This window comes from Coregonus lavaretus, assembly GCF_964263955.1.
Source record: "Coregonus lavaretus genome assembly, chromosome: 9".
Classification (NCBI taxonomy): Eukaryota; Metazoa; Chordata; class Actinopteri; order Salmoniformes; family Salmonidae; genus Coregonus; species Coregonus lavaretus.
In genome coordinates this window covers 47,203,974-47,348,152 of record NC_139996.1, presented here as the reverse complement: position 1 = coordinate 47,348,152, position 144,179 = coordinate 47,203,974, and the positions used below count along the sequence as shown (strand labels likewise).

Sequence of the window (144,179 nt, the reverse complement as noted above, 5' to 3'; positions counted from 1 at the left end):
ATTTTTTCCCTCATCAATCTACAGACAATGCCCCATAATGACAAAGCGAAAAATGGTTTTTAGTAATAAAAAACAGAAATACATTATTTACATAAGTATTCAGACCATTTGCTATGAGACTCGAAATTGAGCTCAGGTGCATCCTGTTTCCATTGATCATCCTTCAGATGTTTCTACAACTTCATTGGAGTCCATCTGTGGTAAATTAAATTGATTGGACATGATTTGGAAAGGCTCACACCTGTCTATATAAGGTCCCACAGTTGACAGTGCATGTCAGAGCAAAAACCAAGCGTTGAGGTCGAAGGAGTTGTCCGTAGAGCTCCGAGACAGAATTTTGTCAAGGCACATCTGGGGAAGGGTACCAAAACATTTCTGCAGCAATGAAGGTCCCCAAGAACACAGTGGCCTCCATCATTCTTAAATTGAAGAAGTTTGGAACCACCAAGACTCTTCCTAGAGCTGGCCGTCCGGCCAAACTGAGCAATTGGGGGAGAAGGGCCTTGGTCAGGGAGGTGACTAAGAACCCGATGGTCACTTTAACAGAGCTCCAGAGTTCCTCTGTGGAGATGAGAGAACCTTCCAGAAGGACAACCATCTCTGCAGCACTCCACCAATCAGGCCTTTATGGTAGAGTGGCCAGACGGAAGCAACTCCTCAGTAAAAGGCACATGACAGCCCGCTTGGAGTTTGCCAAAAGTCACCTAAAGGACTCTCAGACCATGAGAAACAAGATTCTCTGGTCTGATGAAACCAAGATTGAACTCTTTGGCCTGAATGCCAAGCGTCACGTCTGGCGGAAACCTTGCACCAACCCTACAGTGAAGCATGGTGGTGGCAGCATTATGCTGTGGGGATGTTTTTCAGCACCAGGGACTGGGATACTAGTCAGGATCGAGGCAAAGATGAACGGAGCAAAGTACAGAGAGATCCTTGATGAAAAATATTTATAATACAGTGCCTTGCAAAAGTATTCATCCCCCTTGCCGTTTTTCCTATTTTGTTGCATTACAACCTGTAATTTAAATTGATTTTTATTTGGATTTCATGTAATGGACATACACAAAATAGTCCAAATTGGTGACGTGAAATGAAATAAATAACTTGTTTCAAAAAAGTATAAAAAATAAGTAACTGAAAAGTGGTGCGTGTATATGTATTCACCCCATTTGCTATGAAGCCCCTAAATAAGATCTGGTGCAACAAATTACCTTCAGAAGTCACATAATTAGTTAAATAAAGTCCACCTGTGTGCAATCTAAGTCATATGATCTGCCACATGATCTCAGTATATATACACCTGTTCTGAAAAGCCCCAGAGTCTGCAACACCACTCTGGTCAGATGAGACTAAAATTGAGCTTTTTGCCTGGCGCAAACCCAACACCTCTCATCACCCCGAGAACACTATCCCAACAGTGAAGCATGGTGGTGGCAGCATCATGCTGTGGAGATATTTTTCATTGGCAGGGACTGGGAAACTGGTCAGAATTGAAGGAATGATGGGAAATTCTTGAGGGAAACCTGTTTCAGTCTTCCAGAGATTTGAGACTAGGACGGAGGTTCACCTTCCAGCAGGACAATGACCCTAAGCATACTGCTAAAGCAACACTCGAGTGGTTTAAGGGGAATAATTTAAATGTCTTGGAATGGCCTAGTCAAAGCCCAGACCTTAATCCAATTGAGAATCTGTGGTATGACTTAAAGATTGCTGTACACCAGCGGAACCCATCCAACTTGAAGGAGCTGGAGCAGTTTCGTCTTGAAGAATGGGCAAAAATCCCAGTGGCTTATAGAGACATACCCCAAGAGACTTGCAGCTGTAATTGCTGCAAAAGGTGGCACTACAAAGTATTGACTTTGGGGTGGGTGAATTGTTATGCACGCTCAAGTCTTCTGTTTTTTTGTCTTATTTCACACAAAAAAATATTTTGCATCTCCAAAGTGGTAGGCATGTTGTGTAAATCAAATGATACAACCCCCAAAAAATCCATTTTAATTCCAGGTTGTAAGGCAACAAAATAGGAAAAATGCCAAGTGGGGTGAATAATTTTGCAAGCCACTGTATGTTCAACCCCCAATTTGCACCACTTCTGTAAAATCACCCATATACAGTGAGGGAAAAAAGTATTTGATCCCCTGCTGTTTTGTATGTTTGCCCACTGACAAAGACATGATCAGTCTATAATTAAAATTATAGACTGATCATGTCTTTGTCAGAGAGAGACAGAATAACAACAAGAAATATCCAGAAAAACGCATGTCAAAAATGTTATAAATTGATTTGCATTTTAATGAGGGAAATAAGTATTTGACCCCTCTGCAAAAACATGACTTAGTACTTGGTGGCAAAACCCTTGTTGGCAATTACAGAGGTCAGACGTTTCTTGTAGTTGGCCACCAGGTTTGCACACATCTCAGGAGGGATTTTGTTCCACTCCTCTTTGCTGATCTTCTATAAGTCATAAAGGTTTCGAGGCTGACGTTTGTCAACTCGAACCTTCAGCTCCCTCCACAGATTTTCTATGGGATTAAGGTCTGGAGACTGGCTAGGCCACTCCAGGACCTTAATGTGCTTCTTCTTGAGCCACTCCTTTGTTGCCTTGGCCGTGTGTTTTGGGTCATTGTCATGCTGGAATATCCATCCACGACCCATTTTCAATGCCCTGGCTGAGGGAAGGAGGTTCTCACCCAAGATTTGACGGTACATGGCCGCGTCCATCGTCCCTTTGATGGGGTGAAGTTGTCCTGTCCCCTTAGCAGAAAAACACCCCCAAAGCATAATGTTTCCACCTCTGTGTTTGACGGTGGGCATGGTGTTCTTGGGGTCATAGGCAGCATTCCTCCTCCTCCAAACACGGCGAGTTGAGTTGATGCAAAAGAGCTCGAATTTGGTCTCATCTGACCACAACACTTTCACCCAGTTCTCCTCTGAATCATTCAGATGTTCATTGGCAAACTTCAGACGGGCCTGTATATGTGCTTTCTTGAGCAGGGGGACCTTGTGGGCGCTGCAGGATTTCAGTCCTTCACGGCGAAGTGTGTTACCAATTGTTTTCTTGGTGACTATGGTCCCAGCTGCCTTGAGATCATTGACAAGATCCTCCCGTGTAGTTCTGGGCTGATTCCTCACCGTTCTCATGATCATTGCAACTCCACGAGGTGAGATCTTGCATGGAGCCCCAGGCCGAGGTAGATTGACAGTTATTTTGTGTTTCTTCCATTTTTTAATAATCACACCTACTGTTGTCACCTTCTCACCAAGCTGCTTGGCGATGGTCTTGTAGCCCATTCCAGCCTTGTGTAGGTCTACAATCTTGTCCCTGACATCCTTGGAGAGCTCTTTGGTATTGGCCATGGTGGAGAGTTTGGAATCTGATTGATTGATTGCTTCTGTGGACAGGTGTCTTTTATACAGGTAACAAGCTGAGATAAGGAGCACTCCCTTTAAGAGTGTGCACCTAATTTCAGCTCGTTACCTGTATAAAAGACACCTGGGAGCCAGAAATCTTTCTGATTGAGAGGGGGTCAAATACTTATTTCCCTCATTAAAATGCAAATCAATTTATAACTTTTTTTACATGCGTTTTTCTTTTTTTTGTTTGTTATAATTCTGTCTCTCACTGTTCAAATAAACCTACCATTAAAATTATAGACTGATCATTTCTATGTCAATGGGCAAATGTACAAAATCAGCAGGGGATCAAATACTTTTTTCCCTCACTGTACTACCATTTTATGCCCTGTCCTGACATTAATTATCTTCCTCCTCATATCCTCTCCTGCCCCTCTTTATTTTCCCTCTTATGTGTCCTCCCTTTCTCTTCTGCTCTGTTTATTTCCTCCCTACTTCTATCTCTTCTCTCCCATATTGTCCCCTCCTCTCTCTTTCGCTCTTTCCCACATCCCTCTATCCATAAGTCTCCCTCGGAGATAGAGAGCACGCTGAGAGTTGGCCTCTACCTGGCTCTGGATGACCCCCCCTCCCCTCCCCTCCCCTGCTATGGAGATGGAACTCTCAGAGTAGGGGGGCCTAATTAGCCCTGACACTCATGTATAGTGACTCACTTTGCACGGGAAGCATCCTTCCTCCCTCCCTTCCCCTCCGCTCCTCCCTCGCCTGTCCCCTTAGCTCCACAGCTCTTTCAACCTACAAAACAGAAAGCAGCGACTTTCGATAACAGCAACTTCACATAAACCTGGACCCCCCCACCCCAACCACCTCCCCCAATGCATTCTCCCGCCCACTCCTTCCCAGCATCGCCACGCGCGTCTCAGCCTCTTACATCTACGACGCCCCTGAACTCTATCTGTCAGCATCCCCAGGCAGGCTGAGGCATCTCTCGGGAAGACGTCAAACTTTCTACACCTTTTCGTGTCATTAGCTGCACAGTAAGACCGCCTGTGGAAATGGTTAGTGCTATAGAGGTCCTAAACTACAATAGCTATCATATCAAGTTATTATTTGATAGCGAATAGGGAATTTTAAAAAGTGCATTTGCAAGACCATATAATAGGCACTTGGTAAAAATACAGTGCACATGAGATTATGAGGCTCTAACCCTAACCCAGCGTTTCCCAAAATCGGTCATGGGGGCTCCAAGGGGTGCACACTTTGGTTTTTGCCAAGCACTACACAGCTGATTCAAATGATCAACTCATCATCAAGCATTAATTATTTGAATCAGCTGTGTAGTGCTAGGGTAAAAACCTAAATGTGCACTGTTTGGCGTCCCCAGGAACGCTGCGCTAACCCTTTGCATGAATTAGGTGTGCTTGCTGAAGGCAAATTATTTTTATTATCAATCTTTCCCTCTACCTACTTTTTCAACTATAACCAGTCACCACCATTACTACTGCAGACACTACCACTACTATAACTTATTTCAAAACTATAAATATTTTAAAACAAGCTAGCAAGCACACCACATCTTTTTTTTCAGGAAATGTACTTCTCTAGTTCTAAATACTTTTCAAGTAGCCCATATTTGAATATTGTCAAATATTTCATAAACCTTTAGTTGTCAGGTAAAGTTTTCAATTGAATGGAGTGTATCTCCTCGTGCACCGGAAAAGCTCTGATTACGTGAAGCTAGGCTGACTGTGGGAGCTGTCAGTGCTTTCCGTGGTAGGTCCCTTACTCTGTTTGAATGCTCTGTCTGAAATGATTGAGTGGCACTTTGAAGGCTATATTATTTTGACAGGCCAACTTAAAGGCCTCATGTGGGCGATGGGAGAATTAATAAAAGATGGCAGTTTTGCTATTTCAACAAAAGCCAAGTTTAGACACACTGTAATATAAATAGGGAGACATGTTGAATACACACAATGTATTGTTCACTTCCTGGAATTCACTTGCACACCGTTTTAATAGAAAACTGAGAAATGAAGTGTTGGAGAACTTTTCAAAATACAACTTTATTTACTTTACTGTTCTTTAGCAGGTTTATTTGACAGGGACAATGTTCATTAATCAACATTTACGTAAATGTGCCAAAGTTGGCCATCTGTCTAATTTTAACGGTAGTCTCTGGGCAGGAAGATAAAAGTACTTCCTGTTGTTTGGAAAGAGTGATGTTTAAATATTTGTGGTTTGATTGGTGTGTTTGAGAACCAACCCTTAAAGTTAAGTTTATATGAGTAGAATAGCGCAAAGCAACAACACAAAAATCCCTGTTGCCCTTTAAGCTACCTCTTCGACCTACAGTACATTCGGAAAGTATTCAGACCCCTTGACTTTTTCCACATTTTGTTAACGTTACAGCCTTATTATAAAGTTGATTAAATATATGTTTTTCCTCATCAATCTACACACAATACCCCATAATTACAAAGCAAAAACAGGTTTTTAGAAACCTTTGCTAATTTATTGAAAATTAAAAACGGAAATATTACATACAGTTGCAAATAAAAATCATTGAGTTATTAAAGCCGCATACAAACATTGTCTCTTTTTTGCTTTCTTGAGTAAGGCAACTCCAAAATGGAGGTGTTTCAGCCTATCTCAGTGCTTTCTGTGGTGGTGGGGCAGCCAGCGGAAAATATGGATCGTAGGGGTTGGTAATGTTCTCTAGTTGCGCCGTGATTGGCTCAGTGTTCTGTCACTCATGGGGACAGTACTTCACCGCAAAATGTACGGGTAGAGCTCGAAAATTCAAGCCCCTTGGGTGCTGCCATGGACTTACAGTTGAAGTCGGAAGTTTACATACACCTTAGCCAAATACATTTAAACTCAGTTTTTCACAATTCCTGACATTTAATCCTAGTAAAAATTCCCTGTCTTAGGTCAGTTAGGATCACCACTTTATTTTAAGAATGTGAAATGTCAGAATAATAGTAGGGAGAATTATTTATTTCAGCTTTTATTTCTTTCATCACATTCCCAGTGGGTCAGAAGTTTAGTCAATTAGTATTTGGTAGTATTGCCTTTAAATAGTTTAACTTGGGTCAAATATTTTGGGTAGCCTTCCATAAGCTTCCCACAATAAGTTGGGTGAATTTTGGCCCATTCCTCCAGACAGAGCTGGTGTAACTGAGTCAGGTTTGTAGGCCTCCTTGCTCGCACATGCTTTTTCAGTTCTGCCCACAAACTTTCTATTGGATTGAGGTCAGGGCTTTGTGATGGCCACTTCAATACCTTGACTTTGTTGTCCTTAAGCCATTTTGCCACAACTTTGGAAGTATGCTTGGGGTCATTGTCCATTTGGAAGACCCATTTGCGACCAAGCTTTAACTTCCTGACTGATGTCTTGAGATGTTGCTTCAATATAGCCACATAATTTTCCTTCCTCATGATGCCATCTATTTTGTGAAGTGCACTAGTCCCTCCTGCAGCAAAGCACCCCGACAGCATGATGCTGCCAGCCCCGTGCTTCACGGTTGGGATGGTGTTCTTTGGCTTGCAAGCAACCCCCTTTTTCCTCCAAACATAACGATGGTCATTATGGCCAAACAGTTCTATTTTTGTTTCATCAGACCAGAGGACATTTCTCCAAAAAGTACGATCTTTGTCCCCATGTGCAGTTGCAAACCGTAGTCTGGCTTTTTTTATGGCAGTTTTGGAGCAGTGGCTTCTTCCTTGCTGAGCTGCCTTTCATGTTATGTCGATATAGGACTCGTTTTACTGTGGATATAGATACTTTTGTACCTGTTTCCTCCAGCATCTTCACAAGGTCCTTTGCTGTTGTTCTGGGATTGATTGCGTATGAGCGGTATGACGGCTGCGTGGTCCCATTGTGTTTATACTTGCGTACTATTGTTTGTACAGATGAACGTGGTACCTTCAGGCATTTGGAAATTGCTCCCAAGAATGAACCAGAATGGTGGAGGTCTACAATTTTTTCTAAACAAAGTTTTCTGAGGTCTTGGCTGATTTCTTTAGATATTCCCATTATGTTTTTATTTATTTTATTTTATTTTATTTCACCTTTATTTAACCAGGTAAGCCAGTTGAGAACAAGTTCTCATTTACAACCTGGCCAAGATAAAGCAAAGCAGTGTGATAAAAACAACAACAACACAGAGTTACATATGGAATAAACAAAAACAAAACGTACAGTCAATAACACAATAGAACATCTTTATACAGTGTGTGCAAATGTATTAAGTTATGGAGGTAAGGCAATAAATAGGCCATAGTGCAAAATAATTACAATTTAGTATTAACACTGGAGTGATAGATGTGCAGAAGATGATGTGCAAATAGAGATACTGGGGTGAAAATGAGCAAAATAAATAACAATGTAAATAACAATATGGGGATGAGGTAGTTGGGTGGGCTAATTACAGATGGGCTGTGTACAGGTGCAGTGATCGGTAAGATGCTCTGACAACTGATGCTTAAAGTTAGTGAGGGAAATAAGTGTCTCCAGCTTCAGAGATTTTTGCAGTTCGTTCCAGTCATTTGCAGCAGAGAACTGGAAGGAATGGCGGCCAAAGGTGGTGTTGGCTTTGGGGATGACCAGTGAGATATACCTGCTGCAACGCATACTACGGGTGGGTGTTGCTATGGTGACCAATGATCTAAGATAAGGCGGGATTTGCTTAGAAGTGATTTATAGATGACCTGGAGCCAGTGGGTTTGGCGACGAATATGTAGTGAGGGCCAGCCAACGAGAGTGTACAGGTCACAATGGTGGGTAGTATATGGGGCTTTGGTGACAAAACGGATGGCACTGTGATAGACTACATCCAATTTGCTAAGTAGAGTGTTGGAAGCTATTTTGTAAATGACATCGCCGAAGTCAAGGATCGGTAGGATAGTCAGTTTTACAAGGGCATGTTTAGCAGCATGAGTGAAGGAGGCTTTGTTGCAAAATAGGAAGCCAATTCTAGATTTAACTTTGGATTGGAGATGCTTAATGTGAGTCTGGAAGGAGAGTTTACGGTCTAACCAGACACCTAGGTATTTGTAGTTGTCCACATATTCTATGTCAGACCCGCCGAGAGTAGTGATTCTAGTCGGGCGGGCAGGTGCAAGCAGCGTTCGATTGAAGAGCATGCATTTAGTTTTACTACCGTTTAAGAGCATTTGGAGGCCACGGAAGGAGTGTTGTATGGCATTGAAGCTCGTTTGGAGGTTTGTTATCACAGTGTCCAATGACGGGCCAGATGTATACAAAATGGTGTCGTCTGCGTAGAGGTGGATCTGAGAGTCACCAGCAGCAAGAGTGACATCATTGATATACACAGAGAATACAGTCGGCCCGAGAATTGAACCCTGTGGCACCCCCATAGAGACTGCCAGAGGTCCAGACAACAGGCCCTCCGATTTGACACATTGAACTCTATCTGAGAAGTAGTTGGTGAACCAGGCGAGGCAGTCATTTGAGAAACCAAGGCTATTTAGTCTGCCAATAAGAATGCGGTGATTGACAGAGTCAAAAGCCTTGGCCAGGTCGATGAAGACGGCTGCACAGTACTCTCTTTTATCGATCACGGTTATTATATCGTTTAGGACCTTGAGCCTGGCTGAGGTGCACCCATGACCAGCTCGGAAACCAGATTGCATAGCGGAGAAGGTACGGTGAGATTCGAAATGGTCGGTGATCTGATTGTTAACTAGGCTTTCAAATACTTTCGAAAGGCAGGGCAGGATGGATATAGGTCTGAAACAGTCAAGCAAAGAGGCACTGAGTTTGAAGGTAGGCCTTGAAATACATCCACAGGTACACCTCCAATTGACTCAAATGATGTCAATTAGCCTATCAGAAGGCACAGTCAACTTAGTGTATGTAAACTTCTGACCCACTGGAATTGTGATACAGTGAATTATAAGTGAAATAATCTGTCTGTAAACAATTGTTGGAAAAATTACTTGTGTCATGCACAAAGTAGATGTCCTAACCGACTTACCAAAACTATAGTTTGTTAACAAGAAATTTGTGGAGTGGTTGAAAAACGAGTTTTAATGACTCCAAACTAAGTGTATATAAACTTTCGACTTCAACTGTAGGTAGGGATAAAGTGACTAGGCAACAGGATAGATAATAAACAGTAGTAGCAGCGTATGTGATGAGTCAAAAGAGTTAGTGCAAAAACGGTCAATGCAGATATCTAAATAGTTAACAAATAGCCTCCGAACTAACTATTTAGCAATCTTATGGCTTGGGGGGGGGTGGGGGGGGGGTAAAAACTGTTCAGGGTCCTGTTGGTTACAGACTTGGTGCTTCGGTACCGCTTGCCGTGAAGTAGCAGAGAGAACAGTCTATGACTTGGGTGGCTGGAGTCTACTATAAAAAACAGGATGCGGCGCAGGTCCTAATCCAGGCACTCATCTCCCATCTAGACTACTGCAACTCTCTGTTGGCTGGGCTCCCTGCTTGTGCCGTCAAACCCCTGCAATTTATCCAGAAAGCCGCAGCCCGCCTGATGTTAAACCTTCATGAGTTCTCTCATGTCACTCCGCTCCTCTGCACATTCAACCATCCACACATTCAACCATCCTATGACAGGAAAACCTTTTAAAATGTTGCAAAGGTATCATAACATGCACTACAAAGAATGTAGTCTACCTATTTAAACGCCCTTGTGCCCTGGCCTATGTGGGCAAGACGCGTCGGGCACTCAAGACACTCATATCCAAACATAGGAGTAGCATCAGAAACCAAGACCCCAAAAGTCCAGTCACTATGCACTTTATGACTGCCAGACACAATGTTGCCTCATTAAAGGGGTATTGAGCATGTCAAAGTCCCAAGGGGGGGACATCAATAGACTTCTATTACAAAGAGAATCCTACTGGATATTCCGATTGGAAACCATGTCGCCAAAAGCACTAAATGAGGACTCTCCATTAGCCATTTTCTGTGAACGCCATCTGATTAATATATTATTATGACAACCACTGTTGGATATTGTAACATGTTTTTTTTACCTGATACGCATGGTTATACAGTCATAATATTCAAGAAGGGTATACGGTGCCTTCAGAAAGAATTCAGACCCCTTGACTTTTTCCACATTTTGTTACGTTACAGCCTTATTCTAAAATTGACAAAGCAAAAATAGGTTTTTAGAGGTTTTTGCAAATGTATTACTAATAAAAACTGAAATATCACATTTACATAAGTATTCAGACCCTTTACTCAGTATTTTGTTGAAGCACCTTTGGCAGCGATTACAGCATCGAGTCTTCTTGGGTAGGACGCTACAAGCTTGGCAAACCTGTATTTGGGGAGTTTCTCCCATTCTTCTCTGCATATCCTCTCAAGCTCTGTCAGGTTGGATGGGAAGCGTTGCTGTACAGCTATTTTCAGGTCTTTCCAGAGCTGTTCGATCAGGTTCAAGTCTGGGCTCTGGCTGGGCCACTCGAGGACATTGAGAGACTTGTCCCAAAGCCACTCCTGCATTGTCTTGGCTGTGTGCTTAGGTCGTTGTCCTGTTGGAAGGTGAACCTTCTGCCCAGTCTGAGGTCCTGAGTGCTCTAGAGCAGGTTTTCATCAAGGATCTCTCTGTACTTTGCTCCATTCATCTTTGCCTCGATCCTGACTAGTTTCCCAGTCCCTGCCGCTGAAAAACATCCCCACAGCATGATGCTGCCACCACCATGCTTCACCGTAGGGATGGTGCAAGGTTTCCTCCAGACGTGACGCTTGGCATTCAGGCCAAAGAGTTCAAACTTGGTTTCATCAGACGAGATAATCTTGTTTCTCATGGTCTGAGAGTCTTTAGGTGCCTTTTGGTAAACTCCAAATGGGCTGTCATGTGCCTTTTACTGAGGAGTGGCTTCCGTCTGGCCACTCTACCATAAAGGCCTGATTGGTGGAGTGCTGCAGAGATGGTTGTCCTTCTGGAAGGTTCTCCCATCTCCATAGGGGAACTCTGGAGCTCTGTTAAAGTGAACATTGGGTTCTTGGTCACCTCCCTGACCAAGGCCCTTCTCCCCCGATTGCTCAGTTTGGCTGGGCGGCCAGGTCTAGGAAGAGCCTTGGTGGTTCCAAACTTCTTCCATTTAAGAATGATGGAGGCCACTGTGTTCTTGGGGACCTTCAATGCTGCAGAAATATTTTGGTGCCCTTCCCCAGATCTGTGCCTCGACACGATCCTGTCTCGGAGCTCTACGGACAATTCCTTCGACCTCATGGCTTGGTTTTTGCTCTGACATGCATTGTCAACAGTGGGACCTAATATAGACAGGTGTGTGCCTTTCCAAATCATGCCCAATCAATTGAATTTACCACAGGTGGACTCCAATCAAGTTGTAGAAACATCTCAAGGATGATCAATGGAAACAGGATGCAACGGGTGGATCTAATCCTAAATGCTGATTGGTTAAAACTGCATTCCAGCCGGTGTCTATTCCACAAGTTACCTCCGGCTAAATCTATGATGTTAAAATGCCTATTTACTCTGTTCCATCTGACTGCGCAATCCACTGTCTCATCAGCCCAGCCAAGCAATTTATAAACTTGATCTCCACCATATAAAGCACCTAGACATTATCTAATTTATTTTAGACTAACATTTACAGTTTAATACAGTTTAAAGTATTACATGATATTACATTTCATAACACTTTACCCAAAACTACTCCACTATCACATATTTACAATACAACATCCATGTGTATGTGTGTGTAGAGTGCGTGTCTTATCATGTGTATGTGTGTCTGTGCCTGTGTGTGTGTCTCTTCACAGTCCCCGCTGTTCCATAAGGTGTATTTTTATCTGGTTTTTAAATCCAATTCTACTGCTTGCATCAGTTACAGTGCCTTGCAAAAGTATTCATCCCCCTTGGCGTTTTTCCTAATTTGTTGCATTACAACCTGTAATTCAAATTGATTTTTATTTGGATTTCATGTAATGGACATACACAAAATAGTCAAATTTGGTGAAGTGAAATGAAAATAATAACTTGTTTCAAAAAATTCTAAAAAATAAATAACGTAAAGGTTGTGCGTGTATATGTATTCACCCCCTTTGCTATGAAGCCCCTAAATAAGATCTGGTGCAACCAATTACAATCAGAAGTCACATAATTAGTTAAATAAAGTCCACCTGTGTGCAATCTAAGTGTCACATGATCTGTCACATGATCTCAGTATATATACACACCTGTTCTGAAAGGCCTCAGAGTCTGCAACACCACTAAGCAAGGGGCACCACAAAGCAAGCACCACCATGAAGACCAAGGAGCTCTCCAAACAGGTCAGGGACAAAGTTGTGGAGAAGTACAGATCAGGGTTGCGTTATAAAAATATATCAGAAACTTTGAATATCCCACGGAGCACCTTAAATCCATTGTTTAAAAATGGAAAGAATATGGCACCACAACAAACCTGCCAAGAGAGGGCCGCCCACCAAAACTCACGGACCAGGCAAGGAGGGCATTAATCAGAGAGGCAACAAAGAGACCAAATATAACCCTGAAGAAGCTGCAAAGCTCCACAGCGGAGATTGGAGTATCTGTCCATAGGACCACTTTAAGCCATACACTCCACAGAGCTGGGCTTTACGGAAGAGTGGCCAGAAAAAAGCCATTGCTTAAAGAAAGAAATAAGCAAACACGTTTGGTGTTCGCCAAAAGGCATGTGGGAGACTCCCCAAACATATGGAAGAAGGTACTCTGGTCAGATGAGACTAAAATGTTGCTTTTTGGCCATCAAGGAAAACGTTATGTCTGGCGCAAACCCAACACCTCTCATCACCCCGAGAACACCATCCCCACAGTGAAGCATGGTGGTGGCAGCATCATGCTGTGGGGATGTTTTTCATCGGCAGGGACTGAGATAATGGTTAGAATTGAAGGAATGATGGATGGCGCTAAATACAGGGAAATTGTTGAGGGAAACCTGTTTCAGTCTTCCAGTGATTTGAGACTGGGACGGAGGTTCACCTTCCAGCAGGACAATGACCCTAAGCATACAGCTAAAGTAACACTCGAGTGGTTTAAGTGGAAACATTTAAATGTCTTGGAATAGCCTAGTCAAAGCCCAGACCTCAAACCAATTGAGAATATGTGGTATGACTTAAAGATTGCTGTACACGAGCGGAACCCATCCAACTTGAAGGAGCTGGAGCAGTTTTGCCTTGAAGAATGGGCAAGCTTAAAGTGTCACGGATTCAGCCGAGCCTGCTCCTCCTCCTTGCTCGGGCAGGCTTCGGCGTTCGCCGTCCTCGGAGTACTAGCTGCTACCGATCTATGTTTCGGTGTTTGTCTTGTTTGGTCTTTATTGTTTACACCTGTTTCCAATTATGTTGCATTGTATTCCCTTTACAACCCCCTGTCTCTCATGGTGTATTGTGTGTGATTGTTTTTCGTTAGGTCGGCAGTTGCATTTGTGTGCGAGTTATTGTTCCTCCCTGTTAGGAGGTTTGTTTTGTACTTTGATTACTGTGTGCAGTAAAGTACGTCTGCCAGTAGCTCGGTGTCCTGCGCTTGACTTCGTTTACCGCATACACGTCACCCTGACAGAATCACACACCATACATGGAGTCAGCAGGAGCAGCGGTGCCAGCTGGATCAATGGAGGAACGCGTCGAACAACAAGCGGCCATGATCCAGGCTCTCGGCACCGCCATGGAACGGGTGGTGAGCACAATGGAGCGATGGGAAAGAGGAGGTCTGCCTACACCTCCTCCGACGATACCACCACCATCGGCGATGCCCATCGCTTCACCTCCGGGGTCCAGTGGGATTCGGCTCTCGCTCCCGAGGGCTTATGATGGCACAGCTGCCGGGTGTCAGGGATTCCTGCTCCAGGTTGAACTCTACCTGGCAACCATCCACCTGGTGCCCTCGGGACACGAGAGCATGTCCGCCCTCATCTCCTGTCTGTCCGGCAAGGCGCTGGAGTGGGCCAACGCCGAGTGTGGGGGAATAGACGCCGCTACGGTCAACTATGCAGAGTTCACCCACCGCTTCAGGGCAGTATACGATCATCCAGCAGAGGGTAAAGCGGCGGGTGAGCGTCTATTCCACCTCAGATAGGGGAGGAGGAGCGCGCAGGAGTTCGCACTGGACTTCCGGACGCTGGCTGAGAACGCGGGATGGAATGAGAGGGCCCTCATCGACCACTACAGATGTAGCCTGAGGGAGGACGTGCGTCGGGAATTGGCCTGCAGGGACACCAACCTAAGCTTCGACCAACTGGTGGACATGTCAATTCGCCTGGATACCCTGTTGGCTACCCGTGGACGTCCGGATTCAGGGCCGTCCATTCCATTCCCCAGCACTTCCGAGCCGACCCCTATGGCGCTCTGAGGTGCTGGTACTAGGGAGACCAGGAGAGAGACCAGGAGAGAGGCCGTCCCCTTCACCAACTCTGGCCGCAGAGGACACACTGCTGGTCGGTGCTGGGGAGGGTCTCCTAGGAATCGAGGCAGTCGGCAGCGCACTGATGAGTCATTCCAGGTGAGTAGGAACCCAACTCACCCAGAGCTCCCTGTTGTGCATATGTGTATTAAAGTTGTGTTTCCCGAGGTTTCTCCTCATTCCCAGCATAAGGCGCTAGTAGATTCAGGCGCAGCTGGGAATTTTATCGATCGCCAGTTCACCTATAAGTTAGGGATTCCCATTGTACCAGTTGATGTGCCCTTCCCTATCCATGTCCTAGATAGCCGCCCTTTGGGGTCAGGATTGATTAGGGAGGTCACAGCGCCTCTCAGGATGAAAATGCAGGAGGGCCATGAGGAGATAATTTGATTGATTCTCCTGCGTTTCCCGTGGTGTTGGGGCTTCCCTGGTTAACATCTCATGACCACAACATTTCATGGCAACAGTGGGCTCTCAAGGGATGGTTTTATCAGTGTTTCGGGCGGTGTGTAGGTGTTTCCGTAGGGGCAACGACGGTGGAAAGTCCGAACCAAGTTCCCACCATGCACATTCCACCTGAATATGCCGATTTGGCACTCGCCTTCTGTAAAAAGAAGGCAACTCAATTACCACCCCATCGACAGGGGGATTGTGCGATAGACCTCCAAGTAGGCGCTGCGCTTCCTCGTAGTCATGTGTATCCTCTGTCTCAGGAGGAGACGGCGGCTATGGAGACATATGTCACCGAATCTCTGAGACAGGGATAAATACGGCCGTCCACTTCCCCTTTGTCATCGAGTTTCTTTTTTGTGAAGAAGAAGGATGGGGGTTTACCCCCCTGTATTGACTACCGTGGTCTCAATCAGATCACAATCAAATACAGCTATCCTCTCCCTCTGATTGCTAGTATGACGGAGTCATTACACGGGGCGTGATTCTTCACAAAATTGGATCTCAGGAGTGCGTACAACCTGGTGCTGTCACGCCCTGGCTCTGGGGACAATGTTATGTTGAGCCAGGGTGTGTATTCTATGTTTGATTTTCTATGTTGGGCAGAGTGACTCCCAATCAGAGGCAACGAGTGACAGCTGGTTGTCTCTGATTGGGAGCCATATTTAACTATCGGTCTTTTCACTTTGTGTTGTGGTTTCTTGTTCCGTGTTAGTTTGTTTTTGTAATCAAGGACGTCACGTTTCGTTGTTTTGATCGTGTGATCAGTATAATAATAAATATGTTCACCTTCAACGCTGCGCCTTGGTCTCTCCCTGACGATCGTGACAGAAGAAACCACCATAACAGGACCAAGCAGCGTGAAGAAGAGAGAGGATGGACTTGGGAGCAGTTGAGTAGGAGTCTCGACTGGGCCAAGCCAAGAGAAGAGGAGAGAGGTTGGACTTTGGAGCAGTGGGGTGAGAGTCTGGCGAGAACGATGGAGGCCTGGCCCACGGGGAGGAGAGACCCCCAGAACATTTTTAGGGGGGGGGCTCACGACGTCGGACCAGCAGGAGGCCGCGATAGACCGGCCCAGCGGGTTGCCAGAGGAGGCCGCCAGGGTACGGGGGCCACTGGTCGAAGAGGGGATGGAGGATGTAGAGGCACGGCGAGAGGTACTGGGGTGTGTTACCAGTCCGGTCCGGCCCGTTCCAGATCCCGAGGTAGAGCCAGTGGTGTGTGTCCCCAGTACGGTCCGGCCTGTTCCAGCCCCTCGCACCAAGTGTACGGTGCGCGTCGCTAGCCCAGCCCGGCCTGTCCCTGCTCCACGCACCAAGCCTACGGGGTGTGTCGCCAGCCCAGTCCGGCCCATCCAAGCTCCCCGCACCAAGCCAGTGGTGTGCGTCATCAGTCCGGCACGGCCCGTGCCTGCTCTCCGCACCAAGTCTGTGGTGCGTTTCGTCAGCCCTGTCCGGCCCGTTCCTGCTCTCCGCACCAAGCCTACGGTGTGCGTCGCCAGCTCAGCCCGGCCAGTCCCTGCTCCACGCACCAAGCCTACGGGGTGCGTCGCCAGCCCAGTCCGGCCCATCCAAGCTCCCCGCACCAAGCCAGTGGTGTGCGTCATCAGTCCGGCACGGCCCGTGCCTGCTCTCCGCACCAAGTCTGTGGTGCGTTTCGTCAGCCCTGTCCGGCCCGTTCCTGCTCTCCGCACCAAGTCTGTGGTGCGCGTCGCCAGCCCAGTCCGGTCCATTCCTGCTCCACGCACCAAGCCAGGGGTGCGTATCGTCAGTCCGGCTCCGGCCAGCGGGGCCAGACCGGACCAGGGGTACTTTGGGGGGTTGGAGAGGGAGTGGGGATCAGGCCCGGAGCCGGATCCGCCGCCAAGGCGGAGTGCCCACCCGGTCCCTCCCCTGTGGGATTTAGTTGGCGTGGTCGGAGTCCGCGCCTTTAGGGGGGGGTACTGTCACGCCCTGGCTCTGGGGACAATGTTATGTTGAGCCAGGGTGTGTATTCTATGTTTGATTTTCTATGTTGGGCTGAGTGACTCCCAATCAGAGGCAACGAGTGACAGCTGGTTGTCTCTGATTGGGAGCCATATTTAACTATCGGTCTTTTCACTTTGTGTTGTGGTTTCTTGTTCCGTGTTGGTTTGTTTTTGTAACCAAGGACGTCACGTTTCGTTGTTTTGATCGTGTGATCAGTATAATAATAAATATGTTCACCTTCAACGCTGCGCCTTGGTCTCTCCCTGACGATCGTGACAGGTGCGCATTAGGGAGGGAGATGAGTGGAAGACAGCATTCAGTACCACCTCGGGTCACTATGAGTACCTCGTCATGCCATACGGTTTAATTAATGCTCCTTCAGTCTTCCAATCGTTTGTGGACGAGATTTTCCGGGACTTGCATGGACAGGGTGTAGTGGTGTATATTGATGACATTCTAATATACTCCGCTACACGAGCCGAGCATGTGTCCCTGGTTCGTCGGGTGCTTGGTAGACTGTTGAAGCATGACCTGTATGTGAAGGCGGAGAAATGTCTGTTCTTCCAGGAGTCCATCTCCTTCCTGGGACACCAGTTGTCCGCGTCAGGGGTGGAGATGGAAATTGACCGCGTTTCAGCCGTGCGCCATTGGCAGACTCCCACCACGGTGAAGGAAGTGCAGCTGTTCTTGGGTTTTGCCAATTACTACCGGAGGTTTATCCGGGGCTTTGGACAGGTAGCAGCTCCCATTACCTCCCTGCTAAAGGGGGTCCGGTGCGTCTGCAGTGGTCGGCTGAGGCGGACAGGGCTTTTAGACATCTGAAGGACCTGTTTACCTCGGCTCCAGTGCTGGCACATCCGGATCCCTCTTTGGCGTTCCAAGTTGAAGTGGATGCGTCCGAGGCTGGGATCGGTGCTGTACTGTCTCAGCGCTCGGGCACGCCACCAAAACTGCGCCATTGTGCTTTCTTTTCTAAGAAGCTCAGTCCGGCGGAGCGCAATTATGACGTGGGGGACAGGGAGCTGTTAGCTGTGGTTCAAGCCCTGAAATTGTGGAGGCATTGGCTTGAGGGGGCTAAACAACCTTTTCTCATTTTGACTGACCATCGTAACCTGGAGTACATCCGGGCGGCGAGGAGGCTGAACCCTCGCCAGGCAAGGTTGGCTTAGTTTTTTACCAGATTTTTATTTACGCTCACCTATAGACCAGGGTCACAGAACGCTAAGGCAGACGCCCTGTCCCAACTATATGACACAGAGGAGAGGTCCATTGAGCCCACTCCCATACTTCCGGAGTCTTGTCTGGTGGCACCGGTGGTGTGGGAGGTTGATGCGGACATCGAGCAGGCGTTACGTACCGATCCTACTCCCCCACAGTGTCCAGAGGGTCGGAAGTACGTGCCGCTCGAGGTTCGTGATCGATTGATATATTGGGCTCACATGTCACCCTCCTCTGGTAATCCTGGTATTGGTCGGACAGTGCACTGCATTAGTGGGAAGTACTGGTGGCCCACTTTAGCTAAGGACGTGAGGGTTTATGTTTCCTCCTGCTCGGTGTGCGCCCAGTTTAAGGCGCCTAGACACCTGCCCAGAGGGAAGTTAAAACCCCTACCCGTTCCACAACGGCCGTGGTCTCACCTATCGGTGGATTTTGTCACGGACCTTCCCCCCTACCAGGGGAACACGACGATCTTGGTCGTTGTGGATCGGTTTTCAAAGGCCTGCCGTCTCATTCCTATGCCAGGTCTCCCTACAGCCCTACAAACTGCTGACGCCCTGTTTACACATGTCTTCAGGCACTACGGGGTACCTGAGGATATAGTGTCTGATCGGGGTCCCCAGTTCACCTCTAGAGTCTGGAGGGCGTTTATGGAACGTCTGGGGTCTCGATTAGCCTTACCTCAGGTTTTCACCCCGAGAGTAATGGGCAGGTGGAGAAAGTGAACCAGGATGTGGGTAGGTTTCTGAGGTCCTATTGCCAGGACCGGCAGGGGGAGTGGTCGGGATATATCCCCTGGGCAGAGATAGCCCAAAACTCACACCGCCACTCCTCAACTAACCTTACGCCTTTTCAGTGTGTGCTAGGTTATCAGCCGGTCCTGGCACCTTGGCATCAGAGCCAGATCGAAGCCCCTGCGGTGGACGAGTGGTTTCGGTGCTCGGAAGAATCCTGGAACGCTGCGCATGTCCATCTGCAGTGGGCTATCAGGCGGCAAAAGGCGAGCGCCGATCGCCACCGTAGTGAGGCTCTGGTGTATGCACCGGGAGATCGGGTCTGGCTCTCGACCCGAAACCTGCCCCTTCGCCTGCCCTGCCGGAAGCTGGGTCGGCGGTTTGTGGGGCCATTTATAAAGTCCTGAGGAGATTGAAAGAGGTATGTTATAGGTTACAACTGCCCATTAATTACCGCATTAACCCCTCGTTCCATGTGTCTCTCCTCAGGCCGGTAGTAGCTGGTCCACTCCAGGAGAGTGAGGTACGAGAGGCTCCTCCGCCCCCACTGGACATCGAGGGGGCTCCGGCGTACTCAGTCCGTTCCATCTTGGATTCGAGGCGTCGGATGGGGGGCCTGCAGTATCTCATGGAGTGGGAGTGGTACGGTCCGGAGGAACGGTGCTGGGTCCCTAGGAGGGACGTCCAAGTCCCTCCATGTATGTTGAGGGATTTCCACCGGAGTCATCCGACTCGCCCTGCTCCGCGTCCTCCTGGCCGTCCCCGAGGCCGGGGTCGGCGCACGGCTGGTGCCGCGCGTCAAGGTGGGGGGTACTGTCACAGATTCAGCCGAGGCTGCTCCCCCTCCTTGCTCGGGCAGGCTTCGGCGTTCGTCGTCCCCGGAGTACTAGCTGCTACCGATCTATGTTTCGGTGTTTGTCTTGTTTGGTCTTTATTGTTTACACCTGTTTCCAATTATGTTGCATTGTATTCCCTTTATAACCCCCTGTCTCTCATGGTGTATTGTGTGTGATTGTTTTTCGTTAGGTCGGCAGTTGCATTTGTGTGTGAGTTATTGTTCCTCCCTGTTAGGAGGTTTGTTTTGTACTTTGATTACTGTGTGCAGTAAAGTACGTCTGCCAGTAGCTCGGTGTCCTGCGCTTGACTTCATTTACCGCATACACGTCACCCTGACATATAGAGACATACCCCAAGAGACTTGCAGCTGTAATTGCTGCAAAAGATGGCTCTACAAAGTATTGAAAAGTTATGCACGCTCAAGTTCTGTTTTTTTTGGTCTTATTTCTTGTTTGTTTCACTCAAAAAAAATATTTTGCATCTTCAAAGTGGTAGGCATGTTGTATAAATCAAATTATACAAACCCCCAAAAAATATATTTTAATTCCAGGTTTTAAGGCAACAAAATAGAAAAAAGCCAAGGGGGGTGAATACTTTCGCAAGCCACTGTACCTGATGTGGAATAGAGTTCCATGTAGGCATGGCTCTAAGTAGTACTGTGCGCCTCCCACAGTCTGTTCTTGACTTGGGGATTGTGAAGAGACCTTTGGTGTCTGAGCTGTGTACTAGTAGTTTAAACAGACACCTCAGTGCATTCAGCATGTCTACACTTCTTACAATAACAAGTAATGATGAAGTCAATCTCTCCTCCACTTTGAGCCATTAGAGATTTACATGCATATTATTAATGTTAGCTCTCCGTGTACATTTAAGGGCCAGCCGTGCTGCCCTGTTCTGAGCCAATTGTAATTTTCCAAGGTCCCACTTTGTGGCACCTGACCACACAAGTGAACAGTAGTCCATGTGCGACAAAAATAAAGCCTGTAGGACCTGTCTTGTTGATAGTGTTGTTAAAAAACACTATCAACTATATAGCAGCGCTTAATTATTGACAGAGTTCTCCCCATCTTAGCTACTGTTGTGTCAACATGTTTTGACCATGACAGTTAACAATACAGGGTTACTCCAAGCAGTTTAGTCACCTCAACTTGCTCAATTTCCACATTATTTATTACAAGATTTAGTTGAGGTTTAGGGTTTGGTGAATGATTTGTCCCAAATACAATGCTTTTAGTTTTTGAAATATTTAGGACTAACTTATTCCTTGCCACCCATTCTGAAACTAACTGCAGCTCTTTGTTAAGTGTTGCGGTGATTTCACTCGCTGTAGTAGCTGACGTGTATAGTGTTGAGTCATCCGCATACATAGCCACACTGGCTCTACTCAAGGCCAGTGGCATGTCATTAGTAAAGATTGAAAAAAGTAAGGGGCCTAGCCAGCTGCCCTGAGGAATTCCTGATTCTACCTGGATTATGTTGGAGAGGCTTCCATTAAATAACACCCTTTGTGTTCTGTTAGACAGGTAACTCTTCATCCACAATATAGCAGGAGTTGTAAAGCCATAACACATACGTTTTCCATCAGCAGACTATGATCGATAATGTCAAAAGCCACACTGAAGTCTAACAAAATAGCTCCCATAATCTTTTTATCATCAATTTCTCTCAGCCAATCATCAGTCATTTGTGTAAGTGCTGTGCTTGTTGAATGGCCTTCCCTATAAGCATGCTGAAAGTCTGTTGTCAATTTGTTTACAGTAAAATAGCATTGTATCTGGTCAAACACCATTTTTTCCAAAAGTTTACTAAAGGTTGGTAACAGGCTGATTGGTCGGCTATTTGAGCCTGTAAAGGAGGCTTTACTATTCTTGGGTAGCGAAATTACTTTTGCTTCCCTCCAGGCCTGAGGGCACATACTTTCTAGTAGGCTTAGATTGGCAAATAGGAGTGGCAATATCATTAGCTATTATCCTCAGTAATTTTCCATCCAAGTTTTCAGACCCCGGTGGCTTGTCATTGTTGATAGACAAAACAAAAAGCACTTCACTCTTTACGGAATTCAAAATTACAATGCTTGTCTTTCAGAATTTGATCAGTTATACTTGGATGTGTAGTGTCAGCGTTTGTTGCTGGCATGTCATGCCTAAGTTTGCTAATCTTGCCAATGAAAAAATCATTAAAGTATTTGGCAATATCAGTTTTTTTATTTTAATGAATGAGCCATCTGATTCAATGAATAATGGAGCTGAGTTTGCCTTTTTGCCCATAATTTCATTTATTGTCATTTATCTTTGTTTCATAGTGTAGTTTTGATTCAGTTTAGTCACATGATTTGTCAATTTGCCTCATCCCTCTCAACCATACATTTTTCAATTTCTCATCAATCCACGGGCTTTAACAGTTTTTACAGTATTTTTCTTAATGGGTGCATGCTTATTAGGAAATGGAATATGCAATTTCATAAATGTGTCAAGTGCAGCATCTGGTTGCTCCTCATTACACACCACAGACCAACAAATATTCTTTAACAGTTTTTACAGTATTTTTCTTAATGGGTGCATGCTTATTAGGAAATGGAATATGCAATTTCATAAATGTGTCAAGTGCAGCATCTGGTTGCTCCTCATTACACACCACAGACCAACAAATATTCTTTACATCAACAACATAGGAATCACTACAAAACGTATTGTATGACCTCTTACACTATATTAGGCCCAGCCTTTGGAAATGGCTACTATATTGTAATCACTACAGCCGATGGATTTTGATACTGCTTTAAAGCAAATATCTGCAGCATTAGTGATCAATAGATGTTGATTATTTCATTCCTGTGCTGTTTGTAACTACCCTGGTAGGTTGACTGATAACCTGAACCAGATTGCAGGCACTAGTTATAGTTTGAAGCTTTCTTTTGGTTGGGCACCCTGATGAAAGCCAGTCAATATTTAAATCACCTCTGTTGATATCACATACATTATCAAGCATTTCACACGTTATCCAGATACTGACTGTTAGCACTTGGTGGTCTATGGCAGCTTCCCACCAGAATGGGCTTTAGGTGTGGCAGATGAACCTGTAGCCATATTCCTTCAACAGGTTTTAACATGAGATCCTCTCTAAGCTTTACAGGAATGTGGTTCTGAATATAAATGACAACGCCTCCATCTTTGGCATTTCTGTCTTTTCTGTAGATGTTATAACCACGTATTGCTACCACTGTATCAGAGGGGTTGGGTTAAATGCAGAAGTTGAATGCATCGAGTTGTACAACTGACAAGGTATCCCCCTTTCCCTTTCCCTATATCATCAAAGGTATTATCAAAGTGAGTTTCAGGGATTGTCAAAATATGAATGTCATCTGTTACTAGCAAATTATTGATTTCATGAACCTTGTTTCTTAAGCTACATATGTTAACGTGGGCAATTTATAGCACTTTCCTGGGATGCTTGATTGTTTTCATTGCTTTACTGGGAAGCTTAGCAGAGGTAGATATGCTCATGTTATTTATGTTAGTGCAGAGTGAGTTGCACAAAGTGGACTTCCTACTAGGGCGCACCACCTCAGTGCTAACAGTGTAACTCTGGTTCACAGGCACATGATTACTGCATACAATAGCTGTAGGATCAGTAGAGGCTTTCAGGGCAGTTAGAGGGACATAAATTAGGTTACTTACATTGTGTCTTCCAATGCCCCTGGGATAATGTACATTTGCTGAAGCATTATGACAACTCAGCGACACAATGATAGGGATTAACTGAGCTGGGCTTGGGTCATTGATAAGTCATTTTCTCAACGCAGCCTTATAATGCTGTGAAAAGATCCAGGAACCCAAATGATTTGGGTGGATCCCATCCTCCTTATAAAACAAGCTTTGTTTCCGGAAGGTATCAAAATTGTCTTAAAGTCTGCTGAAATGTTCAGTGCCACGATTTAGGGAGGGCACAGTGCCAGATATTATGGGGTGTTTGTTGGTGTCAAGCAGAGACCCAATCAGTTCTTTAAAATCAATCTTCAGCTGTTCTGAGCTGCCCTTTATAATGTCATTGAATCCTACATGAACTATGATAGACTCAATTTCCTGATGCTGGTTTAAAATGTTTGGGAGCAGCTTATTGATGTCCTGTACTCGTGCTCCTGGATAGTACAAGGTTTTTGCTCCAGGGACTGAGATATTTCTCACCATCGAACTGCCCAATACAATGGTCGGAGAAGGGGATAGAGAAATCTGCCCATTCCTACCCCTCACACAATTCGCTGAACCTTTCACGGGCCCACGAGAAGAAGGATAGTGTACAACCGCTGCTCCCGGCGATAGGTCCATACCTCCCACAGCAAGCCTTGCCCCGTCAGATCCAGAAAGAGGGGAAGTAGCCGAACTCGACGACGAAGCCGCTGCTGGAGTCAGTGTAGTTGGAGTCAGCACAGCCGTCGCACACACAGGCAATCCCAGCGATAAAGGCAGAGGTAGATCAGGCACCAGTGCAGCGAAGCTATTCCTTATGTCAATCTGCTCCAAACCTCTCGCAGTCACTTCCGTCTGCTTAGCAGCATGCCGCTGCCTTCGGTTTCCATGACTTGTGACATGGGACCAGCGCTGATTGGAACAATCAGGTAGCTTAGTGGTTAAGAGCGTTGTGCCAGTAACCGAAAGGTTGCTGGTTCTAATCCCCGAGCCAACTAGATGAAAAATCTGTCGATGTGCCCTTGAGCAAGGCACTTAACCCTAATTGCTCCTGTAAGTCGCTCTGGATAAGAGCGTCTGCTAAATGACTAAAATGTAAATGTAAATGTTGCTGTTCTCCGTCTACTCCTCTACAAGATGGAGGAGGAGAAGCAGATGGAGACGACTTCCTTGGCTGGCAAGTTCCAGGTAGCACAGGCCATTCGGATAGGAACATATGACAAGGCGGGGAAACATCCATCAGGTCCGAGCGGCGTCCAGCCACAGAAGTTAGAACGAGAAAGTTCCAATTTGTGTTTTCCCCATAAGTTCGCGCAGAATTGAGACTTGCTTGCTAAGCATGGCCACCTCATTCCGGTAATCCTCCGCTAGCAAACAATTGCCGCATTGGAACTCCAGATTGTCAATATTGTCCCAGACAATAGCGTAATAAACACAGCTTCTACAGCACTGAAAACATTTATTAGCTATTCCAGGCGAAGCGGCCTCCATTGCAACCTACATGGCTGCATCTGATGTCTCATATTCGTCTCACTCTGGTACAGTCTCTCTTTACCGGCATAATCCTGTCTCTCCATTTATTTATTTTTTATATATATATTTTAAGGAATTTTCAGATTGTATTGAACAGATAGAGAGGGTAACAGATAGAGAGAAGTTGTGTCAAACGGCAGTAGGCTGGATTTGAACCTAAGCCGACAGTGTAGACATGTGCCGGAGGCTGCAGCATTACTGCTGGACCAGCCAGGCCACTTTCCTTCACTGCCCTGAATAGCTTTCTCTTTTGCAATAAAGGGAAATCAGGATTTTCTAGCCTTTCGATTGTGACAGTTTTGTACCTCGCACACACACACACATAAAAAACACAATCTTTGCACACTGCACAAAAGTTCTAGTTCCACTTCTGGCTACACATACAAGATCTGTAAAAACACACTGTAATGCGGCTTTGGAGAGAGACCCGCAGTTTTGGTTCTCTCTTGTATACCACAATAATCCCTAATTGCCCTCTGGAGCCTGGTTAGTCACCAGTTTGGGAGAGGACGACTCAACGCTCCAGTCAGAGATTGATTTGACTAAATAAGAGTACTTCCTTGTATGGCCAAGTCAGGCCGACAGTGGTCTACCAAAAACCATGTGAAGTATTTGGGCCTGGGAGAATAATTTCCGAAGGCATCGTATCAGAGGACCAGTGGTCTGCTGCCTATAGTTATCTGCGCTCTCCCTAAGATCTCATAGCAACCTGCTCTCCTTATGTAACTCGGAGAATGAGATCAGCCTGGGTCAGGTTACATAGACACACGCTTGTGCACACACGTGCACATATAAACACAAGTGCGCTCTGAGGTCAGCTGCTCTGTTAAACGTCATGCTAACAAGCGTAGACAGATATGCTACAAATGATGGAACCTCTGCTTCAAAGCAAGTGTAATCTCAAAGTGTTTCCTAACCATCTCATCTGCCTAGACACCAACAATTCACTCTTTTTCCAAATCAAACTCGGGACCGTAAATATCCCAATAGCTTTACCACAAGCCTGCTAAAACAAACACACGGTCATTTTAATACTTAACGGTCAATAATAAAAAATAGAAGCAACTATTTTTTTCATTGACTTAAAAATAGTGGATGATAGAATTGCCATACCTCCTGAAAGATGACCGGCAAGCCAAGATAAATATCCAAATGCATTCTAAGATCACCGTCCATCAAAAATAGTGGGCTAAATACATATAACGAGAGAGAGAAGCCTCGGTTGAGCCACAGCTAACACACAGCTAATAGAGGCCCTGAATGGTTCTAAGCAGCAGGGACACTAGTCTAAGTCTGCTTCCCAAATGGCACCCTATTCCCTATATAGTGCACTACTTTTGACCAGGGTCCATTGGCCTCTGGACAAAAGTAGTGCATTATGTAGGCAATAGTGTGCCATTTGAGACTGCAACTGGATCCTGAGCCTTGGTCCAATGGAGGAGATTGTTGCTATACCTGACACCGAGCAACGGAGGGTAGCAAAACACCAGGAGCTTCTTATTAATAATGAATGGGGCAAAGAAAGAGAGCGAGACCAAACAACACATGGCTATAGGTAACAGAGTCTTGTAATACTATCATTATTGGAGAAGAGTTAACACATGGTCAGGTAGTGTGTTACTACACTCTTAGAAAAATGGGTTCCAAACAGTGGAGGCTGCTGAAGGGAGGACGGCTCATAATAATGGCCGGAATGGAGTGAATGGAATGGTATCAAACATGGTTTTGTTTTCATGTGTTTGATACCATTCCAGTCACTCCATTCCAGCCATTACACTCCATTTCAGCCATTATTATGAGCCGTCCTTCCCTCAGCAGCCTCCGCTGGTTCCAAAAGGGTTCTTCGGTTGTCCCCATAGGAGAACCCTTTTTGGGTTTCATGTAAAACCGTCTGTGGAAAGGGTTCTACATGGAACCCCAAAACGTTCTACCTGGAACCAAAAAGGGTTCTCCAAAAGGTTATCCTATAGGGACAGCCAAGGAACCCTTTTAGGTTCTAGATAGCACCTTTTTTTCTAAGAATGTATAGTCAACTTGACACATGCTGGTATTTGGTCATGAAGACATCACCTGATGAAAAAGATAAGATGGCTTTGTACTGACAATGTGGTCAGGTAACAGTACTGACACATTTGTACTGAAAATGTAGCCAGGTAACAGTACTGACACCTTTGTACCAAATATGTGGCCAGGTAACAGTACTGACACCATTTGAGGCCGACTGAATTCACAGGCATTGATGAAACAATGGCCACATCACGACTAGTTAACTCATTTATTTAAAAACTCTTGCACTAATACACCACTGTCACGTTCGTTGAATACAGGATTGGACCAAGGTGCAGCGTGGTATGCGTACATGTTCATTTATTAAATAAACATTGAACAAAACAACAACAGCAACGTAACGTGAAGTGAAGTTCTAAAGGCTAACATCAAACAAGCCAAACACACAGAAACAAGATCCCACAACTAAAGGTAGGCAAAATGGCTGCCTAAGTATGATCCCCAATCAGAGACAACGATCGACAGCTGCCTCTGATTGGGAACCACACCCGGCCAACATAGATCTACAATATCTAGATCTTACACATAGAAATTCACACCCTGACCAAACCAACTAAAGAAACCGGGCTCTCAAGGCCAGGGCGTGACCTCCCCCCAAAGGTGCGTACTCCGGCCGCACCAACCTGACTCATTAGGGGAGGGTCCGGATGGGCATTCAGCCTCGGTGGTGGCTCCGGCTCCGGGCGTGACGTCCTCTCCCTTTCTGCCTCCCCGTTGCACCCCTGGTCCGGTCTGGACCTCGGCGCGATGCTTCCCCTCTCAGTCCTCCCACGATGCACCAAGCCCTGTCTGGACCCTGGTGTGGGCCGCGCCGGACTGGAGACACACACCACTGGTTTGGTGCGAGGAGCAGGCACGGGCCGTGCCGGACTGGAGACACGCACCACTGGTTTGGTGCGAGGAGCAGGCACGGGCTGTGCCGGACTGGAGACACGCACCACTGGTTTGGTGCGGGGAGCAGGCACGGGCCGTACCGGACTGGAGACACGCACCACTGGTTTGGTGCGAGGAGCAGGTAGGGGCGTACCGGGCTGGATACACGCACCACTGGTTTGGTGCGGGGAGCAGGTACAGGGCGTACCGGGCTGGCGACACGCACCACTGGTTTGGTGCGAGGAGTAGGCACGGGCCGTGCCAGACTGGAGACACGCACCACTGGTTTGGTGCGGGGAACAGGTACGGGCCGTACAGGACTGGATACCCACACCACTGGTTTGGTGCGGGGAGCAGGAACGGGCCGTACAGGACTGGATACACGCACCACTGGTTTGGTGCGAGGAGCATGCACAGGCTTTACCGGTCTATGAAGGCGCACTGTCGGCACAGTGCGTAAAGCCGGCGCATAGCCTGGTGCCTGCACGGTCACACGCTCCTCAAAGCGAGTGCGGGGAGTTGGCTCTGCTAACCTCTGCTCTAAAGACTGAGCTCTCTGCTGCTGGAGGGTTAATTCCTCTCTCAGCTTCTCTTGTTGCCTGGCCAGCTCCTCTCTCCGTGCAACCATTGACTCCTTCTCCCTAAGGGCCTCCTGCAGCGCCTCCTTTTGAAGGGAGCTCTCCTGCTCTATCTTAGCGATCAGCCCCCGTAAGGTGGTTGTCTCTTCTGTTAAAGTGCTAATCAGCAGGTCTCCCCGAGCCTCCTGCTGCTTAGCCAACCACTCCGTGTGCCCCCCCAAAACATTTTCTTTGGGTTGCCTCTCGGGCTTCCTAATGCGGTCGGCACCGTTGCCGTTGATCCTCTCCTACCTGGGCTTCTACCTTCGCCCAGGGTCCTTTACCAGCAAATATCTCCTCCCAAGACCACGTCTTCCCCACCTGTGTCCAGGGTGTTTTCTCCTCCTGGGCACGCTGCTTGGTCCGTTGGTGGTGGGATCTTCTGTCACGTTCGTTGAATACAGGATTGGACCAAGGTGCAGCGTGGTATGCGTACATGTTTGTTTATTAAATAAACACTGAACAAAACAACAACAGCAACGTAACGTGAAGTTCTAAAGGCTAACATCAAACAAGCCAAACACACAGAAACAAGATCCCACAACTAAAGGTAGGCAAAATGGCTGCCTAAGTATGATCCCCAATCAGAGACAACGATCGACAGCTGCCTCTGATTGGGAACCACACCCAGCCAACATAGATCTACAATATCTAGATCTTACACATAGAAATTCACACCCTGACCAAACCAACTAAAGAAAACCGGGCTCTCAAGGCCAAGGCGTGACAACCACAGCGTAACATTTCTGGAAAGGTTTTATGAGATTGGTGTGTTCCGCTCCCATGGCAACAAAGAGATCAAACCAAAAGGTCCTTTGAAGTAAATTCTCAGCCATCGCAGACGACACCATTTTGGTTAAATCTTCTACTGTCAATCTCTTCCCAATGACGTCATCGGAGTTGCCGTGACACTGCTCCCCAGTTAGGAGTGCCTTTGCAATAGCTTTGCCACAGATTGCTGCCTGTGAGGACGACGGACCTACAAAACACAGGAGTCAAGTGCAATCTCCACACACTGATACCTGCCATGTAAATAATGGCCCTCATATCCCATGCCCAAACCATAAATATGCACTGTGTGGATACTGCGTTGCGTTCCTCATTGGGTGTGGAATCATTCCTACATTAAAGAGCCACACAGAAAGCTTGAGGGCATGAAAGTGAAAGAAGGGGAGGAGGAGAGGGAGGGGAAAGGGCAGGGCAGTACGATCCTTTGCAACTTAAATCTACAGCTGGTTGACTTTAGAGGAGGGGGCGAATTGTGTATGTGTGTGTAGGTGGAGAGGGGGCAGATGCTATGCCGAGACCTGGGTCCCTACGCATGCCAAGAAACACAGGCATCACTTCAAGGTGGAATTCATTTTTTCTGGGAGGGAGGGGGTTATTCCACCACACAATCAAAAGCCCACGGTAAATGGGGCACTCATGGGGTCAATGAGATAAGTCAATTTCGTCTGAGGCATTAGCTGGCGATGTACGAATACCTTGGCACATAACCGCTAAGCACACACTTGCTATTTTTTCCACGTCTGGTGAGAAGTCTACTCTCAAGACTCCCTGAGGAACCCTCCACTGCATCAACACTCGCTGTAAGGAGGAGATAGATAGACATGACCCTTATATGTACTGCACACACACAATGGATTTCTATGTTCACCCACTCAAACGACTCAAATGTTCCCCTACTCCATGTCCTTCTCCCAATAGTCCAATACAAAAGACTTTCCAGCCCATTGACCTCTTCCACCTTTCCAGTCAGAGCTTAGAGAGAGAGGGGGGTTTAGAGAGAGGCAGTAGAGGTAGAAAGGGAGAGAGGGGGGTTTAGAGAGAGGCAGTGGAGGTAGAAAGGGAGAGAGGGGGGTTTAGAGAGAGGCAGTGGAGGTAGAAAGGGAGAGATGGGGGTTTAGAGAGAGGCAGTGGAGGTAGAAAGGGAGAGGGGGGGTTTAGAGAGAGGCAGTGGAGGTAGAAAGGGAGAGAGGGGGGGTTAGAGAGAGGCAGTGGAGGTAGAAAGGGAGAGAGGGGGGTTTAGAGAGAGGCAGTTGAGGTAGAAAGGGAGAGAGGGGGGTTTAGAGAGAGGCAGTTGAGGTAGAAAGGGAGAGAGGGGGGTTTAGAGAGAGGCAGTTGAGGTAGAAAGGGAGAGAGGGGGGGTTAGAGAGAGGCAGTGGAGGTAGAAAGGGGGAGAGGGGGGTTTAGAGAGAGGCAGTGGAGGTAGAAAGGGAGAGAGGGGGGTTTAGAGAGAGGCAGTGAAGGTAGAAAGGGAGAGAGGGGGAATTAGAGAGAGGCAGTTGAGGTAGAAAGGGAGAGAGGGGGGTTTAGAGAGAGGCAGTGGAGGTAGAAATGGAGAGAGGGGGGTTTAGAGAGAGGCAGTGGAGGTAGAAAGGGAGAGAGGGGGGTTTAGAGAGAGGCAGTGGAGGTAGAAAGGGAGAGAGGGGTTTTAGAGAGAGGCAGTGAAGGTAGAAAGGAGAGAGGGGGGTTTAGAGAGAGGCAGTGGAGGTAGAAAGGGAGAGAGGGGGTTTAGAGAGAGGCAGTGGAGGTAGAAAGGGAGAGAGGGGGGTTTAGAGATAGGCAGTGGAGGTAGAAAGGTCACCAATTACTGCTGTTTTTTTCACATTTCAACCAGCTTAACATGACGAATAGGTTGTTACATCAATCTCATTTCAAAATAATCATCAGAACTACGTATACGTTGAAAATGCATTGGCAATTCCACGTACACACGTAAAAAACATTTTCATATTTTTCATCCTAATCTTTTTCATACTATTTTCATTGGATCAGTGGTTGAAATGATGTTGAATTTCATATTTGATTAGACATATTTTATTTGACCTTGTTTCAATCTTGATAGTAAAATGGTATGTTTGAATCTACGTCATTGTTTCAACGTCATACTATCAACCTAAATAAAGAGGTATATTGAAATAAAATGGTAAGGCACAGTCCAACAGTTCCTGCCTGAACATTGACTCCTACTGGTATATGAAGGGTAACGCACTTCAGTGAAAACAAGTCTACCATTCAAATACCAACCTCTATGTTCCCTGCTTAGTTGGAAACAAAATGTGTCCGATTCAGCTGAGCTATCATGTCAACACAATTATCAACATCCATACTCATTTGCGTAGACTACCTAAATAACATTGAATAGTTGAAAGTAACTACCTTTTCTTACACAAGCTGTATGTCATAGACTGTTCTCTCTGCTACCGCACGGCAAGCGGTACCGGAGTGCCAAGTCTAGGTCCAAAAGACTTCTCAACAGCTTCTACCCCCAAGCCATAAGACTCCTGAACAGCTAATCATGGCTACCCGGACTATTTGCACTGCCCCCCCACCCCATCCCCACCCCATCCTTTTTACGCTGCTGCTACTCTGTTAAGTATTTATGCATAGTCACTTTAACTCTACCCACATGTACATATTACCTCAACTACCTCAACTAGCCGGTGCCCCCGCACATTGACTCTGCAACGGTACCCCCCTGTATATATAGCCTCCCTACTGTCACTTTATTTTACTGTATATATAGCCTCCCTACTGTCACTTTATTTTACTTCTGCTCTTTTTTTCTCAACACTTTTTTTGTTGTTGTTTTATTCTTACTTTTTTTGTTTAAAATAAATGCACTGTTGGTTAAGGGCTGTAAGTAAGCATTTCACTGTAATGTCTGCACCTGTTGTATTCGGCGCATGTGACCAATAAAATTTGATTTGATTTGATTTGATTTGATGTGAAAGTAAATTCGGAGTGAGGTTTATGTAGGCTAAATTGAGATCTGATTAGCCTAAAGGACACCTTAATTTCAACGTTAAGCTAAGTATGCTATCATTCGTTCATGGTTGATTGGATCTTTGGAAGTAGTTAACATTAGCCCTATAAATCGGGATGTCAAATTCATGATATTAATAATAAACTTTTACATTTGGAAATTGTCTTTTATATATGTTATTCATAATATACAGTATATATACAGTGCCTTAAGAAAGTATTATACCTATTATACCATACCTAATTTACATACGTTTTCACACCCCTGAGTCAATACTTTGTAGAAGCACCTTACAGCTTTCAGTCGTCTTGGGTATGCCTGTATCAGCTTTGCACATCTGGATTTGGGGATTTTCTACCATTCCTTGTTTTATTTAACCCTTATTTTACCATGTAAGTTGACTGAGAATACATTCTCATTTACAGCAACGACCTGGGGAATAGTTACAGGGGAGAGGAGGGGGGGATGAATGAGCCAATTCGAAGCTTCCTTGCAGATTTTCTCAAGCTCTGTTAGATGGGGATTTTCAATGGGACTCCAGTGTGGGATTTGGCTGGGCCACTCAAGGACTGTATGCTTGGGGTCATTGTCCTGTTGGAACGTAAATCTTCACCCCAGTCTAAGGTCGTTTGCACTCTGAAGCAGGTTCTCATCAAGGATTTGCCTGTATTTGGCTCCATTCATTGTTCCCTTGATCTTTACCAGTCTCCCAGTCCCTGCTGCTGAAAAGCATCCCCATAGCATGATGCTGCCACCACCATGCTTCACGGTAGGGATGGTGTTAGACCAGACATAGTGCTTCGCATTCAGGCGAAACAGTTAAATTTTTGTCTCATCAGACCACAGAATATTTTGCCTTATTCTCAGAGTCTTTCTGCAAACTCCAGCCCTAGGCAGGGTCTGGGTAGTTCCATATTTTTTCCATTTCCCAATGATGGAGACCACTGTGCTCTTGGAAAATTTAAACACTCTAGAAATTGTTTTATATCCTTCCCCAGATATATGCCTCATCACAATTCTATCTCAGAGATCTACAGACAGCTCCTTGGACTTTGTGGTATAGTTTCTGCTCTGACATGCGCTATCAACTGTGAGACCTTATATAGACAGGTGTGTTTCTTTCTAAATCATTAATTGACCACAGGTGGACTCTTAAGGATGATCAAAGGAAATTAGATGCACCTGAGCTCAATTTGGAGTGTCATAGCAAAGGTGTATGAATACTTAAGTAAATTAGATATTTCTGTATTTCATTTTCAATAAATTTGCTAACATTTCTAAAAACATGTTTTCACTTTGTCATTATGGGGTATTGTGTGTAGATGGGTGAGAAAATACCAATATTTAATCCATTATGAATTCAGGCTGTAACACAACAAAATATGGAATAAGTCAAGGGGTATGAATACTTTCTGAAGGCACTGTACTATCCAAGCAGAAGATACATCTCCTTCAAATGTTTATATACAGTTTGTCTATAAATTAATTATTGATATGTTGGATTCAAGTCTCCATCTCAACCAAAAATCTATCAAACTTTAAATGCACTTCAAATAATATTTGATTTGATTTAGTCCTATTTTTCAACTTAGATTTTTGAGATGGAGACATGAAACCAACATATTAATAACGTGTAGATTACATTTAAAATCAACCAACCATCCTTCATATACAAGACCATATGCAAAGGTCAAAGTGTATTATTAATATCATGAATTTGGCATCCTATTTACAGGGCTAATGGTAACTACTTCTACATTTCCAAACATCCAATCAACCATGGATGAATGATAGTATACCTAGCTACACGTTGAAATGATGGTGTCCTTTGTTGGGCAAGTCAGATGTCAATGTAGCCTACATAAACCCAACCTCACTCCGAATGTACTTTCATATACAGCTTGTGTAAGAAAAGTTAGGAGTTACTTTCAACTATATATTCAATGTTATTCAAGTAGTCTACTAAAATGAGTGTGGAAGATGATCATTGTCTAAATGTGTTGACATCAGTGGAGGCTGCTGAGGGGAGGACGGCTCATAATAATGGCTGGAATGGTGTCGATGGAATGGTATCAACCACACGGAAACCACGTGTTTGATATCGTTCCATTGAGTCCATTCCAGCCATTGTTATGAGCCGTCCTCCCCTCAGTAGCCTCCACTGGTTGACCTGATAGCTCAGCTGAATCAAACACAGCATGTTTCCAAAGCTAAGCAGGATACATAGAGATAGGCATCTGGATGGTAGACTTGTTCTCACTGAAGTGCATTACCCTTCATACCAGTAGGAGTCCCTGTTCAGGCAGAAAGTGTTTTACTGTGGCTTCACAATATACTGTATTTCAATATACCTCTTTATTTAAGTTGATAGCATGACGTTGAAACAATGGCGTTGATTCAAACATACCATTTTACTGTCAACATTGAAACAAGGTCAAATAAAATATGTCAAATAAAATATAACATTCTACATAACCACCCAATGAATTTCAATGTTTACAACGCTGGTTGAAATTAGATTAAAACAATACTGGTTGATGACTTTTTCAAATCCAATGTATTTTCCACGTTGATTCCACGTCACAGAACGTTGACAAATTACGTTGAAACAACGTTGATTCAACCAGTGTGTGCCCAACTACGCAAAAATGTATACGTGCACTCTCTCCCTTTCTCTCGCCGATGCATCAACAGCCCCACTCTCCACAATAAAGAACCCAGAGATGTCCAACGGTTAATGCATGTCATCCATATTTGTGCTGCAAATAAAAAGGACAGCAGGAGCTCCTGCTTAACCTTGGCAGGCCCATTAGGTTAGTGACGGTACGCTATAGATGCTAATGTTTGTCTGCAATTGATTAGGTGTCTTGTCTTTAGCTTGTTAGCAGTTAGCATGTAAGCGGAGGCTAGCTTGTGTAATGCTAGCCTACTCTTTTATTATTAGTGACAGAGAAGGGCATCTGGCTCCATGTGGAGGGCGATGCATTGAACTCCTTCCCGGGGTTAAAAGTCAACAGCTGGGAGTCAACTGGCTTGAGCTACTGATGGCGCTTGTTGTCATGGCAATGCCTGCCTGGAATGTTTCTAAAATTGGGAATGGTTCTGGAATGGGCCTGGCTATCGTCTCTGCTTTCAATTGGTCCATGGAGAAGCTTGATGAAACTGATCAGAAGACAACGTTTGTTTTTGCGCATGGAGTTTCATGTAGGGACGTCCTGCTAACCTGGCAAAGTATTGTCATGACTAATAGCAGCATGACTGTGTCTTTAAACACAGCTAACCACTTCAGTTGTTGCCAACTTTGAAACGTTTGCAATTAATCAGGGATTGCACTAACTTACTCTTTTGGCAGTGGACGTTTCCATAAAAACATTTCAAGAGAAGAGAAAAGAGGGCTGACAAAGTTTTAGAGCGTATTCTGCCTTTGAGCTCGGGGTTGAGGGAGTAATCTGTGAGACCTCAGAGTAGGAGTGCTGATCTAGGATCAGGTCCCTTCCTGTCCATGTAATCTTATTTATTATGATTTAAAAGGCAAAACTGATCATAGATCCTGCACTCTGAGACTGAGATGCTTTATGAAAACGGGCCCTGAGAAAAACACAGTATTAGCTTGGGTTGGAAATGTGAAGACGAGAGCAGGCCAACACCATGTGAACGATGTATTAAGCCACGGGACTCCAGACAGTAGGGAGCGAAACCCGAACTGACCTCGCCTTGACTCACGCGTTGGCCACACAGATGCAGACAGAAGAGGCGAGACAGAGAATAACAACCGAGAAGGATGGAAAGTAGCCACTTATAGAAAAATATACTTGCCACGTCCAGACACAGCTAAAACGAGTCATGGACATGGCAAAATGCTAACTGGAGGCCAATCTCTTATCATTGAAGGTCAGAATTCATGGTGATAGGTCAAGAAAACAACAGCTCGCCAATCGAAGAAGATAACCATAAAACTCTATGGGCCAGTTTCCCAGTCACAGATTAAGCCTTTTCCTGGTCAACAAAAAAACAAATCTCCATTGAGAAAGCTTTTTGGTCCTGGACTAGGTTTAATCTGTGTCTGGAAAACTGCCCTTTAATGGTATAGTTACTATACTTTTATTTACAAGGATATTTTAACATTTTTATTATTTTAAATGTCTCTGTAGAGCTTCATTCTCAATTTCTTACCTGGAGGAACCTACTCTGGTAGCTTAGCTACAAAAAGCACAAAGCTTCCAGCTAAGCTAGACATTACAATAAAACAGTGGAGTAAAGTACTTCAGTAAACATACTTTAAAGTACTACTTAAGTAGTGTTTTGGGGTATCTGAACTTTACTTTACTATTTATGTTTTTGACTACTTTCACTTCACTACATTCCTAAAGAAAATAATGTACTTTTTGCTTCACGCAAAAGTACTCGTTACATTTTGCATGGCTAGCAGGACAGGAAAATGGTCAAATTCACGCACAATTCACGTTCAAGAGAACATCCCTGGTCGTCCCTATTGCCTCTGATCTGGCAGACTCACTAAACACAAATGCTTCGTTTGTAAATTATGTCTGAGTGTTGGAGTGTGCCCCTGGTGACTTTCACATTTACTTGAGTAATTTTCTATTAAGGTATCTTTACTTTTACTCAAGTATGACAATTGGGTACTTTTTCCACCACTGCAATAAAACACATTTGAGTAAGCTGAAAAATAATGGGTTCCAACTATTGTAGTGGTCACTGGACTCAGCCACACCAACAACAACCATGCTATACCCATGATTTGTCAATGGCGACGACAACACATTATCCCATCATAGCTCTCTTATGATGGGTGGTGACTATGGGTGGAAGGTTGTGATGGAGGGGAGAGGAGGTTTTTATAGTTGAAGCCACCAATTACCCCGCCCATAGAGAGAAGCTAATTAAACAGTATGGTAGTAGAGTCAGGAGACAGAGCTGGGGGCCACACCTACATGGTTGGTTCACGTTAGTTAGTCAGGCAGGCCACTCCTCTTCCCAGCTGTTCAACAGGCCTGAGAAGAATGAGAGAGACACTCTTCTAATGTGGCAGTGTCACGCCCTGACTCAGGGGACGCTTAAATGTTGAGTCAGGGTGTGTATATTCTTTGGTGTGTGTTTTCTATGTTTAGATCTAGTATGTGTAGATCTATGTTGGCCGGTGTGGTTCCCAATCAGAGGCAGCTGTAGCTCGTTGTCTCTGATTGGGGATCATACTTAGGCAGCCTATTGGCACTAGTGGGTTGTGGGGTCTTGTTCCGGTTAAGGTATGTTGTGTGTGCTACCTTGGATTTCACGTTTCGTTTCCACGTTTGTCGTGTGTTTCACAGTTAAAATAAACATGTACGCATATCACGCTGCGCCTTGGTCTGACCCGTCATTAAATGAACGTGACAGGCAGGCAGTCCACAGACAAGCAGCCAGTATATACAAATAACACACAACCATGAACGTATGCATGCACGTGGCATACACACACACACACACACACACAGACCTATCATTGTTGCCTACTCATCATTATCATTAGCATCACTATAATCATTGTCATCTTCCACAGCAAACAAAGCTGGCGTCCACATACACCCACCCCACAGATTTACAGACTCTCTCAGTGGTTTACAGCCCAAGCATGACTCTGGAAAAACACACACAAAGCATATTTTCTGTGGAGGGACACTTTCCACTGAGTGGTTTGGCCTGGCACATATTGGTCTATGAGAGACAGGGTAGGCCATGATGTTGTCTTGATGGCAGCAATTGGCAAGTTGGGGGGTGTATGGGGGAGGTGGGGGCGCAGTGAGTTGGCAGTTTCTCTGTTAGGGCACATGATCCCTGTACTATTAAGAGTGGTGTGTCTCTTTGTCTCTCAGATTTACTGTGCAGAGAATAGCACTTACTGTACACAAACACTTCTAAAACAAATTTGAATGACAACACCATTATAGATATTGTAGAGATGGGATGTGTTGCCTGGTAATAATGGCAGAACAACATTTAAGTGATAGTCCCACTTTCAACAATAATCTGTTCCGCTTTGCAATGCATAGACCTTTTACCATTGTATTAACATTGATTAGGTTGCAAGAAGAGAGTAATAGCAATGTCGGTACACTATGTTACAGTGTTGTTATGTAGTATTTACAACTGTGATACCTGTCTGTTGATCCATAGACTCTGTAAGCCAGACGGGCACTAACTTCTTCTCCAGTTAAAGATAGCATTGCCATGGGAGATGCTATTGTAATCTGGTTTACAGAGTCTATGGATCAACCAACACAGTAACAACAGTAACAGTGAGAGTGAGTAACAGTGAGAAACGGTCTCAAAGATGCCCTGAGCTCTCTATGAGCTTAGTGGTGAGTGAGCAAGAGGCAAATGATGCTACCTTAGACTTAGTCAGACACCAGGCAGTAATAGACAACTCTCAAGTTTATCCCATTGTGACGTTACTTATCTCTTGAAGAAGTACAAACAACCTCCCAGGAAGTAAACACGAGGGGAGTGTTTGCCAGACTTACCCCAGCCTCAGGTCAGCGTCGTAAAGGTTGTGTCCCCTGGAGTTTTCATTGTTGAGGCGCAAGCCTCTACCCCTGCCCTGCAAGCTCCTCTCTCCTTGCAGCTTAACTGGGGAACTGGTAGCTCAACTGGAAGAAAGGTTTTTCTTGGGGAGAAAAAGCCCACATCCCTCTGTCAGTCAAGCGGTGGAGCATAGTTTCAGCTGGGCGGCCGTCCAAACAGACATGAAAACTATTCTATTTCTGTCTGCCATATGAGCCGCAGCACTGTGTTTTGGAGAGAATTTGTGGTCAAGCATGTAATTGCTGAGTTGACCAGTTATGGCGAAATGTAATTGTAGACCTCATCAGATTTGTGGAGAAACTGCCAAGTGAACAAGGTAAAGGACTTTTAAAGACCCACAAAAACAAGGGAGACCACATAACTGAATGAGGAACTGGGATCCAGATGTGGGAATAGAGGGAGGGGGAGAAGAAGAAGAAGAAGAAAGAGGGAGAAAAAAAGAGCCAGACGGCAGAACTTGCCATCGCAGCAGAATGAAATCACATTTCTGACACGGCGAAAGGGTGTTTACCTTCCTCTGAGAAGTCACAGGAGAAAAAGGGGTTTTGGGAAGGTAAGAGTGAGTGTGTTGTTTCTGGACTTTTACCATGAGCCTTTCAGGGTGTCTGGTTGCACGTCAAGCTTGGAAATGACTACCTCCTGGAAAAATTGGTAGCTTTAAATAAGAGTCGCATGGTTTGTGTTACGAGGAAACACATGGAGGCGTTGGCGGGTCGGCATTGCTTCTTGCTAGGGCCCAGAGTTTTTCCCGGTCTGGTCACAAGGTCCGTAAAAACTCCTACCCATAGTTATTATATGTTTGAGTGAATGATTGGTCGGTTATACTTGAAAAGTTCAGTTATGCGCACTAACACATTCATACACATTTGTATGTATGCAAGAGCACACACACACACACACACACACACACACACACACACACACACACACACACACACACACACACATACAAGGGTATCTGTTTTATGGCATACCTGAGTGTAGGATTAATAAATGTCAGATAATCTGACGGCAAACGTGCTAATTTCCTCACAAATTTACCTAATTTCCTGACATAAGCAACAGGTAAGTGTTTGAAGTCACTGTATTTGGCAGAGAGAGTCACATTGTAAGGTGTGAAGATAATCCTCACTTATCCTGACTGTTCAACTGGCTGAAGCAGCCTCGAAGTCCTAGGTTTTGAAACAAGAGTTGGGTTGTGGTATATATTTCTAGGAACTGGAGCAATGGTAAATCCTTCTCTCTGGAAATTGCTGTTTGCTGCTAGCTCTTACGAACCATCTAATTTCCAACTGAAATGACCGAATGAAATGCAGATGTTCACTATTACAGTAGGTCTGTTTATCTCATTGGCGAAAGGGAATGGTTTGCAGAGAAAAACGCACAACTCTCCCCAATCCAGCCCTCCACCTCCAGTCCCCCTCAATTATCAAAATATGGAGTTTCTTTCCCCCATCATCCAAGAAAACTTTCCATGTGGATTCCAGCACGGCCTCAATTACTCCAGAGCTGATTCCAGCCCAGACGGAGAGACAGAGAAAGCACGAGAGACAGCGGTAAGGCTGTAAAAATAACCAAATGACAGATGAGGCCTCTATACTGCCGGAGGGGAATGGAGTACAGATCCACAGTTCTGTCTAGTCTCTGTGTAGACAAATCGCATAGAGGAACCTACAAACACCAGGGGCCATTATCATAATAATGCGTTTCAGTGTTGGAGTTTGGCCTTTTAGATTATAATGAATGGACTGGGGGGGAATTGATCCTAGATCAGCGCTCCTACTCTGAGACTCTATGAATAAGGGCCCAGGGGCACATATTGTATGTAGCATCATTTCAGTGCCATTAGACTTCTAAAACATATGGATGAGTTCAATGTACTCTTCACTGTCAAAGCCTCTCCCTGGAATGTATAATCAGTGGATTTGTGTGATAGTGGTCCGCTCCAAACTGTTCCAACTGGGAGATTTTGTATATATACTTGTGATTTGTGATGCATTGTTTCCATTTATCTCAAATCAGGTTCACAAAGAGACCTAAGATCCTGATGCAGCATCTTAACTGGAGCTGTCTTGAACTCACTGATCCTGATGCAGCATCTTAACCGGAGCTGTCTAGAACTCACTGATCCTGATGCAGCATCTTAACTGGAGCTGTCTGGAACTCACATATGCTGATGCAGTACCTTAACTGGAGCTGTCTAGAACTCACTGATCCTGATGCAGCACCTTAACTGGAGCTGTCTAGAACTCACTGATCCTGATGCAGCATCTTAACTGGAGCTGTCTGGAACTCACTGATCCAGTACCTGTATGTAGGCTGCATCCTGATTCTCCACCCTTCTCCCGAAGTCTACACTTGCACACATTCTAAGATGGATTCGACAATAGTGGAAACTCCCTCTAGCCAATGCTTACACCAATCCATTTTTTTTTTTAATCCATGATGGGGAGTGTGCAAGTGCACACTTCTGGAAAAGGGTGGAGAATTGGGACGCAAGCTTATACTCTGACCTATAGGTATTCTGGTAGTAACTCACAATAGAGGCCACACACTTACTTAATTTGTGCACCATACTGATGATACCATGTAATATAATAATAATGTTGTGTGATAGTTCCCACGGGGGACCAGTACAGAGAAAAAAAGGTATGAAATGTTTGCACACCCTACTGTAAGTCGCTCTGGATAAGAGTGTCTGCTAAATTACTCAAATGTAAATGCAAATAGTCCTTAATTCATATTGGTAGATCTTGTGGAATTACAGTGATGTGTAGTCCATTTACGCAAAGGCAGTTTTATCGCCACCTGTTGGAACATTGTTGTAAAAAGAAGAGAACCCTTCGTCCATAGGTGACAGGCTTCAGTAGTTTAGCATCGCCCTATACCATAACGCCTGTAGTGATGTAGGTTTGATGCATGTCCCGGAAAATAAATACAATGCAATTCGATGCTAAATTAGGAAACCTGACAAATATAGGATGATCACTTTAAATCAGGGATGGGCAACTTTGATGGGGTGAGGAACACAACAAATCTGAACTAATCATGGGGCCGGAGTGGCTCGCTGGACTACTTACCCACATCCATACCCACACACGCAGTGAGAGCCGGCCCTAACCTTTTGGGGGCCTATAAAATAAAAAATCAGTTTTAGAGTTGAATTTCCTGCAATTCTACACATTTGTTGCTGTTTTAAAGCAAGTTTGATGCAATTCTACACATTTTGCCATGGGGCGAAGACAACATTTTGCAACTGTATAACAAATTTCATGCAAAATGAGCAGTTGTACAGCTATTTTCCTGCAATTCTACACATTTTCCATAGGGTGCAGAGAAATGTTTGCCGTTTTTAAGCAAATTTCTTTCAATTCTACACATTTTGCACTGACTTATGAGATCTGAGTGAGTGTGACTTACGAAATCAATGGGGGCCCCCCGGTCCTTAATTCGACCATGATTACTACACGTTTAGATAGCTGGCTAGACTAACTTACCAATTTAAAAAATGGTAGCTGACATGGGCTAATTGAGTGACTGACATAACAAGGGAAGAACTGTTGATGCAACATTTCGAAATGAACTCTCAACAGTAAGTTGAGTCCCAGACAAAGTTCCTAAAAAAGGAAATTGATCTGTGGGTCTACAAAAGGGGGCATGCGGCCCATGGGCCAACAGTTGCCCATCCCTGCTTTAAATGAATAGTTGTACTTGACAATTCCACAGTAAATGAATAATTGAGTTATCAGCAATAATGAGATGGCCCCACTAGGCACAAACTGGTTGAATCAACGTTGTTTCAACGTAATGCTACGTGTTATCTACATGGAAAATACATTGGATTTAGTTTAACTGGTTGAATCAACCACAGGATTATGTCATCATGGTAACCAAATTTCAACATAGACAAACCTTGTACAGTGCTTTGCAAAAGTATTCATTTTCCTATTTTGTTGCATTACAACCTGTAATTTAAATGGATTTTTATTTGGATTTCATGTAATGGACATACACAAAATAGTCCAAATTGGTGAAGTGAAAATAAAAAAATAGCTTGTTTCAAAAAATTCTACAAAATAAATAATGGAAAAGTGGTGCATGCATATGTATTCACCCCCTTTGCTATGAAGCCCTTAAATAAGATATGGTGCAACCAAATACCTTCGGAAGTCACATAATTAGTTAAATAAAGTCCACCTGTGTGCAATCTAAGTGTCACATGATCTGCCACATGATCTCAGTAAATATACACCTGTTCTGAAAGGCCCCAGAGTCTACAACATCACTAAGCAAGGGGCACCACCAAGCAAGCGCCACCATGAAGACCAAGGAGCTCTCCAAACAGGTCAGGGACAAAGTTGTGGAGTACAGATCAGGGTTGGGTTATAAAAAAATATCTGAAACTTTGAACATCCCACAGAGCACCTTTAAATCCATTATTAAAAAATGGAAAGAAAATGGCACCACAACAAACCTGCCAAGAGAGGGCCGCTCACCAAAACTCACGGACCAGGCAAGGAGGGCATTAATCAGAGAGGCAACAAAGAGACGAAAGATAACCCTGAAGGAGCTGCAAAGCTCCACAGTGGAGATTGGGGTATCTGTCCATAGTACCACTTTAAGCCGTACACTCCACAGAGCTGGGCTTTACGGAAGAGTGGCCAGAAAAAAGCCATTGATTAAAGAAAGAAATAAGCAAACACGTTTGGTGTTCGCCAAAAGGCATGTGGGAGACTCCCCAAACATATGGAAGAAGGTACTCTGGTCAGATGAGACTAAAATTGAGCTTTTTGGCCATCAAGGAAAACGTTATGTCTGGTGCAACCCAACACCTCTCATCACCCCGAGAACACCATCCCCACAGTGAAGCATGGTGGTGGCAGCATCATGCTGTGGGGATGTTTTTCATTGGCAGGGACTGGGATACTGGTTAGAATTGAAGAAATACAGGGAAATTCTTGAGGGAAACCTGTTTCAGTCTTCCAGAGATTTGAGACTGGGATGGAGGTTCACCTTCCAGCAAGACAATGACCCTAAGCATACTGCTAAAGCAACACTCGAGTGGTTTAAAGGGAAACATTTAAATGTATTGGAATGGCCTAGTCAAAGCCCAGACCTCAATCCAATTGAGAATCTGTGGTATGACTTAAAGATTGCTGTACACCAGCGGAACCCATCCAACTTGAAGGAGCTGGAGCAGTTTTGCCTTGAAGAATGGGTAAAAATCCCAGTGGCTAGATGTGCCACGCTAATAGAGACTTACCCCAAGAGACTTGCAGCTGTAATTGCTGCAAAAGGTGGCTCTACAAAGTATTGACTTTGGGGGGGTGAATAGCTATGCACGCTCTTGTTTGTTTCACAATAAAACATATTTTGCATCTTCAAAGTGGTATGCATGTTGTGTAAATCAAATGATACAAACCCCCCAAAAATCCATTTTAATTCCAGGTTGTAAGGCAACAAAATAGGAAAAATGCCAAGGGGGGTGAATACTTTCGCAAGCCACTGTATAAAATATGTTGAATTTGTACCTTTAAAACAACGCCAGATCTTCAAATATATGCTGGTTAGCACCTCCTACTGGAGAATTGATCTACAGCTACCCTTTGGTCTCCCATTCAGGGTTTTAACCAAGCACAGCCCAAGACATTTGGGTGACAACTAAATAAAAAAATCAGACATTGTTTTCCCATTGGAATTTGGTTGTGCTTTTAGATTGTTGAAAACATATGGATAACACATTGGAAATTCAACTAACTTTTGATCAACGTCTCAACCAAATATTACCCAATTATCCATGTTTAAATGAAGTGGTGTGCCCAGTACGTAAAAATAGATATCACGGAAATAGGGAAATGTAATAGAATCCTTATAAGCCTTCATTAACTCAGAAAAACAGATGGTTGGAGGAAGCTTGTGCCTCTTAGCGAAAACAATTTATCATAATATTTACACTTGAATTGTCTGACGGAGACAATGCAACACAAAGCTTTCAAAGACTACGCAAGACCAAGTGAACACTGGCTTAAGGTTTTGCTGATTTTATTGACCAATTCATTTCTATTGTCTCTTTATTTCATTGTTTTATTTTCTTACTCAAACTCATATGAATGTGTTTATCTTTTCTTCAACCTAGTATTAATATAAACTACCGGTCAAAAGTTTTAGAACACCTATTCATTTAAGTGTTTTTCTTTATTTGTACTACTTTCTACATTGTAGAATAATAGTGAAGACATCAAAACTATGAAATAACACATATGGAATCATGTAGTAACCAAAAAAGTGTTAAACAAATCAAAATATATTTTATATTTCAGATTCTTCAAATAGCCACCCTTTGCCTTGATGACAGCTTTTCACACTCTTGGCATTCTCTTAACCAGCTTCATGAGGTAGTCACCTGGAATGCATTTCAATTAACAGGTGTGCCTTCTTAAAAGTTAATTTGTGGAATTTCTTTCCTTCTTAATGCGTTTGAGCCAATCAGTTGTGTTGTGACAAGGGGGGGGGGGGAGGGGGGGGGGGGTATACAGAAGATAGCCCTATTTGGTAAAAGACCAAGTCCATATTATGGCAAGAACAGCTCAAATAAGCAAAGAGAAACGACAGTCCATCATTACTTTAAGACATGAAGGTCAGTCACTCCGGAGAATTTCAAGTTTCTTCAGGTGCAGTCGCAAAAACCATCAAGCGCTATCATGAAACTGGCTCTCATGAGGACTGCCACAGGAATGGAATACCCAGAGTTACCTCTCCTGCAGAGGATAAGTTCATTAGAGTTACCAGCCTCAGAAATTGCAGCCCAAATAAATGCTTCACAGAGTTCAAGTAACAGACACATCTCAACATCAACTGTTCAGAGGAGACTGTGTGAATCAGGCCTTCATGGTCGATTTGCTGCAAAGAAACCACTACTAAAGGACACCAATAAGAAGAAGAGACTTGCTTGGTTCCAACCCCTGTGTCTTTGTGAGATGCGGTGTGGGTGAACGGATGATCTCCGCATGTGTATTTCCCACCGTAAAGCATGGAGGAGGAGGTGTTATGGTGTGGGGGTGCTTTGCTGGTGACACTGTCTATGATTTATTTAGAATTCAAGGCACACTTAACCAGCATGGCTACCACAGCATTCTGCAGTGATACGCCATCCCATCTGGTTTGGGCTTAGTGGGACTATCATTTGTTTTTCAACAGGACAATGACCCAACACACCTCCAGGCTGTGTAAGGGCTATTTTGCCAAGAAGGAGAGTGATGGAGTGCTGCATCAGATGACCTGGCCTCCACAATCCCCCGACCTCAACCCAATTGAGATGGTTTGGGATGAGTCACAGGAAAGCCAAAAAGATCATCAAGGACATCAACCACCCAAGCCACTGCCTGTTCACCCCGCTATCATCCAGAAGGCGAGGTCAGTACAGGTGCATCAAAGCTGGGACCGACAGAATGAAAAACAGCTTCTATCTCAAGGCCATCAGACTGTTAAATAGCCATCACTAGCACATTAGAGGCTGCTGCTGCCTATTGAAATCACTGGCCACTTTAAGAAATGGAACACTAGTCACTTGTAATAATGTTTACATATCTTGCACTACTCATCTCATATGTATATACTGCATTCTATTCTATTCTACTGTATCTTAGTCCATGCCGCTCTGTCATTGCTTGTCCATATATGTATATATTCTTAAATTCCATTCCTTACTATTTTTGTGTGTATTGGGTATATGTTGTGAAATTGTTAGATATTACTTGTTAGATATTACTGCATTGTCGGAGCTAGAAGCACAAGCATTTCGCTACACCCGCTATAACATCTGCTAAACATGTGTATGTGACAAATACAATTTGATTTGATTTGATTTGAGTCAGACTGCAGATTGAAGGAAAAGAAGTCAACAAGTGCTCAGCATATGTGGGAACTCCTTCAAGACTGTTGGAAAAGCATTCCAGGTGAAGCTGGTTGAGAGAATGCCAAAAGTGTGCAAAGCTATCATCAAGGCAAAGGGTGGCTGATTGAAGAATCTCAAATATAAAATATATTTTGATTTGTTTAATATTTTTGGGGGTTACTACATGATTCCATATGTGTTATTTCATAGTTTTGATGTCTTCACTATTATTCTACAATGTAGAAAATAGTAAAAAATTAAGAAAAACCCTTGAATGAGTAGGTGTTCTAAAACTTTTGACCGGTAGTGTAGGTCAGTGACTGGGACAAGGTATGCCTGAATTCTCTCCTCCTTTAGCCTATTCCAATTGAGGTGGAATAGTCTAGTTTGACAATAGGAAAACATTTGTTTGACAATATCGTTTTCCATTTTTGGGATTTACTATGAAAGGTTCGTCTTTTGTATGGAAATGGATGTGTCACATGACCTTTCTGTGTCACATGACCATTTGCATAAGTTGTGTACAGTATGTTTAGAACAGTGTGAACGGTTTGGACTGAACTATTTTGGACAGATTTCTGTGCTGTAGAATTCCCAACGTGTGTCACAGTGTGAGACCAATGCATTCATGAGTTCAGGAGAGTTCAGGAGAAATCTGCATTGTCTGAAAGCTACTCATTGCATGTACAGTAAAGGTGATATAACATCAACAACACAACGGTTCTCTCTTCACCTAAATACTTAATTAAACCTTGAAGAACAACACAAGTACCCCAAACCCGAATGTATCTAAAATACATTTTAATCTTGCTGAAATTCACAATTGTTACAATATTAATATCTTAAATATTTTTCGGTGTCATTCTCTTCTTTGTGGTCTTCATATAATCTTGAAACACACTGTACAATCATGTCATGTAAAGTGTTTTACATCAAGGCACAAGACACAGCCGTTGTGAGGGAGCCTAGGGAAGGCTGATCTTTAATGTCGATCCCTGCAGGGCACAGCACAGCAAACAGGTGCCGGTGGGGACAGGGAGGGATGAGGGACGGGGAGAATGGGTCACATGGTACAAACGTGCTCTAAGGACAGAATAAATAATAATAAATAAGCACTGCTGCTTTTTCCATTAATTGAATTTCATGTATAAAAAAAGGAATCTGGAATTTTTCTTTGGGATTTGGGGATTCAGCTGTCAATGTACATAATGGAAGTTGCTGTCATTTTCCCCCTTTTATTTCTCTGGTTTGCCAAAAGCTAAATTAAAGGTTCATAACATGACGGTATTGAGAGGAGGAGTCCTAATATCTGAAGGGGTTTATTTCTGTAGACTGTTGGGGAGTGGATGAAGGGGCCAGTGTGTTTTTTTCTCTTTGTTTGTTTTTGTTGTTTTCCCCCAGATATGTTCTGATGTCATCGCGATAAGAAGGATCAACCTCTGAAAGGGAAGAGAGAGAGGAAGAGAGAACGGACAAGTCAACAACTTAGAGCCCAGCGCCTTCTGTCAGTCACAAAACGTACGACTCTTAACAAAAAATAAGACCAATCAATTATTTTTCATTGACACAGGAAATCAATTATCTATGTAAAATCTTAATTTTAAAAAATGGTATCTTAATTTTGTGAAGTAAACTATTTGCCTATGGTCATGTCAGGCATTTCACTAATTGAAAAGCTACAGAATAGAAATAAGAGATGGCTGAAAGAACAGAGACAGAAAGGACAAAGAGGAGGAGGAGGAGGAGTATTCACCGTATCCCTGAAGGTTGTTGGAATGTTCACATCTGGGTGTTTCTCCTCCTCCGGCCGAAAGCCTTGGAGCCCACATTGGTGGGGACAAAGTTACTGTTTCCCATGCCCCCCGACCGGCTCAGGAAGTCTGCCAGGCGGTGAGTCACGCAGGTGGCCGTGTTGCAGGCTCGCTTCTGTGCTGTAACGCTGCTTCAGGAATGGAGACGGGGTTAACAGTGAGCCTGCTGCGTACCTCATACACATACAGTACACAGACGCACAAAAGCATGTGTTCGCACTCATGCCAGACACTTACAAATGTACACATACACAAGCACACGCACAGACCGTCAGCACAAACACACACACTATCAAACACATACACTTTTTCCTTATCTAATCAAGCAATAATTTTCAATGTAATTAATACATCTGCTTTACGACACCTCCATAAAATGAAAGTGTCATTGTCATTAACAGGAGTAGAACAATTAAAACTAAACACATAAAAGTAGACAGTGGATTAATATAGTCTCTGAAAATGTTAGATCCTTAGAATGGTTCGGTTAATTAAAATACTTACCTTGAGACTTGGTGAAGGTTTTAGAGATAGTTCAAGGGTATTGGAAATGCTAAAATAACTATGATTTACTCTATACTCCAATGAAAAAATATTGAATGCAGTTGTTGGAAGAGCTAAAGCTAAGTACTAATATTATATTTCTTAAGAAAAAAAAGTAAAAGGCTTCCTGGTAGAAAAATAGGTTTATTGAACAAGAAACATGGTGAGGCATGAAGAAACCATTTATTATGGTTGAATATTACTTAGGTTATCTCTTATGTTATGAATTTGGGTTTTCAGGAATTTAAAATACAATCAAATTATATGAATATACACACTGAAAAAAATCTATACATTTTGATTCACTCTTTTGAATAATTGTAATTTAGAAGAGTTTTACTTTTGATTGTCTGATCAGATACAACATGTCATTCTCTGCCGAAAACGGAAAGGAATTGTCAAAAAAAAAAGAAGAAGGGGGGGGGGGGGGGGGGGGGTTGCAATGGGAGATTCGCTCAATCAAGCAGGAAAAATCCACATGCACTGAGACTTGTCAAACAAAAACCAGTAGGACGTTATAATGAAAAGAGAGGGAATAGGAGGAGGGCGGAGAGTTAGATGCTGTCAAATGTCTCCCCGTAGCTTGCATAGCGTTCGCTCTCGGGCGCGCTGCGTTTCTTGCCAGGCGTGCCCGCGCCCACGTCCGTGCGGGGGAACGTTTGTAATTTGTGCAGGTCCTGGGACAGTTTGCCCAGCACGCAGGTGCTGAGGTTAGAGCAGCGCTTGGTAAGGGGTCTTTCCATGCTGTCAGAAGGGAGAGATAAACATGCAGAAAACAGGCTCATAGTAGCGGGACACATGCAGGTTTCTCTCTCTCCCGCACACACGCACTCACACTCCCTCTCGCTCTCTCACACATGTTAGTACTGTATATCCTCTTTCCTTCATGCATTTTCCCTACAAAATGCATTGTCAGACATGCTGTCATAGGCAAGAAATGAACATTTCCAAAACATCATGCTTCCCTTCCAATCACTTGAAGAACATTAACATATCAACCCCCATGCTCCAACTCCATTTTACCTTCACACCCACCCTCATATCACCCCAAAGAGAACAGAACGGGTATAGCTTCCCGCTGTCATGCGACTCTTTTCGCCTCCTCTAACTGACAGCATGCACTTATCCATCCCAAAAGCATTCCCCGCTAATATAATATATCCAGCAGGCAAACAGGCTGTTAACATTCATCCATTCAAATAAATGAATAAATCAAACTCATCCATGCGGGATTGTTACAACTGATAAATTGTTGGGAGGGATTAGCATATACCTCCTTAAAATGGAGAGAAAACATTTCTCTGAGCACATACCTCTCTATATGGTTTAAATTAAACTCCAGCAGGACACACTGCTAAGGTGGCTAAAAGACGTCTCTCCAGACAGGTAACAAAATTGTGATTTAATTTCAGTTTAAAACGTTTGGTCAATGTACCGTTGATGCACTTCCACTCCATATGAAAGTAGCTCTGACCATCAATACTGACCTTCACGTTTAATTCATCATCAATCCCTTAATTGGTAGCCCTGAGCTAGGACGCAAACTCAGGTAATGTTAAAGATGCAGGAAGGAAGAAGAAGCAGTTGTCTGTACCTATTGCCTTCGTTGCCTTCATTCACTTGCTGCTCCAGCTCTTCGGCTGTCATCTGCACAAACTCCTTGACTATGGCGTTGAGTAATCTTCTTGCCTCGTAGTCCGTAAGGGTGACTCGGTCTGTCATGGACTCTATGCCCGTTCTAGAGGAGGAAGAAAGAGGGTGGGTGAAACACAGGGATCCGCATAAGAAACCAAACTAAAGTTATCACCCGCAGTAAAAAATTTAATAAATAACATGAGCGGAGTGTCACTAAGGCTAAAAGGTATGACGTGGGACTGGAAGGGACCCTAGCCAACATTGAAAACAGTAATCTGCTAAAAGTACTCCATCTAAAAGGGCCGACGTGTGACCAAATTCAGATTTATGAGTGGCTTGGATGTTTTTATATATCTCATTTATCTCTTCTAAATTAAATTACTTATTTTTTGTGTGTGTTTTTTTATTATTACAGCCCTTTTACACTTAACTGGAGTGCACTTCTGTGATATTGGATTAAGGAACATATTAATTTATGTATTTGTAACAGTAGTCTAAATTACAAAATGTTCAGTAGTCTAAATTCACAGAAAAAAATGATGTATTATATTCCTTTTATCACAGGAATTATGAATTTCTCCAAAAATGTCCCTCAAAATTGTCATTATTAAATAATACAATTATATTTGGTGGTACTTCCAATCCATATTCTCATGTCAGATTAAACAAATATGTGTGTGTGTGTGTGTGTGTGTGTGTGTGCGCGCGCGTGTGTGTACGCTTGTATGATGTATATGTGCGCTGAGTGTAATTTAGTAATTTCTGTATGTCTGTCTGCAAGTCTGTCTGTCTCACCTGGAGGGGGCTGCTTGTGAGCTGTACATCTGGCAAATGACCAGGGCATAAGCAACAAGGAAAGCAGAAATCTTCAACATAACCATGGTCCCCTATAGCAAAGAGACAGTCCCATGAGCTCCACAGACTTGATACAATTACATTAAACATCTACATTTACATTTAACAAGAAAGAAGCAGGTCGCCATCACAATAATGATCAGCATACATTTACCAGAATGAGATTAAGCATTGTACGGCTAATGTAACACAAATCGTTTTTTAAAGGATTCCTTCGTTAAATTTGAAATGAGCTACTACATAGATGGCTCTTTCTCACTCTTTATTGAGACGGCAGACTCAGCTTTACCGTTGATCTCTCAAGCTACATATCCATCCTTCTATCTCTCCATGACACCCTCCATCCAAACAGCCAAACGGAAATGGATCCACATGATAGTCCAACACTCTTCTCCATGGAGCGAACTATCCCTCCATCTCGCCATCCCCAGTATAGGACAGGACAGAACATTCTCTGAGTTGAGCCTTGGCATGTCCAAGCATGAAGGGGGTCCAAGCCTGTTGCTTGGTGCTAACTGAGGGGCCATATCATTAGCTAGCCGCTGTGAGGAGCGGAGAGTGGCTCCATCCAGCATGCCAGCTCCCAGGGGGGGACCAGTGCATTAGTGTAATGAGCTGTTACCACTCTCTCACACACAGGCATTCCATCTCTCCTCTCAGAGCCTCCAGCCTCCATTCATCCATCCCTCTCTCTCTCTCTCTCTCTATTTCTAGCTTACTCACGGTTTCTTTCTCACTCACTATTTGGTCTTTCACTCACTCTTACTCACATTTTCTCTATATTTTTCTAGCTCTCTCCATCTTTTCTATTCTGCCTCCACCACAGAGCAGACCGGACCCTCGCTGAAGGAGAGTTGTGACACCTACGGCCACACTTCAATCCCATTAACGTCACCATCACATCACACTGCACCAAAACTCAGGTCCACACTCTCCATATCTGACGAGTTACAACGGAGCACTAAGACACAACCCATTAAGTTAACCTTCCATCCAAATTCAGTCTGTCCACCATGTGAATTTGGTTAAAAGTTTACACTTACCTTTTGTGTTAATCAACAGGCAAAAAAATATAGAGCTTTATATGAAACGCCTAAATTGACTTCTCTCAACTTGAAGACCAACTCTTGGTTCTGTTGCATGCAGTGCCAATGCACAAGCCTATATAGCCACCACTTGAATTTGTGCATTGACTGTGTAAGTGTTTAATTATCTCCCGTTGGCCAATCCCGTCGATGAGATGCACCCGCGAGCCAATGGGATGATGCATCTTACTTCTGGCACACAATAAGGGATATGGCTTTGCAATGACGTCATTATTTTGTCACTAAGTGCTCCATTCACAAATCCACCGTCATTTGGACCATTTGATATCCACATTTGCATTGAGGTCATTCATTAAACCGGAGCAAATCTAACAAATGGCCACAGAAACCATCCCCAGCAATAAATATTTTAAAGGCTTCCAAAGAAGTTACATGCATCCTATTTTTCAAATGCCAAATCGATAAGCCCCCAGCAAAGTACTTGTAGGCAGGGCCATCTACTGGGAATGACGGTATACTGCAATCCAATCCACTCCTGGGTTGGTGCTACTCACCAGTCAATTCCACTGTCTCAGGCTGAAACTCAAATTGTTCTACTCAAAAAAGTGTACAATGATATGAGCAGTTGAATAAAAAAGAGGATTCATTTTTTATTTTTTTTTATTTTGGGGGGAGGGTAGATCAGCTTAATATTGCAGATAGATTATAACATCTGTCACGCCCTGACTCAAGGGACTCGTATTTGTTGAGTCAGGGTGTGTATTTTTGTGTTGTGTTTTGCTATGTTGATTTTCTATGTTTAGATCTAGTATGTGTAGATCTATGTTGGCCGGTGTGGTTCCCAATCAGAGGCAGCTGTAGCTCGTTGTCTCTGATTGGGGACCATACTTAGGCAGCCTATTGGCATTAGTGGGTTGTGGGATCTTGTTCCAGTTATGGTATGTTTGTGTGTTACCTTGGACTTCACGTTTCGTTTGTTGTTTTGTCGTGTGTTTATTAGTTTAAATAAACATGTATGCTTATCACGCTGCGCCTTGGTCCGTCCCGTCTATAAACGAGCGTGACAGAAGATCCCACCAAACGAGGACCAAGCAGCGTGCCCAGGAAGAGCATATAGCGATGTCACAGGTGGGCAAATGGTGGTTATGGGAGGAGATATTCGCGGGGAAAGGGCCATGGGCGAAGGTAAATGCCCAGGCAGGAGAAGAGAAACGGCGCCAACCGTGCCGACGACGGACACCCGAGAGGCAACCCCTAGAAACATTTTTTGGGGGGCACACGGTGTGGATGACGAGGCAGCAGGAGGCAGCGACAGGGCGGATCTGCAGGTTAGGAGAGGAGGCCACCAGGTTACGGGGGCTATTGGTTCAGAGGGAGCAGGAGTTATACGGTCAGAGGGAGGAGCTACAGGAGGCTAAAAGGGAGAAGGAAGGTGTAGAGGCACGGCGAGAGGAGCTGGTTAGGAAGCAGAAGGAGCGGGGGGTTTATAAAGAAACCCAGTCCCACTCCTCGCACCAAGAAAGTGGTGCGTGTCACCAGTCCGGTCCGGCCCGTTCCTGCTCCCCGCACTAAGCCAGTGGTGCGTATTCCCAGTACGGCCCGACCCGTTCTGGCTCCCCGCACTAAGCCAGTGGTGTGTGTTCCCAGTACGGTCCGGCCCGTTCCTGCTCCTCGCACCTAGCCAGTGGTGCGCGTCGCCAGCCCGGTCCGGCCTGTTCCTGCTCCTCGCATCAAGCCAGTGGTGCGCGTCGCCAGCCCGAACCGGCCTGTTCCTGTCCCTCGCACCAAGCCAGTAGTGCGCGTCGCCAGACGGTCTGGCCTGTTCCTGTCCCTCGCACCAAACCAGTGGTGCGCGTCGCCGGCCCGGCCTGTTCCTGCCCCTCGCACCAAGACAGTGGTGCGCGTCGCCAGCCCGGTTCGGCCTGTTCCTGTCCCTCGCACCAAACCAGTGGTGCGCGTCGCCGGCCCGGCCTGTTCCTGCCCCTCGCACCAAACCAGTGGTGCGCGTCGCCAGCCCGGTCCGGCCTGTTCCTGTCCCTCGCACCAAACCAGTGGTGCGCGTCGCCAGCCCGGCCCGGCCTGTTCCTGCCCCTCGCACCAAGCCAGTGGTGCGCGTCGCCAGCCCGGCCCGCCTGTTCCCTCACCTCGCACCAAGCCAGTGGTGCGCGTCGCCAGCCCGGCCCGGCCTGTTCCTGCCCCTCGCACCAAGCCAGTGGTGCGCGTCACCAGCCCGGTCCGGCCTGTTCCTGCCCCTCGCACCAAGCCAGTGGTGCGCGTCGCCAGCCCGGTCCGGCCTGTTCCTTCCCCTCGCACCAAGCCAGTGGTGCGCGTCCCCAGCCCGGTCCGGCCTGTTCCTGCTCCTCGCATCAAGCCAGTGGTGCGCGTCACCAGCCTGGTCCGGTCTGTTCCTGTCCCTCGCACCAAGCCAGTGGTGCACGTCGCCAGCCCGTTCCGGCCTGTTCCTGTCCCTCGCACCAGGCCAGTGGTGCGCATCGCCAGTCTGGTACGGCCCGTTCCTGCTCCCCGCACCAAGCCAGTGGTGCGTGTGTCCAGTCCGGCACGGCCCGTGCCTTTTCCAGTGGTGCGTGTGTCCAGTCCGGCACGGCCCGTGCCTTTTCCACCAGGCACCGGTCAGCGGATCCACTCCGGAGCCAGAGTAATCCGCTCCACCGGGGTCCAGTCCAGTACCGGTCAGCTGCTCCACTCCGGGGCCAGAGCAATCCGCTCCACCGGGGTCCAGTCCAGCTCCGGTCAGCGGCTCCACTCCGGAGCCAGAGTAATCCGCTCCACCGGGGTCCAGTCCAGTACCGGTCAGCTGCTCCACTCCGGGGCCAGAGCAATCCGCTCCACCGGGGTCCAGTCCAGCTCCGGTCAGCGGCTCCACTCCGGAGCCAGAGTAATCCGCTCCACCGGGGTCCGGTCCAACTCCGGTCAGCCGCTCCACTCCGGAGCCAGAGTAGTCCGCTCCACCGGTGCCTGATCCAGCTCCGGTCAGTGGCTCCACTCCGGAGCCAGGGCAGTTCGATCCACCGTCGTCGGGTCCAGCTCCAGTCAGCGGTTCCAGTCCAGACCCAGACGTCAGCCCCTCTCCAGGTTTCGGGTCTCTAGTATGTGTAGATCTATGTTGGCCGGTGTGGTTCCCAATCAGAGGCAGCTGTAGCTCGTTGTCTCTGATTGGGATCATACTTAGGCAGCCTATTGGCACTAGTGGGTTGTGGGATCTTGTTCCAGTTATGGTATGTTTGTGTGTTACCTTGGACTTCACGTTTCGTTTGTTGTTTTGTCGTGTGTTTATTCATTTAAATAAACATGTATGCTTATCACGCTGCGCCTTGGTCCGTCCCGTCTATAAACGAGCGTGACAACATCCATCAATGTAATTGTCTTCATCACTTCCAATCCCCCATGTTTATATATATATATACATATATATACATACATATATATATATATATATATATATATATATATATATATATATATATATATATATACACACATATACATATATATATATATACATATACATATACATATACAGTGGGGAGAACAAGTATTTGATACATTGTATTTGATACATAGGCCACTCCAGGACCTTGAGATGCCTCTTACAGAGCCACTCCTTAGTTGCCCTGGCTGTGTGTTTTGGGTCATTGTCATGCTGGAATACCCAGCCACGACCCATCTTCAATGCTCTTACTGAGGGATGGAGGTTGTTGACCAAGATCTCGCAATACATGGCCCCATCCATCCTCCCCTCAATACGGTGCAGTCGTCCTTTCCCCTCTGCAGAAAAGCATCCCCAAAGAATGATGTTTCCACCTCCATGCTTCACGGTTGGGATGGTGTTCTTGGGGTTGTACTCATCCTTCTTCTTCCTCCAAACACGGCGAGTGTAGTTTAGACCAAAAAGCTCTATTTTTGTCTCATCAGACCACATGACCTTCTCCCATTCCTCCTCTGGATCATCCAGATGGTCAGTGGCAAACTTCAGACGGGCCTGGACTTCAGACACGCTGGCTTGAGCAGGGGGACCTTGCGTGCGCTGCAGGATTTTAATCCATGACGGCATAGCGTGTTACTAATGGTTTTCTTTGAGACTGTGGTCCCAGCTCTTTTCAGGTCATTGACCAGGTCTTGCCGTGTAGTTCTGGGCTGATCCCTCGCCTTCCTCATGATCATTGATGCCCCACGAGGTGAGATCTTGCATAGAGCCCCAGACCGAGGGTTATTGACCGTCATCTTGAACTTCTTCCATTTTCTAATAATTGCGCCAACAGTTGTTGCCTTCTCACCAAGCTGCTTGCCTATTGTCCTGTAGCCCATCCCAGCCTTGTGCAGGTCTACAATTTTATCCCTGATGTCCTTACACAGCTCTCTGGTCTTGGCTATTGTGGAGAGGTTGGAGTCTGTTTGAATGAGTGTGGACAGGTGTCTTTTATACAGGTAACGCGTTCAAACAGGTGCAGTTAATACAGGTAATGAGTGGAGAACAGGAGGGCTTCTTAAAGAAAAACTAACAGGTCTGTCAGAGCCGGAATTCTTACTGGTTGGTAGGTGATCAAATACTTATGTCATGCAATAAAATGCAAATTCATTACTTAAAAATTATACAATGTGATGTTCTGGATTTTTGTTTTAGATTCCGTCTCTCACAGTTGAAGTGTACCTATGATAAAAATTACAGACCTCTACATGATTTGTAAGTAGGAAAACCTGCAAAATCGGCAGTGTATCAAATACTTGTTTTCCCCACTGTATATACACATATATATACATACACATACATATACATATACAGTGAGGGAAAAAAGTATTTGATCCCCTGCTGATTTTGTTCGTTTTCCCACTGACAAAGACATGATCAGTCTATAATTTTAATGGTAGGTTTATTTGAACAGTGAGAGACAGAATAACAACAAAAAAATCCAGAAAAACGCATGTCAAAATTTTTAGACATTGATTTTTTGCATTTTAATGAGGGAAATAAGTATTTTACCCCCTCTCAATCAGAAAGATTTCTGGCTCCCAGGTGTCTTTTATACAGGTAACGAGCTAAGATTAGGAGCACACTCTTAAAGGGAGAGCTCCTAATCTCATCTTGTTACCTGTATAAAAGACACCTGTCCACAGAAGCAATCAATCAATCAGATTCCAAACTCTCCACCATGGCCAAGACCAAAGAGCTCTCCAAGGATGTCAGGGACAAGATTGTAGACCTGCACAAGGCTGGAATGGGCTACAAGACCATCGCCAAGCAGCTTGGTGAGAAGGTGACAACAGTTGGTGCAATTATACGCAAATGGAAGAAACACAAAAGACTGTCAATCTCCCTCGGCCTGGGGCTCCATGCAAGATCTCACCTCATGGAGTTGCAATGATCATGAGAACGGTGAGGAATCAGCCCAGAACTACACGGGAGGATCTTGTCAATGATCTCAAGGCAGCTGGGACCATAGTCACCAAGAAAACAATTAGTAACACACTACGCCGTGAAGGACTGAAATTCTGCAGCGCCTGCAAGGTCCCCCTGCTCAAGAAAGCACATATACAGGGCCGTCTGAAGTTTGCCAATGAACATCTGAATGATTCAGAGGAGAACTGGGTGAAAGTGTTGTGGTCAAATGAGACCAAAATCGAGCTCTTTGGCATCAACTCAACTCGCCGTGTTTGGAGGAGGAGGAATGCTGCCTATGATCCCAAGAACACCATCCCCACCGTCAAACATGGACGTGGAAACATTATGCTTTGGGGGTGTTTTTCTGCTAAGGGGACAGGACAACTTCACCGCATCAAAGGGACGATGGATGGGGCCATGTACCGTCAAATCTTGGGTGAGAACCTCCTTCCCTCAGCCAGGGCATAGAAAATGGGCAGTGGGTGGGTATTCCAGCATGACAATGACCCAAAACACACGACCAATGCGACAAAGCCTCCCGAGTGGCGCAGTGGTCTAAGGCACTGCATCGCAGTGCTAGCTGTGCCACTAGAGATCCTGGTTCGAATCCAGGCTCTGTCGTAGCCGGCCGCGACCGGGAGGCCCATGGGGCAGTGCACAATTGGCCCAGCGTCGTGGAGGGGAGGGAATGGCTGGGTTCGATTCCCACGGGGGGAGTGTATGAAAAATAAAAATATAAAATCATGTATGCACTCACTAACTGTAAGTCATTCTGGATAAGAGCGTCTGCTAAAATGACTAAAATGTAAAAAAGGAGTGGCTCAAGAAGAAGCACATTAAGGTCCTGGAGTGGACTAGCCAGTCTCCAGACCTTAATCCCATAGAACATTTGTAGCGGGAGCTGAAGGTTCGAGTTGCCAAACGTCAGGCTAGAAACTTTAATGACTTGGAGAAGATCTGCAAAGAGGAGTGGGACAAAATCCCTCCTGAGATGTGTGCAAACCTGGTGGCCAACTACAAGAAACGTCTGACCTCTGTGATTGCCAACAAGGGTTCTGCCACCAAGTACTAAGTCATGTTTTGCAGAGGGGTCAAATACACATGCGTTTTTCTGGATTTTTTTTGTTGTTATTCTGTCTCGCACTGTTCAAATAAACATACCATTAAAATTATAGACTGATAATTTCTTTGTCAGTGGGCAAACATACAAAATCAGCAGGGGATCAAATACTTTTTTCCCTCACTGTATATATACACACATATATATATATATATATATATATATATCTATATATATATATTGTGACGTCACGAGAGGCTACACAGCTTTCAGCGGGATTGCTCAAGTAGTGCAAGGAGACAAGGTTCAAACAAAACAAGGATTTTATTATAGGTCTTGGGAAATTAACGAAAATATAACAAAATTCTGTTCTCTTGTGGCTCTTTAAGGGTTAACAGTTCAGGGATGTCTCTTCCACATCCAAAATCATAATTCTCACTCGCTCAGATAACTTTTCCCCAGCCTTACTGTAGTCCACGTTGCAGCTAGTGGCCAACCCAGCAAAAAGTCCTTCCAAATGTCTCTCACGTATTTCCACAGGTGCATATATCCAAAGGTGAGTATTTCCCAAAGGTAAGTATCTCCAAATCCTTATATTCCTCATGGAAGTGGACGTGCAGCACTCTTGTCCTCCAGAGAGCCCAGGTTGGAGACTGTGTTTCTTCACCCCCCACACACTCCCTCCAGGACACAGCCTCTCGTGACATCACACATCCCCCTCCTCGGGACCGACGTCCTCGTCGGGGTAAAGGCAGCGAAGAAGGCATCACGCCGGGAGAGGGCGTCCGCATTGCCGTGGTGCTTGCCAGCCCATACTGGCCTGTGAGAGGGGGAAGCTCTTGGGTGCCTGGGACGTCTTCTTCCCTGGAGAACGGAGCACTTTCCTGGGCTGCGTTCTCTTCTCCCGTATCCGGACCAGTCTCTGTGTCGGTCTGGACACCTGCCATCCCTATCAGAGCCTCTCCGTTTCCGAGGTACTCGGGTTATCCTCTCCTGAGACTCTCTCCAGAGTGGGTAAAAGGCTGGGCAGTCTCGTCCAATTAGGACAGGGACGGGGAGGGAATCAACCACCCCCGCCGTCGTGTGTATGGTTCCCCGTGTGCTGGTCATTGTAAGTTCAGTAATGGGGTATTCTCTGGTGTCTCCATGGACACAGGAAACTGGGAGGACTTTCCCCGGGGTCAGACACGTTGGGCCCACCAAATCCTTACGCACCAGGGTGGCCCGGCTACCAGAATCTAGTAAGGCCTCCACATCATGGTGATTCACAGTTACCGGGCAGGTGGGGGGTCGATCTGGGCCGCCATCTACGACTCCCAAGAGCGAGGCAAAACGGTGTGTGGGTGCTGAGCTGGAGGACTCCGCAGTGGGCATAGGTTCATCGGCTGGTTTCCCACACTGCCAGGAGATATGTCCCATCTCCCCACACCGGTAACACTGTCGAGTTTCCCCCTCCTGGTGTACTCTTCTTGGACCCGCCTGGTTTCTGGCTCCCCCTGGAGCCGGGATAAGTCCTGACGTGGCTGGGTTCGAGACCTTGGGGTCCTTTGGACGGGTTCTTCCCATTTGTGGTGGGGCCGCACTCCTGGGGTCTTTTCGGGAAGCATTCAGCATCTCCGCTGTGGCCTGGTACTTTTCCACAGCTTCCACGGTCAGATCAGCCGTGGTCAAGGCCTGTTGACTGATGAACCGTTTTGCCTCATAAGGCAGGGCGCGTAGGTAACGATCCACCACAACGGCCTCCACCACCGCCGCTGCTGTATTCCTCTGCGGATCCAGCCATTTCCTTGCGATTCGGACAAGTTCATGCATCTGCGCCCGAGGAGGTTGGTCTGGTTGGAAGGTCCAGCTGTGAACGCGCTGGGCCATACCAAACTTTGTGAGTCCATATCTGCTGAGGATCTCAGACTTCAGGGCATCATAGTCAGTAACCTGGTCAGGGCCCAGGTCCCGGACAGCATTCAGCGATTCCCCGGTTAGGAAGGGGGCTAACAGACCAACCCACTGTTGCTTGGGCCAGGCTTCCCTAGTGGCCGTGGCCTCAAATGCATGCAGGTATGCCTCAATGTCATCGGTAGCTCCCATCTTAGATATAAAGTCACTTGCCTTTATTGGGCGGGTATTTTGGACAACCCTCTGTCTCTGCAACTGCAATTCCTCTGCCTTTAGAAGGTTGGCTTTCTTTTGCTCCTCCAAGAGAGCCACGTTTGCTTGCATCTGGGCTTGCTGGCCAGCAACAAGGGCTTTCAATATGTCCTCCATTTCAGTCGGCGGGGAGCCTACGGCCACCTTGGAAAACTGGGTGATCAAACCTTCGGTATCCTCCTCTGACATGCACTATTAACGCTTGAGCTTGCCCGTATTCTCCACCATCTGTGACGTCACGAGAGGCTACACAGCTTTCAGCGGGATTGCTCAAGTAGTGCAAGGAGACAAGGTTCAAACAAAACAAGGATTTTATTATAGGTCTTGGGAAATTAACGAAAATATAACAAAATTCTGTTCTCTTGTGGCTCTTTAAGGGTTAACAGTTCAGGGATGTCTCTTCCACATCCAAAATCATAATTCTCACTCGCTCAGATAACTTTTCCCCAGCCTTACTGTAGTCCACGTTGCAGCTAGTGGCCAACCCAGCAAAAAGTCCTTCCAAATGTCTCTCACGTATTTCCACAGGTGCATATATCCAAAGGTGAGTATTTCCCAAAGGTAAGTATCTCCAAATCCTTATATTCCTCATGGAAGTGGACGTGCAGCACTCTTGTCCTCCAGAGAGCCCAGGTTGGAGACTGTGTTTCTTCACCCCCCACACACTCCCTCCAGGACACAGCCTCTCGTGACATCACAATATATATATATATATATACACACACACACATATACACACATACACACACACATACATACACACATACAGTTGGGGAAAAAAGTATTTAGTCAGCCACCAATTGTGCAAGTTCTCCCACTTAAAAAGATGAGAGAGGCCTGTAATTTTCATCATAGGTACACGTCAACTATGACAGACAAAATGAGATTTTTTTTCTCCAGAAAATCACATTGTAGGATTTTTAATGAATTTATTTGCAAATTATGGTGGAAAATAAGTATTTGGTCAATAACAAAAGTTTCTCAATAGTTTGTTATATACCCTTTGTTGGCAATGACACAGGTCAAACGTTTTCTGTAAGTCTGCACAAGGTTTTCACACACTGTTGCTGGTATTTTGGCCCATTCCTCCATGCAGATCTCCTCTAGAGCAGTGATGTTTTGGGGCTGTCGCTGGGCAACACGGACTTTCAACTCCCTCCAAAGATTTTCTATGGGGTTGAGATCTGGAGACTGGCTAGGCCACTCCAGGACCTTGAAATGCTTCTTACGAAGCCACTCCTTCGTTGCCCGGGCGGTGTGTTTGGGATCATTGTCATGCTGAAAGACCCAGCCACGTTTCATCTTCAATGCCCTTGCTGATGGAAGGAGGTTTTCACTCAAAATCTCACGATACATGGCCCCATTCATTCTTTCCTTTACACGGATCAGTCGTCCTGGTCCCTTTGCAGAAAAACAGCCCCAAAGCATGATGTTTCCACCCCCATGCTTCACAGTAGGTATGGTGTTCTTTGGATGCAACTCAGCATTCTTTGTCCTCCAAATACGATGAGTTGAGTTTTTACCAAAAAGTTATATTTTGGTTTCATCTGACCATGTAACATTCTCCCAATCCTCTTCTGGATCATCCAAATGCACTCTAGCAAACTTCAGACGGGCCTGGACATGTACTGGCTTAAGCAGGGGGACACGTCTGGCACTGCAGGATTTGAGTCCCTGGCGGCGTAGTGTGTTACTGATGGTAGGCTTTGTTACTTTGGTCCCAGCTCTCTGCAGGTCATTCACCGTGTGGTTCTTGGATTTTTGCTCACCGTTCTTGTGATCATTTTGACCCCACGGGGTGAGATCTTGCATGGAGCCCCAGATCTAGGGAGATTATCAGTGGTCTTGTATGTCTTCCATTTCCTAATAATTGCTCCCACAGTTGATTTCTTCAAACCAAGCTGCTTACCTATTGCAGATTCAGTCTTCCCAGCCTGGTGCAGGTCTACAATTTTGTTTCTGGTGTCCTTTGTCAGCTCTTTGGTCTTGACCATAGTGGAGTTTGGAGTGTGACTGTTTGAGGTTGTGGACAGGTGTCTTTTATATTGATAACAAGTTCAAACAAGTGCCATTAATACAGGTAACGAGTGGAGGACAGAGGAGCCTCTTAAAGAAGAAGTTACCGGTCTGTGAGAGCCAGAAGTCTTGCTTGTTTGTAGGTGACCAAATACTTATTTTCCACCATAATTTGCAAATAAATTCATTAAAAATCCTACAATGTGATTTTCTGGAAAAAAAAATCTCAATTTGTCTGTCATAGTTGACGTGTACCTATGATGAAAATTACAGGCCTCTCTCATCTTTTTAAGTGGGAGAACTTGCACAATTGGTGGCTGACTAAATACTTTTTTCCCCCACTGTATATGGGATGGCTGTCAATCCTTTAGTCCTTAAATGAAACTGATAGACTTTTTTATTTATCACAGTTTTCCTTAACCAATTATGTTCTTTAATGCAAGGCCGACAGACAAGTTCCTTACTTTCTCCCCCTTCCACTTTCCTCTTCCTTTTTTGCGGTAAGGCTGCAATTATTTGGTTGTAATTTTGGGTAGAGCAGACATTTCCATATGTTTTTGTTAGCTGCATGTGCGACATAACTCCACCAGTCCTACCGATGATATCATTTACGAAGATTATACATTTTTTAAACTCTCAAGAAGAAGGTCTGATCTCATTATTACTGAAACAGGATACAAGTGGAAAATATAAAGATCCAGTCCATTTAAAAAATTGGAGGCCCCTTACACTTCAGTGTTGTGATGCAAAAATTCTAGCAAAATGTATAGCGCATAGAATTAAAAAAGTATTGTCGGATATTATTCATTCTAATCAGACAGGTTTTTTACATGGAAGATACATTGGAGATAATATAAGGCAAGTATTGGAAACAATAGAACACTATGAAAAATCTGGGAAACCAGGTCTGCTATTCATAGCAGACTTCGAAAAGGCATTTGATAAAGTACGACTGGGGTTTATATATAAATGCGTGGAGCATTTCAATTTTGGAGAACCTCTTATAAAATCAGTCAAAATCATGTATAGTAACCCTAGGTGTAAAATAGTAAATAATGGCTATTTCTCAGAAAGTTTTAAACTGTCAAGAGGAGTGAAACAAGGTTGTCCACTATCGGCATATCTATTTATTGTGGCCATCGAGATGTTAGCTATTAAAATCAGATCCAACAATAATATCAGGGGCTTAGAAATCCAGGGCTTAAAAATTAAGGTGTCATTGTACGCTGATGATTCATGTTTTCTTTTAAATCCACAACTAGAATCCCTCCACAGCCTCATAGAGGATCTAGATACATTTACTAATCTCTCTGGATTACAACCAAATTATGACAAATGTACTATATTACGTATTGGATCACTAAAAAATACAATTTTTACATTACCATGTAGTTTACCAATAAAATGGTCTGATAGTGATGTGGATATACTCGGAATACATATCCCAAAGGAAATAAATGATCTCACTTCAATGAATTTTAATAGAAAGTTAAAATAGATAAGATCTTGCTACCATGGAAAGGTAAATACCTGTCAATTTGTGGAAAAATCACCCTGATTAACTCTTTAGCATTATCCCAGTTTACCTATTTGCTTATGGTCTTGCCTACGCCTAGCGAACAGTTTTTTAAATGATATGAGAAACAAATATTCCATTTTATTTGGAACGGCAAGCCAGAAAAAATTAAAAGGGCATATTTATATAATGAATATGAATTCGGAGGACAGAAATTATTAAATATTAAAGCATTAGACCTATCACTAAAAGCTTCAGTCATACACAAGTTATACTTAAATCCGAACTGGTTCTCTAGCAAATTAGTAAGATAGTCTCACCCAATGTTCAAGAATGCCCTTTTTCCCTTTATTCAGATTATAACCACTCACTTTCAGTTTTTTGAAAAGGAAATCATCTCCCAAATATCACTATTTCTAAAACAAGCCATAGAAAGTTGGTTGCAATTTCAATTTAATCCTCCAGAAACGACAGAACAAATAATGCAACAAATATTGTGGTTAAACTCAAATATACTAATTGACAAAAAACTTGTAATAGACATTAACATGGCTAATGCTTTATAATGATTATCCATACCCCAGTCCCAGTCCCTCTTGAATGGCCCCCACAGTGGATAAATGAAGTGGACAACAGGGAATCAATGCAGAATCCGTTTTTCAAAAGCAATTACAAAACTGTTTGTCAGTTGGCATCATCTAATTCCCCTTTTCATTAGTGGGAAAAGCATCATAAAGTGTGTGTGCGTACGTGCCTGCATGTGTGTGTGTGTGTACACACATATGTACACTGAGTATAGAAAACATTAAGAACACCTGCTCTTTCCATGACATAGACTGACCAGGTAAATCCAGGTGAAACCTATGAATCCTTCTTGATGTCACTTGTTAAATACACTTCAATCAGTGTAGATGAAAGGTAGGAGACAGGTTAACCAATAACAGTCTAAGCCCGGTCTAAACCACTCCATCTACGCTAAGTGTACAAAACATTAGGAACCATGACATAGACTGCCCAGGTGAATCCAGGTGAAACTTATGATGCCTTATTGATGTCACTTGTTAAATCCACTTCAATCAGTGTTGATGAAGGGGAGGAGACAGTTTAAAGAAGGATTTTAAGGCTTGAGACAATTGAGACATGGATTGTGTATGCGTGCCATTCAGAGGGTGAATGGGCAAGACAAATTATTAAAGTGCCTTTGAACAGGGTATGGTAGTAGGTGCCAGGCGCATCGGTTTGTGTCAAGAACTACAACGCTGCTGTGTTTTTCACGCTCAACAGTTTCCCGTGTGTATCAAGAATGGTCCACCACCGAAAGGACATCTAGCCAACTTCACACAACTGTGGGAAGCATTGGAGTCAACATGGGCCAGCATCCCTGTGGAATGCTTTTAACACCTTGTAGAGTCCATGCCCCGACGAATTGAGGCTGTTCTGAGGGCAACTCAATATTAGGAAGGCATTCCTAATGTTTGGTATACTCTGTGTGTGTGTGTGTGTGTGTGTGTGTGTGTGTGTGTGTGTGTGTGTGTGTGTGTGTGTGTGTGTGTGCGTGCGTGCGTGCGTGCGTGCGTGCGTGCGTGCGTGCGTGCGTGCGTGCGTGCGTGCGTGCGTGCGTGCGTGCGTGCGTGCGTGCGTGCGTGCGTGCGTGCGTGCGTGCGTGCGTGCGTGCGTGCGTGCGTGCGTGCGTGCGTGCGCGTGTGTGTCTAAGAGAAGGAGTGGGGGAGCCTTTCCCTGCATGCGTCACAAGAGCCCCATTAGACAGGATGAACCTTTTAGTGCTATTGAACAGTGAGCAGGGCCGATGTCATAGGCACTAAATCACTGCAAAATGGACCACCCAAGGGTCCCAGCCCCTACTGCTGATGGAAGGGAGAGGGTTTGTATGTGTGTGTGTGTGTGTGTGTGTGTGTGTGTGTGTGTGTGTGTGTGTGTGTGTGTGTGTGTGTGTGTGTGAATGCGTGCGTGCGTGCGTGAGAATGAGTGTTCGTTCATCTATGTCAGTGTCACCCTAGGGTGCAGCATGAGCAGCCATGGGAATCATGAGTCCACAATGTTCTTTCTTGAAAAACAACCTTTCGATACATTAACCTTTCATGACTGGCCTCTGCATCTTGGTTCAGCTCACCCACCCTAGTGGAACTTACTACAGAACAAATTTAAAGATTTCCCCATTTCGAGGAGAGGTAGCCTTTCAGATTTGTCTTGGATCGCTATGTGTATGTATTTCATGCGATTTTCATGACAACACTCAACGTCTTTTGGAGGTTTATGATACTGTAAGGAGTGATGATTTTGAAGTCAAAGTTGTAATGTAGCTCTTTCCTGCAGTCAAATGACCTAGTGGCCTCATGGGTGGAATGTTATTAATATATTCATAATTAATCAACTTTATAACAATTTTAATGCCGAAAATCTGCTGTTTCTATGTCAAACGGTTTTGTTATATTTCATTCTTCTGTGATGTATATAAAGTGTAATATTGGGATGAATACAATATTGAATGCATTTTAACTCTATATCTGACATGGTACTGGTGTCTTCCTTTTTTTAAGCCCATAACCATGTGTGTGAGGTGTATACTTTTGTTTCAAAGTAGACTTGTTTAAGACTACCAAGAAACACTGTGTGACCCTGATTTAGCCCACTGCAGTAAAAGGTTAAAAATCTTATACAGGAAAGTAACATTGGGCAAAATAAACTTTCTTCAACTACTTGAATCCTATTGATAAAATGGCATGGCTTATTCATTAAACAGGTCCTGTATAATGCTTTACAATGACTTTATACAGTAGTAACATGTAATTCATTTGTTTCCATCATTTTTCTTTATTTTTGTTCTTTCTTTCTTCAGTTTCATATTTATTTTTGTTCAGTTTTTCAGTTTCATTATTCTGTTTAGTTTTATTAAGCTTTTCATACAACCATCAAACTGAAGTAATCAGACTTATTGCTTTACTATTTTTAACTCCTTCAACTTCTGTTCAGCATAAACTCTATATTAGCCTCTAACAATTTAAAAGTATTCTACTACCATAATAAATGAGAGGCCGGGTCCAAAATCTGTCTTGCCTACTACAACTACACTGTAAAAGATTGGAAGTTGAGTCAACTTTAAAAAATCTAGGCAACCAGCTGCAATACCATTTCTAGTTCAATAAACTTTGGGGCAGAGAAGTTCTGCTAACATCCATTCCTGAGTCGTCTCAACACATTTGCCAAAGTTGGGTAAATTAGAAATCGTAATGCATCTGGTTGCCTTCATTTAAAAAAAAGTTGACTCAACTTTTAATTTCAAGACCTCTCAACATAACGATGTAAGGATATCATCAGCTGAACTATTTAAGATGCATGGACCAATGTAGCGACATCGGGGTGTAGCCCTGACGGGGACTCAACTCGGGTCCAGTGACTATCAACCCAACACCTTAGCCTTTACGCCAAGAGATCTGAAGTTGGATGAACTATAATATGGATGTCTGCTCAACTATGGAAATTATTTTCTTATTGACAGATGGCTGTTATATTTTTTATTTTGGTTGAGACAAGTATGTTTTTGATGTAATTAGAGTCCCCTTTGACACCTTTCCAGTTTCAGTCATAATCCAAATAATGGAGCAGACAGTTCTTTCAAATCTGTCCGGAATAACCACAGACCAGATAAACAGGTACAACAATCTCACTAAGGGTTAGAACAAGTCAACTTACTTTTTTTGCTATATCTGGTTTAATGTTTTGTTGATGTAAACTGGTCCCTGACAAGTAAATTGACTAAAATAAAGTGAAATACAACTTGCAGAAAGGCACACTGGGTAATATGTTAATGAGACAAATGGTATTGAAGCCAACACAGTATTCTACGTTGCGGGTCTCATCAGCAAACTTAGCTCTCTTGTGTGATCAACTCAGCTATTTGTGTTGCAAAGGCAAACTTCAATATTTCAGTAAACTCAACATTGTTTTTCAAATTCAACTCACATTGAGAAAAAATTAATTTGGTTAATTCCATGTGAGCTCAACAATTTACCAATTTGAAGTCCAGCCAATTTGGATATTTAAGTTGCATTTTTTTGTGTACAGTCATGGTCAAACGTTTTGAGAATGACACAAATACTAATTTTCACAAAGTCTGCTGCCTCAGTTTTGTTGATGGCAATTTGCATATACTCCAGAATGTCATGAAGAGTGATCAGATGAATTGCAATTAATTGGAAAGTCCCTCTTTGCCATGAAAATGAACTTAATCCCCAAAAAACATTTCCACTGCATTTCAGCCCTGCCACAAAAGGACCAGCTGCCATCATGTCAGTGATTCTCTCGTTAACACAGGTGAGAGTGTTGACGAGGACAAGGCTGGAGATCACTCTGTCATGCTGATTGAGTTAGAATAACAGACTGGAAGCTTTAAAAGGAGGGTGGTGCTTGAAATCATTGTTCTTCCTCTGTTAACCATGGTTACCTGCAAGGAAACATGTGCCGTCATCATTGCTTTGCACAAAAAGGGCTTCACAGGCAAGGATATTGCTGCTAGTAAGATTGCACCTAAATCAACCATTTATCGGATCATCAAGAACTTCAAGGAGAGAAGTTCAATTGTTGTGAAGAAGGCGTCAGAGCGCCCAAGAAAGTCCAGCAAGTGCCAGGATCGTCTCCTAGGAATGGCAGCAGGCAGGTGTGAGTGCATTTGCACGCAAAGTGAGGCGAAGACTTTTGGAGGATGGCCTGGTATCAAGAAGGGCAGCAAAGAAACCACTTCTCTCCAGGAAAAACATCAGGGACAGACTGATATTCTGCAAAAGGTACAGGGATTGGACTGCTGAGGACTGGGGTAAAGTCATTTTATCTGATGAATCCCCTTTCCAATTGTTTGGGTCATCCGGAAAACACCTTGTCCGGAGAAGACAAGGTGAGCGCTACCATCAGTCCTGTGTCATGCCAACAGTAAAGCATCCTGAGACCGTTCATGTGTGGGGTTGCTTCTCAGCCAAGGGAGTGGGCTCACTCACATTTTTGCCTAAGAACACAGCCATGAATAAAGAATGGTACCAACACATCCTCCGAGAGCAACTTCTCCCAACCATCCAAGAACAGTTTGGTGACGACCAATGCCTTTTCCAGCATGATGGAGCACCTTGCCATAAGGCAAAAGTGATAACTAAGTGGCTCAGGGAACAAAACATCGACATTTTGGGTCCATGGCCAGGAAACTCCCCAGACCTTAATCCCATTGAGAACTTGTGGTCGATCCTCAAGAGGCGGATGGACAACCAAAAACCCACAAATTCTGACAAACTCCAAGCATTGATTATGCAAGAATGGGCTGCCATCAGTCAGGAAGTGGCCCAGAAGTTAATTGACAGCATGCCAGGTCGGATTGCAGAGGTCTTGAAAAAGAAGGGTCAACACTGCAAATATTGACTCTTTGCATAAACTTAATGTAATTGTCAATGCTTGTAATTATAATTCAGTATACCATAGTAACATCTGACAAAAATATCTCATAACACTGAAGCAGCGAACTTTGTGAAGACCAATACTTGTGTCATTCTCAAAACTTTTGACCACCTTATCTGATTATCAGCTGATTATTAGCTGTTGTCAAACACACGTGGATCTGTAAACACTATTCTCTTCCTCAATAGCATGCAGTGATGCATTCGTACTAGATGAAAAGCCAAAATGTGTATGACATCCTGGCATTCAGGATGTCATACAACATTTTCTAAATTTCACATACTAGAATTTTTTTTATTTTTGCATACCCAAACAGCCTACTATTTAGGATGTAAATATGGGTCTCTGGACACAGCCATACTTTTAGACTGCTAAAGCAAGCACACACATTATTCTAGTTAATTAATTAGGTTAAAACGTTGTACTGTTGTTCTTTGCAAGGGATTAACAGAAGTACAGTAAATACTATATAATCCAGTTATCTAACATGCAACATGCCATTAAGATAGGACATTTCACTTATAACAATGACTCCAGCAAAACATTGAACCTTTTAATGACGGAAAAAGATTTATGAGGATAGACACCTTTGAACGTTACAAAGTACACCAATATGGATGACAAATATCACATCTGATGTACAGAGACCGTAAATCCCGATATCAGAGACACATGCTCATCGTGAAAGGGCCAAAGTGGGGTGATATGATCTATGGATCTATCGGTGTCTCCATTCACTGCTAGGTGCTCCGAGGTTCGGGGGCAGTACCCTGCCCAGATAAATCACTTCCTCAAGAGAAAGGAAAAAGCAACAGCACTTAAGTCATTAGCAGACTCCAACCTCCTGTAATGGCTCTCAATCTCCGAATCTAACCAGTGCTGTAAACCACCACCACAAAGGATGCTCTCCCTTGATTAAATGCAAGTTCAAGTGTATGACCAAGCTAAGGGAACATTTGAGGGAACATTTGAACACCTGGCGACTTCCATCGCACTGGGATTACCCACAAGCCCCCAAAGGGCTTGCAGGCAGGTACACACTTGCATACACACATCTACAACATAAATATATTAATCCATTATGCTAGCGGGATAGGGGGCTCAAACAAATGCCAAGCTCACATTTGGGGACAGGTCATTACTTAAAGGCCCATGGGAAGTGCCACTTGACTTATAAGAGCAGCCAAGCACTTGCTGGGTTTGCTGTTGTTCATCCTGGGAACATTACGCTGGGCGAAAAGGGTCAATATCAGGGGATATCTTTATCTGTACTGAACAAAAATATAAACGCAACATGCAAGAATTTCAACAATTTTACTGAGTTACAGATCATATAAGGAAATCAGTCAACTGAAATTAATTCATTCATTAGGCCCTAATCTATGGATTTCACATGACTGGGCAGGGGCGCAGCCATGGGTGGGCCTGGGAGGGCATAGACCCACCCACTTGGGAGCCAGGCCTAGCCAATCAGAATGAGTGTTTCCCCACAAAAGGGCTTTATTACAGACAGAAATACTCTTCAGTTTCATCAGCTGTCCGGGTGGCTGGTCTCAGACGATCCCGCAGGTGAATAAGCCTGATGTGGAGGTCCTAGGCTGGCGTGGTTACACGTGGCCTGCAGTTGTGAGGCCGGTTGGATGTATTGCCAAATTCTCTTAAATGACGTTGGAGGTGGCTTATGGTAGAGAAATTAACATTCAATTTTCTGGCAACAGCTCTGGTGGATATTCCTGCAGTCAGCATGCCAATTGCACGCTCCCTCAAAACTTGAGACATCTGTGGCATTGAGTTGTGTGACAAAACTGCACATTTTAGAGTGGCCTTTTACTATCCCCAGCACAAGGTGCACCAGTGTAATTATCATGCTGTTTAATCAGCTTCTTGATATACCACACCTGTCAGGTGGATGGATTATCTTGGCAAAGGAGAAATGCTAACTAACAGGGAAGAACATTTCTGGGATCTTTTATTTCAGCTCATGACACATGGGACCAACACTTTACATGTTGCATTTATATTTTTGTTCAATATAAAGTACCAGTCAAAAGGTTGGACACACCTACTCATTCAGGAGTTTTTCTTTATTTTTACTATTTTCTACATTGTAGAATAATAGTGAAGACATCAAAACTATGAAATAACACAAATGGAATTATGTAGTAACCAAAAAAGTGTTAAACAAATCAAAATATATTTTATATTTGAGATTCTTTAAATAGCCACCCTTTGCCTTGATGACAGCTTTGCACACTCATGGCATTCTCTCAACCAGCTTCATGAGGTAGTCACCTGGAATGCATTTCAATTAACAGGTGTGCCTTTTTAAAAGTTAATTTGTGGAATTTCTTTCCTTCTTAATGCGTTTGAGCCAATCAGTTGTGTTGTGACAAGGTGTGTGTGTGTGTGTGGGGGGGGGGGGGGGGGGGGGGGTGGGGGGGGGTATACAGAAGATAGCCCTATTTGGTAAAAGACCAAGTCCATATTATGGCAAGAACAGCTCAAATAAGCAAAGAGAAACGACAGTCCATCATTACTTTAAGACATGAAGGTCAGTCAATACGGAGTAGGTGTGTCGGAAATACACATTTACATAATTATTCAGACCCTTTATTCAGTACTTTGTTGAAGCACCTTCGGCAGCGATTACAGCCTAGAGTCTTCTTGGGTATGATGCTACATGCTTGGCACACCTGTATTTGGGGAGTTTCTTCCATTCTTCTCTGCAGTTCCTCTCAAGCTCTGTCAGGTTGGATGGGAAGCGTTGCTGCACAGCTATTTTCAGGTCTCTCCAGAGATGTTTGATCAGGTTTAAGTCTGGGCTCTGGCTGGGCCACTCAAGGACATTCAGAGACTTGTCCCGAAGCCACTCCTGCGTTGTCTTGGCTGTGTGCTTAGGGCCGTTGTCCTGTTCGAAGGTGAACCATCGCCCCAGTCTGAGGTCCTGAGAGCTCTGGAGCAGGTTTTCATCAAGGATCTCTCTGTACTTTGCTCTGTTCATCTTTGCCTCGATCCTGACTAGTCTCCCAGTCCCTGCCGCTGAAAAACAACCCCACAGCATGATTCAGCCACCACCATGCTTCACCATAGGGATGGTGCCAGGTTTCCTCCAGACTGAGGAGTGGCTTCCGTCTGGCCACTCTACCATGAAGATGCTTGTCCTTCTGGAAGGTTCTCTCATGTCCACAGAGTAACTCTGGAGCTCTGTCAGAGTGACCATCGGGTTCTTGGTCACCTCCCTGACCAAGGCCCTTCTCCCCCGATTGCTCAGTTTGGCCGGGCGGCCAGCTTTAGGAAGAGTCTTGGCGGTTCCAAACTTCTTCCATTTAAGAATGATGGACGCCACTGTGTTCTTGGGGACCTTCAGTGCTGCAGACATTTTTTGGTACCCTTCCCCAGATCTGTGCCTCGACACAATCTTGTCTCGGAGCTCTACAGACAATTCCTTCGACCTCATGGCTTGGCTTTTGCTCTGACATGCACTGTCAACTGTGGGACCTTATATAGACAGGTGTGTGCCTTTCCAAATCATGTCCAATCAATTGAATTTACCACAGGTGGACTCCAATCAAGTTGTAGAAACATCTCAATGGATACAGGATACACCTGAGCTGAATTTCGAGTCTCACTGGAAAGGATCTGAATACTTATGTAAACAGGGTATTTCTGTATTTAATTTATCATAAATTTGCAAGCATTTCTAAAAATCAGTTTTCGCTTTGTCATTATGGGGTATTGTGTGTAGATTGCAGAGGATTTATATTTATTTCATCAATTTTAGAATAAGGCTGTAACGTAACAACATTTTGAAAAGGTCAAGGGGTCTGAATACTTTCCGAAGGCACTGTGTATATATATCATATCTGTAGTCATTACTTGATCATTTATGGATCTGTATACAACATTTAAAAAAAATTGATATCCTTACATAATATGTAATACTCATCCTCATATATCTGATCGAAAATGGGCTAAATCCGACGCATGATCAATGTCCAGCGGCCAAATTATTTAATGTTCAGGCGCCGAAAATCATCGTGCTTCTTCACATGAAGGGACATACAGTGGGGAGAACAAGTATTTGATACACTGCCGATTTTACAGGTTTTCCTACTTACAAAGCATGTAGAGGTCTGTAATTTTTATCATAGGTACACTTCAACTGTGAGAGACGGAATCTAAAACAAAAATCCAGAAAATCACATTGTGTGATTTTTAAGTAATTAATTTGCATTTTATTGCATGACATAAGTATTTGATCACCTACCAACCAGTAAGAATTCCGGCTCTCACAGACCTGTTAGTTTTTCTTTAAGAAGCCCTCCTGTTCTCCACTCATTACCTGTTTTAACTGCACCTGTTTGAACTCGTTACCTGTATAAAAGACACCTGTCCACACACTCAATCAAACAGACTCCAACCTCTCCAAAATGGCCAAGACCAGAGAGCTGTGTAAGGACATCAGGGATACAATTGTAGACCTGCACAAGGCTGGGATGGGCTACAGGACAATAGGCAAGAAGCTTGGTGAGAAGGCAACAACTGTTGGCACAATTATTAGAAGTTCAAGATGACGGTGAATCACCCTCGGTCTGGGGCTCCATGCAAGATCTCACCTCGTGAGGCATCAATGATCATGAGGAAGGTGAGGGATCAGCCCAGAACTACACGGCAGGACCTGGTCAATGACCTGAAGAGAGCTGGGACCACAGTCTCAAAGAAAACCATTAGTAACACACTACGCCGTCTTGGATTAAAATCCTGCAGCGCACGCAAGGTCCCCCTGCTCAAGCCAGCGCATGTCCAGGCCCGTCTGAAGTTTGCCAATGACCATCTGGATGATCCAGAGGAGGAATGGGAGAAGGACATGTGGTCTGATGAGACAAAAATAGAGCTTTTTGGTCTAAACTCCACTCGCCGTGTTTGGAGGAAGAAGAAGGATGAGTACAACCCCAAGAACACCATCCCAACCGTGAAGCATGGAGGTGGAAACATCATTCTTTGGGGATGCTTTTCTGCAAAGGGGACAGGACGACTGCACCGTATTGAGGGGAGAATGGATGGGGCCATGTATCGCGAGATCTTGGCCAACAACCTCCTTCCCTCAGTAAGGGCATTGAAGATGGGTCATGGCTGGGTCTTCCAGCATGACAACGACCCGAAACACACAGCCAGGGCAACTAAGGAGTGGCTCCGTAAGAAGCATCTCAAGGTCCTGGAGTGGCCTAGCCAGTCTCCAGACCTGAACCCAATAGAAAATCTTTGGAGGGAGCTGAAAGTCCGTATTGCCCAGCGACAGCCCCGAATCCTGAAGGATCTGGAGAAGGTCTGTATGGAGGAGTGGGCCAAAATCCCTGCTGCAGTGTGTGCAAACCTGGTCAAGACATACAGGAAACGTATGATCTCTGTAATTGCAAACAAAGGTTTCTGTACCAAATATTAAGTTCTGCTTTTCTAATGTATCAAATACTTATGTCATGCAATAAAATGCAAATTAATTACTTAAAAATCATACAATGTGATGTTCTGGATTTTTGTTTTAGATTCCGTCTCTCACAGTTGAAGTGTACCTATGATAGAAATTACAGACCTCTACATGCTTTGTAAGTAGGAAAACCTGCAAAATCGGCAGTGTATCAAATACTTGTTCTCCCCACTGTAACTGAGCATACATTTGCACTATAATCAGTAGTAGGCTACAAGGCACGGAAAAGCCAACATCGTCATGTTGAATCCAAAGCATGATTCATCAACTAAGGGGCCTAGCCCGAACCATGAAAAACAGCCCCAGACCATTATTCCTTCTCCACCAAACTTTACAGTTGGCGCTATGCATTGGGGCAGGTAGCGTTCTCCTTGCATCCGCCAAACCCAGATTTGTCCGTTGGACTGCCAGATGGTGAAGCATGATTCATCACTCCAGAGAACGCGTTTCCACTGCTCCAGAGTCCAATGGCGGCGAGCTTTACACCACTCCAGCCAACGCTTGGCATTGCGCATGATCTTAGGCTTGTGTGCAGCTACTCAGCCATGGAAACCCATTTCATGAAGCTACCGATAAAGAGTTATTGTGCTGCTGTTGCTTCCAGAAGCAGTTTGGAAGTCAGTAGTGAGTGTTGCAACAGAGGACAGACGATTTTTTACGCGCTACATGCTTCAGCACTCGGCGGTCCCGTTCTGTGAGCTTGTGTGGCCTACCACTTTGCGGCTGCGCCGTTGTTTCTCCTTGACGTTTCCACTTCACGATAACAGCACTTACAGTTGACCGAGGTAGCTCTAGCAGGGCAGAAATTTGACGAACTGACTTGTTGGAAAGGTGGCATCTTATGACGTTGCCACGTTGAAAGTCACTGAGCTCTTCAGTAAGGCCATTCTACTGCCAATGTTTGTCTATGGAGATTGCATGGCTGTGTGCTCGATATTATACACCTGTCAGCAACGGTGTGGCTGAAATAGCCTAATCCACTAATTTGAAGGGGTGTCCACATACTTTTGTATATATAGTGTATCTCAGGATATTGAATGAGTCCATATTCGGCCATAGGAAATGTCCATGTGTGATATTCGGAGTAATCCCAATATCATATGTGTTTAAAAGACATATCCGGATTCAGAATTTGTCAGGATATGGTTAAAATCCACAAAACTCAAAATATGCATTGGAAATGGTCTGTATTCTCTAGAATATCAAAAATGTGTCATGTAAAGATATCCCGTGATATGGACCCTTTTCGCCCGGTGTTAAGGAAATTACATTTAATCGTTGAAACTTTGGGGCATCAATCAGATGGCCGTGGCGTATAATGCGTGGGAGGAAGCTTTGTCTAGCCCTGACATCATCCAGTGCTGTCTGCATGCACAGTTATGCTACTGTAGTAGACTGCTTCCTCCACACTCCCATTCAAGAAAAATAGTCCAGAGAGATAAGAGCGCCCTCAACAATCAACGTCTAGACCAGTGGTTGATGTGGGCTGGTGATGGGCTACCAGATCTGAGTACTGGAGTACCAGATCTTTGTGCATATACAGTACCATGAGTACCGGATCTTTGTGCATATACAGTACCATGAGTACTGGCTCCCTTTTCATTCTACATCATGCACTGCTCTAGAAACTTAAAATTATGTGGTTTGAGAGAACAATAAAAAAAACATTTATGAAATGTGCCTTTGAAATATGTCATAAATATTTTATGAAGTTGTTGCATGTGAAAGTTACACCATGAAAAACACATAAAAATGTACAACCTAAGACTATAAAAAAGATTGGTTATAATGCATATGGCTCACCACAAATAGGAAGCAGAAATGTTGTAGGTGGGGCACCACATGCATTACAGCCAATCTTTGTTGCTGTGGTGTATGCATATATTGCTAAAGTGTTTTTAACTGTTCAACTTATTTCACCAGCAACAACAGATATTTTCACTGCATATTTTTCATATATCTGATATCCCCCTGGGATCTATATCCACTTGTACATGGGATTGGGATTTGGTTTCCCTGGGATAGGATTAGATTTGAAGGAACCAATGAAGCTCTTCCAATTGACATTTAACATAGTCATCTGTGTTGATTAGAGTAAATGAACATCAATTAGATACTTTCACACAGCGGCACATTACATGTATCTAATGCAGCAATATACATGGCTCGATTCTACACTTCTAAAAGATACACATCTTGCTTTGGGGCACTGACATTGCAGCGACACCACTGTGTGTGTCACGACTTCCGCAGAGGCTGCCTCCCCTCCTTGTTCGGGCAGGTTTCGGCATTCGTCGTCACCGGCTTACTAGCTGCTGCCAATCCATTTATCATCACTCCACTTGTCTTGTCTAATTAATCACACACACCTGGTCCTTATCCCCAATTAGTCATTGTATAAGTGTTCCCTCTGCTTCCTTGTCTGTGTGGGTGATTGTTTGTAGTGAGCTGTGTGTAGCTCGGTTGAGCTACCCTTACCTTGTTGTTGCCAGGGTAGATATTTCCCCTGTGCCTGAGTTTTCTTGTCGCATGCTTGCGCAACTGTTTATTGACGGAATGAACTCTTTGGATGTGTATTACTCTCCTGCGCCTGACTCCTATCACACGCATCACAGAATCACCCACCCGCTATGGAGTCAGTGGGAGAAGAGCGCATGCCTGGAGTCGTGGCACGGGTCCAGGAGCACTCCACGATGCTGGCCAGCTTGGGGGAAGCGATGGATCGGGTTCTTCAGGTCGTCCAACGCCAGGAGAGGAGCAGACCCGATCTGTCGAGACCAGCTGGCCAACCGGATCCAGCCACCTACACCCCAGCACCAGGAGGGATCCAGATATCCTGACCACGGGCGTTTGAGGGGACAGCGGCGCTGTGCCAGGGATACCTCCTCCAATTGGAGCTTTACTTTACCAGCATCAGGCCGGCACCATCGGAGCGGGAGAAGGTGTCCGTCCTCGTTTCCTGCCTCTGTGGGAAAGCCCTGGAGTGGGCCAACGCGGTATGGAACGAAGGAAGAGCCTCGTTGGAGGACTACAGGGAGTTCGCTCACCTCTTTCAGGCGGTATTCGACCACCCGCCTGAGGGTCGAGAGGCGGGTGAGCGACTGGTCCACCTGAGGCAGGGGACGAGGACCGCGCAGGACTTCGCGTTGGAGTTCCGGACACTGGCAGCAGGGTCCGGGTGGAACGAGTGGGCCCTGATCGACCATTTCCGGTGCCATCTGCGGTAGGACGTCCGACGGGAGCTAGCCTGCCGGGACACCATGTTGTCCTTCGATAAAATGGTGGACATGGCCATTCGGTTGGACAACCTGCTGGCAGCCAGAGGACGTCCTGGTAGGGGTCTGCCCGTTTCCACCCCGGAAGACTTTGACCTCGAGCCGATGGAGCTGGGTGGAGCCGCCGGCCGAGAGAGGAGGAGGACAGCGACAGTGCCACTCTGGTGGCACGAAGGGACAATCCACCACATGTCGTAGTCAACGTTCTTTTGGGCCTGGAGGCAGAAGGCAGGGCACTCACGCATCACCCCAGGTATCGAACACCCACACTTGTTTAGAGCTCTCTGTTGCACACTGTACCCTACCTATCTACTTTCCCGATCACATGGTAGTTCCCCAGTGTAAGGCGCTAGTCGATTCAGGCGCAGCTGGGAACTTTATGGATAGGGCATTTGCACGCCAAGGCATTTCATTGGTTCCCCTCTCCATTCCACGTCCCCTCAGAGCACTCGATAGTCGACCATTAGGCTCCAGATTTGTTACGGAAGTCACTATACCAGTCACCATGATCACCCAGGAGAATCATTTTGTGCAGGTGATTTTTTCGATTATTGAATCTCCTGCTTTCCTTGTGGTATTAGGTATACCTTGGTTAGCACTCCACAACCCCACCTTCTCATTGCCACAGAGGGCTCTCACGGGGTGGTCGCGTGAGTGTCAGGGTAGGTTTCTCGATATTTCCGTTGGTGCAACCACGTGGAAAGTCCAGATAGTACCTCCACCGTGCGCATTCCCCCCGAATACCGTGATCTGGCGCAAGCGTTCTCTAAAACGCAGGCGACTAAGTTACCACCTCACCGGGCGGGGGATTGCGCGATAAACCTCAGGGTAGACGCTGTACCTCCCAGGAGTCATATATACCCCCTGTCACAGGTGGAAACGGTGGCTATGGAGACATATGTCACCGAGTCCCTGCGTCAGGGGTATACAGTGAGGGAAAAAAGTATTTGTTCCCCTGCTGATTTTGTATGTTTGCCCACTGACAAAGACATGATTAGTCTATCATTTTAATGGTAGGTTTATTTGAACAATGAGAGACAGAATAACAACAAAAACATCCAGAAAAACGCATATATAAATTGATTTGCATTTTAATGAGGGAAATAAGTATTTGACCTCTCTGCAAAACATGACTTAGTCCTTGGCGGCAAAACCCTTGTTGGCAATCACAGAGGTCAGACGTTTCTTGTAGTTGGCCACCAGGTTTGCACACATCTCAGGAGGGATTTTGTCCCACTACTCTTTGCAGATCTTCTCCAAGTCATTAAGGTTTCGAGGCTGACGTTTGGCAACTCGAACCTTCAGCTCCCTCCACAGATTTTCTATGGGATTAAGGTCTGGAGACTGGCTAGGCCACGCCAGGATCTTAATGTGCTTCTTCTTGAGCCACTCCTTTGTTGCCTTGGCCGTGTGTTTTGGGTCATTGTCATGCTGGAATACCCATCCACAACCCATTTTCAATGCCCTGGCTGAGGGAAGGAGGTTCTCACCCAAGATTTGACAGTACATGGCCCCGTCCATCATCCCTTTGATGCGGTGAAGTTGTCCTGTCCCCTTAGCAGAAAAACACCCCCAAAGCATAATGTTTCCACCTCCATGTTTGACGGTGGGGATGGTGTTCTTGGGGTCAAAGGCAGCATTCCTCCTCCTCCAAACACGGCGAGTTGAGTTGATGCCAAAGAGCTCGATTTTGGTCTCATCTAAACACTTTCACCCAGTTCTCCTCTGAATCATTCAGATGTTCATTGGCAAACTTCAGACGGGCCTGTATATGTGCTTTCTTGACCTTGCGGGCGCCGCAGGATTTCAGTCCTTCACGGCGTAGTGTGTTACCAATTGTTTTCTTGGTGACTATGGTCCCAGCTGCCTTGAGATCATTGACAAGATCCTCCTGTGTAGTTCTGGGCTGATTCCTCACCGTTCTCATGATCATTCCAACTCCACGAGGTGAGATCTTGCATGGAGCCCCAGGCCGAGGGAGATTGACAGTTATTTTGTGTTTCTTCCATTTGCAAATAATCGCACCAACTGTTGTCACCTTCTCACCAAGCTGCTTGGCGATGGTCTTGTAGCCCATTCCAGCCTTGTGTAGGTCTACAATCTTGTCCCTGACATCCTTGGAGAGCTCTTTGGTCTTGGCCATGGTGGAGAGTTTGGAATCTGATTGATTGATTGCTTCTGTGGACAGGTGTCTTTTATACAGGTTACAAACTGAGATTAGGAGCACTCCCTTTAAGAGTGTGCTCCTAATCTCAGCTCGTTACCTGTATAAAAGACACTTGGGAGCCAGAAATCTTTCTGATTGAGAGGGGGTCAAATACTTATTTCTCTCATTAAAATGCAAATCAATTTATAACATTTTTGACATGCTTTTCTCTGGATTTTTTTTGTTTGTTATTCTGTCTCTCTGTTCAAATAAAGCTACCATTAAAATTATAGACTGATCATTTCTTTGTCAGTGGGCAAACGTACAAAATCAGCAGGGGATCAAATACTTTTTTCCCTCACTGTATACGTCCCTCCACTTCACCCGCCTCCTCAAGTTTCTTCTTTGTGAAGAAGAAGGACGGAGGTCTGCGCCCGTGCATTGATTATCGACCACTGAACAGGGAGACAATCAGATTTTGTTATCCTCTTCCCCTCATTCCTTCAGTGGTTGAATCGATGCATGGGGCGCGCTTCTTCACCAAATTGGATCTCAGGAGTGCATACAACCTGGTGCGTATCCGAGAGGGAGATGAGTGGAAGACAGCATTTAGCACAACCACGGGGCATTATGAATACCTTTTGATGCCCTATGGTTTGATGAATGCTCCCTCAGTTTTCCAGTCCTTTGTGAACGTGGTGTTTCGGGACATGCTTGGTCGCGGTGTAGTGGTCTACATCGATGACATCCTGGTTTATTCCGCTACTCGCACTGAGCATGTGTACCTGGTTCGCAAGGTGCTGGCCCGACTGTTGGAGAATGACCTTTATGCTAAGGCAGAGAAGTGTGTTTTTCCAGCAGTCCATCTCCTTCCTTGGATACCGCATTTCCACCTCAGTGGTGGAGATGGAGGGAGATCGCATTTCAGCCGTGCGTAATTGGCCGACTCCAACCACGGTTAAGGAGGTGCAGCAATTCCTTGGCTTTGCCAACTACTATCGAAGGTTTATCCGGGGCTTTGGCAAGGTCGCAGCTCCCATCACATCCCTGTTGAAGGGTGGGCTGTCCCGGCTCCGCTGGTCTGCTGGGGCGGATCTGGCCTTCAGGAGACTGCGGGGTCAATTCACCTCAGCTCCGGTACTAGCCCACCCCGATCCATCACTACCGTTTGTAGTGGAGGTGGATGTGTCCGAGGTAGGGATGGGCTCTGTCCTATCCCAACGCTCGGGCACGCCACCCAAGCTCCGCCCCTGTGCGTTCTTCTCGAAGAAGCTCAGCCCGGCGGAGCAGAACTACGACGTTGGTGATCAGGAGCTGTTGGCTATTGTCCGAGCTTTGACCGTGTGGAGGCATTGGCTTGAAGGCGCGAAACACCCTTTCCTCGTCTGGACGGACCACCGTAACCTGGAGTACATCCGGGCAGCGAGGAGGCTGAATCCTCGCCAGGCCAGGTGGGCCCTATTCTTCACTAGGTTTGATTTTACATTGTCATACATTCCGGGTACGAAGAACGTGAAGGCAGATGCACTGTCCTGGCTGTATGACACAGAGGAGAGGCCCAGAGACAACACCCCCATACTCCCGGCCTCCTGCATTGTGGCGCCGGTAGTATGGGCGATGGACGCGAATATAGAGCAGGCATTACGCACAGATCCATCTCCACCGCAGTGTCCAGCTGGGCTGCAGTACGTGCCTGCTCTTATCCGTGATCGTCTGATCTTCTGGGCACACATGTCACCCTCCTCTGGTCACCCAGGTATCGGTCGTACAGTGTGCTGCCTGAGCGAAAAGTACTGGTGGCCTACCCTGGCTAAGGACGTGAGGGTGTATGTCTCCTCCTGTTCGGTGTGCACCCAGAGTAAGGCACCTAGGCACCTCCCAGCGGGTAAGCTACAACCGTTACCAGTTCCACAACGACCATGGTCTCACCTTAGCACTTCTCAAAGTCCTGCCGCCTCCTTCCTCTGCCCGGTCTCCCCACGGCCCTGCAGACTGCGGAGGCCCTGTTTACTCACGTCTTCCGGCACTACGGGGTACCAGAGGATATAGTGTCTGACCGAGGTCCCCAGTTCACGTCCAAGGTCTGGAAGGCGTTCATGGAACGTCTGGGGGTCTCGGTCAGCCTGACCTCTGGGTTCCACCCCGAGAGGAATGGGAAGGTGGAACGGGTAAATCAGGACGTGGGTAGGTTCCTGCGGTCCTACTGCCAGGACCGGCCACGGGAAGAATATGCCCAGAACTCTCTCCGCCATTCTTCCACTAACCTAACGCCTTTCCAGTGTTTTCTAGGTTACCAACCGGTTCTGGCACCGTGGCACCAGAGCCAGACCGAGGCTCCTGCAGTGGATGACTGGTTTCGGCGCGCGGAGGAGACGTGGGATGCTGCCCACATTCACTTCCAACGCGCTGTGCATTGTCAGAAGGCCAACGCTGACCGCCACCGCAGTGAGGCCCCCGTCTTTGTACCAAGGGATCGGCTCTCGACCCGGAATCTGCCCCTCCGCCTGCCCTGCCGGAAGCTGAGCCCGCGGTTTGTGGGGCCGTTCAAAGTCCTGAGGAGAGTCAACGAGGTCACATATAGGTTATTACTTCCCCCTGATTACCGTATAAACCCCACGTTTCATGTGTCTCTCCTCAGGCCAGTGGTAGCTGGTCCGCTCCAGGAGTCTGAGGTGCGGGAGGTCCCTCCACCTCCTCTGGACATCGAGGGGTCCCCGGTGTACTCGGTCCGTTCCATCCTGGATTCGAGGTGTCGGGTGGGGGGCCTTCAGTACCTCGTGGAGTGGGAGGGGTACGGTCCGGAGGAACGGTGCTGGGTCCCGGTGAGGGATATCCTCGATCCCTCCATGTTACGGGATTTCCAATGTCGCCATCCGGCTCGCCCTGCTCCGTGTCCTCCTGGCCGTCGCCGAGGCCAGGGTCGGCGCGCTGCTGGAGCCGCGAGTCAAGGGGGGGGTACTGTCACGACTTCCGCCGAGGCTGCCTCCCCTCCTTGTTCGGGCAGGTTTCGGCGTTCGTCGTCACCGGCTTACTAGCTGCTGCTGATCCATTTATCATCACTCCACTTGTCTTGTCTAATTAATCACACACACCTGGTCCTTATCCCCAATTAGTCATTGTATAAGTGTTCCCTCTGCTTCCTTGTCTGTGTGGGTGATTGTTTGTAGTGAGCTGTGTGTAGCTCGGTTGAGCTACCCTTACGTTGTTGTTGCCAGGGTAGATATTTCCCCTGTTCCTGAGTTTTGTTGTCGCATGCTTGCGCAACTGTTTATCGAAGGAATAAACTCTTTGGATGCATATTACTCTCCTGCGCCTGACTCCTTCTATCACACGCATCACAGAGTGTTTGGCTCAATCACCACCGGAGAAGAAATAGAAGGATGCCCTCTCAGAAACCAGGATGGAGGCAAGCAATTCCCCTCAAGGAAACTTGGCTCCAACATTTGGAGCCATTTCAGATTCAATCACACTTGATCAACTTGGACCGAGTCCCATGGTATTTATAGAAAGTTAAACGGTATGCGGTTATGAAACATGGCAGACGCCAATGTCTGCCGTCATTTCTGCATCCACAGCAAAGCTGAGAGTTTAAAAGGAAAGAGTCTCAGTGTATTTAATTTCTGAAGTGACTAGTTAAAATATCCGGTCTAAAACCAGATTGCTGAGTCATTGAAAAATGTGGTAACACTTTACATTAAGTTGCTCTTATACCTGTGTAATAACTCTGTAATTGCTACAGTAATAACATTGTAATAGCATGTTGTTACATGGTACTTTAGTAACTGCATTATAATCACATAATAGTTGAGCATTACAGTTGAGCGTTACACACAAGAAATAGGGATGGTCCCATTTCCATTTCTGGAATACCAAAAACGATTCAACTCCATTACTGTGCAATTACTATGCAATTACTGAAATAATGTATTTTAACAATGTTATTGTATAAATAAGTGTTACTACACAGGTATAAGAGCAACTTAATGTAAAGTGTTCCCGAAAAATTATTGATGATAAAGGGGAGAAAATTGATTGTATTGTTACTCTTTTGTGTAGGACTAGTGTGAGCGCTACTTCATGCATGTCGGTCAACCTGCTCTTTGAAGAGAGGACCTGGAACAATCTATACACCTTCTGAGTTCCTTGACATCCATGGCCACCATTCACTTCATGCATGTTGCATCTCTTCAGAGGAACCGAAGCAGGAGGCGGCAGGAGGCCATCCCATTCTTCACCTCTGACCCTACTCTCTCGCCTCTCTGGTTTTGTCACCCTCATTGACGTAATTGAGTCTTGAAGCTAATGGCTCGGATGGTATGGCGACGATTAAATTAATACACCATGTTCAGATGTAGCGATTGTATTTTCCCTCCGCGCTTGGAAACGGGGCCAATCAGTCAAACGCAGTAAAAGTGCCGTAAATCTTAAAAAGCCATTATTGTGAGTTGATGGATTCCAAAGCACAAGAGCCCATTAACGACTTTAATGAATAGATTAGCCGGAGGAGCAGCCAGGTAGCTCAGGAACAACACTTGACCACTCGCGACCCACCTAACTCTTGCAACACCAACTAATAGCATTAGATCTTAGCAGGCTTGTATGCAAACCCAGACAGTTGTTATGATGAGGACATCGACTGATAACTTTGTTTTTGAATCCCTGGGTTGGTATGGTAAAGTGTCTCAGAGTAGGATAGCTGATCTAGGATCAGGCTCACCTATATCCATGTTATCTTATTCATTATGATCTAAAAGACTAAACTGATCTTAACACTGCTACTCTGAGACCCTTTATGAATACGAGCCCTGACGTGTGTGATGCTGCTACTGTTCCAGTTTGGTTCATGTGCTTATCATTTCTACAGCTTATGAGAACTGACTGCCATTTGAGGACTGAAGAAAGTCCTTGTGAGAGAAGATTAAGGCTGAGATTCAATCAACAGCAGATCGTGTATTTCTGCACGGCACTATGTAAATCAAACAACTTTGAAAGCACAATGTGGGAAAACGCTATATGAATCCTGGCCTGAAGTTTCACTATCTACCACAGGTGTTATAAATACCTGTAGATGACAACGCAATTTAGTGAAAAAGGAGTCTCCACATGCTTTAATCAGACGCAATTTCAGAGTTTTAATTTGCAAAGCGTTCTGCTGTTAAATGTCCAATAGTAATAAGTTAATGAGTTCATTCAAAAGTGTCCGAAGTGCACTAAAATACTATAGTTATTTGTTAAGCTCTTGATATCATGGATTGTATTTTCCCATGTCTGTACCCACAAAATCGATCAACAAGGTTCCCTGTCCTAGTTTGCGCTCATGCTCAGTCCTCTTTGATGGGATACAGTTCCACAAGGGTGGACTGGGACAAGAATTCGGCCCTGGCATTTTATCCACACCAGCCCACATCACTGCATGCGCCACCAACTCTGTGACTCTGTACTTCTTCTTGTTATCTGTCCTTCTCTCTGTCTGTCTGTATGTCTGCTTAAGCCTTATACGTTATAAAAGCCAAGCTAATAACTTAGGCTATATTGCTAATTAGTGCCTGTGTTCCCCTGAATCAACACCTACCCCAAGCGTTAATTGCTATTACAAGGCTCCAGATTAACATTTTCCCCTGGTGCCACAGTTGGTGGCACCAGCCCATTACAAATGAGTAATCATCTTATAAAGTCAGGCATAGTGCTTTATTAAGAAATATAATAGATAGACTACTGAGGTATTCAAGAAGTCAGTTGTTTCATCTAACACATCCAAGCAGGAATGCATGATATTTTGATGTGCAACCTAATCCAGTGATTGTCAAGAATTTTGGGTTGACAATTAGACTATAGTTGCTATTTTACTGTCAAGATAGGACTCCAGAATTTCCTTATTTTTGTTCAATAGAGATGAATTACATTCATCTTTAATTGCACTAACTAATATCATATAGGCTAATTAATTTGGCGTTCACAACTCAGCCTAAAGGAGTGTGTGTGTCCACAGGCGTGGAAGGAAGCTAAAGTAATTCCACTACCAAAAAATAGTAAATCACCCTTTGCTGGCTCTAACAATCAGTTTGCTGCCTGTTCTTAGTAAACTAGTGGAGAAAATTGTGTTTGAAGAAATACAATGGTATTTTTCAAATAACAAGTTAACTACTGACTTTCAGCATGCATATAGGGAAGGGCACTCAACTTGTACTATACTGACTCAGATGACTGATTAGCTAAAATAAATGGATAATTAGATGAAAGTTGGAGCTGTATTGTTAGATTTCAGTGCAGCATTTGATGTTATCATAATTTGTTATTAAAAAACATATGGCTTTACATCACGTGGTTGGAGAGTTACTTATCCAATAGAACTCTGAGTATTCTTCAATGGAAGCTTCTCTAATATCAGATATGTACAGTGCGGTATCCCTCAGGGCAGTTGCCTTGGGCGATTACTCTTCTCTATTTTTACAAATGATTTGCCACTTGTCTTACAAGAAGCTAAAATGACGATGTATGCTGATGATTGCACACTCTACACATAAGAACCAAGGCCAGTGAGCTCACTGAGAGTCTTAGAAAGGAGTTACAGTCAGTGTCAGAATGGGTAATTAACAACAAACTGTTCTTAAATATCACTCCCTGGTATGGTATCACCACCTGGTATGGTAACTGCTCGGCATCCGACCGTAAGGCGTTACAGAAGGTAGTGCATTTGGCCCAGTACAACACTGGGGCCAAGCTTCCTGCCATCCAGGACCTATATACTAAGCGGTGTCAGAGGAAGGCCCAAAAAATTGTCAGACTCCAGTCACCCAAGTCATAGACTGTTCTCTCTGCTACTGCACGGCAAGCGGTACCGGAGCGCCAAGTCTAGGTCCAAAAGGCTCCTTAACAGCTTCTACCCTCAAGCCATAAGACTGCTGAACAATTAATCAAATGGCCACCCGGACTATTTGCATTGACACCCTCCCGTTTGATTTTACACTGCTGCTACTCGCTGTTTATTATCTATGCATAGTCCCTTTACCCCTACCTATATGTACAAATTACCTCGACTAACCTGTACCCCCGCACATTGACTCGGTACCGGTACCCCCTGTATATAGCCTCATTATTGTTATTTTATTGTGTTATTATTATTTTATTTTTTACTTTAGTTTATTTAGTAAATATTTTCTAAACTCTATTTTCTTAAAACTGCATTGTTGGTCAAGGGCTTGTAAGTAAGCATTTCACGGTAACGTCTACACCTGTTGTATTCGGCGCATGTGACAAATACATTTTGATTTTAAATACATCTACAACCAAAAGCATTGTATTTATTTCCAAGCATTCTCTTAGACCTAAACCTCAACTGGAGTTGTGCATAAATGGTGTGACCATTGTACAAGTTGAAGAAGCTGAAATCCTAGGAGTAACACTGGATGGTCAGTTATCATGGTCAAGTCATATTGACAAAGTTGTTGTGAAGATAGTCAGAGGTATGTCTGTTATAAAAAGATGTTCTGCGTTTTTGACACAAAGATCAATTGTACTAGTTGTTCAGGATCTGATCTTGTCCCATCTTGATTACTGTCCGGCAATATGGTCAGGTGCAGCAAAGAAAGACCTAGCAAAGCTGCAGCTGGCTCAAAACAAAGCAGCACGCCTTGCCCTTAACTGCACACACAGAACTAACATCAACAACATGCATGAAAGTCTTTCATGATTGAGGGTGGAGGAGAAATTGACTACTTCTTATACGTCTTTTTAAGAAACATTTGTGGGTTGAAAATGCCTAACTACTTGTATAATCTTATTGCATACACTTCAAACAGACATACTGTCACGCGTGCTGTAGGTGGGTGTAGTGGTGGAATCAAACGCAGAACACCGAAGGATAGTCCAAACAACTTTAGTAAATCTCCAAACAGGAAAAATGACAACACTTGCCCGAAGGCAAAAATACGCACAAAGGCGAAATAGCAAAAAGCGCACTAACAGGTGCGTAACGCTCCAACGCAGTGGAGGAAAGCTCAACCGAGCGAAAGGGCGAAAATAAGCCCAACACACGACAGACCAAAATCAATAACACACAACACTAGACAAACACAACGAGAAACTTATAGGACACTAATTACGCTAAACGAGAACAGGTGTGACAACAAACAGACAAAAGCAAACGAACATGAAACATACAACGGTGGCAGTTAGTATTCCGGAGACAACGAACGCCGAAGCCTGCCCGAACAAGGGAGAGAGGCAGCCTCGGCCGAAACCGTGACAGTACCCCCCCCTTGACGCGTGGCTCCAGACGTGCGCCGACTCCGGCCTCGGGGACGACCCGGAGGACGCGGAGCAGGGTGCGTCGGGTGCCCACGATGGAATTCCGTCAGGAGAGACGGGTCCAAAATGTCTCTCCTCGGCACCCAGCACCGCTCCTCCGGACCGTACCCCTCCCACTCCACTAGATACTGGAGACCCCCCATCCGACGTCTCGAATCCAAGATGGACCTCACGGAGTACGCCGGTGCCCCCTCGATGTCCAATGGGGGCGGAGGAGTCTCCCTGATCTCACTTTCTTGGAGTGGGCCAGCTACCACCGGCCTGAGAAGGGACACATGTAACGAGGGGTTAATACTTATATATTCAACAGGTAGTTGTAATTTATAACACACCTCGTTCAACCTTCCCAGGACTTTAAATGGCCCTACAAACCGCCGACCCAGTTTCCGACAGGGCAGGCGGAGGGGCAGGTTTCTGGTAGAGAGCCAGACTCGATCACCAGGTGCGTACACCGGTCCCTCACTGCGGTGGAGATCGGCGCTCGCCTTATGACGTCGGAGGGCCCGCTGCAGGTGGACGTGTGCAGCGTTCCATGTCTCCTCCGAGCGCCGCGCCCACTCATCCACCGCAGGAGCCTCGATCTGGCTCTGCTGCCAAGGTGCCAGAACCGGCTGGTACCCTAACACACATTGGAAAGGGGTTAGGTTAGTGGAGGAATGGCGTAGGGAATTCTGGGCCATTTCGGCCCAGGGAACGTACCTTGCCCACTCCTCCGGCCGGTCCTGGCAGTATGTTCTAAGAAACCTACCCACATCCTGGTTCACACGTTCCACCTGCCCATTACTCTCCGGGTGGTAACCCGAGGTGAGGCTCACCGAGACCCCCAACCGCTCCATAAAAGCTCTCCAGACTCTGGAGGTAAATTGGGGACCTCGATCAGACACAATATCCTCGGGTACCCCGTAGTGCCGGAACACATGGGTGAATAGGGCTTCGGCAGTTTGCAGGGCGGTGGGAAGGCCCGGCATGGGGAGCAAACGACAGGCCTTAGAAAACCGGTCCACAACGACCAGTATAGTGGTATTCCCCTGTGAAGGAGGAAGGTCAGTAAGGAAATCCACCGAGAGGTGGGACCATGGTCGTTGTGGAACGGGCAGGGGTAGTAACTTACCCCTAGGCAGATGTCTAGGCGCCTTACACTGGGCGCACACCGAGCAGGAGGAAACATAAACCCTCACATCCCTTGCCAACGTGGGCCACCAGTACTTGGCACTAAGACAGTGCACTGTCCGGCCGATACCCGGGTGTCCAGAGGAGGGTGACGTGTGAGCCCAATAGATCAATTGATCCCGAACCTCGAGCGGAACATACTTCCGACCCTCCGGGCATTGTGGTAGACTAGGGTCGGTGCGTAACGCCCGCTCGAGCTCAGCATCGACCTCCCACACTACCGGTGCCACCAGACACGACTCCGGCAGTATGGGAGTGGGCTCCACGGACCTCTCCTCCGTGTCATACCGCCAAGACAGCGCATCTGCCTTACCGTTCTGTGACCCAGGGATGTACGTGATCTTAAATGTAAACCGGGTCAAGAACATATTCCATCTAGCCTGCCGAGGGTTTAGCCTCCTCGCTGCCTGGATGTACTCCAGGTTACGGTGGTCCGTCAAAATGAGGAAAGGGTGTTGAGCCCCCTCAAGCCAGTGCCTCCACACCTTTAGGGCCTGTACCACGGCTAACAGCTCCCTGTCCCCTACGTCATAGTTTCGCTCCGCCGGACTGAGCTTCTTGGAATAGAAGGCACAGGGGCGGAGTTTAGGTGGCGCGCCTGACCGTTGTGAAAGCACGGCTCCAATACCGGCCTCAGACGCGTCCACCTCTACCTGAAATGGTAAAGAGGGATCCGGATGCGCTAGCACTGGAGCCGAGGTAAACAGGTCCTTCAGCCTCCCAAATGCCCTGTCCGCCTCGGCAGACCACTGCAGACGCACCGGGCCCCCCTTCAAGAGAGACGTGATGGGAGCTGCCACCTGTCCAAAACCCCGGATAAACCTCCGGTAGTAATTCGCAAACCCCAAAAACTGCTGCACCTCCTTCACAGTGGTTGGTGTTTGCCAATTACGCACGGCTGACACCCGGTCTACCTCCATCTTCACCCCTGACGCAGACAACTGATACCCCAAAAAGGAGACCGACTCCTGGAAAAACAGACACTTCTCTGCCTTAACATACAGGTCGTGCTCCACCAGCCTCCGCAACACTCTGCGCACCAGGGCCACATGCTCGACACGGGTAGGCGAGTACACGAGAATGTCATCTATGTACACCACGACCCCCTGCCCCTGCATGTCCCTGAAGATCTCATCTACGAATGATTGGAAAACTGACGGAGCGTTCATCAACCCGTATGGCATGACAAGATACTCGTAATGGCCCGAGGTGGTACTAAAGGCTGTCTTCCATTCATCGCCCTCCCTGATGCGTACCAAGTTGTACGCGCTCCTGAGATCTAATTTAGTGAAGAAACGCGCCCCATGCAAGGACTCAGTCATGGTCGCAATCAGCGGGAGTGGATAACTGTACTTCACCGTGATCTGATTGAGACCACGGTAATCGATGCACGGGCGTAAACCACCATCCTTCTTCTTCACAAAAAAGAAACTCGAGGACGCAGGGGAAGTGGAAGGCCGTATGTATCCTTGTCTCAGAGATTCGTCTATGTAAGTCTCCATAGCTTTCTTCTCCTCCTGAGACAGAGGATACACATGGCTCCGTGGGAGCGCAGCTCCTGCCTGGAGGTCTATCGCACAATCTCCCTGCCTATGGGGCGGCAACTGCGTCGCCCTCGACTTACTAAACGCAATAGCCAAATCCCCATACTCAGGGGGAATGTGCAATGCGGGCACCTGGTTTGGACTCTCCACCGAGGTAGCCCCTACGGAAACGCCTAAACATCTACCCACCCACTGGGCAGACCACTCCATCAGAGCCCTCTCCTGCCACGAAATAGATGGGTTATGGGTACTCAACCAGGGCATGCCCAGCACCACCGGATATGCAGGAGAGTCAATCAGAAATAGCTGAATCATCTCCTGATGACCCCCCTGCGCACACATCCTAAGTGGCGCAGTGACCTCCCTGATCAAGCCCGCACCCAACGGACGGCTATCTAGGGCATGAACGGGGAAAGGGACATCAACAGGAAGAAGGGGAATCCCTAAAGCTAAACAAAACTTCTTATCAATAAAATTCCCAGCCGCGCCTGAATCTACCAGCGCCTTATGCTGGGAATGAGGTGCTACCTGTGGAAAACTCACAGGCATACAGAAATGTGCAACAGAGAGCTCTGGGTGAGTGGGGCGCCTACTCACCTGGAAGGAATCCCCAGTGCGGGACCTGTCGTCCTCTCCCCTAGGAGGCCATCCCCAGCACCTAGCCGCGGTGTGTCCTCCCCGACCACAGTTGGTGCATGGGATGGACCCCCTAGTAAGCCGACCCCTCCTCTCTCTAGCGCCAGCGCCCCCGAGCTCCATGGGACACGGCTCGGAGGCGCTGGAGGGTGAAATGGACGGACCCCCCTCGGGACGTCCGCGGGTAGCTAGTAGGTTATCCAGCCTGATGGACATGTCGACCAACTGGTCGAACGAGAGGCTGGTGTCCCTACAAGCCAGCTCCCGACGGACGTCCTCTCGTAGACTACATCTGTAGTGATCGACGAGAGCCCGATCATTCCACCCTGCATCTGCCGCTAGAGTACGGAATTCGAGGGCGAACTCTTGGGCACTCCTCCTCCCCTGCCGGAGGAAGACCAGACGCTCCCCCGCCGCTTTCCCCTCCGGGGGATGGTCAAACACCGCCCTGAAGCGGCGGGAGAACTCGTCGTACGTGATGGTGTCCGCGTCGATCCTCCTCCACTCCGCGTTGGCCCATTCCAATGCCTTCCCGGAAAGGCAGGAGATCAGGGCGGACACGCTCTCATGTCCCGAGGGCGCCGGGTGCACGGTGGCCAGGTACAGCTCCACCTGGAGAAGGAATCCCTGACACCCGGCCGCGGTTCCATCGTAGGCCCTCGGGAGCGAGAGTCGGACTCCTCGGGGTTCCGGTGCGGGAATGGGCGGACTGGCCGATGGTGCTGGCAGGGAGGGTGGCGGTGGAGGCGTTCCCCAGCCTCGGATGGTGGTGATCACCTCCTGCAGTGCGGTCCCCATCTGCAGGATCTGGTCCCGTTGTTCCCGGACCTGGTCCTCCAGCGTCGTCTGGGCTGCTGCGGCTCCTGCTGATTCCATTATTGGTGTGTTATTCTGTCACGCGTGCTGTAGGTGGGTGTAGTGGTGGAATCAAACGCAGAACACCGAAGGATAGTCCAAACAACTTTAGTAAATCTCCAAACAGGAAAAATGACAACACTTGCCCGAAGGCAAAAATACGCACAAAGGCGAAATAGCAAAAAGCGCACTAACAGGTGCGTAACGCTCCAACGCAGTGGAGGAAAGCTCAACCGAGCGAAAGGGCGAAAATAAGCCCAACACACGACAGACCAAAATCAATAACACACAACACTAGACAAACACAACGAGAAACTTATAGGACACTAATTACGCTAAACGAGAACAGGTGTGACAACAAACAGACAAAAGCAAACGAACATGAAACATACAACGGTGGCAGCTAGTATACCGGAGACAACGAACGCCGAAGCCTGCCCGAACAAGGGAGAGAGGCAGCCTCGGCCGAAACCGTGACACATACATACCCCACCAGACACGCCACTATGGGTTTATTCAGGGTACCAAACCAAAAACAGATTTAATGTATCACTCAGATATGTATAGAGCCATGTCATCGTGGAATGCACTGCCACCAGTGGTACTCAGGCAAAAAGCAAGTTTAGCTTTAAAAAACTGATTTTAAAAAACATTGTATCACAGCGCCTCTCCTCTTTCTATAGATATAATTTAACTGTACTGTATATAAGAATATGAATATGTATCTATGAATAGTTTGTAAATACTGTTTTTGTTGTCTCTTGGTGTCTTTCCAATATATAACTAATTTATAATTTAACATTTTTAATGTAATTTCTTGTTCTTGTCTATAACAGTTCTGTACTTTGTGATAGTATTTGTAATTGATATATATATAAATATATATGTATGTATTTATTAGCATGTGTAAGTACAATTTAATCACAATGCATGACACAATTAATTAAATAATACATGTTTTTCATTATTTCCCCCCTCCCCATGTGTTGCATTCACACATGTCCTCGCATGTACATTACCAACAAAGATACAGCAATGCATACATTCAGACCCCCCCCCAAAAAAAATCTAGAAAATGTTTTACTAATAAACATGTCACTCTGTCACGTCTACTCCCGCTCCCCCTCTCCGGCGCTCAACATCGCTGGTTTACTAATCACTGGCTCTGACAACCATCATTACGCGCACATGTGCCTCATCATGAGACTCACCTGGACTCCATCACTTCACTGATTACTTCCCCTATATCTGTCACTCCCTTAGGTTCATTCCCCAGGCAGTATTGATTATGTGTTTCATGTCCAGACGCTACTCCTGTTTGGTATTGGTCCATGGTCATTGTTTTATTAAACTTAGCACCTGCTTCTCGACTCCCAGCGTCATCGTTCCACAGTCATTAGTTATTCGTTCTTATTGCCATGAATTGGATGTGGGAATGCCAGATATCATGTGGTCTGGCTTCACAGAAAATCTTGACAAAATGGATGTAGCTAGATATTTCATTTAGCCAGTGTGTTAAAGTAGGGGGACTGTCTGATTTCCAAAAGAATGTTATACATTTCTTTGCCGCGAGCACAGACAGATTAATATATTTTTTCTGATTCTTGTTCCATGGATCTAGTTCGCTAGTACCAAACAGACAAGCTAGGCATGAGGGATAGAAAGTGTTGATTACTGATTCCCAAAACATTGAAATAAGGGTGGGGGCTAACAATGCAAATAGTCCAGGTAGCCATTTGATTAGCTGTTCAGGAGTCTTATGGCTTGGGGGTAGAAGCCGTTAAGGAGCCTTTTGGACCTAGACTTGGCGCTCCGGTACCGCTTGCTGTGCGGTAGCAGAGAGAACAGTCTATGACTAGGGCCTTCCTCTGACACCGCCTGGTATAGATGTCCTGGATGGCAGGAAGCTTGGCCTCAGTGATGTACTGGGCCGTACGCACTACCCTCTGTAGTGCCTTGCAGTCGGAGGCCGAGCAGTTGCCATACCAGGCAGTGATGCAACCAGTCAGGATGCTCTCGATGGTGCAGCTGTAGAACTTTGAGGATCTGAGGACACATACCAAATCTTTTCATTCTCCTGAGGGGGAATAGGCTTTGTCGTGCCCTCTTCACGACTGTCTTGGTGTGTTTGGACCATTATAGTTTGTTGGTGATGTGGACAACAAGGAACTTGAAGCTCTCAACCTGCTCCACTACAGCCCTGTCGATGAGAATGGGGGCGTGCTCGGTCCTCTTTTTCCTGTAGTCCACAATCATCTCCTTTGTCTTGATCACGTTGAGGGAGAGGTTGTTATCCTGGAACCACACAGCCAGGTCTCTGACCTCCTCCCTATAGGCTGTCTCATCGTTGTTGGTGATCAGGCTGTTGTATCATTGGCAAACCTAATGATGGTGTTGGAGTCGTGCCTGGCCATGCAGTCATGGGTGAACAGGAGGGGACTGAGCATGCACCCCTGAGGGGCCCCCGTGTTGAGGATCAGCGTGGCAGATGTGTTGTTGCCTACCCTTACCACCTGGGGGCGGCCCGTCAGGAAGTCCAGGATCCAGTTGCAGAGGGAGGTGTTTAGTCCCAGGGTCCTTAGCTTAGTGATGAGCTTTGAGGGCACTATGGTGTTGAACGCTGAGCTGTAGACAATGAATAGGAATGTACAATATTTGCATATTATTCTTTTTTAAATTCTTCAAGCTCTGTCAAGTTGGTTGTTGATCATTGCTAGACAGCCATTTTCAAGTCTTGCCATGGATTTTTAAGACGATTTAAGTCAAAACTGTAACTAGGCCACTCAGGAACATTCAATGTCGTCTTGGTAAGCAACTCCAGTGTATATTTGGCAATGTGATTTAGGTTATTGTCCTGCTGAAAGGTGAATTTGTCTCCCAGTGTCCGTTGGAAAGCGGACTGAACCAGGTTTTTCTCTAGGATTTTGCCTGTGCTTAGCTCTATTCCTTTTTTTGATCCTAAAAAAACTCCCTAGTCCTTGCCGATGACAAGCATACCCATAACATGATGCAGCAACACCATGCTTGAAAATATGAAGAGTGGTACTACGTGATGTATTGTGTTGGATTTTCCCCAAACATAACACTTTGTATTCAAGACATAAAGTTCATTTCTTTGCCACATTTTTAGCAGTTTTACTTTAGTGCCTTATTGCAATCAGGATGCATGGAATATTTGTATTCTTTACAGGCTTCGTTCTTTTCACGCTGTCATTTATGTTAGTCTTGTGGTGTAACTACAATGTTGTTGATCCATCCTCAGTTTTCTCCTATCACAGCCATTAAACTCTTTAACTGTTTTAAAGTCACAATTGGCCTCATGGTGAAATCCCTGAGCGGTTTCCTTCCTCTCCGGCAACTGAGTTAGGAAGGATGCCTGTATCTTTGTAGTGACCGGGTGTATTGATTCACCATCTAAAGTGTAATTAATATCTTCACCATGCTCAAAGGGATATTCATTGTCTACTTTAATGCAGATGCACTCACACCTGCCTGCTGCCGTTCCTGAGCAAGCTCTGCACTGGTGGTGCCCCGATCAAGCAGCTGAATCAACTTTAGGAGATGGTCCTGGCGCTTGCTGGACTTTCATGGGCGTCCTGAAGCCTTCTTCACAACAATTGATGATCTGAAAAATGGTTGATTTAGGTGCAATCTTACTAGCAGCAATATCCTTGCCTGTGAAGCCCTTTTTGTGCAAAGCAATGATGACGGCACGTGTTTCCTTGCAGGTAACCATGGTTAACAGAGGAAGAACAATGATTTCAAGCACCACACTCCTTTTAAAGCTTCCAGTCTGTTATTCTAACTCAATCAGCATGACAGAGTGATCTCCAGCCTTGTCCTCGTCAACACTCTCACCTGTGTTAATGAGAGAATCACTGACATGATGTCAGCTTGTCCTTTTGTGGTAGGGCTGAAATGCAGTGGAAATGTTTTTTGGGGATTAAGTTCATTTTCATGGCAAAGAGGGACTTTGCAATTAATTGCAATTCATCTGATCACTCTTCATAACATTCTGGAGTATATGCAAATTGCCATCATAAAAACTGAGGCAGCAGACTTTGTGAAAATTAATATTTGTGTCATTCTCAAAACCTTTGACCACGGCTGTACAGACATAAGGTACTTCCATTCCACTCTGTCAAATGCATTTTCAGCATCAAGGGAGACTACAACATTTGAGGTATTAAGATCATTAATATGAAAAAGAATGTTAAAATATCTACAGTGAGGGGAAAAAGTATTTGATCCCCTGCTGATTTTGTATGTTTGCCCACTGACAAAGAAATTATCAGTCTATAATTTTAATGGTAGGTTTATTTGAACAGTGAGAGACAGAATAACAACAACAAAATCCAGAAAAACGCATGTCAAAAATGTTATAAATTTATTTGCATTTTAATAAGGGAAATAAGTATTTGACCCCTCTGCAAAACATGACTTAGTACTTGGCGGCAAAACCCTTGTTGGCAATCACAGAGGTCAGACGTTTCTTGTAGTTAGCCACCAGGTTTGCACACATCTCAGGAGGGATTTTGTTTTGAGGCTGACGTTTTGGGAACTCAAACCTTCAGCTCCCTCCACAGATTTTCTATGGGATTAAGGTCTGGAGACTGGCTAGGTCACTCCAGGACCTTAATGTGCTTCTTCTTGAGCCACTCCATTGTTGCCTTGGCCGTGTGTTTTGGGTCATTGTCATGCTGGAATACCCATCCACGACCCATTTTCAATGCCCTGGCTGAGGGAAGGAGGTTCTCACCCAAGATTTGACGGTACATGGTCCGTCCATCATCCCATTGATGCGGTGAAGTTGTCCTGTCCCCTTAGCAGAAAAACACCCCCAAAGCATAATGTTTCCACCTCCATGTTTGACAGTGGGGATGGTGTTCTTGGGATCATAGGCAGCATTCCTCCTCCTCCAAACATGGCGAGTTGAGTTGATACCAAAGAGCTCAATTTTGGTCTCATGTGACCACAACACTTTCACTCAGTTCTCCTCTGAATCATTCAGATGTTCATTGGCAAACTTCAGACGGGCATGTATATGTGCTTTCTTGAGCAGGGGGACCTTGCGGGCGCTGCAGGATTTCAGTCCTTCACGGCGTAGTGTGTTACCAATTGTTTTCTTGGTGACTATGGTCCCAGCTGCCTTGAGATCATTGACAAGATCCTCCCATGTAGTTCTGGGCTGATTCCTCACCGTTCTCATGATTATTGCAACTCCACGAGGTGAGATCTTGCATGGAGCCCCAGGCCGAGGGAGATTGACAGTTATTTTGTGTTTCTTCCATTTGCGAATAATCGCACCAACTGTTGTCACCTTCTCACCAAGCTGCTTAAGAGTGTGCTCCTAATCTCAGCTCGTTACCTGTATAAAAGACACCTGGGAGCCAGAAATCTTTCTGATTGAGAGGGGGTCAAATACTTATTTCCCTCGTTAAAATGCAAATCAATTTATAACATTTTTGACATGCGTTTTTTTCTGTTTTTGTTGTTGTTATTCTGTCTCTCACTGTTCAAATAAACCTACCATTAAAATTATAGACTGATCATTCCTTTGTCAGTGGGCAAACGTACAAAATCAGCAGGGGATCAAATACTTTTTTCCCTCACTATATGTGTTGTCTAAATCTCCCGTCCTGATAATAATATCATACCATTACCTTGTATATGTTGTGTAAAACTGTCATGTTTTTTAATAATCTGTGTGCTATAATTGTGTAGAACATGAATCTCAAAGCTGTCAAACAGACATTGATTTGAATCTGTTATTGGGTGTCTTAAATCAATTAGTACACTATGCTGTGAAGGCACACAATATTTACTGGCTAAAGAGAGAAATACAATGCTCATCGGAATAAACTGTGATATCAGAGGTGTGCTAATCTCTCGTTGACAGACCATGTATCGACCATCTGATGCAATTCGTTCTGGTTTCCGAGATGCGCTAAAGTTGACAATAGTGCTGCTGTGTTTTCATAAATAATATTTGCATTTTTATAGCTAGGGTTGCAAAATTTGACCAGGTTTTGTGGAAATCCTGGTTGGAAGATTCATGGATCTTCTGCTTATTCCCTGCTGATTCCAATAATTTTCAAACTGGGATTTGCAACCCTATTTATAACACAGTATTATTGTTGATGAGTTACATGCTGTCTAGACCAGGCACGCATGTGCGCCATTGCGCGCATGTTGATTTTGTACATCCGCACCTGACGTGATCCAGACACTCAGGTTGAAATATCAAAATGAACTCTGAACCAACTATATTAATTTGGGGACAGGTCAAAACACATGAAACATTCATATACATTTAGCTAGCTAGCTTGCTGTTGATAGCTAATTTGTCATTGGGTTGTTATTTCGCCTGAAATGCACAAGGTCTTTTTCTTCTGGATATTTGTAGAATTTTTACCCATTTCGAGTCACACAAAATTGTGTGTTCTCTACTCCGACATTTAATCCACAGATAAAATGGGAAACCTAGTTAGTTTCTAGTAATCTCTCCTCCTTCAGTAGTAGTAGTAGTAGTAGTAGTAGTAGTCGTCTTCTTCTTCTATGGACTTTCTATGTCAGTTGGCAACGGACTTTAAGGTGCATTACCACCACTAACTGGACTGGAGTGTGGACCTCAGTTATTTTTTCAATCACCCACGTGGGTATATGCTCCTAAAAACCAATGAGGAGATGGGACAGGCAGGACTTGCAGAGTGTCAAGCATAAAAAAGAACCAAGTTCTATTTTAGTGCCTGGCTACGCAGATGCTCGCGAGCAGTTTAGATTAAATGAATGAATAACATGTATGTGTAAATTTATTTTGCAACCATTGCGTACGCAACGCGAGCGGTGTGGTCAGCATGTTACACTATAGTCAGTCTTAGGAAAATATAAGATACTGTGCTTCACAGGAGATTGACTAAGGACACATTCCTGACTGAGGAATATAATCTCATACCCAATGGGCACAGACGTCAGTTCAACGTCTAGTTTTGATTTACATTTGATTGAGTTCTCAACTAATGTTAATTCAACGTGAAATCAACAAAAAAGTTCACCATATCATTGGATTTAGGTTAAAAGTTTGGTGAAAAAAATATGAAATGCCCTTATGTTGATGACTTTTTCCAAATCCAATCTGTTTTCCACGTTGATTCAAAGTCATCACATAGACTTTTGGGGTGGAATAACGTGGAGACATTGTTGATTCAACCAGTTTTTGCCCAGTGGGTACCCAACCCATGAAGGCTGAAAGAGCAGCTCACAGATTTGTTGTGGAGCTCCAGAGAAAAATCTGTGACAAAATTAAAGAGGCTGCTCATAAAACAGGTGAAGTGGAGCCAAGAATATCTCCCGTCTCAAAAAGTGACCTCTCACATTAGCTAATCCAAAAGAACAGTATCGGATGAGCAAATGCAATTAATGTTTGAGCATTTGCTGGGGAGCCAGGGAAATACTTTGAGCTCGGTAATGATTTGACGTCTTCTTGCTTCCCAGACTTGGCATCGACCGATTTCTCCATCAATACCAACAACGGAGGAAGTTGAAGAAATAGATGGTGCCGCAAGCACTTTTTGAATTAGCTTTGTTATACAGTATGGAGAGAAGGATAATTTGGGTGAGTTGTGTTTTGTCTGTCAGTACTTGTTGTGTGATTATTTTTTATTGAAAAAGCCAATAACCTTTATGTGCTATTTTAGGCAGGGAAATATGTTAGATGCTTTGATATGAGAATGACAAAAGCTTCTAATTATCTGAGAAAAACCTTCCACTCTCACCAGTGGTATCAGTAACCTTGCCAGGAAATCAGTTGTGATAAACCAACCCAGTATCACAGATTATTGTGAAATAGAAAAAAATATATTATTGTAAATTCGTGACAGCCACATGAAAAAGTACATTTTTCAATGTTGTATACTGTGAATTTCAATCACAGATAAAGACAGTAGGTAACTTAACACAGAAACAACAGGATGGTGGTTGATCGGGGAGGATGGGTGGGCGTATAACACTATCGTCTAGCAACCCAAATGTTGCTTGTTCGAATCTCATCACGGACAACTTTAGCTTTGCAACTACTTACTACTTTTTTGCTACTTTGCAACTTAATTAGCATGTTAGCTAACCCTTCCCCTTTAACCTAACTCCTAACATTTACCCTTTAACTACTTAGCTAGCATTTTACCTAACCACAACCCTAAGCCATAACCCTAAACCTAACCTTAACCCCTAGCCTACCTAATGTTAGCCATTAACTAACCCTAACCCCTCTGAGACCACCTGTCGATTTCTCATGACATGGTTGACAGGCAAAAGGGGGACTAGGCGTGGACTACCCACAAAGGGATAACTTGGGCTTCCTCCTCATCTGTGGTCTCATTTTATCCTCCTCTCTCCAAAGGCTGGATGGACACTGAAGGCCCAGAGCCTGGAGACTGCCAGTCAAGCTTCCCCATCGGACAATCAAACCTGTCAGAGCAGCATGAAACGATAGCACATCAAAAGACACACCATGTCCCAGCATGCAAGTCTCCCACACAACACCACACACAGACGAGCCATCACAGCTGTCAGCCAGAACTTCTAAAGCCTGACTATTCAGGGGAGAGCCAAGTAACATGGCTGTTTATCTATTATCTACATTGATCTAAATTAGGCTTTGTACGAGTACAATCTATTGATTACTTCAAATTAATAATTATAGATCACCACTGAACCACAAAGGGGCAGTTGTGCAGTATAAAGCATATGAGGTTTGCCACTTATTGGCTTGCTATTATTAGATCCAAAGGCTGAGCGAAGCGGCAATCTATCTGGCTCTGATATTAGTAAGTGCTCCACAATGTGCTCTTTCCAGTTTAAGACAGAAAAAGCCTCTTCAGCCATTTATCGCCAAAATGCTGTGTAAGCTCTTTGGGAAAACGCAAGGAAACGGATGGCAAGATTCTGCAAGATGACTCAACTCCCCCACAACCCCACACCTGCTGCTGCGTGTCCTGGCATTTGGTGGAAAATGTAAAAGTAAATTAAGATGCATACCTTCTCATAAAACCTATTGAGGGGGGCCTTCCGTTCCTTCCGTGTGCGGCTGATGACCCTTGACCCACTCCATGGTACCTGCCAGCTTAATGCAGACCGGCTGCCTGTCGCTCCCATTAGTCCAGTCGATTTCCAGGCTAAACACATCGCCGGCCTATTTTAAGCAACAGGGGTGCGAGATGGGGGCATATTTAGATATAATTACTCCGGATACTCAAGTAATCCCATATCTGGAGGCACATCCAGGTACACCGCTGGTGCTGATGCGTCATCATCTCTCACCAGTGAGTCGCTGGGAGAACAAACTACAACTTCAAGTTATGAAAATGCTTGATTTTGTCTGTGATGAGAATAACGAGGGTCAAAAGGCCTGAACCCCATTAGGGCTTCAAAAACATATATTCCCCCCCAAAAATTGTGACAATTCTTTTGGGTTTGTGGTAACACGTACACTATTTTGCCATTGATTGATAGTTAAGCATAGCCTGGATTTGTGGTAACACACACTGTTGTGTCATTGATTGATATAGCTAAGCACAGTTGACAATGCACTGACATATTTCTTCTCCAAGACATGGTCTGGGTAAGCAACGTCACTTTTGTCTTCCCAACCCATACCGCTACACCTTTAAACACCTCCGCCCTCCTCCTTCCCCGCTTGAGGGCCAGCGGCGTGGCTTGGACCTGTCACAGAGTGACTCAGGCCACTCTTCCATTTGAAAAATTAAAAGGGGGCCGTTTGGCAGAGTTAAATTAAGCCCTGGCGAAACCTGCTGAGCTCAGCACAGCTCCTACAATCTCAATCACAAAGGAGGCGCGCTGACGTAATGGCCACCGCTGCCTCTGCCTTGGCAGTGGAGGAGGGCTCGTCAGCACAGCTCCATTAATTCATCTCCCCCCGGATCAAGGGTACATCAGATATCTCTCAGTGTCCAGCCATTTCAACCCAAAAAAACAGACAGGGGGGTGGGTGGAGAGAGAAGAGAGAGCGTGAGATGGAGAGAGAGGGGGAGAAAGAGAGAAATATTTAAAAAAGAGAGTGGGAGAGAAGCTGCGAGCGAGAGACTGTCGATGGAGACCTTTATGAATGCATAGAAATGTCTCTCTAGAAAGAGACATTAAACGCTGACAACTTTTTATGATGAGTCTGAAACACCATGAGTGGTTTGTACAAAAAAAATTACGGTGTGTGACAATTTTTTTGAAGAAAGAAAACAGGTTACTGAAGGATATTGTGTATTGTTGTTGTTGACATTCAAAGTGCTCATCTAGACACACTGCAATTATGCCTGTCATTGCAAAAAAAATGAAATGTTATAACAAAATGTTGTTTGCTTGTATTACTGCAAGTATTTTATTCTAGTTATTGCAACCTCCGAGGACCATGAATTTGAAATAAACTTAAATGGATTTTTTTAATAGATTAATCAAAATTCTAAATTTATTTTCAGAATTGACAGGAATCATGGCATTAAAAAGTACATTTGACATAGATTGCTGTCTTTGGTCATGTCAAAATGAGTAAAGTTTCCAATCTTGGATGACATTTCGAATTTTCATCGACTGGACAGACTTCTGAGATCTATTGCTTTGCCTTACGTCACAGATCTAGGAAAATAGATCAAACCAAGTCACAGTTCAGCAAGAGAGATGGTAAGAGTGCATAAAGCATGCATTTTGTTTGAATATTGAATATTTGCTTAAATAATACAGATTATTGCATTAATTGAATGACAAAGGTGTTTGATAAGTAAGGATGCTAGTTAGCTATCGCTCGTTAAAATAGTAAACTAGCTAGCTAGTCTATGAGCACTACAGACGAAACGAGTGCACTGTGAGTAAGCATAAAACATAGCTAGCTACTTAACAGTTAGCGTCTATGGAAGTTTAAAATTATGCACGAGTTAGCGAGCTACTGCCTTATTGGCAAACTAGCTAGCTGTATCAATAAGATTAAATAAAAAAGTACCCAACCTTTCTGTAGCTAGCTAGGAGCTAACTAACTAGTTAGCTACCGGTAGCAAATTTAGATATCTATCTAGCTACCTAGCTGTGTTAGCTAGCTAGCCTAATAAATGTTGAGTGTTTCACTTTCGTTTTTTGACTGGCATAAAAGTGACCCCACTTTTAATGAATGCCAGTGTTCTTTGCAGTCAACCTGACCTATGGAGGCAAAGGCAGATTGAAAACTTCTAGCTAACTAGATGCTTTCTTTCAAATGCTTGATACCAGCTACTTTTGTTAATTGAACAAAGCTATCAGGCATACCTCGGAAACTTTCAAACATGTTTGACGTCATGAAAGTGCACCCATATAGGTCCTATTCGAATTCCTAATTATATGGGTGCACCCCTGAACCAGAATCTGGCTTTACAGGAAACGTTATGGCGAATCTCCTTTAAGCCCAGGAAGCAGCCATTCACCAGCGTTTCAAATGTAATAATGTTAAAATATGTTCGTTACTCACCAAATATGGAGTTTTGATTAGCAACTATCGTGATTTACGGCCGTCACGACTGGTATGCACTTCTTAAGTAGTTTTTTGGGGTATCTGTACTTTACTCTTTATATTTTTTATTACTTTTACTCCACTACATTCCTAAAGAAAATAATGTACTTTTTACTCCATACATTTTCCCTGACACCCAAAAGTACTCGTTACATTTCGAATGCTTAGCAGGACAGGAGAACATCCCTGGTCATCCCTACTGCCTCTTATCTAGCAGACTCACTAAACACAAATGCTTCGTTTGTAAATGATGTCTCAGTGTTGGAGTGTGCCCCTGGCTAGCCGTAAATTTAAAAAACAAGAAAATCGTGCCTTCTGGTTTGCTTAATATAATGAATGTGAAATGATTTATACTTTTACTTTTGATACTTACTTTACTACAAATACTTTTACTCAAGTAGTATTTTACTGGGTGATGTTTACTTGAGTAATTTTCTATTAAGGTATCTTTACTTTTACACAAGTATGACAATTGGGTACTTTTTCCACCACTGCAAAAAAGGTCTAAATAAGCATTTACAAGCAACCGAAAAAAATATCATATTCGGCACCTTCAATCACTCACATCCCAAGGATCCCGGAGAACCTGACTGCCATGCACAGGTCGGAAGTCTACAACAGCTCAATACATTGGAGGTGCTGAAGAGGCCTTTTTTTCGGTTACGTGTAACTTTTTATTTAGACCTTTTTTGGAAGTACATACCGGCCGTGATGGAAATAAATGACGATAGTTGCTAATCAAAACTCAGTTTGGTGAGTAATGAACGTATTTTGACATTATTATGCTTGAAAAGCTGGTGAATGGCTGCTTCCTGGGCTTAAAGGATGTTAGACATATCAACTTTTCCTGTAAGGGCATATTCTTGTTCAGGTGCACCCCTATGACAGGTGGCTGTAAACAAAGCCACAAGGTTGCTTTCTAGCTGGTTCTATAATTTATGTATAGCAATGCAATACCTTAGTCTAGAAGAGTCTAGGGTGGCAAGCACATATAAAGAGTAAAGTACGCAGGAAAAGCACATTCTGTGTTGGGATGCAGCCCACGACAGTTTTTTGGTCGATAACTCATCGCAATGCAAGACAACTACGTAAGTAAAACATTTCATGTGTATTTCTAGACAAATGTACAGTGAAAATATTGACACTACTGCCTTATTTTTCTCTGTAGTTCCGTAACCAGTACGACAACGATGTCACAGTATGGAGTCCTCAGGTAAGGAACTTTTTTTCGCCGAATACAACAGGTGTAGATCTTACAGTGAAATGCTTACTTACAAGTCCTTAACCAACAATGCAGTTTTAAGAAAAATAAGTGTTAAGTAAAAATTGTTTCAATAATAAAAAAAATTAAAGAGCAGCAGTAAAATAACAGTGGTGAGGCTATATACAGGGGGTACCAGTACAGAGTCAATGTGCAGGGGCACAGGTTAGTCGAGGTAATTGAGGTAATATTTACATGTGGGTAGAGGTAAAGTGACTATGCGTAGATAATAAACAGAGATTAGCCATTTGATTAGCTGTTCAGGAGTCTTATGGCTTGGGGGTAGAAGCTGTTAAGAAGCATTTTGGACCTAGACTTGGCGCTCCGGTACCGCTTGCCGTGCGGTAGCAGAGAGAACAGTCTATGACTAGGGTGGCTGGAGTCTTTGGCAATTTTTAGGGCCTTCCTATGACACCGCCTGGTATGGAGGTCCTGGATGGCAGGAAGCTTGTCCCCAGTGATGTACTGGGCCGTACGCACTACCCTTTGTAGTGCCTTGCGGTCGGAGGCCGAGCAGTTTCCATACCAGGCAGTGATGCAACCAGTCAGGATGCTCTCGATGATGCCGCTGTAGAACTTTTTGAGGATCTGAGGACCCATGCCAAATCTTTTCAGTCACCTGAGGGGAAATAGATTTTGTCGGGCCCTCTTCACGACTGTCTTGGTGTTTTTAGACCATGATAAGGTCGTTATTGCTTGCAACCTCCTCAGGTACTCCCTAGAGTGTTAACATTTAGAATAATTTTAATATTTGGGGAATGAGGTTCTCTGCAGTGTCTCCCAAATAAGGTAACATTATCAATGCACTTGTGTTTCAGGGGCGCATTCACCAGATCGAATACGCCATGGAGGCGGTAAAACAAGGTTCGGCTACAGTGGGCCTCAAGTCCAGAACCCATGCAGTCCTGGTTGCTCTCAAGGTATTCCCCATTAATATCCCAGTTCTATTCTACACTGACAGCTTTTGTTTTTCAAGAGTTACATAGGAGCTACACTGGGGCATCAGGAAAACGGTATGTCTTTTACCTGCCACATTGGACCCGCGCGGGTGTGAGCCACTCGCAGTGACTGTCATGGGCTGGTGTTTGTGTTTCTCCACAGAGAGCCCAGTCAGAGCTGGCTGCTCACCAGAAGAAGATCCTCCATGTTGATGAACACATTGGCATCTCCATTGCCGGGCTGACTGCAGATGCCAGGCTCCTCTGGTACCATTAATATTTTTTTTAAATTTTTGTCATTTAGCAGACTCTCTTATCCAGAGCGACTTACAGGAGCAATTAGGGTTAAGTGCCTTGCTCAAGGGCACATCAACAGATTTTTCACCTAGTCAGCTCAAGGTTTTGAATCAGCTACCTTTTGGTTACTGGCCCAACGCTCTTAACCGCTAGGCTACCTACCACACACACACACACACACACCTTGGTGTCCAGTTGTAGAAATAAAATGTATGAAAAACCATGTGTCTGTTTGCTATGTATATCCACTGTAATTTGTGTCAAGATAACCACTTCTTTCCCCTTCTATCTTATTCAACAGTAACTTCATGAGGCAGGAATGCCTGGACTCAAGGTTTGTGTTTGACAGGCCTCTCCCAGCTTCGCGCCTCGTCACTCTCATCGGAAGCAGTATCCTTTCTGTCATGCTTTCGATTTTTTATCCCTAGAAGCCCGTACCCAGTTTGCCTTGCATGAACATTTTGCTGAGTTTAGGACAGTCCTGTCTTGTTTCGGGACCCCAAACAATACATTTGAAAGTTTGATACGCCAATAAAAATGTATGCAATGTGTCAATGTAAAAAATTACACTTTCGTGAGTTAAGCGGTGAGGTTTGGGAAATGGCGCGCTGTGCCCTCTAGACAGTTGACAAAGTAACCCTTAACCAGTCCCTCAGAAACTCAAATTCCCACACAGAGGTATGGAAGAAGACCCTATGGTGTGGGACTGCTTATCGCTGGCTACGATGTAAGTTCTCTTTGTCATCTTTTAAGGGAAACTATGTATGCTTATCAAGGTGTATAAAACTCTATATATGTGATTCTTAAAGCAATAATTATTAGTAATGTGGAGCAACAAAGTCATTTGGTCTCTTCTTGTAGGACATGGGGCCTCATATCTTCCAGACCTGCCCCTCTGCAAACTACTTTGACTGCAAAGCCATGTCCATTGGAGCCCGCTCCCAGTCTGCCCGCACATACCTAGAGAGACACATGGACACCTTCCTGGACTGTGAGCGCATGCACACACACACACACTGTATTTGTGGTTTTCACAATTACAAACACAAATGCATACCTGAGGGCACACGTATGTCTACTCAGACACATACTATAAAGTAGATACTGTTTGAGGCTTGGTCGCTGTAGCACATCTCACTCACACACACAGACACACACACACAACTCAGCACATGCTCTGTGCATTTATCCCTTTGTCCATTGCATTGTCTATACTCAGGTAATCTGAATGAGCTGGTCAGGCATGGTCTGCTTGGGCTCAGAGAAACACTCCCAGCTGAACAGGACCTCACCACTAAGGTAAGCTTCAATGGCTCAACCAACCTGTCGTAGCCCTCATGTTCCCCACTGTACAGGGCTGTGTTCATTAGGTCCCCTAACAGAAATGTTTTAAAACATTTTGCAACATAAAAATTAAATGGAGTCCCTCCCTGTTTGTCTGTTTGGTGCCTAATGAACACGACCCTGGCGTTTACTGAGTAGCTCTCCCTGCCTTTCAGAATGTCTCAATCGGCATTGTGGGGAAAGACATGGAGTTCACCATCTACGACGATGGTGACGTGGGTCCTTTCCTTGAGGGTCTGGAGGAGAGGCCACAGAGAAAGGTAAGAGTCGATTTGGAGTTACTGTGGAAAGTGGTTGGATTAATGCTAGCCTGGATCCACACTGAAACAGAACAATTAATTTGGAATCCAGGCTGGGATAATGCACCCTCAAAGATATTTGTAGATGAGATTATAATAATATTATAGAATGGTTAACAAACATGACATCACAAATTTCACTTAAAGGTCCCGAACAGTCAAAATCATGTTTTTCATGAAATTTGATGATATTTGGATGAAACCATATCAATCAAATGTATTTATCAAGCCCTTTTTAGATCAGCAATTGTCACAAAGTGCTTATACAGAAACAGTGTATAAGTTTCAGTCAAAACTATTATAGAACAGCTTTTAAACCCACCCCTCAGCTACTCTGTCCATACCGTCCTCTTACGATTTCCATGTGCCATATATTTTTCAACTGTGCTGTGGTCTTTCACATAATTTCTGAATCTGTCTAATCGCATAGTATCTGCAGATTGTGAATTAAAGATAAATATTTGTATTAAAAGTATTATATTGTTGATTGACTATGGTTTTCCAAATCTCCCAACAGTGCTATTTGTAGGGTTAATTTTAGATAAATGTTGTAATTTTTCAGCCATTCCTGAACCTGTGACCAGAAACAAGCTACATGGGGGCAATACCAAAATAAGTGATCTAATGATTGTCTCAGCTTTGCATATGTTGCTACGAAGAGATGGTTGTATGCCCCAAATATACTGAACAAAAATATAAACGCAACATGCAACAATTATAACGATTTGACTGAGTTACAGTTCATATAAGGAAATCAGTCAATTGAAATAAATAAATTAGGCCCTAATCTATGGATTTCACATGACTGGGCAGGGGCGCAGCCATGGGTGGGCCTGGGAGGGCATAGACCCACCCACTGGGGAGCCAGGCCCAGTCAATCAGAATGAGTTTTTCCCCACAAGGGCTTTATTACAGACATAAATACTCCTCAGTTTCATTAGCTGTCCAGGTGGCTGGTCTCAGACGATCCCGCAGGTGAAGAAGCCGGATGTGGAGGTCCTGGGCTGGTGTGGTTGCACGTGGTCTACAGTTGGGAGGCTGGTTGGACATACTGCCAAATTCTCTAAAATGGTTCGAATCCAGGCTCTGTCGTAGCCGGCCGCGACCGGGAGACCCATGGGGCGGCGCACAATTGGCCTAGCGTCTTCCAGGGTAGGGGAGGGAATGGCCGGCAGGGATGTAGCTCAGTTGGTAGAGCATGGCGTTTGCAACGCCAGGGTTGTGGGTTCGATTCCTATGTGGGGCCAGTATGAAAAAATAATGTATGCACTCACTAACTGTAAGTCGCTCTGGATAAGAGCGTCTGCTAAATGACAACAAAAAAAACCATTAAATTCTCTGGCTACAGCTCTGGTGGACATTCCTGCAGTGAGCATGCCAATTGCACGCTCCTTCAAAACTTGAGACATCTGTGGCATCATGTTGTGTGACAAAACTGCACATTTTTAGTAGCCTTTTATTGTCCCCAGCACAAGGTGCACCTGTGTAATGATCATGCTGTTTAATCAGCTTCTTGATATGCCACACCTGTCAGGTAGATGGATTATCTTGGCAAAGGAGAAATGCTCACTAACAGGAATGTAAACAAATGTGTGCACAATTTCAGAGAAACAAGCTTTTTGTGCGTATGGAACATTTATGGGATATTTTATTTCAGCTCATGAAATATGGGACCAATGCTTTACATGTTTTTATATTTTTGTTCAGTATACATAACAATATGTTTATGGCAGTAATGTTTTATTATTTAAATTGAAAAACTTTAAGTTTTGAATCAAGCGTTGTTTTGTGTATCTGCTCATAAACCATGTGCCAAGGAATCAGCACATCAAATCTCTTTCCAACTATTTTGCAACCTGTATAGCGCCGCGGTCAACATTTTGGTTGTCAAGTAAAACTGATCATGAAGTTACTGGTGCCCTCCCCATGCCAAACACTTGGATTCAGGTAGTGGGATTATTAAGCCTCACTTTAATACACTAATGGTAACGTCTTATTCTTTTACCTAATTTAAATAAGAACCCTATGGTCACTCTGACAGAGCTCCAGAGAATCCTCTGTGGAGATGGGAGAACCTTTCAGAAGGACAACCTGCAGCACTCCACAAATCAGGCCTTCATGGTAGTGGCCAGACAGAAGCCACTCCTCAGTAAAAGGCACATGACAGCTCGCTGGGAGTTTGCCAAAAGGCACCTAAAGGACTCTGACCATGAGAAACAAGATTCTCTGGTCTGATGAAACCAAGATTGATCTCTTTGGCGTGAATGCCAAGCGTCATGTCTGGAGGAAACCTGGCACCATCCCTACGGTGAAGCATGGTGGTGGCAGAATCATGCTGTGGGAATGTTTTTCAGCGGCAGGGACTGGGAGACTAGTCAGGTTCGAGGGAAAGATGAACAGAGCAAAGTACAGAGAGATCCTTGATGAAAACCTCCACAGAGCGCTCAGGACCTCAGACTGGGGCAAAGGTTCACCTTCAAACAGGACAACGACCCTAAGCACACAGCCAAGACAACGCAGGAGTGGCTTCGGGACAAGTCTCTGAATGTCCTTGAGTGGCCCAGCCAGAGCCCGGACTTGATCCCTGTCGAACACCAAAATACCAAATTTGTGTTCGAATACGCATACTAACATACTGTATACTACATACTTAATGAGTATATACTATTAGTTCATTTTAGTATACTGTAAACAAACGGTATCCATTCAGTTGAGCGTACTAGCGCTTCGCCTGTCTACCGGAGGTTGAAGCTGTTGCTATGCAACTTCTTGCTAGCTTGTTAGCATAACAAATTACTAGCTAGACATTTTTACGACTTCGGGTGTGTTATTAAAATCAATCTGGAGTGCCAGAGTGCGCTCTGGGCGTTCGTAAATTCAGAGCGTTGTAAGATTGTGTGTTTGTAAATTCAGAGCGTTTCGCTCTGAGCGTTCAGACCGCACACTGCCAGGCAGTGTCACTGGACGCTCTGGCCGAGGAGTAGGGTTGATCCGAGCGTTCTGACCTCACAACGGCAGTCAAGCACCCAAGCTAACTGGCTACCTTGCTAGCTACATCCAGACACAAATGATAGAACAACTCACTCTGACCATTTTACTCGCCCTAGCAGAGCTGGTTATCCGGAGCGTTGGTGACTAACTGTGCTGCTGGCAACAATTTAACTACGCTTTTTTGCCGACGTTTACCGAAACCGGCCATATTCAACTGGTGTTGAGTGTTCGTAAATTCATCAGTTATTCTGCGCTCTGGCACAGGTACACTCAGACGAGAGTGCTCTGAAATCGGAGTAGATAGCCAGAGCGAATTTACGAACGCACCCAAATGTCCATTTGAGAACGCACAACGACTATACCACTTAGCTAAAGTAAGAATGACGGGAATAATCAAGTCAATAAAAGTTGGGTAGTTAGTTAGATAGCATATAGTTAATATACTGGTAGGTTCGATGTATTAGTAGCCAAGTAACGTTAGGTAGCTAGCTAACATACCAGTACATACTGTTGTAATGATATGCTATGCTGTTAATAAGGATAGCGTAGCTAAGAAATTGTCAGCCAACATAACGTGGATGATAACTTATTTGAAAAGTCATTACTTTATTACATTGCTCAACATTTTCTTAACATTTGTCATTAGTTAAAGCAATTAATTTTTATCTGCTGTCGTTGGACTTCGGCTGCATATTTTCCGCAATTTTCTTCAAATCTGAAAACGTTGTGAAGCCACGCCCATTTTCTGAAGAATTGCATTATGGGCCCTAAAAGCACGGAAATAGTGTCCACTGCTTGACTGGCTGCAGTCCAAACACGTTATTTTTACCCCCTCAGCCCTTGCGCTAGCCACTTTCCCTCGGGGGGAATAACCATCGAAACCAGATGCAGTTTGATTGCTGTCTTAAGTGGAGGTCCAATTCACTAACGTTGATCCTTCGGCCCTCGATTTAGCTCGAGGGAGCGAGTGAACAACTTTGGCCACTTGCGGGGTTGATATGACTCACAATTCAATGCAAACTGTAGTCACATGTCAAACTCTGGTGGCCGCGAAGTGTCAACTTTAATCAACAAAGCTGTATTTTCGCTATGTCAGAAAAAAGTATGACGCTAGCTTGCTAAAAAATCTACAGTACCAGTCAAAAGTTGACACACCTACTCATTCAAGGGTTTTTCTTTATTTTTACTATTTTCTACATTGTAGAATAATAGTGAAGACATCAAAACTATGAAATAACTCATATGGAATCATGTAGTAACCAAAAAAGTGTTAAACAAATCAGAATATATTTTATATTGGAGATTCTTCAAATAGCCACCCTTTGCCTTGATGACAGCTTTGCACACTATTGGACTGTATCCTACAAAAGCCTATTCCTGCTCTTTTCCCACGATCCATCAAACGTGTGTTTGGTGTGTCATCATAGTGGTTTCTGACTTGTGGTCAGACTTGCTCAGACGGAACAAACTTAAACTTGCTCCTTTTTTCAATGCTGATTTGATTGTAATTGAGAAAACAAAGGTGTCAATGTTTTTGCAAACATCCTTTCTGAATTTAAAAGTAATCCTAGATGTAATCTAGTTGTTCAAAAGTATCTGTAATCTCATTATAATATTTTTGCTGGTAACTGATTAAGTTAGTTGTTTTGTAATCCGTCACTCCCCAACCCTGCTTATAGTTTTCCACTTTCATCTGTGTCAGCTGCACTCGGGTCGGGAGGGACTCCACATCAAAAAAACACAAGGACAGACAAACTCTTCTCCTTGCCATTTAACCACACAATTCAACCAGCATACGTCTACCACTCCAGGAATTTTCTTTAGTATATCAATGTCAACTTCTTCCGAAACTCCCGAAATTACTCCTTTAATAGGTGCCCTGCTCTGTAGCTCAAAGCACGACATATCATAATGTCCAAATTTAGTGAGTTCCAACACCTCAGACACACACTAAATTTAACCTGCCCACTTCTCGTGATTTTCACAGATTTTACTTTACCCAAAGCATTCTCCACCACTTTGGATGTCTTCAATGGATTCACCAAGTCGGGAGTACATAATCCCAGAAAACGTACACCTACCAGATACCACGGGGAATTATAAACACTAGCCATTTCCTTTCTCACGTCAATTTAGCTTATTTGTCCATTTCTTTGGACTAAAGTCCATTCTTCATTTCCACCACCAACCGATTCAAGCTCCATCTCCGCTTCCACCATTGTCTTCTTGCTCGATGCCTCTCTCTGTACACACAGCTGTCGTCAACTCCTGCTAGTTCGTAGCCAGCTCGAGGTGTCACTGGTACGCTATGTCAGAAATACCCTCCCTCTTTTGAGACAGCGGGATTCAGGCGGGATGGAGGCAGGATTATTAAGGGTTTTTCGTGACATCACAAAAAGTATAATTTTAATAAACCAATGGTAACGTCTTCTCTTACCTAATTTAAATATGTACCACCTTGTAACCAACATCGCAGAAGGCGTGTTCGCAGAGGGGTGTGGTTTGACTGCAGTGTGTCAGTAAATATAATTACAGGTTTTCCCTATTCATCTAAGGTTTCCGCTTTCATCTGTCTGGTGTTAGCTAGTAACTGGCTAGCTAGGTCTTCAGCCAGAATTGAACAAAAGCGGGGGAAGGGTTGCCTAAAACACTGATGCATTTGTCATGTCATTACATCAAGAGACATGCCATATGGAAAATTCATACAAACTTCTTGACAGTCATGATATATGAACATTGTCTGACAGTGACTGTGGCCAGTTTATTAGGTACACCCATCTAGTACTGCGCCGGACCCCCCTGTAGCCATGAAGGGATGCACCTGGTCAGCAACAATGTTAAGATACGCTGTGGCGTACAAACGTTGCTCAATTGGTATCAAGGGACCTAATGTTTGCCAGGAAAACATTCCCCACACCATTACACCACCGCCACCAGCCTGTACCGTTGACACCAGGCAGGATGGGGCCATGGACTCATGCTGCTTACGCCAAATCCTGACTCTACCATCAGCATGACGCAACAGGAACCGGGATTCGTCAGACCAGGCAATGTTTTTCCACTCCTCAATTGTCCAGTGTTGGTGATCGCGTGCCCACTGGAGCCACTTCTTGTTTTTAGCAGATAGGAGTGGAACCTGGTGTGGTCGTCTGCTGCAATAGCCCATCTGTGACAAGGACCGACTAGTTGTGCGTTCCGAGATGCCGTTCTGCACACCAGTTCTACTGCGCCGTTATTTGCCTGTTAGCTTTACGATTCTTGCCATTCTCCTTCGACCTCTCTCATCAATGAGCTGTTTTCGGCCACAGGACTGCTGCTGACAGGATGTTTTGTTTGTCGCACCATTCTTGATAAACCCTAGGAGGCTGGCCGTTTCTGGGATACTGGAACTGGCACGCCTTGCACCGACAATCATACCACACTCGGTCGCTTAGGTCATTCGTTTAGCCCATTCTAACGTTCAGTTAAACAGTAACTGAATGCCTCGATGCCTGCTTTATATAGCAAGCCACGGCCATGTGACTCACTGTCTGTAGGAGGGAACCATTTTCATGTACCGGGTGGTGTGCCTAATACACTGGCCACTGACTGTGTGTATATATTTAATGAAAAGTACCCAGACTTCTCCCTGAAATTGTCCAAGATGAACTAGCTAGCTTGATAAACAGTGCTGCCAATTCCATTTGGGTTTGCTAGCTAAATTATACCGCCAACATTTTGTCTATTGATACTGTTACAATAACCAAACAGTTGGATAAACAAATCAGTAGTGAAACCCTGATGTGGTGTATGACAGGATTGGATGTTGCTTGCAATTTAAATGTTTGAGTTGCTTTGTGTATCAGCAAATTTGCTTGAGATAATATCACTGCAACACTGCTCACTGCGTCCATGTTGCTTGACATAGGCGTTTTCAAAGAACATGCAGAAAAAAATATTATGGGTGATGTTTTAGTCACTCAAAAGGCTATTTTACATGGCAATCAGAATGACCGTTCAGGAGCTTTAACAGCAGGTCACTGCTCTGTCTGTCCTCCTGTGTGTCCTAGGTAATCGAGGCTGCAGATGAGCCTGCAGCAGACAAACCGGATGAGCCAATGGATATCTGAGACTGAGGATGCAGAATGATGACACACTTTGTCACACTGCGGTGGCCAGAAACCAAATCCAGCTCAGCACCACTCCCTGAACTGCCATGGGGCAATTCTGTGCTGTGACACTCAATGAAAATAAGTTAATTGTACGCTTTCCGCTAATAACATTGGATGTTGCTTTTCTATTGGTAGAATGTTCAATTCTATAAGTAATAAACATTTTTCTCAGATAGCTGCCATTCGTGTTGTTTTTGTCACATACTTGAGACAAGGTTGTTGTCAAACCAGTGTTTTATTTGTGAGATTCCACAGCAGTTTTGTAACACTTACATACAGGTGTGTATATAGTGAATAAATAGTGTATAAAAGTGAATGCTTTTTCAATAACTTGTTGCATTATAGCCATGAAATAAGATCAATCCCATTTATTCTAATTACGGTTTATTGCACTAAGAGGACAAAAAGCATCCTCTCAAGCCCAGATGTGAATAAAGACAGTGTGACAGTAGGAGCACAGTGCAATCCAAATCATTCAGTTTACTGTAATGCACATTGTGCCAAAGCTATTATGCGACAGTGGACATCTGAACCAGGCACTGGTACAATACTGTGGGTATGACTTCTGCTTCAGACTGTCACTTAGCAAGAGAGGAAGGGATACTATCTTTCTTGGGTGGAGCTTTTTGCTCCTCTACTCTTTTACAGACTGGATAACTGCCAACCTTCATGCTACGGCCCATCCTGTTTGGAAGCGTTGGAGGCTAGGAAGAAATGTTGCTAGACAGGCATAGCCAGACACAAGTTTGTAGGGCGCACTCCTCTTTCCGAAGTATGGGAAGGAATTTAAGGAAGTCAATTAATTTTGTTTCCTTTTGGTCATTTCTTCTGCTTCTTGTTCCTTTTCCTTCTAACGCGAAAACGGCTAGTTGACATCTCCGTTGACAGGTTAACACTGTCCTTTTCCTCTCGCTCCAACACGGACATCTTCAGTGTAAACTCAAGCTCCTCCTCTGCACCGCCCCTGTCTTTATCAGCCACACCTAGCTTGTCAATGGCCCCACCCTCCTCACTGTACATTCCTTCTTTCTCCACCTCAGTCCCACCCACATCACACTTAGCCCCACCTTCCTCATTCCCAGTGGCCAAATTAGCACCTCCCTCATCATCAGTATTCAAATCAGCCCCTGCCTCAGCTACACCTACATCATCCTCAGCCGCACCCTCCTTCTGGTCAGCCCTGCCCTCTTCCTGGTCAACCCCACTCTCCTCCTCATTTGCCACACCCTCTTCCTGGTCAGACCCACCCTTATCCTGGTCAGCCCTACCCGCCTCCTGGTAAGCCCCACCCTTCTCCTGGTAAGCCCCACTCTCATTCTGGTCAGCCCTACACTCGTCGGTCCTCTCTGGCTGCTCCTCGGTGCTGGTCGCCTGGGTATTGTCGTATCCACAGAAGGGCTCTTCCCAGCATGGATGGGGATCCTCAGGGAAACCTAATTCAACAATGGATACATAAACAGTATATTATTACGTTTCCATACAGCCCTCAGAGGCACTAAACCCTACTGTATGTTACACCAGAACCTTGTATATCTCCATATTGTTGAATGTGGATAACATATATGTCTTGAATGATGTCATAAAAGAGACTTTTAAGACCATTTTAAAGAAGCACAATTGAAGTGTTGTTTAGAAAGAATTCCCATATTGGTATGGTGGGGTACAGGAAAAAGGCACAGAAAGGGGTTAAATCCCAGTGTACCTTCATAGTGTTGGGCCCCCATCTCTGCGGGAGCGACCCCCTCCACCAGGCGGCCCTCCTGCATCACCCGCGTGATCTCTCTCAGCTGGAGAAGCAGTCTCTCCTCCTGGTCGGCACTCACCCCTGTCACCCTGCAGAGAGAGCAGCACACACCATAGGTCAGTATGCTTAGGGTAGCGATTCCCAAACTAGGGGTCGTGCCTGATGAAAATGGGGTCATGGGAGAATTTCCAAAATCCTAAGAGAAAAACAGACCACCAAAAAATATATATATGTATATAATTTATATACAGTGCTCAAAAAAATAAAGGGAACACTAAAATAACACATCCTAGATCTGAATGAATGAAATAAATCACACAAATTATCAATGGAAATCAAATTTATCAACCCATGGAGATCTGGATTTGGAGTCACCCTCAACATTAAAGTGGAAAACCACACTACAGGCTGATCCAACTTTGATGTAATGTCCTTAAAACAAGTCAAAATGAGGCTCAGTAGTGTGTGTGGCCTCCACGTGCCTGTATGACCACCCTACAACGCCTGGGCATGCTCCTGATGAGGTGGCGGATGGTCTCCTGAGGGATCTCCTCCCAGACCTGGACTAAAGCATCCGCCAACTCCTGGACATTCTGTGGTGCAACGTGGCGTTGGTGGATGGAGCGAGACATGATGTCCCAGATGTGCTCAATTGGATTCAGGTCTGGGGAACGGGCGGGCCAGTCCATAGCATCAATGCCTTCCTCTTGCAGGAACTGCTGACACACTCCAGCCACATGAGGTCTAGCATTGTCTTGCATTAGGAGGAACCCAGGGCCAACCGCACCAGCATATGGTCTCACAAGGGGTCTGAGGATCTCATCTCGGTACCTAATGGCAGTCAGGCTACCTCTGGCGAGCACATGGAGGGCTGTGCGGCCCCCCAAAGAAATGCCACCCCACACCATGACTAACCCACCGCCAATGCTCTGGACACTACGCTGACAGACACAGCAAACCTTCTTGCCACAGCTCGCATTGATGTGTCATCCTGGATGAGCTGCACTACCTGAGCCACTTGTGTGGGTTGTAGACTCCGTCTCATGCTACCACTAGAGTGAAAGCACCGCCAGAATTCAAAAGTGACCAAAACATCAGCCAGGAAGCATAGGAACTGAGAAGTGGTCTGTGGTCACCACCTGCAAAACCAGTCCTTTATTGGGGGTGTCTTGCTAATTGCCTATAATTTCCACCTGTTGTCTATTCCATTTGCACAACAGCATGTGAAATGTATTGTCAATCAGTGTTGCTTCCTAAGTGGACAGTTTGATTTCACAGAAGTGTGATTGACTTGGAGTTACATTGTGTTGTTTAAGTGTTCCCTTTATTTTTTTGAGCGGTGTGTATATATATATATATATACAGTGGGGGAAAAAAGTATTTAGTCAGCCACCGATTGTGCAAGTTCTCCCACTTAAAAAGATGAGAGAGGCCTGTAATTTTCATCATAGGTACACGTCAACTATGACAGACAAATTGAGGAAAAAAAATCCAGAAAAATCACATTGTAGGATTTTTAATGAATTTATTTGCAAATTATGGTGGAAAATAAGTATTTGGTCACCTACAAACAAGCAAGATTTCTGGCTCTCACAGACCTGTGACTTCTTATTTAAGAGGCTCCTCTGTCCTCCACTCGTTACCTATATTAATGGCACCTGTTTGAACTTGTTATCAGTATAAAAGACACCTGTCCACAACCTCAAACAGTCACACTCCAAACTCCACTATGGCCAAGACCAAAGAGCTGTCAAAGGACACCAGAAACACAATTGTAGACCTGCACCAGGCTGGGAAGACTGAATCTGCAATAGGTAAGCAGCTTGGTTTGAAGAAATCAACTGTGGGAGCAATTATTAGGAAATGGAAGACATACAAGACCACTAATAATCTCCCTCGATCTGGGGCTCCACGCAAGATCTCACCCCGTGGGGTCAAAATGATCACAAGAACGGTGAGCAAAAATCCCAGAACCACACGGGGGGACCTAGTGAATGACCTGCAGAGAGCTGGGACCAAAGTAACAAAGCCTACCATCAGTAACACACTACGCCGCCAGGGACTCAAATCCTGCAGTGCCAGACGTGTCCCCCTGCTTAAGCCAGTACATGTCCAGGCCCCGTCTGAAGTTTGCTAGAGTGCATTTGGATGATCCAGAAGAGGATTGGGAGAATGTCATATGGTCAGATGAAACCAAAAGATAACTTTTTGGTAAAAACTCAACTCGTCGTGTTTGGAGGACAAAGAATGCCGAGTTGCATCCAAAGAACACCATACCTACTGTGAAGCATGGGGGTGGAAACATCATGCTTTGGGGCTGTTTTTCTGCAAAGGGACCAGGACGACTGATCCGTGTAAAGGAAAGAATGAATGGGGCCGTGTATCGTGAGATTTTGAGTGAAAACCTCCTTCCATCAGCAAGGGCATTGAAGATGAAACGTGGCTGGGTCTTTCAGCATGACAATGATCCCAAACACACCGCCCGGGCAACGAAGGAGTGGCTTCGTAAGAAGCATTTCAAGGTCCTGGAGTGGCTTAGCCAGTCTCCAGATCTCAATGCCATAGAAAATCTTTGGAGGGAGTTGAAAGTCCGTGTTGCCCAGCGACAGCCCCAAAACGTCACTGCTCTAGAGGAGATTGCATGGAGGAATGGGCCAAAATACCAGCAACAGTGTGTGAAAACCTTGTGAAGACTTACAGAAAACGTTTGACCTGTGTCATTGCCAACAAAGGGTATATAACAAAGTATTGAGAAACTTTTGTTATTGACCAAATACTTATTTTCCACCATAATTTGCAAATAAATTCATAAAAAATCCTACAATGTGAATTTCTGGATTTTATTTTCTCATTTTGTCTGTCATAGTTGACGTGTACCTATGATGAAAATTACAGGCCTCTCTCATCTTTTTAAGTGGGAGAACTTGCACAATTGGTGGCTGACTAAATACTTTTTTCCCCACTGTATATACATACACAGTGAGGGAAAAAACGTATTTGATACCCTGCTGATTTTGTACGTTTGCCCACTGACAAAGAAATTATCAGTCTATAATTTTAATGGTAGGTTTATTTGAACAGTGAGAGACAGAATCCACAAAAACGCATGTCAAAAATGTTATGAATTGATTTGCATTTTAATGAGGGAAATAAGTATTTGACACCCTCTCAATCAGAAAATTTCTGGCTCACAGGTGTCTTTTATACAGGTAACGAGCTGAGATTAGGAGCACACTCTAAAAGGGAGTGCTCCTAATCTCAGCTTGTTACCTGTATAAAAGACACCTGTCCACAGAAGCAATCAATCAATCAGATTCCAAACTCTCCACCATGGCCAAGACCAAAGAGCTCTCCAAGGATGTCAGGGACAAGATTGTAGACCTACACAAGGCTTGAATGGGCTACAAGACCATCGCCAAGCAGCTTGGTGAGAAGGTGACAACAGTTGGTGCGATTATTCGCAAATGGAAGAAACACAAAATAACTGTCAATCTCCATCGGCCTGGGGCTCCATGCAAGATCTCACCTCGTGGAGTTGCAATGATCATGAGAAGAGTGAGGAATCAGCCCAGAACTACACAGGAGGATCTTGTCAATGATCTCAAGTCAGCTGGGACCATAGTCACCAAGAAAATAATTGGTAACACACTACACCGTGAAGGACTGAAATCCTGCAGTGCCCGCAAGTTCCCCCTGCTCAAGAAAGCACATATACAGGCCCGTCTGAAGTTTGCCAATGAACATTAAAATTATAGACTGATCATTTCTTTGTCAGTGGGCAAACGTACAAAATCAGCAGGGGATCAAATACTTTTTTCCCTCACTGTATATATATATATATATATATATATACACATTGGCCGGCAGAAAGGGTGTAAGGTGGGAAAAGAAAGCGACCCAGATTTTTTTTTTTAGTTACATGTTGAAGTCTGAAGTTTACATACACCTTAGCCAAATACATTTAAACTCAGTTTTTCACAATTCCTGACATTTAATCCTAGTAAAAATTCCCTGTCTTAGGTCAGTTAGGATCACCACTTTAAGAATGTGAAATGTCAGAATAATAGTAGAGAGAATTATTTATTTCAGCTTTTATTTCTTTCATCACATTCCCAGTGGGTCAGAAGTTTACATACACTCAATTAGTATTTGGTAGCATTGCCTTTAAATTGTTTAATTTGGGTCAAATGTTTCGGGTAGCCTTCCACAATAAGTTGAGTGAATTTTGGCCCATTCCTCCTGACAGAGCTGGTGTAACTGAGTCAGGTTTGTAGGCCTCCTTGCTCGCACACGCTTTTTCAGTTCTGCCCACACATTTTCTATAGGATTGAGGTCAGGGCTTTGTGATGGCCACTCCAATTCCTTGACTTTGTTGTCCTCAAGCCATTTCGCCACAAGTTTGGAAGTATGCTTGGGGTCATTGTCCATTTGGAAGACCCAATTGCGACCAAGCTTTAACTTCCTGACTGATGTCTTGAGATGTTGCTTCAATATATCCACATAATTTTCCTTCCTCATGATGCCATCTATTTTGTGAAGTGCACCAGTCCCTCCTGCAGCAAAGCACCCCCACAGCATGATGCTGCCAGCCCCATGCTTCACGGTTGGGATGGTGTTTTTCGGCTTGCAAGCAACTCCCTTTTTCCTCCAAACATAATGATGGTCATTATGGCCAAACAGTTCTATTTTTGTTTCATCAGACCAGAAGATATTTCTCTAGAAAGTACGATCTTTGTCCCCATGTGCAGTTGCAAACCGTAGTCTGTCTTTTCTATGGCGGTTTTGGAGCAGTGGCTTCTTCCTTGCTGAGCGGCCTTTCAGGTTATGTCGATATAGGACTCCTTTTACTGTGGATATAGATATTTTTGTACCTGTTTCCTCCAGCATCTTCACAAGGTCCTTTGCTGTTGTTCTGGGATTGATTTTCACACCAAAGTATGTTAATCTCTAGGAGACAGAACGCGTCTCCTTCCTGAGCGGTATGATGGCTGCGTGGTCCCATGGTGTTTATGCTTGCATATTGTTTGTACAGATGAACGTGGTACCTTCAGGTGTTTGGAAATTGCTCCCAAGGATGACCCAGACTTGTGGAGGTCTTGGCTGATTTCTTTTGATTTTCCCATGATGTCAAGCAAAGAGGCACTGAGTTTGAAGGTAGGCCTTGAAATACATCTACAGGTACACCTCCAATTGACTCCAATTATGTCAATTAGCATATCAGAAGCTTCTAAAGCCATGACATTTTCTGGAATTTTCCAAGCTGTTTAAAGGCACAGTCAACTTTGTGTATGTAAACTTCTGACCCACTGGAATTGTGATACAGTGAATTATAAGTGAAATAATCTGTCTGTAAACAATTGTTGGAAAAATTACTTGTGTCATGCACAAAGTAGATGTCCTAACCAACTTGCCAAAACTATAGTTTGTTAACAAGAAATGTGTGGAGTGGTTGAAAAATGAGTTTGAATGACTCCAACCCAAGTGTATGTAAACTTCCGACTTCAACTGTGTGTTCTTTGGTATACAAAGAGAGACAGAAGGGAGAACAAATGAGAGAGGTTCAAGGAGCAAGACTTCGGCCAGGTAAACAACAAACCTTTCAGGACTGTAGCTGGCTTTGGACACAATCCTCTCCATCACCATCTCGGTCTCCCTCAGCTTATCCTGTAGCTGAGTCAGCTCAAAGTCCGCTAGGGAGAGGGAGAGCGAGAGCGAGAGGAGGAGAGAGGGTCGGTTAAGACTTTTCAGGTTGGCATTGTCTGAAGTGAAGCTAAGCTATTTGATTGTATGTTTTTGAGAGAAACTATTTAAATTACTGTTGCTGTTTCTTTGTATAGAATTATCAATCTGACTGATTCTTGGAAGAGGAATGATTTAAGAATTGTGAGATTACAGTTTAACTCACTGATCTTTCTCTTCCGGTTCTCTGCTCTCACTGAGGGAAATCTGGGCTCAGTTGGTACAGCACTCTTCCCCTTTGAGGTTATCTTTGGAGAAGAGGAAAAAAAACATTATCTTCAACACAATAGGATTCAAGGATTTAAACCTTGTGTCTTTTGAACATACAACACACAGATCATAAATGGGCATCCGATTTGGACCGTTTCTGTGAGAATAGGATACAATGGACTGTGTGTGCATGCGTGTCTTCCTAGTATGTGCACGTTAGGGCTTGGCCAGAGTACTTGATTCAAGGTTTGTATCCGATAAATTTTTGCATGCAAACTTTTTGCCTTCAGCCCCGTTGCACATTTAAAACGCTAACATGCGAGTACTCATTTTCATGAGAGTACTGGAACACACATTCTTTCAAATGCTCATCCCTATTGTGTGTGTGTGTTTGTGTGTGTATGTATATATGTATCCTATGTCAACCCCACAACATCGCACCTTAAACAGGATGTAGAGGATGTAAAGGAGGATCCCAAAGCCGTAGATGGGGATGATCTGCCCTGCCAGATTGGACTTGCCCCCGGTCCCTACCCCTGTGCCCCCACCCCCCTTAGCCCTGGTGATAGCTTCGGTGTTGTGTGCCCTGGTGGACCCAGCAGCCCTCTGGCCCTGACTGTCCGGAGCCATCTGCCGGTGCACCATGGGAGGAAACCGTCCTGAACCTGCACAGCAAATGAGGTAGATGAACCCGATACTGTGATATACTGGAATTAACACAATGGATACACTGGACGACGGTGAGTTGGTAGCCCTGCTGTTGCTAATGCGGGGTGGACGGGTTTAGGGTCATTAAATATTGTGTGGATGAAGGGCGGTGGGTGGCGGGCGGGTTGAATAAAGAGACAATACCATAAAAAATCCATAAATGTATCATTCTTGTGCACTTTTTATCTATAGGCTACATTTAGGTTTTTCTTTCATTATTTTAGGCTATCTGGCATTGGTGCATACGCCTAAACTTTAGGGCTGAACTGTACATGAGCCAAATAGCCTACACGCCAATCGCCAAATGTTTCTATTTCCTTACAACTGGTCAAACTGATGTAATTTGGAAATGTTGCACAGAAAAACTTTTCCAGAGTTATTGCATTTTCTCCCCGGTCCCTAAACGTCTTTGCTCCGTGAAAGAAGATGACAGAGAACACTTTACCAATGTCAACTAGATTGAAGCGTTCATTCTATTGATTTATGACATTATTCTGTTGAGCAAGAGTTTATTTAGTCTTCTAGGGCAACATATAATTACAGAAGAGAAGCTGCATGTAGGCTATCTAATTATAGACAAGTTGACTAACAAATTCCCTACCAAAATGTTGGAAATTATAAGCAGAAACATATCTAAATCAGGCAAAAAAAATCCTGCACCCAGTTAAAAATCGTTCCGCTGTCTTTGACTGTAGCCTGTAGCGCATGTTCTATATTTGCGGATGCGGTCGGGTGCGGGTGAACAAACAGCTGACCCACCACTCGTCCACGGTAATGATAGCGCCCTCTGTAGGGATGTAGCTGGTATTATTCAAAGATAAACCAGAAATAAACCACAATGTGCAGTAAAAATAAAATGTGTTAAATGCAAGGAAAGGTAAGCCTACGCACGAATCTATAATAGTTAGCTAGAATAATAAAGATATTTATCATTTTTAGAGCGTAAACCTTACCCTCGGTCTGTGCACCCTTCTTTCCTCCGCCTAGCAGCATTTTCGGAAGCAGAAGAGCAACGCAGAGCACGAGACAAGACACGAGCGTAACCTTTTGAAATGTTGACATCGACATTGTTACAGCCGCACGGTTGCTTTTGTAGTGAAATGTCCAAAAAAGGCAACTAAATTACACAAAAAAACTCAACACATAGGGTCAGGTGGATGCTGCGTCGGTGTCCTCAGCATCATTCATTTCTGTACACGTCCTTCCTTGTTCGCTGAAAAACGGAAGTGGATGCACCTTTGTAGTGGATGCACCTCTCCAGAAGATGGCGCCAGAGAACCTTTATTTATTTCAACCAAATAGAAAATAGAAAGGCTGTGAATGCACTGCATCCCTTTTTTGTAAATATGGTAAAGTCGTTTTTTAAACTCTTTATGCCTGCTATAATAACTGTCTCTGTGTGATAATTAGATATTGGTAATAACTGGGAAAAGGGGTAATAACTGGGAAAAGGCCTATACAGGTTCATTGGAATTGTACCCGCTTTGAATTGGACAAGGCCCTGAAGCTTCCCTCATCTCATATCTGTCCCCCTATATTTTTCAGGCCAGCCACTCCCTTACTACATAGTCTGTAGATTAGCCCAGCATGCATTGCCCCATAACATTCAATATGAGATAAATGTTATTACTTCTACCATGTAGATACAAATAAAGCACTATCTTTGAAGTTCAGAACTAAGCCTCCCTTTTCACACCACTGAGCCAAGACAATTTGAGCCAAGATGGGCTGTACTGGTTTAGCAGAGTTTGGACCAAGTCACTATTATTCGAGTAACAAGCAAGTCTTAAGCCACAAGGATCAAGTCTCAATACGACTCCCAAGTAGAACTTGGCGAGTCAAGTCCAAGTTCTGCATTCTAAGAAAAAGTCCAGTAGAGTCACAAGTTTTTTCAAGTGAAGTCTCAAGTCAAGTAAAAAAAATCTACACATGCAATGACTTGTTCAACTACAAATCTGTGTCTACTTATTGACACAAATCTGTGTCTACTTATTGATACAAATCTGTGTCTACTTATTGATACAAATCATAATTAATTTCAACAACTAATTCAAAATGCAAGCTTCATAAGTATATTATACATTTCAAGCAATTTTGACATACCAAAAGACCAGTAGGCCTATGCTAGTAATTGTTGCTTGATGTCCCATTGCTGGTGAGCTTGCAAAGTAAACAGTTAATATTCTTGATCAAACAATTTTTGGTGCTGCATATTTATTTATGTCAATCCTCTCCCCCTACAATTTGACATTTGTGCTGCCTCCCGATCCAATAGCTAGCTCTACAGCAAATCAAAAATCTGTTAGATAGCTCAGTGGTCCTCAAACTTTTTGACCCGCGACCCCCAAAAAGTGTTTCAAAGTTTGCGACCCCCTGTGCACGTACATGCACGCGCGCACAATCAGTGCGCAAATGTAGCCTGTCATTACAGCCATTAACGGTGATGCATTTTCAAAATACAGAAATAAACTGTTTTAGACCTGCATTTTGAGCTGAAAGTCATTCATGTTAGCAGCAGTGTTCGAGACGAAGACCGGAGCAAATCGGAGGGGGGACGAGACCGAGTCAAGACCTACACCGGGAGGGGGACAAGGGGTCCAAGACCGAGACCAGAAAAATGTGACTTCAATTCAAATCACCACCATAATAAGAGTTCAAAATGTCCAGTATTTCTGTGTTCATATTTCAGAACAACATAAGGATTCTGTAGACATTCAGAATAGTGAAAAAATGCATGCTGAGGGAAAATAGAGCCACCCTACAAATTATTACTAACCCAAACACAGTGGGGAACAATGGGCCTATACGCCTTCAGAGAAGGGCTAAGGATTTATAAAATAATAATTATAATAATATTATTTTCAATGATGTTCTGATTTAATCTATTCAGTTTTTGTTGGAAAGCAAAGGGTTAAAACTGAAAAGAAAAAAAGATCCAATCAGGGTTATTTGTTGAAGTGGGTATACTCTAAGTTTGCCAAAAAGTTCCCAAACAGCCCACCCAGTGAAGGAAAGGTACCCTGTGTGAAAAATGCTATGTTTTCCTATAGATTCTTCAGATTTTCACTCTTAAAATCAGAAAAATAAATAAAAAATGTGATGGTCTATGTCCACAACAATGCTTAAACCACATCAATCTGATTGGGTGGGCCTGCCGGGCCTGGCTCCCCAGTGGGTGGGCCTGTGTCATCCATGTCTACTTCCCTGATGAAAACGGCACATGATGACAATTGCAACACAAATAGCCTACTAACCAACACCTCAGACTAAACTTTTTCAATACCTGGTTTGCATACCCATTGTTGCCTTAGTTAGCATTTACTGGTAGATATCATAAGTTGAAACGTCTTTCCTACCCTACCGGCTACCGATGTCATTCTTCTGTGACCTGCTCCATGCCAAAACCAGTTTAGAGCTGCCTGCAGATGATATTGTGTTGAAACAAGGCTATGAGTGCGGCGCGCATGTGAATATACTTCACATTTTAGTCATTTAGCAGACGCTCTTATCCAGAGCGACTTACAGTTAGTGAGTGCATACGTTTTCATACTGGCCCCCCGTGGGAAACGAACCCACAACCCTGGCGTTGCAAGCGCCATGCTCTACCAACTGAGCTACAGGGGACATGTTTTGCGATTGTGTAGGCTACTTTGTGCATGGTTTTTCTATTGTACTACATAATTGATAAGTTGTATACCTCCACTACACTACTTTGATACACATCAATAGGGATTAAGAAGTGAGTATATGCAATGCCCACTGAAAAGAAAGTGCATATACGGTTTATTTAAGTGATAATGCAGAGAAGCCAGTGTTTGGAGGATATATTGGCACGGGTGTTGTTAGGCCCGAGACAAAGTCGAGGTCCGGCAAACTGTGCCAATATATCCTCCAAACACCAGCTTCGAGGGCATTATCACTTTTATACAACAGGTTAACAACATATTCAAATAATGATTTACATATTTTCATAAAAAACATTATTTTTATTAATTTATTCATACTATCTCATCCTTCCACAAGATATAGTCCTGATACAAATCTAGGGTTGCTACGCAAGCCGGCTGGTCGTTCGTTCTATCGGTTCGGTTGCCAGAGACGCGACCCAGTCGTTCAGTCTTTTTGTTCTGTATCTATGGACCCTACCCAGTCGTTTGTTCTAAATGTTCCATTGCCATACTGGCTGGCAACGTTCTTATCCATTGCTTGCTAGCTAGCCAACTACAGCTAACTTGCAATCACATCAAAAAAGTATAACAGAAAAGTGGCTGCATTTCCATTATTTTAAGCTGTTTTGTAGTGACATTTATTTGGATGCATCCATAACAATGAGCTAATGAGGTGCGATTTCACCTGGCATAGAAAATGTGCTCACTTGTCAGGACACTATTGTTCAGAGGAGCTAGCCAACAACACAGCTAACACAATCACTTGAAACTGACGCTGGAAAGACTGAAAACTAGCTGCACTGCATGTCTGTCTCGTTCCGACACCCTCATTACTATGGGAAAGCTGGAGATCGAATTTGAATATTGAAACAATGTTGCAAATGTCGTAGAGACAGACAGCGAGGTTTATACAAATCTCCACTGTTGAAAACTAAATGTTAGTCAAAAAGAAATGTGAGATAATGTCTACACGCTTTTTATAGTGGAGATCAAGTTTATAAATTGCCTGGCTGGGCTGATGAGACAGTAGATTGCGCAGTCAGATGGAACAGAGTAAATAGGCATTTTAAAGTAATAGATGTAGCTGGTGGTAACTTGTGGAATAGACACCGGCTGGAATGCGGTTTTAACGAATCAGCATTCTTAAGCGTGACGCAACGCAGAGTGCCTGGATACTGCCCTTAGCCGTGGTATATTGGCCATATAACACAACCCCCCGAGGTGCCTTATTGCTATTATAAACTGGTTACCAATGTATTTAGAGCAGTAAAAATAAATGTGTTGTCATACCCGTGGTACCATGGCTGTCAGCCAATCAGCATTCAGGGCTCGAACCACCCAGTTTATAAACTTGTGTATAGCCTCCACTACACCACTGGCCCTTTGTGTTTTACAAAAAGTGCACTCTCCTACATGAGTGCGCTGGTATTATCGTTGCTGTCCTTTCAGAATCACGAACCTGTCACACACTGAAGGCCTATAAGTTCGCCATTGCGCAAACATGTCTATAATAGATAAGGCTGTTAAGATATTCATGTTTCAAGAAAGGAGTGTATATATTTGGTCTGGCGAAGCGGTTTTATGCGCTGACTGAATGGAAGCTGATAACTATGAGTTTTTTTACTCTGCTGGTCTCGGGAAGAAATTATGAGTCCTCACTGTCCGAGGAGTACAAATGTATCCGACACCGAGACAAGACTGAGACACTCAATATGTGGTCTCAAGACCGGACTCTCGAATACTACAACACTGGTTAGCATTCAATATCAACTAGATTCTCTGGAGTCCAGAGCAGGCAGGATTAGATGGAAAGCATGGTCTGTCTGTAGCCTTTTTCTTCCTCACAAATATCTTAATTATTTCGCCAGAATATGTTACATCGTCATCCCATAAGTATTAACGGCAGTGCGATGTTACAGCTATCTTTAGACATATAGCCAGTACCCACCACTGAGGTATATAATTAACCCACCCAAACTAGGCATATCTGAACTATGAAAATTATCAATGAGATCACCAGGTAGCCTATTGTTCTGGGAAATATGTGTCCTCGGCAGATTGCTAAACTGTATTTTATTTGGATAATATGAACATAGGAAACTCTGTTTTTGCCAGGCAAAAATTGAGACAATTAAGCAAGCACTTTGGATACAGTGAGGGAAAAAAGTATTTGATCCCCTGCTGATTTTGTAAGTTTGCCCACTGACAAAGACATGATCAGTCTATCATTTTAATGGTAGGTTTATTTGAACAGTGAGAGACAGAACAACAAAAAAATCCAGAAAAACGCATGTCAAAAATGTTATCAATTGATTTGCATTTTAATGAGGGAAATAAGTATTTGACCCCTCTGCAAAACATGACTTAGTACTTGGTGGCAAAACCCTTGTTGGCAATCACAGAGGTCAGACGTTTCATGTAGTTGGCCACCAGGTTTGCACATATCTCAGGAGGGATTTTGTCCAACTCCACTTTGCAGATCTTCTCCAAGTCATTAAGGTTTCGAGGCTGACATTTGGCAACTCAAACCTTCAGCTCCCTCCACAGATTTTCTATGGGATTAAGGTCTGGAGACTGGCTAGGCCACTCCAGGACCTTAATGTGCTTCTTCTTGAGCCACTCCTTTGTTGCCTTGGCCGTGTGTTTTGGGTCATTGTCATGCTGGAATACCCATCCACGACCCATTTTCAATGCCCTGGCTGAGGGAAGAGGTTCTCACCCAAGATTTGACAGTACATGGCCCCGTCCATCGTCCCTTTGATGCGGTGAAGTTGTCCTGTCCCCTTAGCAGAAAAACACCCCCAAAGCATAATGTTTCCACCTCCATCTTTGAAGGTGGGGATGGTGTTCTTGGGGTCATAGGCAGCATTCCTCCTCCTCCAAACACGGTGAGTTGAGTTGATGCCAAAGAGCTCCATTTTGGTCTCATCTGACCACAAGACTTTCACCCAGTTCTCCTCTGAATCATTCAGATGTTCATTGGCAAACTTCAGACGGGCATGTATATGTGCTTTCTTGAGCAGGGGAACCTTGCGGGAGCTGCAGGATTTCAGTCCTTCACGGCGTAGTGTGTTACCAATTGTTTTCTTGGTGACTATGGTCCCAGCTGCCTTGAGATCATTGACAAGATCCTCCTGTGTAGTTCTGGGCTGATTCCTCACCGTTCTCATGATCATTGCAACTCCACTTGGTGAGATCTTGCATGGAGTCCCAGGCCGAGGGAGATTGACAGTTATTTTGTGTTTCTTCCATTTGCGAATAATCGCACCAACAGTTGTCACCTTCTCACCAAGCTGCTTGGCGATGGTCTTGTAGCCCATTCCAGCCTTATGTAGGTCTACAATCTTGTCCCTGACATCCTTGGAGAGCTGTTTGGTCTTGGCCATGGTGGAGAGTTTGGAATCTGATTGATTGATTGCTTCTGTGGACAGGTGTCTTTTATACAGGTAACAAGCTGAGATTAGGAGCACTCCCTTTAAGAGTGTGCTCCTAATCTCAGCTCATTACCTGTATAAAAGACACCTGGGAGCCAGAAATCTTTCTGATTGAGAGGGGATCAAATACTTATTTCCCTTATTACAATGCAAATCAATTTTTAAAAAAATTTGACATGCGTTTTTCTGGATTTTGTTGTTGTTATTCTGTCTCTCACTGTTCAAATAAACCTTCCATTAAAATTATAGACTGATCATTTCTTTGTCAGCGGGCAAACGTACAAAATCAGCAGGGGATCAAATACTTCTTTCCCTCACTGTATGTGCGCATGCCTTTGCCTGCCAATGCTCATGACTGGTCATTGGTCAAAAGTCAAGACCGTGCAATTTTTTGGTCCTGAGGCAAAGATTAGATGTTTTTGAAACCCATATTTGGTGCGGTGCTATAGGCCTATGTTAGTGACTAGATCGAATATACAAAGATATAAAATACAAATTGTAGGCTATACAGTATGTAGCCTATTAAAATATGTATGACATTGTTTTATTTTCCCCATAAATTACCCCCCCAAAACATTCTTGCGACCCCCACTTTGAGAACCAATGCGCTAGCTCACCCAACCTGTGTTGATTGACAGTTTGCTGGTCCAATCAGAGGGCCGAGTGCATGTTTCACAAGCCAATCTGTTGCACGTTTTTTGCAAGTGCATCCTGCGGCTACTCTGGCTGTGTGGACAACCTGGTCACAGAGCATTTTATATTATTCTGTACGTAAATCAGAGACTCTCCATTTAGTATGATATGCTACGTTTGGTATGGTTACATATGACAGATGGTTACTTAAGGAGGGTGGATGGGTGGGTGTATAATGCGAATGTCAAGCAACCCGAAAATCGGTCTTCTCACAAAATAGTATGTAGCGTCCGAATGGTTTGGCCTACAAACTATTATGACCACTCTATTGAAAGACGAGACTCTCACAAACACAAAACTGTAGGCTATTACACTACTTTGTATCATTACCGCATGTCAGAGACATGAAAAATGAGAGAATGGACTTCAAAATGTATGGTATAGTCCAGTGGTTCCCAAACTCAGGCCCCCCTTCCAGCATTGGGGAACATCCCGTTCCCCCCTGCACGCGCCCACGTGCCACGTCTATTTCTATGGGCACAAGCACCGTTCATGACACAAAATGTTCACACCCATCTTGTTGGCAGAGATACAATTTAAAGCTTATTTCCTGCAATTCTACACATTTTGTCATGGGGTGCAGAGAACATTTTGCAGTTTTAAAGCAAATTTTCTTGCAATTCTATAGATTTTGCCATGTCTAATGTGTATTCATGTGATATTTGAGTGACTCAAATATTACAACAAAAAACCTAGCTACAAAACGTTAGCTGACATGGGCTAGTTGATCTGGACATTTCTAACAAGTTATAAATAGCCCTCGAAGGTATGCAATGACTGACATGACAAGAGGAAAACTGATCATGCACTACCCAATTTCGAAATTGCACCTTTTGCATTCTACTATTACAACTTTCAAGAGTAAGTTGAAAGCTGGACTGAGTACTGTCACGGTTTCGGCCGAGGCTGCTCCTCCTCCTGGTTCGGGCAGGCTTCGGCGGTCGTCGTCCCCGGAGTACTAGCTGCCACCGATCTATGTTTCATGTTCGTTTGGTTTTGTCTGGATGTTGTACACCTGTGTCTTGTTAGTCCTCGTTAGTGTCCTATTTAGTTCTCGTTGTGTGTGCTTGTCGTTGTGTGTGATTGCGCTTCTGTTTCGTGTTGGAGCTACTATTTCCCTCCAGTGTTTTGGAGTGGTTACTTTGCACATGTTTGTGCGCCGTTTGTTTTGTCGCCTGTGTGCGCCGTGTATTCGCCTTCGGGCTTATTGTGCTTTTGTCTTTTGTGAATATTGCACTAAAGCCTTTGGACTGAGCCTCTGCGTCCTGCGCCTGATTCATACACCACACCCACCTTCAGCACCCCATGACAAGTACCTTAAAAAATATGTATACAGTGGGGAGAAGTATTTGATACACTGCCGATCTTGCAGGTTTTCCTACTTACAAAGCATGTAGAGGTCTGTAATTTTTATCATAGGTACACTTCAACTGTGAGAGACGGAATCTAAAACAAAAATCCAGAAAATCACATTGTATGATTTTTAAGTAATTAATTTGCATTTTATTGCATGACATAAGTATTTGATCACCTACCAACCAGTAAGAATTCCGGCTCTCACAGACCTGTTAGTTTTTCTTTAAGAAGCCCTCCTGTTCTCTACTCATTACCTGTATTAACTGCACCTGTTTGAACTCGTTACCTGTATAAAAGACACCTGTCCACACACTCAATCAAACAGACTCCAACCTCTCCACAATGGTCAAGACCAGAGAGCTTTGTCAGTTCATCAGGGATAAAATTGTAGACCTGCACAAGGCTGGGATGGGCTACAGGACAATAGGCAACAACTGTTGGCGCAATTATTAGAAAATGGAAGAAGTTCAAGATGACGGTCAATCACACTCGGTCTGGGGCTCCATGCAAGATCTCACCTCGTGTGGCATCAATGATCATGAGGAAGGTGAGGGATCAGCCCAGAACTACACGGCAGGACCTGGTCAGTGACCTGAAGAGAGCTGGGACCACAGTCTCAAAGAAAACCATTAGTAACACACTACGCCGTCATGGATTAAAATCCTGCAGTGCACGCAAGGTCCCCCTGCTCAAGCCAGCGCATGTCCAGGCCCGTCTGAAGTTTGCCAATGACCATCTGGATGATCCAGAGGAGGAATGGGAGAAGGTCATGTGGTCTGATGAGACAAAAATATAGCTTTTTGGTCTAAACTCCACTCGCCGTGTTTGGAGGAAGAAGAAGGATGAGTACAACCCCAAGAACACCATCCCAACCGTGAAGCATGGAGGTGGAAACATCATTCTTTGGGGATGCTTTTCTGCAAAGGGGACAGGACGACTGCACCATATTGAGGGGAGGATGGATGGGGCCATGTATCGCGAGATCTTGGCCAACAACCTCCTTCCCTCAGTAAGAGCATTGAAGATGGGTCGTGGCTGGGTCTTCCAGCATGACAACGACCCGAAACACACAGCCAGGGCAACTAAGGAGTGGCTCCGTAAGAAGTATCTCAAGGTCCTGGAGTGGCCTAGCCAGTCTCCAGACCTGAACCCAATAGAAAATCTTTGGAGGGAGCTGAAAGTCCGTATTGCCCAGCAACAGCCCCGAAACCTGAAGGATCTGGAGAAGGTCTGTATGGAGGAGTGGGCCAAAATCCCTGCTGCAGTGTGTGCAAACCTGGTCAAGACCTACAGGAAACGTATGATCTCTGTAATTGCAAACAAAGGTTTCTGTACCAAATATTAAGTTCTGCTTTTCTGATGTATCAAATACTTTTGTCATGCAATAAAATGCAAATTAATTACTTTAAAATCATACAATGTGATTTTCCGTCTCTCACAGTTGAAGTGTACCTATGATAAAAATGACAGACCTCTACATGCTTTGTAAGTAGGAAAACCTGCAAAATCGGCAGTGTATCAAATACTTGTTCTCCCCACTGTATATAGTTTGGGAGCCACTGGTATAGCCTACTCTTCTAAATGCATTGTGTTTCGACAAGAACACTGACATGTTGCCAAGGCAGAGATGAGTGGCCGACGCCGAGACGCGTGCAGACAGCAGTGGACGCATAAATTCTGGCCAAATGACAATCGCCAAATGTTATTGCACTTTTTGGTGTTTTGTGTAACAGATGTATCTTTCCATTCACCACTGTTTGGAGGCTGGAAATATGTTGCAAGTGGATGAATATGCAGCGTTGATGAATATGTTAGCCTAGTAAAGGAGCACTTTGAAGTGATTTTTTGACAATCAGATGAAAACATCATGACTGGTTGTGTTTATGCCACAATAAAAGGTAATACATTTAAAAAGTTAAATGACAAATCTTTACGACTAGGCCCACAGAGATCCTATTGAATTAATATGGATTCTATATGTAATTCTATGATTAGGCCCATAAAATGTTTTGGTGCAAGCATGTGCACATATAGGAGGTCCGGTCTCAGGAAGAAATTAATTATAATTTCACCCCTGACTGAACCCCACTATTCCCCTCTATATACCCCGATAGTCCCCAACCCTAAGCAGCTAGCTAGCTCTTATGTGGACTCCTTTAATGTATGTGTATTGTGATGTGCTGTAAATCTGTCTGTGTTTATACGTGTATGCTTGCTTGCTGTATGACATGGAAAGAATTTCCTAATGAATACAATCAAGTCATCATCATCATCAACATAACCCACTCTTTGGTCCAGGCTGGACAGCGTGTAGGGTGTGCCTGCCGCCTGGTGGTCTGTAGAGGGGTGTATGGTCTCACAGTCATACTCCATCCCGGGGTCTTGGTCACTCCGGCACAATATGCACACCCAGTCACACCTGTGGGACAGCGAGAGAGGGTCAGAGTCACATTTGTCAAACTTTCTCATCTTATCCAGGGGCTTTCAGTATTACATAAACTGTCGGTATGGTTATTGGTTACATATTTCATATTGTAGCTCTGTGAACATTGTCAACAATGCCAACCCAAGACAGTTTCTGTTTTGCACTACAGTATTCTAGACATTAATTCAATTGTATCCCCACATGTAACATTTGCGGGATTCACTAGAATGGAAAGGATGTAAAGCTCTAATTGTATGTTGTTTTAGATATCATTATAAAACGTTCATAAACACCAGAAAATGGAATCTCAATACGTATAGTGGGAAGCTTAGGAGGGGTGGAGGGACATTGAGAGGCGGACACTCAGTCTGCTGCTCGCTCCCTCTGCTGAGACTGACCATTAGATGCAGGCACCATCAGCCCTGAAAAATAAATTAATAGGGAAAGAATAAGGTTTTGTGATAAATGCCAAAAAGAAGGTCTGAGGTTAGCACAGGCTTAGGAGATTTATGAGTTTTGTTCTATGATATAATATCAGTCAGTTAACATGACCTTTATGATCTATGAAGTATTTTATGTGCTCTATTACTATTTCTCTCTATAGCCTACTGCACAAACCTCATTGCTACAGTACTGTTTTTAATAGGTTCTTCTTGTATAGGCTTACGTTTAAGTCATGTTAAAACAAAATCTGAGTGGTAGATCTCTGCTTGCATTTTGACTCAGAAAGTGATCTTGACTCAGAAAAGGTTGGTGACCACTGTTCTAACATATATAAAGCACATAAATATGTCTGGATTTGATTAGAGCTTTGATCGTCTTGAAAATGGAAGTCTGATGCTACCTGAGCCTGATGAGCCATACATTAGACATTTTATGAGACTGTATTACTGTCCTGTACACTCCCGGCGAAAAGTTTTGGAACACCTACTCATTCAAGGGTTTTTCTTTATTTTTACTATTTTCTACATTGTGGAATAATAGTGAAGACATCAAAACTATGAAATAACACATATGGAATCATGTAGTGACCAAATATATATGTTATATTTGAGATTCTTCAAAGAGCCACCCTTTGCCTTGATGATAGCTTTGCACACTCTTGGCATTCTCTCAACCAGCTTCATGAGGTAGTCACCTGGAATGCATTTCAATTAACAGGTGTGCCTTCTTAAAAGTTAATTTGTGGAATTTCTTTCCTTCTTAATGCGTTTGTGCCAATCAGTTGTGTTGTGACAAGGTAGGGGGGGTATACAGAAGATAGCCCTATTTGGTAAAAGACGAAGTCCATATTATGGCAATAATAAGCAAAGAGAAACGACAGTCCATCATTGCTTTAACACATGAAGGTCAGTCAATATGGACATTTTCAAGAACTTTGAACGTTTCTTCAAGTGCAGTCACAAAAAAACATCAAGCTATGATGAAACTGGCTCTCATGAGGACCGCCACAGGAAAGGAAGATCCAGAGTTACCTCTGCTGCAGAGGATAAGTTCATTAGAGTTACCAGCCTCAGAAATTGCAGCCCAAATAAATGCTTCATAGAGTTAAAGTAACAGACACATCTCAACATCAACTGTTCAGAGAAGACTGTGTGAATCAGTCCTTCATGGTCGAATTGCTGCAAAGAAACCACTACTAAAGGACACCAATAAGAAGAAGAGACTTGCTTGGTCCAAGAAACACGAGCAATGGACATTAGACCGGTGGAAATGTGTCCTTTGGTCTGGAGTCCAAATTGGAGATTTTAGGTTCCAACCGCCGTGTCTTTGTGAGATGCGGTGTGGGTGAACGGATGATCTCCGCATGTGTATTTCCCACCGTAAAGCATGAAGGAGGAGGTGTTATGGTGTGGGGATGCTTTGCTGGTGACACTGTCTGTGATTTATTTAGAATTCAAGGCACGCTCAACCAGCATGGCTACCACAGCATTCTGCAGCGATACGGCATCCCATTTAGTTTGGGCTTAGTGGGACTATCATTCGTTTTTCAACAGGACAATTACCCAACACACCTCCAGGCTGTGTAAGGGCTATTTGACCAAGAAGGAGAGTGATGGAGTGCTGCATCAGATGACCTGGCCTCCACAATCACCCGACCTCAACCAAATTGAGATGGTTTGGGATGAGTTGGACCGCAGAGTGAAGGAAAAGCAGCCAACAAGTGCTCAGCGTATGTGGGAACTCCTTCAAGACTGTTGGAAAAGCATTCCAGGTGAAGCTGGTTGAGAGAATGCCAAGAGTGTTCAAAGCTGTCATCAAGGTAAAGGGAGGCTATTTGAAAAATCTCAAATATAACATAGATTTGTTTAACACTTTTTTGGTTACTACATGATTCCGTATGTGTTATTTCATAATTCTTGTCAGAACGCTGAGTGTGGATGTGGTGCAGGGAATCAAGCGCAGGAACAAGGGTGTTCGTCAACAGACTTTAGTAATCCAAAATAGTAACTCCAAACAGGTGAATAGCCAACCCAACCGGGAGGCAAGAACAAATTACGCACACACACAACAGTGCGTAAAACAAGAAAAGGCGCACGCAGTGCGGACTCTCGACACAAACAACACGAGAGAGGAAAACCATCAACAGCAACAGCTGACAAAACAATCACACATAACACCTGCCCCAACACACGATAACTAAATAGGAAACAAAATCAAACACTAACAAGGGACAGGTGTACAAACAGACAAAACCAAACAAACATGAAACATCGAACGGTGGCAGCTAGTACTCCGGGGACGACGACCGCCGAAGCCTGCCCGAACAAGGAGGAGGAGCAGCCTCGGCCGAAACCGTGACAATTTTGATGTCTTCACTATTATTCTACAATGTAGAAAATAGTAAAAATAAAGAAAAACCCTTGCATGAGTAGGTGTTCTAAAACTTTTGACCGGTAGTGTATTATATGGACTGGAATTACGCACCTTGTTTAAACCATGAAGCTGGGAGAGAACATGTGATGCTGGTGCAGGACATGTGGCCTATAAAGTCATTTGTATAGGTTAGCGAATTAGATTTTAATTCTGAAATTTAATAGGGCCTATTTTACATTTTTATAATTAGTAGGCTGACGCATATATACCTTTCATAATATTTCCCCTAATGTTGGGCAACCTGCTATTAGCCTAGCTAACAATTCTAGGGAGAGAGAACGTTTTTGTAATGTTACCCGTAATGTTACCCTAGTGTTTGTCCAGTTTTCTGTTAGTTAGGGGAACATTCTATCTATGTTAGCAAAATGTTAGGAGAACATTCCCTTAATGTCAAACAGAACATACCCAGAATGTGGTTACCATGTTCTCAGAATATACAATATTAATGTTCTAGACACGTTTCATGAGAACATTGCAAGGACATTCATGTGTCCAGTTTTCTGTGGGTTAGGAAAGTATTCCATCAATGTCCCACCAAACATACGTAGAACATGGTTACCATGTTCTCAGAACATAATATACTCTAGATGGCCAAAAGTATGTGAACACCCCTTCAAATTAGTGGATTCGGCTATTTCAGCCACACCAATTACTGACAGGTGTATAAAATCGAGCACACAGCCATGCAATCTCTATTAAAAAAACATTGGCAGTAGAATGGCCCGTACTGAAGAGCTCAGTGACTTTCAACGTGGCACCGTCATAGGATGCCACCTTTCCAATAAGTCAGTTTGTCATATTTCTGTCCTGCTAGAGCTGCCCCGGTCAACTGTAAGTGCTGTTATTGTGAAGTGAAAATGTCTAGGAGCAACAACGGCTCAGCCGCGAAGTGGTAGGCCACACAAGCTCACAGAATGAAATGGGTTTCCATGGCCGAGCAGCCTCACACAAGCCTAAGATTACCATACGCAATGCCAAGCGTCGGCTGGAGTGGTGTAAAGCTCGCCGCCATTGGACTCTGGAGCAGTGGAAACGCGTTTTCTGGGGTGATGAATCACGTTTCACCATCTGGCAGTCCGACGGACAAATCTGGGTTGGGCGGATGCCAGGAGAATGCTACCTGCCCCAATGCGTAGTGCAAACTGTAAAGTTTGGAGGAGGAGGAATAATGGTCTGGGGCTGTTTTTCATGGTTCGGGCTAGGCCCCTTAGTTCCAGTGAAGGGAAATCTTAACGCTACAGCATACAATGACATTCTGGACCATTCTGTGCTTCCAACTTTGTGGCAACAGTTTGGGGAAGGCCCTTTCCTTTTTCACCATGACAATGCCCCGATGCACGTTTCATGTCCAAACAGAAATGGTTTGTAAAGATCAGTGTGGAAGAACTTGACTGGCCTGCACAGACCCCTGACCTCAACCCCATCGAACACCTTTGGGATGAATTGGTACGCCGACTGCGAACCAGGCCTAATCGCCTAACATCAGTGCCCGACCTCACTAAGCAAGTCCATGCAGCAATGTTCCATCATCTAGTGGAAAGCCTTCCCAGAAGAGTGGAGGCTGTTATAGCAGCAAAGGGGGGACCGACTCCATATTAATGCACATTATTTTGGAATGAGATGTTCAATGAGAAGGTGTCCACATACGCCATGTATTGAATTAATGTTCTAGACACATTTCATTGGAACGTTGCAAGAACATTTCTGTGTATCAGTTGTCAGGACCTTGCCTGATGGTCCAAAAGAAACCAAGCCAATCAAGGCCCTAATTGGTGACCCATTGATCCATTCATAGCTCTTTGTCTGTTGGCATGGTTAGGGATATTCATACATACACACTGTGCTTTTAACATAGTGTTTTCAACTTACATATTTGGCACAAATGATTACATTGTGTGTGTTCATTTATACAGCAATTATTATTCAACATGGCCTCACCTGGGATTTGAACTCACAACTTCTTGGTTCATGGTTCTATGATCTTCCTGCTACACCACCATGTCATGTATTGGTTAATCTGACTATTCTCATCATTGATTTGATTTAGGCCTACTTATTTCAGCAATTTAACGGCTTACAGTATAGTTTCAGTATAGCATATGTTAACCTGTTTTAATGATACTTGTGAATCACTATGATCAATACAAGTTTTTCTTGAGTGTACTTTTAACAGAGCTGAGATTTAGTTGAAAATGCATTCACCCTATTGGTGAATGCCTTACACCTATCAAGTTGTTTCAGATCTACACAAGTGCCAAGGGAGGAGGGGGTAGGGTTTCTTCTGAACAGGACAGTGCCTAACCACAGAGTTTCTAAACTTAGAGGCACAACATCGTGAGACTTCTGGGAACACTTGCGAAACAGACCAAATATACCTTCATACTGTACTGTCTTTGGCCTAACTCCGTAGGTATAATTACCGGAATATAACAGAACGTTATTAACCAGATCCCATGCTTTCAAAATAACGGTTCTGTTCTGGAACAATATAGACCACTTTCGTTCCCGGTTCTGATTCTGTTCCTTGAAAAATGTTGTTATTTTCCGGTTTTCTGTTCTGTTCCCTGAACTGGTTCCAACCCCTGCTTCCAACTGCCAGTGTGAACAAGGCTAAAGAGAACTCTATCGTCTTTTTGAAATCTACACAAAAATACCACGTAGAACCAATGTGTCATTGAGAAACTCATTTTAATTAGATCAGATAGGTGTGTTGTAACTGTTGCCACATAATGACATTAACATACACTACCGTTCAAAAGTTTGGGGTCACTTAGAAATGTCCTTGTTTTCAAAAGAAAAACAATTTTTTTTGTCCATTAAAATAACATAAAATTCATCAGAAATACAGTGTAGACAGTGTTAATGTTGTAAATGGCTATTGTAGCTGGAAACGGCTGATTTTTTATGGAATATCTACATAGGCGTACAGAGGCCCATTATCAGCAAGCATCAGTCCTGTGTTCCAATGGCACGTTGTGTTTGCTAATCCAAGTTTATCATTTTAAAAGGCTAATTGATCATTAGAAAACCCTTTTGCAATTATGTTAGCACAGCTGAAAACTGTTGTGCTGATTAAAGAAGCAATAAAACTGGCCTTCTTGAGACTAGTTGAGTATCTGGAGCATCAGCAATTGTGGGTTCGATTACAGAACCAAAATGGCCAGAAACAAATAGCTTTCTTCTGAAACTCGTCAGTCTATTCTTGTTCTGAGAAATGAAGGCTATTCCATGCGAGAAATTGCCAAGAAACTGAAGATCTCGTACAACGCTGTGTACTACTCCCTTCACAGAACAGCGCAAACTGGCTCTAACCAGAATAGAAAGAGGAGTGGGAGGCCCCGTTGCACAACTGAGCAAGAGGACAAATACATTAGAGTGTCTAGTTTGAGAAACAGACATCTCACAGGTCAACTGGCAGCTTCATTAAATAGTACCCACAAAACACCAGTCTCAACGTCAACAGTGAAGAGGCGACTCTGGGATGCTGACCTTCTAGGCAGAGTTGCAAAGAAAAAGCCATATCTCAGACTGGCCAATCAAAATAAAAGATTAAGATGGGCAAAAGAACACAGACACTTGACAGAGGAAGATTGGAAAAAAGTGTTATGGACAGACAAATCGAAGTTTGAGGTGTTCGGATCACAAAGAAGAACATTTGTGAGACGCAGACCAAATGAAAAGATGCTGGAGGAGTGCTTGATGCCATCTGTCAAGCATGGTGGAGGCAATGTGATGGTCTGGGGGTGCCTTGGTGGTGGTAAAGTGGGAGCTTTCTACAGGGTAAAAGGGATCTTGAAGAAGGAAGGCTATCACTCCATTTTGCAACGCCATGCCATACCCTGTGGACGGCACTTGATTGGAGCCAATTTCCTCCTACAACAGGACAATGTCCCAAAGCACAGCTCCAAACTATGCAATAACTATTTAGGGAAGAAGCAGTCAGCTGGTATTCTGTCTATAATGGAGTGGCCAGCACAGTCACCGGATCTCAACCCAATTGAGCTGTTGTGGGAGCGGCTTGACCGTATGGTACGTAAGAAGTGCCCATCAAGCCAATCCAATGTGGGAGGTGCTTCAGGAAGCATGGGATGAAATCTCTTCAGATTACCTGGAATAGTATAACGGTAATCCTTCTACCCCCTCCCCCACCCCCCCATTTAAAAAAAAAATGAAGAAAGAAAAAGGACTTAAATGTAAATGTACCTCAACAAATTGACAACTAGAATGCCAAAGGTCTGCAAGGCTGTAATTGATGCAAATGGAGGATTCTTTGACGAAAGCAAAGTTTGAAGGACACAATTATTATTTATATTAAAAATCATTATTTCTAACCTTGTCAGTGACTACATTTCCTACGCATTTTGCTATATTTCCTATTCAAACTCATTTCATGTATGTTTTCATTGAAAACAAGGAAATGTCTAAGTGACCCCAAACTTTTGAACGGTAGTGTATATTTCTAAGAATGTGAGAGTAGGGTGACTCCCCTAGTGGGTCTTGATCCCAGGCCACCAGCACCAATGACAAACACCCTAAACACTGTCTCAATAAGAAATATCTCTAGGACATGTGCTTATTGGGCCAGTATAGTTATGACCTGTCCAGAAAAAACCCTACCCCCT

The 144,179-nt window shown here is 44.5% G+C and overlaps 3 protein-coding genes across 3 annotated transcripts; 1 reads left to right on the top strand and 2 right to left on the bottom strand.

The window, feature by feature from the left end:
• Positions 1-47,756: 47,756 nt before the first annotated feature.
• Positions 47,757-105,646, bottom strand: LOC311134492 (calcitonin gene-related peptide 1-like). The gene is made up of 6 exons (XM_084168192.1): positions 105,381-105,646; positions 102,914-103,067; positions 51,762-51,853; positions 50,926-51,069; positions 48,731-48,916; positions 47,757-48,416 (listed from the first exon to the last, which is right to left on the bottom strand). The coding sequence occupies exons 2-5, from the start codon at positions 103,058-103,060 to the stop codon at positions 48,757-48,759; spliced, it is 543 nt and encodes a 180-aa protein (XP_084024318.1). The 5' UTR covers positions 103,061-103,067; positions 105,381-105,646; the 3' UTR covers positions 47,757-48,416; positions 48,731-48,756.
• On the top strand, positions 104,456-116,878 carry LOC311134491 (proteasome subunit alpha type-1-like). The gene is made up of 10 exons (XM_084168191.1): positions 104,456-104,566; positions 106,591-106,635; positions 107,502-107,603; positions 107,785-107,888; positions 108,220-108,308; positions 108,575-108,645; positions 108,780-108,909; positions 109,138-109,217; positions 109,418-109,522; positions 116,602-116,878. Exons 1-10 carry the CDS (start codon positions 104,564-104,566, stop codon positions 116,659-116,661), a joined length of 789 nt encoding a protein of 262 aa, XP_084024317.1. The 5' UTR covers positions 104,456-104,563; the 3' UTR covers positions 116,662-116,878.
• A 51-nt stretch (positions 116,879-116,929) lies between these two features.
• Positions 116,930-126,302, bottom strand: ric3b (RIC3 acetylcholine receptor chaperone b). The gene is made up of 6 exons (XM_084168190.1): positions 126,058-126,302; positions 124,838-125,061; positions 124,353-124,434; positions 124,044-124,137; positions 118,406-118,536; positions 116,930-118,136 (listed from the first exon to the last, which is right to left on the bottom strand). The coding sequence occupies exons 1-6, from the start codon at positions 126,170-126,172 to the stop codon at positions 117,523-117,525; spliced, it is 1,260 nt and encodes a 419-aa protein (XP_084024316.1). The 5' UTR covers positions 126,173-126,302; the 3' UTR covers positions 116,930-117,522.
• Positions 126,303-144,179: the final 17,877 nt, after the last annotated feature.

Excerpts from the sequence above, each read along its gene's own strand:
- LOC311134492 (XM_084168192.1), bottom strand. The coding sequence starts at position 103,060 with ATGTGTTTAGCCTGGAAATCGACTGGACTAATGGGAGCGACAGGCAGC. Across the intron at positions 51,854-102,913 it reads TCAATAGGTTTTATGAGAAG|GGGACCATGGTTATGTTGAA; the intron begins GTATGCATCTTA and ends TCTTTGCTATAG. Across the intron at positions 51,070-51,761 it reads TCACAAGCAGCCCCCTCCAG|AACGGGCATAGAGTCCATGA; the intron begins GTGAGACAGACA and ends TTCCTCCTCTAG.
- LOC311134491 (XM_084168191.1), top strand. Across the intron at positions 106,636-107,501 it reads TCACAGTATGGAGTCCTCAG|GGGCGCATTCACCAGATCGA; the intron begins GTAAGGAACTTT and ends CTTGTGTTTCAG. Across the intron at positions 109,218-109,417 it reads AACAGGACCTCACCACTAAG|AATGTCTCAATCGGCATTGT; the intron begins GTAAGCTTCAAT and ends CCTGCCTTTCAG.
- ric3b (XM_084168190.1), bottom strand. The coding sequence starts at position 126,172 with ATGTCGATGTCAACATTTCAAAAGGTTACGCTCGTGTCTTGTCTCGTG. Across the intron at positions 124,435-124,837 it reads TCCTCTACATCCTGTTTAAG|ATAACCTCAAAGGGGAAGAG; the intron begins GTGCGATGTTGT and ends TCTTCTCCAAAG. Across the intron at positions 118,537-124,043 it reads GCCAGCTACAGTCCTGAAAG|GGTGACAGGGGTGAGTGCCG; the intron begins GTTTGTTGTTTA and ends CTCTCTCTGCAG.